The sequence below is a fragment of the Bufo gargarizans genome, chromosome 1, assembly GCF_014858855.1.
Source record: "Bufo gargarizans isolate SCDJY-AF-19 chromosome 1, ASM1485885v1, whole genome shotgun sequence".
In the NCBI taxonomy this organism is placed as follows: domain Eukaryota; kingdom Metazoa; phylum Chordata; class Amphibia; order Anura; family Bufonidae; genus Bufo; species Bufo gargarizans.
In genome coordinates, this window is record NC_058080.1 from 350,029,939 (window position 1) to 350,174,117 (window position 144,179).

Consider the following 144,179-nt stretch of genomic DNA (forward strand, 5'->3'; position numbering starts at 1 on the left):
GTGCTTTTATTGTATAAAAAAAACGATTTGATACATATGCAAATTAACCTGAGATGAGTCCTGTCCCTGACTCATCTGACATACAGGACTCATCTCAGGTTAATTTGCATATGTATCAAATAGTTTTTTTGACACAATAAAAGCACACAGAGCTATGGGGACTGGGTATTGCGGATGTGCTAGCGGTCATCTAGCAACCCATGTCCTCAGCTCTATACACAAAATCCCGGTGACAGGTTCCCTTTAAACATAACTGAAAGGTCGTAAAATTAAAATTCCCAGGGCAACCACATTCAATCCAAGTATTTGTTATAGTTCCATTTGCTTTGCAAGTTACATGAGCATCTTTTGAAAGCTGCATGTAGATGAAGTTTAATATAATTGTCATGCTATAAAAACTCTGTGTAGCCCCACCCTTAAAAGAAGGAAACTTCACTGTGAAATACATTGCATTCTGTAGTTCATGTAGATGGTGGATTGTTGCAGTGTACAGTGCCTCGCATTGTCCTCAAAGATGCTGCAAACACACAAAATAATGTTAAAAAAATACAAACATATACTGTATTCCTGTCTAAAATTCAAGCTTCCTTTACAAGTGCAATCAGCTGTGAGGGCTCAGGGGTTAATAAGCGCCTAGTTAGCACTATCCTCATTATCTCCCACGACATGCCATTCACATCCCCCAGAACATGTAAACATTACAGGGATTTGTAAGGTGCTTCACATATGTTCTACTCTATATAGTAGTACCAAGTGCTTTGTTAAATATCTCGAGATTCTCTTGTTGCATGTTCAGTACAAACTGTAGTGATGAAGATACAATGGTTTGTTCTGCACAAGTACCTGACAGCATGTGGAACACTGATCCCTACATTTGCAGCTTGACTTCCACATACATTTTATATATTAGGATGGTGTCACAAAGTTTTTTGAGCCAAAGCCAGAAGTGGATTCAAAAGCAATAGGTACTGTAAGCAGGAAGGACTATCTTTGGTTGTGCAATGAGTTTCATGATCGCCAAATAGCCACATACTTCTCCTTGCTCAATCCATATCTGTGCACAACTACTTCATTAAAATCTGCATTAAGCTTCCTTTATATTAGGGATTGGCCGATTATCGGAGTTACCGATATTATCGGCCAAAATATTAATGATTTTCATAGTTATTGGTATCTAACCTTGCCGATAACGCTGATAATGCGTCCAGCGCGCTATCACAGAACATTAGCGAGCTGCTGTCAGCGTGCTCATGTTCCCTCAGCAGCACAGGGGAGAAGGAGTCGCCATTTTCCTCCCCCTGTGCGCGCTGCCAATTAGGAGGGGCGGGCGCACTGCACCACCAATGATAATTAACGTCTAATACAAATACTGGAAGTGGTGCCCAGCCTATATGACAGGAAGCTGCGATCAGCGGCAGTTAACCCCTCAGTATTAAAAACATTGGCGGCGCAGTTTGCCCGCCCCCCCTCCCCCAAGTATTAAAATCATTGGTAGCGCAATGCACCCCCACAGTATTAAAATCATTGGTGGCACAGTGCCCCCCCCCCCAGTATTCAAATAATTTGGCGCAGTGGCCACAGGGTCCCCTCCCTTCCATTAGTGGCAGCTTCTGATCAGAGCCCCAGCAGTGTAATCCTGGGGCTCCGATTGGTTATCTCCCTGCTGCTGTGTGTACTATGCACAGGGCAGTTGGGAGAGTGTAAAGTCCTATTCACCCTAATAGAGCTCTATTAGGGTGAATAGGACAAGGGATTAAAGATACCAGGTTCTAGCCCGTAAGGGGGGAAATAGCTCTTAAATAAATAAAAAGTAAAAAAAAGAAAAGAAAAAAAAATATTAAGCATAAATCACACGCTTTCCCAATTTTACATATAAAATATATAAACAATAAATAAACATATTACATATTGTCACGTCCGAAAAGTCCAAACTATTAAAATATAAAATAAAAATGTGGTGACCGCCGTAACAGAATTATTATATTTTTTTTTTTCTGAAAATGCACAGAATATCGGTATAAGTTATTTATCGGCTCTAAAAAAATAATAATATCGGTCGATCCCTACGTTATATACAATTTAATTGTGACACTTTTTCTGGGCTTCTGTTTTTTGTTGGATTTTTTTTTTGTTCACTTACTTTTGACATGCATTTTTTTTCCTATAGAGAAATTTATGTGAAAACACCTGAAAAAAAATCCTATAGCCAGAGCATACTATGAAAAAAGTGAAAAAAAAGTACACTACAAAAAATGCATGCTTGTACTGCATTTCATAATTCCGATAGGCTTATAGCTAACATCTGGAGGTAGCATTTTTGCCTAAACACTGCTGCACAAAAGGCAACAGTAACTTAAAAAGTAGGAAAAAATACCAAAAAAAAACTATGTGATTTGTCTTGGTGTGGAAAACATTCTATAAGCACTGGACTTCAAAGAGCTGTATATCAGATGATTCGGTAAAAAGGGAGTTCCCCAACCTGGGCAATAGTCTTTCATACAAGCACTTTGGCAGCATTGACATGCAGTGCAGCATACTAGTTCTGATTGCTGTATGACAAATACCCCACACAAGCATTTGATTCCTTAGGCTGGGTTCACACGGGCGTATCCGGATTAGGTCCGGATGCGTCCCGGTGTATTGCAGCAAACCCGCAATGTGTTTTGCACGCGTGTGATAAAAAAAATGACTATGGTACCCAGACCCGAACTTCTTCACAGAAGTTCAGGTCTGGAATCGGTGTTGTGTAGATGTTATTATTTTCCCTTATAACATGGTTATAAGGGAAAATAATTGCATTCTGAATACAGAATGCTTAGTAGGTGATCAATTGAGGGTTAAAATAAATAAATAAATAAACTCACCTTCTCCTCTTGATCGCGTAGTTCCCGGTCTCTTCTTTACTGATGAACTACCGGCTAGGGACCTTTGGTGAAGTCAGATCACATGCTCCAATCACATGGTCCATCACCACGGTGATGGACCATGTGATCTGACTTCACCACAGGTCCTTTAGCTGACAGCTCATCATTAAAGAAGAGACCAGGAACTATGCGATCAAGAGGAGAAGCCGAGTTAATTTTTTTAACTCTCAATTGATCACCTACTAAGCATTCTGTATTCAGAATGCTATTATTTTCCCTTATAACCATGTTATAAGGGAAAATAATACAGTGAATAGACTGTCACCTAGCAACCATGCGTGAAATTCACACCGCATCCGCACTTGCTTGCGGATGCTTGCGATTTTCACTCAGCCCCATTCACTTCTATGGGGCCTGCGTTGCCTGATAAATGCACAATATAGAACATGCTGCGATTTTCACGCAACGCATAAGTGATGCGTGAAAATCACAGCTCATGTGCACAGCCCCATAGAAATGAATGGGTCCAGATTCAGTGCGGGTGCAATGCGTTCACCTCCCACATTGCACCCGCGCGGAAATCTCACCCGTGTGAACCCAGCGTTAAACTCTCTGCCCAGATACCGCTATTTTTGCCACATACAGCAATGCCATTTGCAAAAATTATGGGAATGCACAAAGCATACATGTTCATGTAAGAGCTACATTTTTTTTTCTCCCTGGACTAACTCCAGTGTCTAGTCTATCCTAAAGGGTGCCTTCACACGCAGCAGATTTTGTTGCAGAAATTTTCACCTGAATAAGGCTTGCAGAAATCCATGTGCTTCCCGCCAAAACAACCTCATTCAAATGAATGGAACTGATTTTTAGTCGCAGAAAATTCTGGCAACCAAATGTCATGTGTAAAGACACTCTAAGGGCTCATGCCATTTTTTGAGGCTCGGATGCGGACCCATTCACTTCAATGGGATCGCAAAAGATGCGGACAGCACTCCATGTGCTGTCTGCATTAGTTGCTTAATTCCATGGGGTCGCAAAAATAAAGAACATGTCATATTCTTGTCCGTTTTGCGGACAAGAACAGACATTTCTATTATGGGCGGCCCGTTCCGCAATTTGCACAGGGGTGGCATCCGTGTTCTGTGGATCCGCAATTTGCAAACCGCAAAACTCAACACGTTCGTGTGCATGAGCCCTAAGGGTGTACCCATGGTGAAAATGGGTGAACTCATGATGAAAACAGCATTGCAAACAATGCTAAATGTACATTATGGTGAAAGTTTATATGTGGTGCTATAACTGGTTTTAATGAGGTTCTATGGTTTTAGTAATCAGCATTCACTGAACTGAGCGCTAAAATTAAAAACTATGCAATATACTTGATTCTGTCTCATATTTTTTTGTTACACAGATGCACTCTTACAACTAAGGGATCATGCACATGACCGCTGGCGTTTTTGCGGTCTGCACACTGCGGATCCACAAAACATGGATACTGGCCAAGTGCGTTCCACATTTTGTGGAATGGAACGTCCTGCCATCTGTAGAACAATCCTATCCAGACAAGAATAGGACATGTTCTATATTTTTGCGAGCACTGCGGAATAGACATACGGATTCGGATAGTACACGCTGTGCTCTCTGCATCTTTTGCGGTCCCGTTAAAGTGAATGGGTCCACATCTGACCCATTCAAAAAAATTAGAATTGCATGTGGACAAAAAACATAGTCGTGTGCCGGAGCCCCAAAGCCTCTTTCACATGTCAGAGAATCACAGACATGTGCTGTCCATGTTCTCCAAGAAAGGCACACGTATACAATGATTTTAATGTATTCACACATCAGTTTTCCATGGACCATGAGTCCACAGTGACACCAGGGAAGCATGCCCTATTTTGTCCATGATTATGGATCCCACTTTATAGTCCATGGACACAGTAGTCATTGGTTTTCAAGGGTCACTGCTAGAATACGCTCTGGAAATCCAAGGGGTAGTCCAGTTATGTAACGTTATCCCTATCATAGGATAGGGATAACTTTACATAACTAAAAAATACATTTTAATTTTCAGCCAAACAGTGTTGCAGAATATGGATGGACAAAACGGTCTATTGTAACCATGCCTATCCTTGTCCGCAAAACAGGACAAGAATAGGACATGTTCTTTTTTTTGCGGGGCTACGGAACGGAGCAACGGATGCGGACAACACACGGAGTGCTGTCCACATCTTTTGCGGCCCCATTGAAGTGAATGGGTCCGCACCCAAGCTGCAAGAAATGCCTAAATAAAAGGAATGCTTATGTGGGCCACATGACATGACTAAAACTGCAATGCTAACAAAATGCATACAGTAAAGCTAAACAAAGCACTCCAGGATGTTTTTACCATTGCCCATAGGGGGGGTTTAAAGATATGTTACATTTTCATGAGAGTCAAGTGACAACATAGAGAACATGCTCTCTTGTGCAAATATAACTTTCCACTGTCCTAAAGTGCATACAACTGAAGACGACTTTGTACAAAATTATGCTTATAAAATTTGACTATGATTATTATAGGTTATTTTATTTACATACGGTATATTATTTGAATATGACTTGCATAGACTATTTTATATGAAATTTTTAATGTATGAAAAAAACGGATGCTAACCTAAACAGTTTTTAAATCATTATTATTGAGTGCATTAATGCTTGGGAAGAACATATGGCTCCCAACCCACTGGCCGCCTGATTTGGCTTACTAAGGCTCTGTTCACACTAGCATCATAGTTTCCATTTGCAGATGGCCGTTCCAAGTGAATATTAATGTCCTCAATGGGTATAGAGGCAAACTTCTTTTTTTGAACACAACTGCTTTGTGTGCATCATGGGCAGGATGTCACAGCACTACTAGAACTTAAAACTATGGGGGTCATTTATAAATCTGAAATACGCCTAAATTAGGAGTATTTCAGGAGCTGATGCAATCTGCGACTTTTCCTCACTCATGCCAGGTCTAAAATTATGGGCATGGTGTAGACGGAGAAGAGGATGGGCCGGCAGTCCTGTCTCTTTCATCATTTGTTTAGGCTACTTTCACACTAGCGTTCGATCGGATCCGTTCTGATCGGATCCGATCATATTAATGCAGACGGTGGCTCCGTTCAGAACGGATCCGTCTGCATTAGAACTTAGAAAAATTTGCTAAATCTGAAAGTAGCCTGAGCGGATCCGTTCCGACTTTACATTGAAAGTCAATGGGGGACGGATCCGCTTAAAGATTGAGCCATATGGTGTCATCTTCAAGCGGATCCGTCCCCATTGACTTACATTGTAAGTCGGAACGGATCCGCTCGCCTCCGCACGGCCAGGCGGACACCCGAACGTTGCTTGCAGCGTTCAGGTGTCCGCTCACTGAGCGGAGCGGAGGCTGAGCGCTGGCAGGCGGATGCATTCTCAGTGGATCCGCCTCCACTAATAATGCATTAGGGCCAGACGGCTGCGTTCAGGGCCGCTCGTGAGCCCCTTCAAACGGAGCTCATGAGCGGACACCTGAACGCAGGTGTGAAAGGAGCCTAAGCCTGTCTTAGGTGCAGAAAATGGTCTAAATGTAAGAGCTCGGAAGCCGTCTTACATTTAGAACTGGCGCTGTATGCGCCAAAGTTATTGCGAGGCCGGCGCCTCTTCATAACTTCGGCAGATCCACCACCAGCTATCAATCTTTACGATAACAGGTAAAAACGCCGGTCTTGATAAATGTGCCCCTACATTACTGACAGTTTACATTAAGGTTAGAGCAATACTACCTATATTTTTAACACACTTTCCCATTTTAAAATCCAGTGTAGCCACTTTATACAAACGTGGATTACAAAATCCAAAAGGTTGTGAATCTCTGGTATAATTCCTGCCCTCTATTCAGACCCCTTTTTTCTTAAATACACGCTCCCATCAATAGACAATGGCTCCAACTTGTTTGCTTCTCATTTAAAATACATTTTAGCAGAAACTAAAGCTGGATTTACACGGGATGATTCTGCACCTGATTGTTCCTTCCTGACAGTCGGCTGCTTGTTCAGTGAAGGAGACCATGCATTTACATGCAGCGATCTCCTTCACTGTATGAGGAAGAGGGATTGCTATTGTGATCCCTCGTCCTCATACATATTCATGGTTTCTGAGCAGCAGATCCCTGTTTCGCTATTTTCATTGGGTGATCGTTGGCGCATTTAATGGGCAGATTGTCGGGTCGTGTAAATGCAGCTTAATACTACAATTCTATGTGGTCACCAGAGAAACATATCAAGACACATTACCATTAAAGATAATAAGGTCCTGCTTGGGAAAATGACTACATTTCATTTTGGCCTCTTTCACACAAGCAAGTTTTCCTTCTGGAAGCGATGTGTGTTGTGAACACATAGCATCCAGACCAATTCATTTCAATGGATCTGCGCATCTCTGTGTTCAGGAAAAAACGCAGGAAATTCTATATTGTGCGGTTTTTCATGCAGCTCTGGCTCCATAAAAGTAAAGAAGGCACCCAGATGCAATGCGTTTTTCACTGCTGGTTACTAGGGGATGTGCAGTGTTATTCTTCATGCTTGTGAAAAACTCATCCAATCCGGATACAATCCAGCAGTAAAAAAATGCAAACACTGAACGTAATCGCAGAAAAAAATTGATAGAACTTGCATGCAAAACCATCAGTTTTTCCAGAACAAATCCTGACAATCTGTATTGCACATATGAAAGATGCCTTACAGTTCTAAACATCAACCTACTGTATGCCCACAATATGCTACTAAAGTACTTGTACACGAACTATAGTAACTGTGTACTACATTAGACAGTTACAAAACTGGAAAAAAAAAATAGAAACATTGGAAGAGATTTATCAAAACTGGTGTAAAGGAAAACTGTATTTGTTGTCAATAGCAACCAAACAGATTCCATCTTTCATTTTTCAAAGTTCTGGAAAGAGAAAGGTGGAATCTGATGCTATAGGCACAACGCCAGTTTTAATAAATCTACCCCCATTATCTTTGTAAAAATAACACTCTCTGACATTTTGGGTCTTGTGTGAACTCATTCAAGCTTCATAAGACAGCACTGAAGATGTAGCTACTATGGTACTTAGGTGATGCTGCTGCAGTAACCACATTTTTGCTGTAACAGACAATCCAAAATGTTTTTAACCCCTTCAGAATCTTGAGATTTTCTGTTTTTGTTTTTTTATTCTCTGCCTTCCAGGAGCTATAACATTTTTACTTTTCTGTTCATATAGCCATATGAGGGCTTGTTTTTTTGCGGAACAAGTTGTACTTTCTAATGGCATCATGTAATTTTGCATAGAATGTAGAGGGGAAAAAAATCCAAATGTGTGGAATTGAGGGGAATAAAAGCGCAGTTCCACCAGTTTTTTTTTGTTGTCAATCTGTAGTTTTATTGATTCTATTTTGGAGCGTGTATGACTTTTTGATCACTTTTTATTCAATTGTTTTGGAAGGTGAAGCTAATAAAACTTACGCTGTTCTCTGTCTGGTATAAATATTTTAATAGAATGGGCATTTTGGGACATGGCAATGCCTATGATGTTCATTTTTTTGATTGTTTATTGTTATTCTGGGGAAAGAGGGCGATTTCCATTTTAATATTTTCAAATACTTATTTTATTTTTTTACCTTTTTTTTGGCCCCTAAGGGCCTAACAACATGCAAACTTTATATTGCAATTTCAATTTAGCTATGGAATTAAACACATTGCTAAACAGAAAATTATGTATATTTCAATGTAGTGCTGCCACCTGCAGGCCTACTTTGGAATATACCTGTGAAAGGCATGGTAGTGTCTAGCAGGCTCAGGCCTTTCACAGCGAATGAAGCTAGGGGGAGCTATTCCAGGCCCAGAAGCGCAGCGCTTCTGGGTTTTCATCTTTAAGATATAGTGGTTACATTTGACCACAGCATCTGAGGGGGCAAATGTCTGCGATCGGCGTTATCGCCGATCACAGACATTAGCCCTGGGTGTCTGCCGGACTTCCACTATACATGTACGGGAGAGGTCCAGAAATGGTTATAGCGCACTGCTTTACCTCTTGGCCCCTCCCCCTCCCCATGAGTGACAGGCCAGGCATCATCACCATCTTCCTGCCTGGTCCTGCATTGAAGCAATGCGTAGATAAGATCTTGGAATTGACAGGCCCAGGTAGAAAGGCAGTGAGGATACCTGGCCCTGACACTCAAGGCTCTCCAAAACTAATTAGCATATTAAATAAAGTGCATCTAACAGCTAGCATGGGCATGTAAATTTTTGGGTGTGAAATATTTGCAGCATGTTACAGTAGCAGCAAAGTTGCTGAAATTTTAACACTCTGTGCAGAAAATGACCTGCGGTGTGGATTTTAAATCCATAGCATGCTAATTTAAATTAAATCACTGCAGATTTCACCCTCCGTAATGTATTAGGGTAAATCCACTGCATATTCAAATTAAAGGGAACCTGTCATATTGAACATGGCGTCTGAGCTGTTATAAGATTGATGTACAGTTTTTGGGAAAAGAATCAGTAAAATGTATTTTACCCTTTTACATCCCTGCACACCCTGGGCTTTGAAGTCATGGAGTCTTATTCAGTGACTGACAGCCTTCACTCCATCACTTTGCATGGAGACAAGCTGTCAATCACTGATTGGACTATCTCCTTAATTCAAATGAATGAAATGGAAGCTTTACTGAATCTTTTTTCACAAAACTATATATCAATCTACTTAGCTCCTCTTGCTCTATGACTTGTTTCCTGCAGCATTTTCATGATGACATGTTCCATTTAAGCACATATGTATTTTGCTGCAGATTTGTGGCAAAATCCAGAGCTGTTTATTATGCTCAAATTCTGTCCCAAAACGCCGTAGCTAAGCCACCATTTCACCTGGGGCAAAGACTCAGTTTGTCACCCTATCCCTGTATCTAAATACAGGGGCCAAGGCAAGGTAGCATATGTCTGGCCAGTTCCTCTGTATGGTGTCCTATTAAACAACAACAAAAAAAAAAAAAACTGTCATTGTTTCAGGTTGATTGTCAAATTGTGGCCTTTATCGAGACTAAACATTAAAGCTACCATAGGTAACACTGTCACTTTGGGGGTTAAAGGCATATATTCCTTTTGGCAACTGAGTGTTGGTTAACCAATCCTTTACCACATATTCTAGTGAGTTGGAAGTAGCTGTTGCGTTGTACATGTCTACATTTTCTTATAGCATACTATCGGAAGCCAATTGTCCTGTAATACATACTGTACATTTATAGCATGCTATATCGCTGCACAGACAAAAGACCTAAAAAGAAAATCGTAGATGCTGATTTCATTAAACTGGTATATAATGAGAAGTTTATCTCCTTTAGTTACCACTATGAACACTCTTCAACAACTCAAGAAGTGTAATTTTTCTTACCTATAGCAAGAGTTGTGTTGCCATATCAAATTATAAAGCAGTTTAAGCAGAACTTCAGTGTAGCTGCTGTTAATAGCAGGTATATAAATAGTGCAACCTGCCCAGATACATCTCAAGTCTTTTTGCTTTTTTTTTTATTACCCTTCAGTCATTCATTCCAAGCATTCTGCCTCCCATAATCCCAGGAGAACACAGTTCCCCTCTCTGGTCCCCTGTGCTGAGTATATACACCAAGTCCCAACCCTCCCATGAGGATAGTGATAATTAGGCAACCCCAAATATACTTTGATATAATTATATATTTTTATATATATATATATATATTGATTTAGAGAATTTTCTAGTTTGTTTTTGGTTTTCCTTAGGAAGTGCTTCCAGCTCCCAAACTGGGACACTCGGCCTGAATTTCACCCAGACCGTTGCCATTCCCTGGAAGTGGAGCAATCCCTTCTCGAATCCGGGGTTTACGCCCTCTGCGAGAGGGGATCCCATTGCAGCCATCCTTCTTTAGGTGTCTATGGAGATGGTCTGAACGCACAAAGGTTTTGTGGCATGCCTGGCATTGGTAAGGACGCAGCCCAGTGTGTACACGAGTGTGATTTTTCAGGTCGTAGTTATGAGCAAAAGCTGCACCGCACTGCTGGCACAGGTATGGCTTCTCTCCTGTGTGTTTCCGCATGTGGACCTTTAGCTTGTCCTGCCTTTAAGAAACAGAAAAAGTTTCATAGTTAGCAATGTAAAAAGTGCAAAATATTCCAAAAGACCATGAACTTCAAATTCTTTCATTATGAAGTACACTGGTTAATTCTGAGCCCAATTCAGTGTACACTTCTCAAACAGTCAAGTTACCACGCTGTATCAAGTGAATGAGTCGATACTATGTGGGAAGAAGTACTTTTTGGAAATAAACATAGTGTAGCTAACGAGATGGTAGATTCAGAAAGAGGTGTATAGAAACACACAGAGATGTTTAAAAATATTACAGAGTAAGGTATACTGGATCAGTCTTTGTAACACCCTAGGTCCCCTGGGTTGGATCAAGTGAAGATCATGTCCCCAGGATTATTTTAAAAAATTTAACTACATTTCTTAACAACTGACAATATTTTTATTGATAACAATTAAGTCATGATTTATGTACATAGTTTATTGCTTGTTTTATATTTAAGAAATGTAATAATAATCTTTATTTATACATAGTTAATACGGTTGAAAAAAAACATATTTCCATTAAGTTTAAAGGCTTTCTACCACATCGTTTTGACAAATTTAGCTGTCAGACACTAGCGATCCTCTAGTGTCTGCTCTACCAAACAATGCTATTATAATAGCTTTTTGTGCAGCCGTTTCCAGGCGCGAGAATTCGTCCGCTGACCTAGAGGTAGGATCGCATTCCAGAGGAGATGGGCAGGTTGGAGGGACGCGCTGGGCGGCATTTTGTGAAGGTAGACCGAGCCTCTAGGTGCTGAAAAGACGCCCCCATAGCACCTAGAGGCTCATTAGCATATCAATAAAAGTTAATTTTTTATGGAAACGGCTGCACAAAAATCGATTATAATAGCATTGTTTGGTAGAGCAGACACTAGTGGATCGCTAGTGTCTGACAGCTAAATTTGTCAAAACGATGTGGTAGAAACCCTTTAAAAGGACCAGTTCAGGTCTGAAGTCACTTTGTGGGGCTTACATAGTGGAAACACCCCATAAATTACCGCATTGTAGAAACTACACCCCTCAAGTTACTCAAAACTGATTTTACAAACTTCGTTAACCCTTTAGGTGTTCCACAAGAATTAAAGGAAAATGGAGACAAAATTTCTAAATGTAACTTTTTGGGCAGATTTTCCATTTTAGCAAATTTTTTTCTTTAACACATTGAGGGTTAACAGCCAAACAAAAATCTATATTTATTACCCAGATTCTGCGGTTTACAGAAACACCCCACATGTGGTCGTAAACTGATGTAAGGACTGCCGCATGGTTTTTGGAAGGCAGATTTTTCTGGACTGGATTTTCGATGCCATGTCCCATTTAAAGCCCCCCTGATGCACCCATAGCCCCTTTCACACGAGCGTCATGGCTTTGGGCCGGATAAGATGCGGGTGTGTCGCGGTAAAATGCGCAATTTTTCTGCACAACTGCAAAACATTTTAATGCGTTTTGCACGCGCGTGAGAAAAATCTGCATGTTTGGTACCCAGGCCCAAACTACTTCACAGAAGTTTGGGTTTGGGTTAGGTGTAGATTGTATTATTTTCCCTTATTACATGGTTATAAGGGGAAATAATAACATTCTTCATTTTTTTTTTATCAATTTCACTTATAATAGCATATTTGAAAAAATATTTAAAAATTATGTTTTAGTGTCTCCATGTTCTGAGAGCTATAGTTTTTTATATTTTTTGAGCGATTCTTATGTAGAGTCCCATTTTTTGCGGGATGAGGTGACGGTTTTATTGGAACCATATTGTTTGACATACGCCTTTTTGATCGCTTGGTGTTGCACTTTTTGTGATGTAAGGTGACAAAAATTGCGGTTTTTTTTTTACACAGTTTTTTTTTTATGGTGTTTCTCACACATAGTATGGGTATATGTAAAAATACACCCCAAAACACATTGCCCTACTTCTCCTGAGTACGGCGATACCACATGTGTGACACTTTTTGTAGCCTATGTGCGCAAAGGGGCCCAAATTCCAATGAGTACCTTTTAGGAGGGCATTTTTAGACATTTGGATTCCAGACTTCTTCTCACGCTTTAGGGCCCCTAAAATGCCAGGGCAGTATAAATACCCCACACGTAACCCCATTTTGGAAAGAAGAAACCCCAAGGTATTCCGTGAGGGGCATGGCGAGTTCATGTAAAATTTTATTTTTTTGTCACAAGTTAGTGGAACATGAGACTTTATAAGAAAAAAAATAAAAATAAAAATCAATTTCCGCTAACTTGTGCCCAAAAAAACAAACTTCTATGATTTCGCCATGCCCCTCACAGAATACCTTGGGGTGTCTTTTTTCCAAAATGGGGGCACTTGTGGGGTATTTATACTGCTCTGGCATTTTAGGGGCCCTAAAGCGTGAGAAGTAGTTTGGAATCCAAATGCGTAAAAATGCCCTGTGAAATCCTAAAGGTACTCATTGGAATTTGGGCCCCTTTGCGTACCTAGGCTGCAAAGAAGTGTCACACATGTGGTATCCCCGTACTCAGAAGAAGTAGGGCAATGTGTTTTGGGGTGTATTTTTACATATACCCATACTGTGTGTGAGAAATATCTCTGTAAATGACAACTTTTTACATTTTTTTATACAAAGTTGTCAATTTACAGAGATATTTCTCTCACCCAGCATGGGTATATGTAAAAATACACCCCAAAACACATTGCCCCAAACCACATACACCCCAAACCACATGTGACACTTTTTTGCAGCCTAGGTGCGTAAAGGGGCTGAAAGTCCAACGAGTACCTTTAGGCTTTACAGGGTTGCTCACAATTTAGCCCCGCCCAAATTGCCAGAACAGTAAACACACCCCACAAATGACCCCATTTCGGAAAGTAGACACCCCAAGGTATTCACTGAGGGGCCTAGAGAGTCCATGGGAGATTTATTTTTGCTTTGTTGCCAGAAACTTTATTTATTTATTTTCCTCAGAAAGTGTCATTTTCCACAAACTTGTGAAAAAAAAAAATCATACATGAACTCACCATGCCCCTCCGCGAATACTTTGGGTGTCTTCTTTCTAAAATGAGGTCATTTGCGGGGTATTTATACTATCCTGGCATTCTAGCGCCTCAAGAAACATGACAGGTGCCCAGAAAGTCAGAGCTGCTTCAAAATGCGGAAATTCACATTTTTGTACCATAGTTTGTAAACGCTATAACTTTTGCGCAAACCAATAAATATACACTTATTGGATTTTTTTTTATCAAAGACATGTAGCACAATAAATTCTGACACAAACTTGTATAGAAATGTAATTATATTTGAACAATTTTACCCGAAAAAGTTAAAAATACAATTTTTTTTAGATAATTGCGGTCAGTTGTGATTAATATCAGAAAAACAAAAAATGTCAGCAGCAATCAAATACCACCAAAAGAAAGCTGTATTTGTGAGAAGAAAAGGAGGTAAAATTCATTTGGCTGCCAAGTGGCATGACCGAGCAATAAACCGTTACAGTTGTGAAGTGCCGATTTGCAAAAAAGGGCCTGGTCACTTGGGGGGGGGGGGGGGGGGGTATAAACCTGTGGTCCTTAAGTGGATCATTTACATTTTTATTTAATTTTTTATTTTTATTATGTTCACTTTTTTTTTTTAATCAAGTGATGCACACACCTCAAACCACTGGTGCTGACAGCACCTGATCTACCTGTGTGTCCTTCACATTTCCCTTTCATATACAGCGGCAATGTGTCTGATTAAGGCTAATATAGCCGAAAAGGCGTTCACGTGTATGTCGCATATAACCTGCAAAAAATAAAATTGCAACCAAAGTATACCTCTCACTGCTGTGATTTTTACTATACTAAATTCTGGGGTGGGAACCCTATGCACAGCGGAGAAAACCCGGTGTGAACTAATTTGTTCTACATGCTGTTATAGGAGAGCATTATACACAGTTGCATTATTACAATGCCAAAAAACAAGTTTAAATTGACTATAGGTTACCCATATGCAGAATAACAAGTAACCTACTCAAAGTTCCAGATAGCAACCAAAATGATCAGCAGTGTGACCTAGAATTTGCAAATGGCGACATGAATGTATAGACTTGTTGGTCATCATTTACAACTAGCCCAGCCGACCCACTGCAGTCCCTCACAGCAACCAAGTGGCATCCATTTATACCCCCACTGATTTACCCAAACACTGTTCAGACAGGCAAGAAAGGACAGGGCTGTCTAGCAGCAAAGGGTAGGGGTAATACTGAGGGCTCTTAGGTTACAATTGAGTCAAGCCTCATGAAGACGTCAGTGTTTCACAGACGTGTGCTGTACGTGTTCTCCACGGACAGCACATGTCTCTATTCATTTTAATGTGTGTATTCACACATCAGTGTTTCAGCACAGTCCGTGGGTCTGTTTTTTTTACCACGGATACATGCTCTATTTTGTCCGTGTTCACGGATCCATCACGCCCATTATAGTCTATGGGTCAGTGAAAACCATGGATGCCATCCGTGTTGCATCCGTGTTTCACGGATCATTAACAAAGGACTCTTTGAAAATTATTTTTCAGCTGTTGAGTGTTAGTGAAACACGGATGCAACACGGACAGCAAAAAAAAATCGGACCCATAGACCCAACACGGATCTGTCAGGGGAGAAAACACGGATTGAACGCGGTCCGCATTACCACTGATCCAAAACTGACACGGACGTCTGCATGAGGCATTAGAGAGGTTATTTGTCTTGTTTTAAAGCTGACAATCAAACCTGCAGCTCTCACTCTGACCCGATTTCTAAAGGCGAAATTTCTGCTTTTATGGCAGCCAACACTGCAATCCTGGTCCTGTGTTAGAGCATACATTGTGTAATATGCAAGTAGCAGGTTTTTCCTTTCACTAATGGTGTCCAGACACTAGATAAAAATTGTCCAAGATTGCCGATTGTGACCATCCCACATTTGAAAATTCAGTGCAAACTATTGCCAAATTCAGCCAATTTTCTCCTGTTTTGCAATGCTACCGATTATGTATGGTTAGCTCAAATGGGTTTTCAGTATTAAAATAGGTCACCAATATCAGATTGGTTAGGGTGTGACACCTGCCACTCCCACTAATCAGTTGTTTCCAACACACTGGACAGAGCCGGGGGCAGAAAGCTCTGTCCACTGTGTAGTGACCATGCCGGCTTACTGCAACTCACCTCCAATTTGGTTTCTGGAAACAGCTGATCAGTTGGGGTGACCCTACAATCTAATGTTGCTGACCTACATGGAGGATAAATTATCAGTATCTAGGCACTCAAAAAAACCTTTAAGTGATCACAGTCAGTCGGAAAAGCTAAGAGGTAGGCAACATAAAATCAACCCATTACAATCCCATTCTGAGGGGTTGCTAAATTATTGATTGCCAACCTACCCACTAGCTCAAATCTAGTATATCATACATGTATATCCTTAGGGTACTTTCACACTAGCCTTATTCTTTTCCAGCATTGAGTTCCGCCCTAGGGGCTCAATACCGTAAAAAAACTGATCAGGCATATCCTAATGCATTCTGAATGGAGAGCAATTCGTTCAGAATGCATCAGGATGTCTTCAGTTCAGCCTTTTTAGGACAGATATAATATCGCAGCATGCTATGGTTTTAGCTCAGTCCAAAATTCCGGAACACTTGCTGGAATGCCAGATCAGTCATTTTTTCCCATTGAAATGCATTAATGCCGGATACGGCCCAGAGTGTTCCGGCAAAACGGATCCGGCATTGCGGTCTGCGCATGCTCAGACCACAAAAAAAGAAATAAATTCCAGATCCGTTTTTCCGGATGACGCCGGACAGACGGATCCGGCATTTCAATTCTGATCAGTCTGACAAATGCCATCAGTTTGCATACGTTTTGACGGATTCGGCAGGCTATAGTTGTGGTGAAACTACATGAAGAATATTGGAAAACCGCCTACTGCAGGAAGTCAACATTTTCTTTCATAGTAAGAACTGCATGGTACCAAAGATGAAGGAAAATGCCCTCCTCCACAGACAGGAGATGAGAAGGGAATACGGCAGAGGTTTAGCGATACTCCTCCTGTACTTCAAGGTCCTCTTCTACCTGTTCATAGAACAAGATGTCATACAAGCAGGAAATCTCTAGCTTTTTTACCCTTTGTTCAACATATACAACAGGGAAATCTGGTCCCAGAATATGCAGCTATACGCCATAACATATGTCTCCTATTACTCGTATTCCAAGATATTTAACTGATGTTAAACATAAGTGTGTATGTACCAGAGGGTCAACAGATTTATCCTAGTTGATAAACAACCCCAACCACTGGCAAAATTCTTTAATGATGCTCATTACTGGTAACTAGGGAAGGTACTACATTTCCCAAAAGGAGTAATGTCATCTGTATATAGGAATACCCTTTCATCTAGTGGCCCACATTTAAAATCCTGTATGGAAGCTGAATTCCTGCACAAGCAAGGTAAAGTTTGCAAAACTGTGGGGTGACAGGGGGCATCCCTGTCTTGTATCCCTCTCTAAAAGGAAGGAGTCTGACACTTGGCCCATAGCCCCAACCCTAATGGAGGGAAGCATATATAAAACAAACACAGAACAGAAAATAGGACATAATGCTGGCAAAGGCTATGACTGCATCAAGGGAAGGGATCGCCTATGCACAAGGATCCACAGAGGACCCCTTCTGTTTTAAAAAGGTTAATGACCGTGCACTTATTCTGCATGAAGCCAGTTTGGTCTCCATGCAGTATAACCTGATACAGTCTGTTAGCTGCATGTAGCGGTTTTCTTCAGGCCGATTCTCAGCATATTGTAGCTGGATCCCCATTATAGTTATAGGAGCCTTACAAACTTCTGGCAATGCTAGAATGCACAGAGATCCCACAGGCTGTTCCCTGCCAGAACAGCCTGCCGAATCTCTGCTGCTAGTGTGAAACGAGCCTAAGACTTTAGCAAACAATTTAACATCCACTGGAAGTAAGGCATGGGTCTATATGAGTCAGGTAATAAGGGATCTTTCTCTGGTTTAGGCCTCTTGCCCACAACCGTATGCCCACCGAGATATACGGTCCGTGAGTGGGCCATACATTCAGGTCCATAAATAGTGGGACATTGACACAATTCTAACATTTTGCCTCTATACATCACCACAATGGATTTGAAATGAAACGAACAAGATGTGCTTTAACTGCAGACGGTCAGCTTTAATTTGAAGGTATTTACATCAAAATCAGGTGAACGGTGTAGGAACTACAACAGTAATGGGACAATTGGCTTTTCAGCTGTTCGACGGCCAGGTGTGTGTTATTCCCTCATCATGCCAATTACAATGAACAGATAAAAAGGTCCAGAGTTCATTTCAAGTCTGCTATTTGCATTTGGAATCGGTTGCTGTCAACTCTCAAGATGAGATCCAAACAGCTGTTACTATCAGTGAAGCAAGCCATCATTAGGCTGAAAAAAAAACAAAAGAAACCCATCCGAGAGATAGCAAAAATATTAGGTATGGCCAAAACAACTGCTTGGAACATTCTTAAAAAGAAGGAACGCATCGGTGAGCTTAGCAACACCAAAAGACCCGGAAGACTATGGAAAACAACTGTGGTGGATGACCAAAGAATTCTTTCCCTGGTGAAGAAAACACCCTTCACAACAGTTGGCCAGATCAAGAACACTCTCCAGGAGGTAGGTGTATGTGTGTTAAAGTCAACTATCAAGAGAAGACTTCACCAGAGTGACTACAAAGGGTTCACCAAAAGATGTAATCCATTGGTGAGCCTCAAAAACAGGAAGGCCAGATTAGAGTTTGCCAAACGACCTCTAAAAAAGCCTTCAAAGTTCTGGAACAACATCCTATGGACAGATGAGACCAAGATTAACGTGTACCAGAGTGATGGGAAGAGAAGAGTATGGAGAAGGAAAGGAACTGCTCATGATCCTAAGCATACCACCTCATCGGTGAAGCATGATGGTGGTAATGTCATGGCGTGGGCATGTATGTCTGCCAATGGAACTGGTTCTCTTGTATTTATTGATGATGTGACTGCTGACAAAAGCAGCAGGAAGAAATCTGAAGTGTTTCGGGCAATATTATCTGCTCATTTTCAGCCAAATACTTCAGAACTCATTGGACGGCACTTCACAGTGCAGATGGACAATGACCCAAAAGCATACTTCAAAATCAACCAAAGAGTTTAAGGGAAAGAAGTGGAATGTTATGCAATGGCCAAGTCAATTACCTGACCTGAATACGATTGAGCATGCATTTCCCTTGCTGAAGACAAAAGTGAAGGGAAAATGCCCCAAGAACAAGCAGGAACTGAAGACAGTTGCAGTAGAGGCCTGGCAGAGCATCACCAGTGATGAAACCCAGCGTCTGCTGATGTCTATGCGTTCCAGACTTCAGGCTGTAATTGACTGCAAAGGATTTGCAACCAAGTATTAAAAAGTGAAAGTTTGATTTATGATTATTATTATGCCCCGTACGGACCGCGGTATGGAAAGGGTTAAGTCAGAGAGCTCCCCCCCTCTGCCATCGGGGGGCTGCTTGCTGTGCCTTTGCAGCCCCCAGATGGATGGGGGGGACAGAGGGAGGGAGCTCCCCTCCTTCCCCTTCCCCGTCTGCTCAGTTGTGGCAGACAGGGAAGGTTCCCATGGCAACAGGACGCCTTCTCAGGCGTCCTGCTGTCCATGGTGCTGAACAGATCTATGCTAAAAGCATAGATCTGTTCAGTGTAAGTAAAATACAGTACAGTACAATATATATTGTACTGTACTGTATTATACAGACATCAGACCCACTGGATCTTCAAGAACCAAGTGGGTCTGGGTCCCAAAAGATAATAAAAACACATTTATCACTGAATAAAAAAATAAATAAATAAAAATACACTACACATATTAGGTATCGCCGCATCCGTAACGACCTGATCTATAAAACGGTCATGTTACTTTCCCCTCACGGTGAACGCCATAAAAATAAAAAAATAAAAACTATCAGGAAATTTAAATTTTGCCTAAATTTCTTACTTCCCCAAAAAGGTAATAAAAGTGATCAAAAGATTCGCATGTACGCCGAAATAGTACCAATCAAACCATCACCTCATCCCGCAAAAAATGAGCCCCTACATGAGACAATGGCCCAAAGAATAAAAAAACAATGGGGACACTATAACATGATTTTTTTTTTGTTTAAAAAATTATATTATTGTGTAAAACTTACATAAATAAAAAAAGTATACATATTAGGTATCGCCGCGTCCGTATCGACCAGCTCTATAATAATATCACATGAGCTAACTCCTCAGATGAACACCGTAAAAAATAAAAACTATGCTAAATAAACAATTTTTTGTCACCTTACATCACAAAAAGTGTAATAGCAAGCGATCAAAAAGTCATATGCACCCCAAAATAGCGCCAATCAAACAGTCATCTCATCCCGCAAAAATCATACCCTACCCAAGATAATCGCCATAAAAAACTGAAAAAACTATGGCTCTTAGACTATGGAAACACTAAAACATTATTTTTTTTGTTTCAAAAATTAAATCATTGTGTAAAACTTACATAAATAAAAAAAAGTATACATATTAGGTATCGCCGCGTCCGTATCGACCGGCTCTATAAAAATTTCACATGAGCTAACCCCTCAGGTGAACACCGTAAAAAAATAAAAACGGTGTAAAAAAAACCATTTTTTGTCATCTTATGAACAATGATGAACACCGTAAAAAATAAAAAATAAAAACTGTGCTAAATAAACAATTTTTTGTCACCTTACATCACAAAAAGTGTAAAAGCAAGCGATCAAAAAGTCATATGCACCCCAAAATAGTGCCAATAAAACCGTCATCTCATCCCACAAAAAATTAGACCCTACTTTAGATATTCGCCCAAAAACTGAAAAAACTATGGCTCTCAGACTATGGAGACACTAAAACATATTTTTTTTGCTTCAAAAATGAAATCATTGTATAAAACTTACATAAATAAAAAAAATTGTATACAAATTAGGTATCGCCGCGTCCGTGACAACCTGCTCTATAAAAATACCACATGATCTAACCTGTCAGATGAATGTTGTAAATAGCAAAAAAAAAGTGCCAAAAAAGCTATTTCTTGTTACCTTGCCTCACATAAAGTGTAATATAGAGATACCAAAAATCATATGTACCCTAAACTAGTACCAACAAAACTTCCACCCTATCCCATAGTTTCTAAAATAGGGTCATTTTTTTGGAGTTTCTACTCTAGGGGCGCATCAGGGGGGCTTCAAATGGGACATGGTGTCAAAAAAAAAAAAACTGTCTAGCAAAATCTGCCTTCCAAAAAACGTATGGCATTCCTTTCCTTCTGCGCCCTGCCGTGTGCCCGTACAGCGGTTTACGACCACATATGGGGTGTTTCTGTAAACTACAGAATCAGGGCCATAAATAATGAGTTTTGTTTGGCTGTTAACCCTTGCTTTGTAACTGGAAAAAAAATAGTAAAATGGAAAATTTGCCCAAAAATTGAAATTCTGAAATGTCATCTCTATTTGCCAATAGCTCTTGTGGAACACCTAAATGGTTAACAACGTTTGTAAAATCAGTTTTGAATACCTTGAGGGGTGTAGTTTCTTAGATGGAGTCACTTTTATGGAGTTTCTACTCTAGGGGTGCATCAGGGGGGCTTCAAATGGGACATGGTGTCCAAAAAAAACTGTCTAGCAAAATCTGCCTTTCCAAAACCGTATGGCATTCCTTTCCTTCTGTGTCCTACCGTGTGCCCGTACAGTGGTTTATGACCACATATGGGGTGTTTCTGTAAACGACAGAATCAGAGCCATAAATATTGAGTCTTGTTTGGCTGTTAACCCTTTGTAACTGGAATTTTATTTGATAAAAATGGAAAATATGCCAAAAGAGTGAAATTTTGAAATTGTATCTGTATTTTCCATTAATTCTTGTGGAACACCTAAAGGGTTAACAAAGTTTGTAAAATCAGTTTTAAATACCTTGAGGGGTGTAGTTTCTAGAATGGTGTCATTTTTGGGTGGTTTCTATTATATAAGCCTTACAAAGTGACTTCAGACTTGAAATGGTCCCTAAAAATTGGGTTTTTGAAAAGTTCAGAACAATTTCAAGATTTGCTTCCAAACTTCTAAATCTTGCAACATCCCCAAAATATAAAATATAATTCCCAAAATGATGCAAACATGAAGTAGACATATGGGGAATGTAAAGTAATAAATATGTTTGGAGGTATTACTATGTATTATAGAAGTAGAGAAATTGAAACTTGGAAATTTGCAATTTTTAAAAAATTTTGGGTAAATTTGGTATTTTTTAATAAATAAAAATTTATTTTTTTTACTTCATTTTACCAGTGTCATGAAGTACAATATGTGACGAAAAAACAATCTCAGAATGGCCTGGATAAGTTAAAGCGTTTTAAAGTTATCACCACTAAGGCTGGGTTCAGACCTGAGCGTACTTGAACGTACGCTCTGTATGCGCGATTGTACGGGCGTTTGCAATCGCGCATACAGAGACAAGCGAACGCCCACTGTCGCGCGTTCCCGCTGAAGTCTATGTATGGGAACGCGCGACAAGACGCCCCAAAGAAGCTCATGTACTTCTTGGGGCGTCAGGCGTTTTACAGCGCGATCGTACGCGCTGTAAAACGCTCAGGTGAGAACCATTCCCATAGGGAATCATTGGTTATTGCCTGTTGAGCGTTTTACAGCGCGTAGGAACGCGCTTTAAAACGCTCAGGTCTGAACCCAGCCTTAAAGTGACACTGGTCAGATTTGCAAAAAATGGCCTGGTCCTTAAGGTGAAAATGAGCCGGGTCCTTAAGGTGTTAAAGCACATCTTGTTAGTTTCATTTCAAATCCATTGTAGTGGTGTATAGAGCCAAAAATGTTAGAATGCTAGAATTGTGTCGATGTCTCAATATTTCTGGACCTGACTGTATGTACCGGAACGGAATTGATTGTGCGCTCCCGTGCGCACAGCATCATAGATTACAATCATGCTGTGCATGTCGGGTCGCCCGCGGGACAATAAAATCATTGTGCGCACGATAAATCTCCCGTGCGCACGATCAATGCTGTTCAGATCAATATGGCCCACTCCCGGACCATCTATCTGGGAGAGCATACGGTCGTGGGCAAGAGGCGTTAGGGAGAAGGACTGATTCCCTTATTGAGTTTGGCAAGAGTTTTATTCTCAACGCTTCCTAAAATACTAATAGTAGCCGAGGCAATAGAAGATCTAAACCCATTGTTAAATCTATCCTCAACAAAGTGTGACAAGACACAGAATAACAAGAAAACTGCCAAGAATCAGGGATTCTAGTGTGCCAAATGTCTTGAAGGTCCACTTCTAACAGCTTCGTAGGAGAAGCATTCACAGGTATGTTACCAGAAAGAAACTGATCCCAGTGAGGATAAAAGTAGTTACTGAAATATCTAGCTATCAGAGTGGTAAACATTGGGGAACACAGTCACAAAAGAAAGTACTCTCCTCAATACTTCAGCAGAGTATGGTGGGGGAATAAATATTGCAACTAATATTAACTGAGTGTTATAAATAGAGCAAAGAATGCATACAAATCTTTTGTCTGTATTTACAGAGGAAGTAGCACATGAAATGGGTAGTAACCAACACGCTTACCCCCCTAACAAGAGTTGAAAACAAGGAATGGTACTGGTGAGAGACCCACAAACATTTAAATACAGAGTCTATGTGGGGAGAGTTATCATTCCCTCTACGCCTAAAAAATGGTGGTAAAAAAAAAAATCACAGTTGAGACATTTTAAAAATGTCCAGGGAGCGCAGGTACAGCATGCACGCCAAGCACACTCCGCTTTTAACCCCGTCCGGTGCCATTACAGCTTTCATCGGATCCAGGGATGCCTGCGCTCCCTGGACTTTGTGTGGCTGTCGTGGCCCATAACAGGTAGGAACTACTGTTAGGGACCACTCATGAAGGCGACCTTGACGTGGTGAGTGGCTTATTACGCTTTGGCCAAAATGTACACCAATGCCTTATTCAACATCCAGCATAAAGGCAGGGCAGAGTGCTGGTTTGCAGAGTGCGATTGCATTTGTGTTTTTACTTTTAGCAAGGTGTTGAAGGGGGCATGGCCAGACATGGAGGCATGTGAGAATCTGGCTGTGAGTTGGTTTCTAGCACTGTTCAGACCTCGTTCACACACCACAGGTAGTTGGAGTGGTAGGACCCCATGCTTGCTGAGACACCGTGACGTGGTGCATGAGGGGCTCCGATATGTTCCTGACTGGAAGATATTGGCAAAGTTCTCAGCTTTTAACATTGGCCTGAGGAAGTAGCTAGTATTGTCAGTTGCGTATCATTTTGCTGTATTTTTTTCAGTGATTTGTGTATGTATATATTTTTTCATCTGCACAATGTATCATTTTGTGCAAGCAGTCCACCCCGGCATCCTCCATTGTACGCATTTCTTGCTGGGGATTGCCATTATTTGTGGACCGCATGTGTAGGAATTGCTTCCCCGGTTATAGACACGCTACAGTGTCTTGGTTTGGAGCATTTCCACCCGTTTAGGCCACTTTTTTCAGTGAGTTTTTGGCATGGCCAGACAGCAACAAATTTATCATAATTTTTCCAGTGTAAATGATATTAGAAATCTACAGCAGCTCTGAGCTGTCGTAGATTTCTGGTTAGGCGCACGGACTGCAGGAGGATGCGCCTTATTTATGATGAGGCGTACGCCTAGTCATAAATTAGGCGCATCCTGTGGCAGTGCAGGAGATTTAAGACAGGCGCAGAAAGCGCCAGTCTTAATAAATCTCCCCCTATGTCTTTAGTGAAATGTGTCTCCGAGAGGCATATGATAGCTGTCGGAAATTGATGGAACCAAGAAAGTACAGCATATCTTTTGAATGCACCCATTTCCCACCCATTCCAAGCTATAAAACATTAAAAGACTTAGCCATAACGTAAAATTATAAATAGGTGATGATAGTCCATGTCCAGCACTTGTCACCAGACAACAGTGACATTGACAGACAGGAGAGACAACACAAATAGATTGCATGCAGACACACAAGCTCCAGGTAAAAAAAAATAACTGTCACACTTCGGTAAAGGGAGGGAAACACCACACCGAGCATAGGAGGGAAGGGAAAAACAGGGAATCAGGACTGAGAACTAGGGAAGGAAGAAGGACACCTCCTAGAGAAAACCCTAACCAAAATCCTGACTGACTACTAGTATAAACAAACCCCAAAAGGTAGGTAAGTTCATAAGCAGGAATACCTAGAGTCCTATAGGACCCTGGTACTAATGGCAGGGGCGAGACTAACTGTTCCTCCAAAAGGAAGAATGAACAAGAGTCTTCTACAGGCCTAATACAGACCATAGGGAAATGCAACACCCAGAACCCAAACAAATTACAAGGGAAAGGAAAGATTTAACTTCAAAGGGGCTATGGAAGCACCAGAAACTCAGCCGAGATCCAACCATAAACAATCTACAGGCACAGATGCAATAAACCGCACAGCATAGTGAGAGAAGCAACTATAAATAAGGAAGGTTAAATGACCACATTAGCAACACCTGGCGGCAAGGGGTGTGGCGATTGCCAGAAACAACACAGACACGTATTGATCCACAAGGAAAACCTGTCAGATCAAACCATGTGTTGCCAGTCTCACAGGTCTCCTGCCACTCACTGTCAGCAGGACGCCCGTATGTCTCGGTAAGTCCCTGACAGTACCCTCCCTTCTACGGGTAACCTCTGGGCACCCAGGACAGACCTTATCCGGGTGAGACCTGTAAAAATCTTTCACCAAACGACTGGCATTCACGTCAGATGCCAGTACCCACATCTTCTCCTCTGATACATAACCCTTCCAGTGAACAAGATACTGAAGAGATATACGGAGAACTCGAGAGTCAATTATCTTGGCGATCTGAAATTACAAACTACCGTCCACCATGACAGGAGCAGGTGGCAAGGAAGACTGCTCCAAAGGTTCAACTTATCTCCTCAACAAAGATTTATGAAACACATTATGAATTTTCAGGGCCTGAGGAAGTTCAAGATGAAAAGCTACAGGATTAATAATGGCAGTGATCTTATATGGACCAATAAACCTTAGACCCAACTTCCAAGAAGGTACCTTCAACTTAATGTTTCTAGTGGACAGCTACACAGAATCACCCACTCTTAGGTCCGGACCACTCATACGTTTCCTGTCAGCCACACGTTTACACTTGTTGCCCATATTCATTAAGTTATCTTGAATTTTCCGCCGTATAGATGACAATGATGATGAAAAATGTTCCTACTCAGATATCAGAAGTATCTGAACCCAAAAATGTGCCAAACTGCGGATGAAACGCATATGCCCCAAAAAACTTTGACTTCCCAGTGGACTGCTGTCTATGATTATTTATGGCAAACTCTGCCAAAGACAAAAATGAAGACCACTCCTCCTGGTTCTCAGAGACAAAACATCTCAAGTAAGTCTCCAGACTCTGATTAGTGTGCTCCGTCTGTCCGTTTGACTGAGGATGAAAAGCCGAAGAAAAGGACAGTTGTACCCATAGTCGAGTACAGAACGCCTTCCAGAATCTGGAAACAAACTGAGTCCCACGATCCGAGACCATGTCAGACGAAATGCCATGGAATTTCACAATGTTGTCACTTGTGCAAATGTTTTAGCATTAGATAGGCCCGGCAACGCTATAAAGTGCACCATTTTACTAAAGCACCATCAACTACCACCTGAATAACTGTCTTTTCTGAAGAATTAGGTAGATCCGTGATAAAATCCACGGAGTGAGTACATGGTCTGGACAGGATAGGCAACGGAAGTAGAGATCCGGAAGGCCGAGTATGTGTCACCTTAGCGCGTGTGCAGGTACTACAGGCTGACACATAGTCCTCAGCACACTTACGCAACCCGGGCCACCAGAATCTACGAGAGATGAGGTCGGCACTGGATCTGCTCCCAGGGTGTCCCGTAAGAACCGTACAGTGACGCAATTCCGATGATACAAACAGTTTACTAGAGGGACAAGAATCCGGTGAGTCTCCCTGGGCCTCTAAGGCCCCTTTCACAGGGGCGAGTTTTCCGCGCGGGTGCAATGTGTGAAGTGAACGCATTGCACCCGCAATGAATCTGGACCCATTCATTTCTATGGGGCTTTGCACATTAGCGGTGATTTTCACGCATCACTTGTGCATTAAGTGAAAATCGCAGCAACCTCTATATTGTGCGTTTTTCACGCAACGCAGGCCCCATAAAAGTGAATGGGGCAGCGTGAAAATCGCAAGCATCCGAAAGCCAGTGCAGATGCGGTGCAATTTTGACACATGGTTGCTAAGAGACGATTGGGACGGGGACCCGATCTTTATTATTTTCCCCTATTAACAAGTAAATTAGGGATGGAGGGGTTAAAAATTTTTTTTTATAATAATTAAACTCACCTCCCTTCCCCTTATAGGACTCGGATTTTCAAAATCACCATCTCCAGGAAAGCTACGTGACAAGGCATTTGCCTTAAATGTTTTTAACCCCAGGATGATAGGCGACAGTGAAATTGAAGCTGGTGAAAAACAAAGACCATCTGGCCTGCCTTGGGTTCAGTCATTTAGCCGACTCCAGGTAAGCCAGGCTTTTGTGATCTGTGAACAACGTGATCGGATGAATCGCCCCTTCCAACTAATGATGCCATTCCTCAAAACCCAACTTAATGGCCAGTAACTCTCTGTTACCCACATCATAATTTCTCTCTGCGGAATATTTATTTATTTTTTAGAAAAAGGCACATGGACGCCATTTACCAGGTGACAGACCCTGCGATACAACTACCCCCACCTCGGACGCTCCACTTCCACAATGAAAGGTTGTGATACGGGGGGGCGTGGCCAACTGCCGGCATGAGAGCACGCGTTTGAGTGCAGCTCTGTTCACCCTCTGCAATCCTTCACCATCCTGACAAACTGCCGACCCCAGGCACAGATCGGACGCCGTGTAGGCGCAAGAGGAGACCCCCGCACACCGGCGGTTACCCGCGGGCAGGCCGCCCAGCAGGCAGAGGCTGAGGAACCCACTGAGCCTGAATTCACCCTCAAGGCTGCCTACGATCATCTGCTGGTGGCGATCTCATCGTGTCAGTCCTCGCTCACTGGGAAGCTGGAGGAGGTGAGAGTGGATGTCAGTTTGCTACGCCGTGATATGCAGCAACTGAGGGATCGAGTCAAGACCACAGAGGATCGGGTTTCCGCTCTGGAAGATCTGACCAGACCGATGGAGGGGAGAGTGCAAGATCTGGAGAGGGCGGTTGGTCAGTGGCAGCAGAAATGCGATGACCTGGAAAATAGATTGCGACGCAATAATGTGCGGATCGTGGGCCTACCTGAGAAAGCTGAGGGCCGGGACCCAGCGGCGTTCCTGGAGACCTGGTTCAAGAAGCAGTTCCCGAAGGCACCCTTTACCCCTGCGTATGCTGTGGAGAGAGCCCATCGTGTCCCCGCCAGACAACCACCGCCTGGAGCCCCCCCTAGACCGCTCCTGGCGCATCTCTTGAATTGGAGGGATCGCGACCTTATTCTTAGCTAGGCTAGGAGTGAGCAAGATATCCGGCATGACAACGCAAGGGTTTCCCTTTTCCCTGATTTTTCGGCGGACCTTCAGAAGGGGAGGGCCACGTTTGTTGAGGTCAAACGTCGTCTCCGTGAGTTAAATCTACAGTACTCTATGGCTTACCCGGCTCGCCTTAGGGTGATTGATGGCGAGAAGACCGTTATTTTCAGCGATCCCAGGGAGGCCGAGGACTGGGCCTCGAGGATGGCTGTGCGCCTTCCCCCGCGTTGATCTGTTCATCGTCCGCATTGCAAGTATTACGTGTCCCCTTATGTCTGCCTCGTGTAGGGCTCGGTCTGAGGGCTCTGATGTTGTCCCTCGATTTACTGTCTTATTGCCCTGTTGTGACATTGCTGCATTATATCGTTGGACTCAGGAGAGGTCTTGCGGGGCTACTGGGGACACTTACGATTAGATCCGTGGACGATATCTCCATGTGCTCCATTTATTTGAGTTATGGTTGGCAGTTTTCATTATGTGGATGCAAGGGGGGTGGGAGTGTCACCTGTGTGGTATTAACAACTTTTACACCATACAGGTCCCCGAACTTAGGGCCACTCAGTTAGCTGGTCCAACGCCTGACACACTCAGGTTGTTCATGTTATTGCTATATGTTGTGTTACGGTATGCACCTGTTTGCTCGTATCAAGTATGGCTAACATTAACCATTTTATTTGCAGAGCAGCTGCTGACCTGGAGGGATCTGATGTCTAATCTAGGGGCGCTTGTAATCTAAGGGAGGGTATATGTCATGTATTCATCTAAACTGTCATTATGGCCCCCTTTGAGAGTCATGTCGTGGAACATCAGAGGGCTGGGGGATCCAAAAAAGAGGATTGAGGTGTTCTCCCAGATTCGGTCCTTCAACCCTCATATCTTGGGACTCCAGGAGACCCATCTCATCCCAGAAACGGGTAATAGGCTGAAGAAGCCTTGGGCTCAGCATGTATTTAATGCCTACGGGCAGTTCGCACTCCAGGGGAGTCGCGCTACTGTTTCATAGAAGCCTCCGGTGTGAGGTTCGACATTCGGTGGTGGATCCGGGGGGACAGTACATTTTTATATCTGCTAATATCGACTGCCTTCCATATGCGATTGTCAATCTGTACAACCCACCCCCTGCTTCTCTTTCCCTGTTGCAAGCAGTGGTGGGTTTTGTGACTCAATATCCAACTGCTCGCTTCTTATGTATGGGAGACTTCAATCAGGTGATGAGTGAGGCAGCGGATAGGTTCAGTGGTAGGGCTGATAGAGGCGGGATGGGAGGAGTCTCTTCGACCCTTGCTAGACTTTCTCAGGAGATGGGATGGATAGATGTATGGAGGGCTAGGAACCCAGATGCCAGGGAATACTCCTGCTTCACTCCCTCCAGAGGTGCTCTATCGAGAATAGACTATTTATTTTGCAACTCCTTAGTGTACACAGATTTGGTGGACATTAGGTATGGACCCCAGGGACCCTCTGATCATGCCCCGGTTATGGCTGAGCTGATGATGTCAGGCTCCCTGAGTCCGGGCAGTAAAATGCGGATCCATTCCTTCTGGATTACTCTATTTGGCTTAACAGACAGAATTCCTGATCAGCTGAAGGTGTTCTTTGAGGTCCAGGAAGCTTCCACTGATCCCCTATTACTATGGGAAACTTTAAAAGCATATCTCAGGGGTTGCATCAAGTCCTCTATATTGTATGTTAAAAAAGAAACACAGCGTAAAGAGGAGGATTTGTTTGCTAGCTGTAAAGTGGCAGAGAGGGCGTTTATTGAGTCCCCCACGGAGGCACGTAGAGAGGAGTGGATGATTGCGGGTAGACAGTACATGCTGCATTTGGAAGAGAAGAGCAAGAGGAAACAATTTTTTCTTAAGCAACAGACGTTTGAGACAGGCAATCAGGTGGGGAAATTGCTTGCCCACATAGCGCGTGCCAACACCATGGCTCCACCAGTGCTTCGCCTTCGGGGGACTGATGGTCGCATAGTGGAATCGGTTCAGGGTATATTGCAGTGTTTACATAGCTTTTATGCGGATCTATATAGGTCGGTGGCCACACACCCAGAACAGGAATTAGAAGCTTATCTTAGTGAGGTATCCTACCCTAGGCTAAGCAGCCTGGATAGAGGTATCATGGAGGAAGATATCGCCCTGGAGGAAGTGGAGAAAGCTATCATGGACTTGCCGTCAGGTAAGACCCCTGGCCCGGATGGCATTCCAGTGGAAGTGTACTCTAGGTATAGGGAGATCTTAGGCCCACAATTGCTGGAATTGTATAGGGCTGTGCACTCCTGCGGCTCTTTGCCGGAATCCATGCACGACGCCTCCATTGTTGTGATTTTGAAGGCTGGCAAGGATCCGCTGGACTGCGGATCTTATCGTCCAATTTCGCTTTTGAACTTGGACTATAAAATCCTGACTAGGATACTGGCCAACAGATTGAATAAGGTGGTGACGTCTGTGATACACTCTGATCAGTCTGGTTTCATGCCCGGAAGGTCCACCTCGGACAACATCAGGAGGGCGCAGGTGATCGCGCAAGTTGGAGTTGCTCAGAAAGAAAGGTGGGCTATGGCCTCTCTGGATACGGCTAAGGCTTTTGACTCCCTAGAATGGCCCTTTTTAACAGCTGTGCTGAGGAACTTTGGCTTTGGCCCCAACTTTGTTAGGTGGGTTAATATACTGTATAATAACCCCTCTGCACGTATTCAACTCAATGGTTCATACTCTGAAAAAATGCTTAGATCTGCTTAGAAGCACGAGGCAGGGATGCCCACTCTCACCTCTCTTGTTCCCAATAGCGATAGAACATCTGGCAATAAGAATTAGGCAGGACCCTGTGTTCATGGGGGTGACTGTGGGAGGCAGGGAAGATAGAATAGGGCTGTATGCGGATGATTTGATTCTGTTTATGTCTAGCCCAGAAGCATCCCTACCGAGAGCGAATGAGGTCATTGCGTCCTTTGGACGATATTCTGGGCTGCACATAAACTGGGGCAAATCGGCCGTTATGGGACCACGACTGGCCGGACAACCACTGCAATTTACCTGTAGTGGATAGGTTCAAATATCTGGGGGTAATGATCACCAGGTTGCCACAACTCTCCTATACTTTAAACATTGAACCCCTAGAGACGCTGTTCCAAGAGAAGTTTAAAACGTGGGAGTCCCTCCCATTATCAGTTATGGGAAGACTGAATCTGGTGAAAATGGTTCTACTGCCCAAGGGTTTGTACTTGCTTTCTCATGCCTGTACCCCGATCCCCCGGGGATTCTTTAGACGCATTCATGCTATGACTGCGGCCTTTGTCTGGGGTAGAGCCAGGAGGAAGCTTTCGCTCCCAGTTCTTCAGAGATCAAAGCTGCAGGGGGGTGCTGCCCTACCTGACTTTTTTTTTGTATTTTATAGCCAGTCAGTTGCGATTTTTGAAGTGCTGGGTTACCGAGGCTCCTCGGCCTAATGCTGAGGTCTTTTTGCATGAGCATCTTAGACTCCATATGCTGTGGCCTGTTCTAGAAGGATCTAGACAATTACAACAGGGCGTCCTCCCGATCCACAAGCTGGCCCATCAAATATGGCAGGCATCAAAGTTAAACTCTTATAAGGATTTACCCAGTGAGATTCCCATATGGGACAACTGCATGTTCCCCCATCTATCTCGGCTGGAGGGAGCATCAGAGCATCAGAGTGGAGGAGGCATGGGATCAGCGCTCTAGGGGATATATTTGAGGGAGGGCAGCTGATCTAATTTTCTCAGGTTCAAGATAGGTTTCTAGTACCGCGCACCCTCTTCTACAGATATCTTCAGTTGCGGCATGCACTACAGGCCCAATTCCGAGGGGACAACAGAGGTATATCTAAGTACCCCATCATTAGTGTTCTGAGGTCCCAGGGCCCTAGAGGGATGGTGTCTGCGCTTTATACTCACTTGCTAGATTGTCAAATGCTGGCGACCCCGCTTGCTGTGGAGACCAGGTGGAAAATGAACATACCTTCTCTGACTTCTGAAGAGTGGGAGGAGGCGTTGATAGCCCAAACAAGGGTATCCCCTTCGATTAACAACAGAATGACACAGCTCTTTATTTTACACTATAGCTACCTGACCCCCTCTAGACTCCACAAGATGGGGAGGCTGGATCATTCTCTGTGTCACAGGTGCAGTGTGGAGGGTGCCAATTTTTGGCATATGATTTGGGATTGTCCAGTCATACACCAGTTCTGGGTGTCGATTTTGGAGGTTCTCAGGACTTTGGTTCCACCGACACTGCAGCTGTGCCCCAAGATGTGCATTTTGGGTATAGTAGACGAGGAATCGTGGTCGCATTACCACAGGATCTTCCTGGAAAGGACACTGTTTTTGGCTAGAAAAGCGGTTGCTCTGCGTTGGATGGGAGAATCGCTTCCCTCGAAGGGTCAATGGCTCTCGCTGGTAAACAGTGCGGTCTCCATGGAAAAGGTGGTCTGCAAACACAGGGGGTGCCCGCAGAAGTTCGATAGGGTCTGGTCTGATTGGTCTGGTCTCCTCACCGCTCACTTTGCACGCATCGCGCCCATAAATGATGACTGGGGACCCCCTGGGGTTTGTTTGGCTCTCAAGATTTTCCCCGATGCCTGACGCGTCCTTTAACGCTAGCTGCTTTCTAGGAGGGTGTACTAGGGCTCCCTCATGACTGTGGTGCCTGTGTTATTGTCGTGTGTATCTCATATGTGTCCCCCTAGGCATATGGTATTGTAGCATTTATATTACAATGTCTCTGCATTTCTGATTAGCCCCTGCGTGGGCCTTTGTGATGTCATATGTGTGCCATACTTGTTTTGCTATCCTTGAATAAAACGAGTAAAAAAAAAAAAGTTGTGATACATCCGGCTGCACCAATATAGGGGCAGCACTCCTTAATTGCAGAAAAGGCTCGCAACGCTGAATCAGACCACACTGAAACATCTGTCCCTTTCTTAGTCATGTCAGTTAAGGGTTTTACTTTTGTCAAATAGTTCTGAATACATTTTCGGCAATAGTTGGTGAACCTCAAAGACAGCAAAAGAGCTAATAAAGGGAGGTTTTGCTTATCGGAAATTAGAGATTTATATCTATCTCCGTATTCCGTCCCTTCTATTCTATTCCTAGACTGTTGCACTTGTGTAGAGGGAAGGAGCATTATGCAAATATATGTGTGTGTATATATATATATATATATATATATATATATATATATATATATAGGCCCTGTATGGCCAGTATGGCCCCAGGTATGTGTAAATGTGTGTGTGTGTACACACACACACACACACATATATATATATATATATATATTTATTCCCCTTCTATTGAACACATCTGTGTATATATATATATATATATATATATATATATATATATATATATATATATGGGCTTATGTTGTAATTGGGGATGTCTATATATAAATGTTTGTATGGCCCAGTTATTACATACATCTGTATATACGTATCTATCCATGGGAGAACCTCCCCAACAACTGATAATTAAGATGGAAGTCGTGCTCATGTTGAAAAGAAGCCAGCCTACGGTTGACCGTACCCCAGAAGGAGGTGCTACATGGGCCGGAAGATTGGCACTGACATTGGGGGTGGCTGACGCCAGAAGATCGACACTGACAGAAAGCTTAGAGACTGTGAGGGTGAGGCGATTCCAGAGTCATTGAGAGTGGCTCACACCTGAAGCTCGTTACTGACAGAAAGAAAGAAGGCCAGTCCACGGTTTCTGCGTGGATTAACCAAGAGACTGCGAAGGTGAAGCCATTCCAGTGTCATTGGGAGTGGCTGTTACCTGAAAATCATAACGAAAGATGCCAAGAAAGTGCCATTCCTGAGAGAAGACTGTGTATTCTGTGGATGGAGACGTCTGGTTACGGTGAAGGGCAGGTCGGAGGTGTCGGATGGGCGATATCTAGGTACCTAAGGGCCATATTATTTCAGTCCTTCCTGAACTGTCAACAAATATATCTTGAAACACCTTCCCACTAATGTAAAATATAACTTTTATTAATATCCTTAAAAATACGACCCCGTAGGTCTGACAAACAGATATATCCCGACGCAGCGTTTCCTTAGTTAGTGGTACAAAGACCAGTTCGTCAGGAGATTGCATATTGAAATATATACTTAACTAGAGTCTCACAATATAGACTCTCACATTGGTGCACATCAATCAGGACCCACTTGGAGACTTGAGCAAGGGTGCAGGCTTCTAGGATGTAAGGTGTCTCAATGCTGATTTCAACATTGGCGCCTTATATCTCATCTCCTCCCACTTAGTCACTCCCTCTTAATTACTCTTTTGATATCGCCAGAATGTAAGGTGACCACATGTCCCGGATTGCCCGGGACAGTCCCGCATTTGGAGAGTCTGTCCCGGGTCCCGGTCACCCTCATTCCGGGACAATTTAGTGTCCCGGAATGACCTGAGCCGCAGCCGCCGACCGCTGCTGATTGCTCTGAGGCTCCAGGACCACCACACATTACAGTCCAATCATCACCTACTCGGATAGAAACCTTTGGGCGGCCGGTGAGGTGATGGTAGATGCTATTTCCTAGGCAGCTAAAGGACCTTTGATGATGTCATGCCCATGTGACCAGACTCGAGTAGGCGGAGCCAGTATGAAGTCTGCAAGAAGCACAGTTGATTTCCCGGGCTTTTGAGTGGTTTGATCTGGTGAGGACAAGGGCAGAAGCAGGTGAGGTTTTTGCTTGGTGGGTGTATGGCTAAGTAATACTCTGCAGGGGGCCTATAGAGTTAGTCTGGAGTCTGCAAGAACCACAGTTGATTTCCCCCAGAGGCTTAGGAGAGGGTGGCTGTAATGCTCTGCAAGAGAGGGGGGGGGGGGGTTTGCTGTAATGCTCTGCAAGAGGGGGGGGGGGGTTGCTGTAATGCTCTGCAAGAGGGGGGGTTGCTGTAATGCTCTGCAAGAGGGGGGGGGGGTTGCTGTAATGCTCTGCAAGAGGGGGGGTTGCTGTAATGCTCTGCAAGAGGGGGGGGTTGCTGTAATGCTCTGCAAGGGGGGGGGGTGCTGTAATGCTCTGCAAGGGGGGGGGTGCTGTAATGCTCTGCAAAGGGGGGGGTGCTGTAATGCTCTGCAAGGGGGGGGGTGCTGTAATGCTCTGCAAGGGGGGGGGGTGCTGTAATGCTCTGCAAGGGGGGGGTGCTGTAATGCTCTGCAAGGGGGGGTGCTGTAATGCTCTGCAAGGGGGGGTTGCTGTAATGCTCTGCAAGGGGGGGTTGCTGTAATGCTCTGCAAGGGGGGGTTGCTGTAATGCTCTGCAGGGGGGGTTGCTGTAATGCTCTGCAGGGGGGGTTGCTGTAATGCTCTGCAAGAGGGGGGGGTTGCTGTAATGCTCTGCAAGAGGGGGGGTTGCTGTAATGCTCTGCAAGAGGAAGGGGTTGCTGTAATGCTCTGCAAGGGGGGGGGTGCTGTAATGCTCTGCAAGGGGGGGGGTGCTGTAATGCTCTGCAAGGGGGGGGGTGCTGTAATGCTCTGCAAGGGGGGGGGGGGTGCTGTAATGCTCTGCAAGGGGGGGGGTGCTGTAATGCTCTGCAAGGGGGGGGGGGGTGCTGTAATGCTCTGCAAGGGGGGGGGTTCTGTAATGCTCTGCAAGGGGGGGGGGGTTCTGTAATGCTCTGCAAGGGGGGGGGGGTTCTGTAATGCTCTGCAAGGGGGGGGGGGTTCTGTAATGCTCTGCAAGGGGGGGGGGTTCTGTAATGCTCTGCAAGGGGGGGTGCTGTAATGCTCTGCAAGGGGGGGGGTGCTGTAATGCTCTGCAAGGGGGGGGTGCTGTAATGCTCTGCAAGGGGGGGTGCTGTAATGCTCTGCAAGGGGGGGTTGCTGTAATGCTCTGCAAGGGGGGGTTGCTGTAATGCTCTGCAAGGGGGGGGTTGCTGTAATGCTCTGCAAGGGGGGGGTTGCTGTAATGCTCTGCAAGGGGGGGGTTGCTGTAATGCTCTGCAAGGGGGGGGTTGCTGTAATGCTCTGCAAGGGGGGGGGTTGCTGTAATGCTCTGCAAGGGGGGGGGGTTGCTGTAATGCTCTGCAAGGGGGGGTTGCTGTAATGCTCTGCAAGGGGGGGTTGCTGTAATGCTCTGCAAGGGGGGTTGCTGTAATGCTCTGCATGAGGGGGGTGGGGGGTTGCTGGAATGCACTGCATGAGGGGGGGTGGGGGGTTGCTGAAATGCTTTCACTGGCTTTTGAGTGGTTTGATCTGGTGAGGACAAGGGCAGAAGCAGGTGAGGTTTTCGCTTGGTGGGTGTATGGCTAAGTAATACTCTGCGGCCTATAGAGTTAGTCTGGAGTCTGCAAGAAGCACAGTTGACCGGGCGCGCTTGCTGGGGATGTACTGTTTGATGCCAAGGCGCCCGGTAAAATGTACTAGGGACTCGTCTATGCAGATGTTTTGATTAGGGGTATACGCATCTGCAAATCTGGATGACAAATGGTCTATGAGGGGCCGAATTTTGTGGAGCCGGTCATAAGCAGGGTGGCCTCTTGGATGACAGGTGCTATTGTCTGCGAAATGCATAAAGCACATGATGGCCTCAAAACGCGCCCTAGACATTGCAGCAGAGAACATGGGCATGTAATGTATTGGGTCTTTAGACCAATATGACCGCAATACATTTTTTTTAGTTAGACCCATGCTGAGGAGAAGGCCCAACAAAATTTTAAACTCGGAAACTGTGACTGGTTTCCACCGGAAAGGCTGGGCATGGAAGCTTTCCGGATTGGCGGTAATAAACTGTGTAGCGTTTCTGTGTGACTGTGTTGGTTTCTGCCACAACTAGGTCATAGGGATCCGCGGTGAAGAACAGCTCAAAAAACTGAAGGGCCGATCCTAAATGAGCCGTCTCCACGCGAACTCGTGACTGGGCGGTGAAAGGGGGCAATACGGGTGCGGCGGAAGCAGGGGATTGCCAATTAGGATTTGCCAGCACCTCTGGGAGACTAAGGGTTCTACGGGCCTGTGAACGCGGTGGCTGCGACAGGGGAGTTATTGCACGTGCCACTGTACCAGCTGGAACTGCCCTTCTGGTGCTCGCCACTTCACCAGGGAATACGGCAGTGCTGGTAGAAGGTCCAGGGTGTGCTGCGCTGCTGGTGTATGTCGCCCCAGTGTGCCGATCTTAAGAGATGTCTAACACATTAAAAATATGACCTGTTTTAGGTAGCCAGTGATTGTGTGCAGGGCACAATCACAAATTACTGAACAATGCACAGGCAGTTATGTTTATAGCAATCTCAAGCATAACTTCGATGCAATGAACTTGCCAGCGTAAGTACAAAGTACGCCGCTGTCACTAAGTGACTTAATTTTTTTTAAAAAGTATCAAAAATCATATTTTTTGGGGAGTGGACATGGGTGCGGGGGGGCCGGGGCGGGTGTCCCTGAATGGCAGTTTGGAAATGTGGTCACCCTACCAGAATGTTATCCTAAACCTCTTCCCTCTACTCCCCCCAGCGCCACAGAGGTCCCCAGACCCTGATCTCTATTCACTCACCCCTGCGTACTTCGGTTTCTCTCAATTAGATGTTTCAAAAAGCCATGCAGGTTGCAGAACGCCGCTGTGGAACGCATATGCGTTCCACAGACCGGAAGTTCGGTCACCTCTGAGCGCTCCAAGGGCGGAAGTTCCAATACCGGAAATATCCCTTGAACGCTCCTGCGTTCCACAGACAGGAAACAGATCCTCTATAGTGGAATCAAGTGCCAGACATACACTTTGGAACGCATATGCGGTAGATAGCCACTATATTTCCAAATTAAACAACGAGATATATCTTTGTTAGACGATCATAATATACACCTGTATCCATAAATACAAATTAGAGGTGAATAATTGTAGAGGCCTTTCAGATTAGCTAGTCTGCTGGAAGGAACAGGAAAGGAGGAGGAGGAGGAGGAGGGGGAGGAGGAGGGGGGGGGGCAGACAAAGTACATGGTAAGGGATAAATCAAAGGCAATCAACACTTTTATTTTAAATATCGCCCACAATATTATCCCAGAATGGGGGCATCCATTACTGATACGGGTGACCCCATAATGGGTTAAATGATACCATTGGATCTTTTCCAATCTGATAAACAAAGATATGGGACTCATTCCCAATATTTAGACCTATATTTGACAGATGCTTGGAGATGAAATTAAGGTATAAAAGGAACAGTCACGTACAGTGGCGTAGGGAAGACATACCGTGTCAGAACATTCTAATCATATGATACTGACTAGAGAAAGCATCCAAATGATAGTTGTTCATTCAGACCTTCAGGATTGGATGTCCTTAGTCTGTAAATCCATTGGCATTCCTTCTGTAATATCCTCCTATTTCAATTCATGGATTGAAATCTTAGGGAATTTGGATTCCCCTCATGGAATTCATGAACATGGTTGCCCACCGGTGTGTCACTTTTATGTTTAATATCTCCTATGTGTTCACCGACCCTCCTTCTAAGCTCTCTTTTCGTCTTCCCTACATAATTCAGAGGACATTGGCAAATAACCAAATACACCATTCCGCATGATCTACAATTCGCGAAATCCCTGATCTCATAACTTTTTCCTGTAGAGACACTTCAAAATGTTTTTGATGTAGAGATAAAAGGGCACGCCACACATTCACTGCATTTAAACATTCCTAGGGGTCTCCTCTCTAGCCACGTACCTATGGTTCTTGGTTTAGTATACAGACTATGCACCAGGCAGTCCTTGATGGATTTCTCCCATCTGAACGTAATTGCTGGTCTCGGTGGGAGTACTTCCGTCAAGTCCCTATCAGTCTGTAGGATGCCCCAGTGTTTTCTAAGTATTTCAAATACTTTTTCGTGGGCATTATCATACGTACCAATTATTCTCATTATCCTCTTTTGTGGGTCCTATCCGTGGCCATAGAGTGTTTAAACGCCCTTTTGAGCGTTTCCTCTGGATAACCTCTCTTCAGAAATCTACTTATTAAATCTCTATTGTGCAACAAAAGTAGAGGTGTCAGTACAGTTCCTTCTAATCCGTATGTATTGACCCTTCGGTATTCCCTTTTTTACCGGTTTCGGATGGAAACTCTTCCAATGTAGAAGGCTGTTGGTCGCCGTGGGTTTTCTAGAAGTTTCGGTATATAACATTTTCACATCCAGAAACAAAATTTCCCTGTCGCTGATTTCAAATGTGAATTGTAATCCAATAGGGTTCTGGTTAAGAGATTTAACAAATGATCTGAAGGCCTCTGGACCATCCCACAACACAAAGATGTCATCATTATATCTCCCCCAAAGAAGAATATGGGTGGTCCAGGGTTCCTCCACATCACTAAAGACCAGACGGTCCTCCCACCAGCCCAGGAGAAAATTTGCGTACGTGGGCGCACAGGGGCTACCCATTGCGGTGCCCCTGAGCTGATGGTAGAACACATTCTCAAACAGAAAAAAATTGTGGGTCAATATAAATCTGAGGAGAGATAAGACAAAGGAGTTGTGAGCCCTAAATTGAATGCCCCTGGTTTCTAGAAAGGAATGTGCAGCCTTAATCCCCCATTCATGTGGTATGCTGCTGTAGAGAGCCTCAACATCTATGGAGGCCAACAGAGTACTCTCCTCCACAGCAGCATCCTGAATTTTAAGAAGCAAATCAGTTGTATCCCTAATAAAAGAGGGTAACGAAGATACAAACGGTCTAAGGACTTTATCTACATATACACTGATTTTCTGGGATAGGGGATTCCCTATCATGACCGAATACCAACACCCAATATGTGCTCATAAAATGATGTATGGGTGCATGGCAGGGTCCAAAAGGGAAGTAGCGCCATAGGGCTTTTGGAGGACAGATTTTGCAGGATTGGCTTTTGGGAACTATGTAGCATATAAAGACACCCTGAAGTACCCCTAGAGTTGAAATTAGGGGTGGGCGGTATAGGCAATATAAATTTGTGCCACGATATGGATTGCGATATGACCACGGAGCGGCAGTTCCGATCGGACTCCCAGCAGTGTAATGCTGGGGCTCCGATCGGTTACCATGGCAACCAGGACGCTACTGAAGTCCTGGCTGCCATGGTATGTCAGTGAGCAGCATTATACTCACGTGTGCCGTGGCCGCCGGGCGCTCCTTCTTCTGTCTGTGCGGGGCATTGCTAATGCTTATAGCTCACGTGCGCCGTGGCCGCCAGGCGCTCCTTCTTCTCATAGGTCTGTGCGGTGCATTGCTAATGCTATAAGCATTAGTAATGCGCCGCACAGACAGAAGAAGGAGCGCCCGGCGGCCACGGCGCACGCGAGTATAATGCTGCTCACTGACATACCATGGCAGCCATGGCAGCCTGGCTGCCATGGTATCCGATTGGAGCCCCAGCATTACACTGCTGGGACTCCGATCGGAACTGCTGTTGCCTGCCACCAATGATGTGGGGGGGGAAGGGGGTCCCTGCCACCAATTATCAATACTGGGGAGGGAGGGGGGGCGCACTGCCCACTGTCACCAATGATTGGGGGGGGGGAGTGGGAGACCCTGTGGCCACTGCTACCAATGTTTAATACTGGGGAGGGAGGGGGGGTTTGGGTTACCAGAGGGGGCTGATAAGAGGAAGAGGCTGGGGGCACATGAGAGGCTGGGGGGCTGATCAGAGACTGGGGGGCACATGAGAGGCTGGAGGGTGGATCAGAGGCTGGGGGGCACATGAGAGGCTGGCTGCCATGGTCAGCTCCCTGCTGTTGTGTGCACAAAGCACAGGGCAGCAGGGAGAGTGTAAAGTCCTATTCACCCTAATAGAGCTCTATTAGATTGAATATGACAAGGGTTATAGCCCTTAAGGGGGCTAATAGTTATAAAAAAAAAAAAAAAAAGTAAAAAAATAAATAAATAAAAAAATTTAACCCTCCCCCCAGATATAGAAAACAATATATTGTGAAATATATCGCATATCGCACATACTTAAAATTCTATCGCAATATAGATTTTAGACCATATCACCCACCCCTAGTGGAAATCCCCAAAAAGTGACCCCATTCTGGAAACTACACCCCTCAAGGAATATTTAAACGTGTGTAGTGAGCACTTAGACCCATCAGCGTTTCACAGAATTAGGAAACGCTTGGCTGTGAAAAAGTAGCTTTACACCCATATTTTTCACTTTCACAAGGGGTAGCAGGACAAAATGCACCCCACATTTTGTTCCCCATTTGCCCCAAATACGTCAACACCCAATATGTGCTCATAAAAAGATGTATGGGTGCATGGCAGGGTTCTAGAGTCAAACAGCTAAATATGGATTTTGCTGACCTGAATTGGCAGACCTGGATTTTAGCTGCCATGCCACATTAAAAAAAATTCCAGAGGTCCCTAGAAATGAAAAATCCCACAAAGTGACCCATTTCGGAGAGAGCACCCCCGTACGAACCTTTTAAGTGGTGGAAAGGGTACTTTTTACCAAACAGGTATCTCACAGAAGGCAGAACTACTTGAGACAAGCATTTCATAGCACACATTTGTAAAAATTACTAGCAGGCCCCAATTTTTAACTTTCACAAGGGGTTAAAGGAGAAAATGCACCCCAGTATATGTTCCCCATTTTCTCCCCATTTTCCAAACACCCCATATGTGCTTGTAGCCTGCTGTATTGGCGCACAGCAGGCCGTTACAGGCAAAGTACAAAATATGTTTTTTGCAGGCCTGAATTGGCAGACATGGATTTTAGCTGCCATGTCGCAAAAACACCAAGAAGTGACCCCATTTTGGAAAGAGCACCCCCGTATGGACATTTTAAGTGGTGGAAAGGGTACTTTTTTACCAAAGAGGTGTCTCACAGAATAGATTATGTAGTGGTTGTTGGAAAGTGGGTATGCAAGTGAGGTGGACTAAATCAGAGATATGGAAATATTACAGGGAGCATAAAGGATGAAATTAAAAATCCATGGATGAGTGGTAGGTTCGGAAGCATTCTTTCATGCAGAGGCCAGGTTTATCAGGGCAGGTGTCGCACTGATAAATGGTGTCCTTTCGTATTCCCCTTTTGTAACAAACCCAACATCTTTTTTGGGTCTTTCCCCTCTTTGCTGTTTGTGGGACTTCACCAGGGAAATGTTGTCCTGGTACAAAACGGCACCATGACCTCCTGAAGTACTCGGGCCCTCCCCTTCCTGACTTTGGAAAATTAGGGCCTTGATTACCGCCTCTTAGAACTGAAGGAAAGTTCCTGTCTGGCCTGCAGTTCTGTGTAAAATGTATACATTGTACATTGCCATCTGTACAATGTATACGGCAAGCTTTTTGTACCACACCTTAGTTTTACGCATGGCACTGTAGGGCTTCAGAACTTGATCGGACAGATCAACCCCTCCTATGTGCCTTGTTGACAGGGGTAGTAGTACCTCGCACTTGGGCAGGAGAACTGGCGTTTGTGTGAATGGTGGTTAGTACAAGGACATCTCTCTTGTCCTTGTACTTAACCGCCAGCATGTCCTCATGGAGGAGAGCCTTACTGTCACCAGGGATCAAGGGAGCCCTCTCTGATTTTTTCGCACTGTGCCGCAAGCCACAGTACCTCAGGCTTTTAGGGACATGAATAGGGGTATGCTGGTGTAATAGTTATCTACATAGAGGTGATAACCATTATCCAGCAGTGGGTGCAGTAAGTCCCACACAATCTTGCCAGTAACTCCTAGGACGGGGGGGCATTCAGGGGTTGTATCCGGGAATCTTTCCCCTCATAAACCCGGAAACTGTAGGTGTACCCAGAGGTACTCTCGCATAGCTTGTACATTTTTATTCCGTACCGTGCCCGCTTGCTGGGCAGGTACTGGTAAAATTTAACCCTTCCTTTAAAATGTACAAGAGACTCGTCTATGCTAATTTATTTTGCTGGGGTGAACACCTCTGTAAATTTTGAGTTGAGGTGATCCAGAAGGGGTCTTATTTTGAATAGACGGTAAAAATGTGGGTCATTTTGGAGGGGGGGGGGGGGGGGGGGCACTGTGCATTATCATTGTAATGTAGGAATTTCAAAATGGATTCAAATCTTGAGCGGGACATGGTCATATTGTAAATTGGAGTGTTGTACAAGACATTTGAACTCCAATATTGTCTCATTTCATATTCTTTTTTTACAAGGCCCATATGCAGCAACAGCCCCCAAAACTTCATAATGTCTGCTGCATTTACAATGGTCCAACCTAGGGGTCTAGCATATGAGGATGTTGGGTTTTGAGAAATAAACTGCTGGGCGTACAAATTTGTTTGGGTCACGATCAAATTTATGAATTCATCAGAGAAATAGATTTTGAAAAGATCTATTTCTGTGAAGCCCGTGCAGTCAATCTGGATTCCAGAGTTTCCCCACAAACTCTGGAATTTGGGGCTCATAATCCTCAGGCGGTGTGGACCATAGGGGATCACTGGAGAAGGAAGTGGGGCTACTTCATCTCTCCTGGGGAGTCCCTCATCACCGGTTGACGATGATGATGAAGGAGTTGAGGAGTAGAGGAATGTGGCATCCTCTTCTCCCTCACGTGCAGACTCCGTTTCAGAGGCAAGGATGGTGTATGCATCTTCAGCAGAGTACATTCTCTGGGATGAACTGCACATTTTTATTTTTATTGGTGTATGTAAAGTGAAAAGTGTCAGGGGGGTGTATGTAGTGGTTTTACACGTGAGGGGACTTGTAATGAATTAATTAAAATAAAATTTATGATAAAGAAAAAAATGAGAAAGAAAGAAAAAGAGAAAAAGATAAGTGAAAGAATTAGATAAAAATTTAGAAAAAAAAAACAAAAAACAAATGGGGATCTGAAACAGCTACAGATGAGCCAAAGATCACTACAGCTGTTCCAGATGTTGTTCTTTATTTTTATTTATGTGGCAGTACCACAAGTCCCAGTCGACAACGAGCAGCACAGAAGGGCACAGGTCCTCTCTGCAAGCAGTCACCAAGCTAGAATGGCTGCCTGCAGAGAGGCACCAACGGTTCTTTCTGCTGCACAGCGCTGCCATTGGCTGGAGCGTTGTTCCAGCGAATCGCAGCGCTGGGAGGGGACATCAGTGTCTGATGTCCCCTCCCTGACCTCACCTCCGTCCCAGCCACCAGCAGCACAATAGATTAGCTGATTGTTGTATAGCGCTGCCAAGGGCTGGAGCAACGTGTCTGGTGTCCCCTCCCTGACCTAGAAGACATGGGCTGATGTCATCAGCCCCTCCCACCTCTAGCAGAGCACCCCTGCAGCTCCATTCATTGCCGGCGCTGCGATGGGCTGGTCTTCACTAGCCAGCCAATCGCAGCAATCGGGGCTACAGGGGGGCGGAAAAACTCCTTCTCACCTTCATCTAAGATGGCTGACTGCCTTTTAGTGCAGTCAGCTTACTCCGGTCACCGTGCGATTCGCCGCGGTGACCGGAGTTATCCATGATGTACTATTACATCACAATGCGGTAAGTCACCGACTTTCATGACGTACTAGTACGTCATGTGTAGGGAAGGGGTTAACATTATACACGGCTCATATCTAGGGGTGAAATGGAGAGAAAAAATAAAATTAAAAAAAAGGAAGAACCAGTGGAGCGCCAGAAATTGAGGTGATGGGATGGAAAGCGGCTGATGGAAATAGCCCCAGTGTTGGACACAGTATTGAAACTTATGGAAGCAAAAGTGGCCAGTTGGCCCAAAAGAATTAATCCTGGATCAGTAATCCCTTGAGATTCACCCTTTGTGGTAAGGGAGATAGTGCTAGTTAGAGGGATGTAAACTGATCATAAAAAGATAAAAAACCATAAATAACATATTAGTGCAAGAGTTTTCTAGTCACTCTAAACCTCTCAGGGTCATTGGTCAATGGAAAAGTCTTTACTTACTTCACCAGGGAGGACGGCACAAGATAAAGCTCAAGACACTTGCCAATCCTCACCGAGATCGTATGTAGAGACGTAGTTCTCACGTGGTCCCTCCAATAGATGACCCGGTGGACTCCAATATATAAACAAGGAACTTTATTCCATAAAAGCTTTTTGAGGCCCTTCCTCGCAGGACCAGAGGCGGTATATCCCCAAACTTGAGAAGATGCCAGTCATAATTTACTGGTGGAGTGAAAGAAGTGCTCCAAGTGTGCACATGTCTACACCACTCTTGCATTGGTGTCTCCTTCTCCTGTGCCATATTGCTGGGTTACCTCCCCACAATAGAATTCCCTCGCTTTTGTTGAGTCATCAACCATCAAAGCTTCCTGAATCTTACAGAAGGTACTGTGGGCACAGTAACAATAGAAGGGTTTGTTTTTTAGGGGTCACAGGCATTGGTAAAAGGAAAAAAAAATAAGACAGAGAGCAAAAGGTTTTCGGTGCGTGTGTGCTCAGATTCCCTGCCAGGCCACGTCCCCTGATAAGGTGCACTTAAAAACCTAGAGATCAATGTTATCCCAGCATCACTTGGGTTGAGCCATGATTTGAAATGGATAAAGCACCTATTTGTATGCTTACAATAACCATTTGACTTACGGTGTAGGGTGATATATGTAACATGCTGCATTTGAATAGCACTAACCAAGCTCTGAATACGCAGAAAGTTACAGGGATGGAGTTGTTCTTACACCAGGTGCACAGACTTCTGGAGGTGCGCTTAATTTATGACAAGGTGCATGCATTCCACTGCACCAACCACGCAGGAGGTAGACTGCCGAGCCACTGGGATCAGGGACACTAAAGCAGAGTACCAGAGCAACCAGACTAGCTGATGGTCAGGAACAGACTGAGGTCAAAGTACAGGCAGGCAACTATCAGTATACCAACAGGTAGACGGATTATAGCTCAGATAGCAAGATAAAGCTCACTGGCAGGACCTGTATTGATCAGGCAAAGAGTGAGAGAAACAAGCAGATATTTATAGGGGAGCTAATGAGCTAGTTACTCAGAAGCTAGACAGAAAAACACACAGCAAGAAGAGAGGGTAAACCTGACATGAAATACACTGAATTAAGCTCCTGTACACACATACAGCATAGCTACTAACTGTCCCGAATCTGCCGGGACTGTCGCAGATTTTCAGAGACAATCCTGGCAAATTTACGCTATCTCGGACCAAAACTAGGCAGGGCTAACAGAGATCCTAGCCACAAATAGGTGTTTATAGGTGGGTCTAGGGCAGAGGTGTGGCTTATATGCCCCGATTTTAACAACTCAAATGGTAAGTATGATACAGGTGCATCTCGATAAATAAAAATATCATATGGTGATGCTAATTTCATTTTCCAGCAGGACATGGCACCTGCCCACACTGCCAAAAGTGTCAATACCTGGTGTAAAAACCACTTATCACTGTGCTTGAATGGCCAGCAAACTCACCTGACCTAAACCCCATAGACAATCAATGGGGTATTGTCAAGAGGAAGAGTTGACACACCAGACCCACAATGCAGACGAGCTAAAGGCCACTATCAAAGCAACCTTCCATAACACCTCAGCAGTGCCACAGGCTGATCACCTCCATTGATGCAGTAACTCAAGCAAAAGGAGCTTCAGTAGGCCAACATTTCTGTATTGAATATCATTTTTAATTGGTTTTAATTGGATTTCACCCTAAGTTTCTTAAAGCGATGCTGTCCCTGTACTCTGCCCCTCATGCAAGAGTGCGGGTTAATGGCATACTATCCCCCCCCTCCCCCATTTTAACATTTCTAATGGTACTCGCCAGGCCTGCCCATTGTCCCCTACCATTTTTATACTCTGCCTGGAGACTCTCATTCAGGCCATCAGGCAAAATGACAATATCAAAGGGGTAAAAATTGGTTCCATGCATCATTCGTTGGCGGCCTTTGCCGATATGTTGCCGATTCTGTTTGATCCTGTCACCACCTTCCCAGAGATCTTAAAACTATTGCATGATTTTGGCCACTTGTCCAATTTTAAAATAAATCTCCCCAAGTGCTCAGCTATGGGAATTAATGTACCATCTAACACCATTTCCTCACTGTCTACCACCTTCCCCTTCAAAGGGGCCTCATCACATATTAAATATCTAGGAGTTAATACATCTAGAGATCCCAGCCAATTATTTCATTTAAACTACTCTGCCCTTTTAGCTAACATCCGGGTACAATTAATGGACTTCTTGGATAGGTAGGAAAAACCTATTAAAGACTTATGTTCTCCCTAGATTACTTTACCTTCTTCAGACCCTGCCAATCTTCCTGCCCAAACCATATCTGTTGCAAGTGCGTAGACTTTTTTCTTCCTTTATTTGGAAAAAGACTAAACCTCGTGTATCTTACAACCTACTATCCCAACCAATTTCTGTGGGGGGGGGGGGGTTATATTGGTATGCCTGATGTACAGAATTATTATCTAGCCAATTTACTGAGGTTACACTCAGAAATACTGAACCCTTACTCTCGTAAATTGGGTTGTCATATAGCTAACTGCACATTGGACCCATTTGAACCGGCTAGACTATGGGTACCCCCGCCCTCTGTTGACACTGTTGGCAACAAATTGAACCCTACATAGCTGGGAATTTGTAGTGCCTGGATCAGGGTATCCCCCCTCTTGGGACTCCCCCGGGGTCCTTCTCCATTCATGCCCATCCGCTTGGTTCCTCATTATTTAAATGTTGGGTATAGAGATGTTCTTAACTTGTGGCCCAGCTTTGGCAACGCTGTGGGGGATGTATTGAAGGGTAACGTAATTCCCAAGCTGCATGATTTAGGGGAATCCTATAACATGAGCAAGTGGTCACACTTGCACTACCTTCACTTCAGTATCATATGTAAGGATTATCTGGTCAAAGCTCAAAAAGATTATATCCCCTCTTGGTATGACACCATTTTACAATCCCCCAGCCCAAGACATAAACTACTCTCCTTTTTTTATACTAAGTTACTTGAAACTAGGATGGTGGAGAAGCCTTTCTATATCAGACAATGGGAGGCTGATCTGGAAGTAAGCTTCACCGAATCAGAGGTAGATAGGATTCTTAGCCATTCACACGGTTTTTCCCGTTGCATAACAACGCAGGAAAATGCTTTAAAACTTGTTACTAAGTGGTACCGTAGCCCAGATCTGTTGAATAAAATGTTTCTTTCCGGGTCGGAGGCCTGCTGGAGGTGCCATGCATCTATGGGCACAGATCTGCATGTTTGGTGGTCGTTCCCTGGGATTCGCCCATTCTGGAATGATGTGACTAACGAGATTAAAGGGATTATGCCCAGCTGGCACGACTCTTACGCCCAAAGCTGTCCTCTTAAACTTACCAGAACTGCATTGTCCCCTCAGCAAGCACGCCTTACTCTCACATCTAATAGCTGCGGCTAAATTGCTTATTCCTCTTAAGTGGCTTTCTGATCAGGCCCCTACCATACAGATGTGGAGAGACAAGGTTCAGGAACTTTGCAGATTTGAAGAGATGTCCAGCTGGGAATCCTTGTCGCACGATAAATACTTAATTACCTGGGCATCGTGGCTTCAGAAGTCCCAGAGGTCATCCCTAGATCCTTAACTCTTTGTCTGCCCCATATGTTATTACTGTCTGCTCAGCCCTCTATCCTCTTCGTAGCTTGGTTCTGATGTCTGTACAACTCACTTATTCACTTGAAGTGCTATTACTTATCAGGCTCATCTCGATGTCTATGGTCATTGCTTGTAGCAGTTGTGTGGCTATTTGTAAAGCTGTAACTTGCTCTCATATACATATGTCTAATGCCTTTATGATCCAGGGGCATGTTGCCCTATTTTTTGAATAATTTTTTTTATGTATGCCTCTCATACCTCAATAAACAGAAATTTGAAAGAAAGAAAATATACTGTAGAAAACACGGTATCATCTCCAAGGAACTGAATTGAGTTCTAGGCCGGTATGGTTGATTATGTATATATATCTGTATAGATAAAAGATAAACCAGATTTGGATTTAATCAGACATTTGTCGCCTGAGAGAAATCAGGTATCAAATTGATTTAAAATATAATTGAGGGGTATTGTTAGAATAAGGCATAATTGTGTGTGTGTGTATATATATATATATATATATATATATATATATATATATATATATATATATACTACTATACATACATACACACACACACACACACACACACACACACACACACATACATATACAGTACAGACCAAAAGTTTGGACACACCTTCTCATTTAAAGAGTTTTCTTTATTTTTCATGACTATGAAAATTGTAGATTCACACTGAAGGCATCAAAACTATGAATTAACATGTGCTATTATATACATAACAAAAAAGTGTGAAACAACTGAAAATATGTCTTATTCTAGGTTCTTCAAAGTAGCCACCTTTTGCTTCTTCAAAGTAGCCACCTTTTGCTTTGATTACTGCTTTGCACACTCTTGGCATTCTCTTGATGAGCTTCAAGAGGTAGTTACCTGAAATGGTCTTCCAACTTGAAGGAGTTCCCAGAGATGCTTAGCACTTGTTGGCCCTTTTGCCTTCACTCTGCGGTCCAGCTCACGCCAAACCATCTCAATTGGGTTTAGGTCCGGTTACTGTGGAGGCCAGGTCACCTGGCGCAGCACCCCATCACTCTCCTTCATGGTCAAATAGCCCTTACACAGCCTGGAGGTGTGTTTGGGGTCATTGTCCTGTTGAAAAATAAATAATGGTCCAACTAAACGCAAACCGAATGGAATAGCATGCCGCTGCAAGATGCTGCGGTAGCCATGCTGGTTCAGTATGCCTTCAATTTTTAATAAATCCCCAACAGTGTCACCAGCAAAGCACCCCCACACCATCACATCCGTTTACCTTATCTGCTTCGCACAAAGACACGGTGGTTGGAACCAAAGATCTCAAATTTGGACTCATCAGACCAAAGCACAGATTTACACTGGTCTAATGTCCATTCCTTGTGTTCTTTAGCCCAAACAAGTCTCTTCTGCGTGTTGCCTGTCCTTAGCAGTGGTTTCCTAGCAGATATTCTACCATGAAGGCCTGATTCACACAGTCTCCTCTTAACAGTTGTTCTAGAGATGTGTCTGCTGCTAGAACTCTGTGTGGCATTGACCTGGTCTCTAATCTGAGCTGCTGTTAACCTGCGATTTCTGAGGCTGGTGACTCGGATGAACTTATCCTCCGCAGCAGAGGTGACTCTTGGTCTTCCTTTCCTGGGGCGGTCCGCATGTGAGCCAGTTTCTTTGTAGTGCTTGATGGTTTTTGTGACTGCACTTGGGGACACTTTCAAAGTTTTCCCAATTTTTCGGACTGACTGACCTTCATTTTTTAAAGTAATGATGGCCACTAGTTTTTCTTTACTTAGCTGCTTTTTTCTTGCCATAATACGAATTCTAACAGTCTATTCAGTAGGACTATCAGCTGTGTATCCACCTGACTTCTCCACAACGCAACTGATGGTCCCAACACCATTTATAAGGCAAGAAATCCCACTTTCAGGTGACTACCTCTTGAAGCTCATCAAGAGAATGCCAAGAGTGTGCAAAGCAGTAATCAACGCAAAAGGTGGCTACTTTGAAGAACCTAGAATATGACATTTTCAGTTGTTTCACACTTTATTTTTATGTATATAATTCCACGTGTTAATTCATAGTTTTGATGCCTTCAGTGTGAATCTACAATTTTCATAGTCATAAAAATAAAGAAAACTCTTTGAATGAGAAGGTGTGTCCAAACTTTTGGTCTGTACTGTATATATATTTTAGGGCTGCACGATATGGGAATTTTATGCGATTGCGATTAGGGCCCTAAAAATTGCGATAACGGTATGCGATGCAATATTTTAAGGGAATTGTGCTAGAGGTCTATTTGCTTGGATTTTCAAGGCAAAAGCACACACAAATTACTGATAATGCAGAAATGTAGTTATGCTTAACTCAAGAACTGAAATGCACAGTGTTTTTCAAAATAAAACATCTTTTACTAAATTAAATAACATATTTGCATTACTGCAAAAGTACAAAATACAAAACTTGCCATTTTCTTAATAGCATTGCACAGAACAAATAAATAAATAGAATAAATAAAAGAACATATGTTCATTAAAATAACGACTTGCCTCCAGCCCCTCCTCCCTCCCCATACTGTAACTGATGTATCGCCGGCCGCGCTGTGCAGCATAGCGGCCGGCGATACATCTGTGTCAACCATGTAAAAAGTCAACCATCGCTTTATAAAGGCGCACTGCCATTTTCCCCCTACTTTTGGGGGGGGAAAAGTTTGTATATTGTGCAGGCCTAATATATATATATATATATATATATACATACATACACACACACACACACTTGCAAATACCGCAGCAGCATAGAACTCTTGGGTATACTATAGGCCCTTTGTCTTCTTTTAGCTAGCAAAGCCGGAAGTGGTTCCTTGTTTCCGCGAATATGGCCTTATTTTCCATAAGAAGAAAATTTGGACATCAGTGGTCACATCTGGGAGTGTACTTCGTATTATGGATGAGCAGATGACGTTTTGATGTCTACAGTGGTGGTGATCGAATGTCTGTGGGGCTGATCATAGTATATACTTTAACAGTCTTCATAAATATAATAAGAGTGGATGGAGCTTGATGGCTCCTCTCTTAAGTGACACCATGATACACTGTAGTATAGAGGGAAGGGTTAATCCCACCTCTGCCACCTGTAAGAGTTGATTTGAATGTGGGGATTATGGGGGACACGGTATCGGACCTCTGATTGTCCACTGGTGGCCTGGAGGTCAACAGTTTGGTCCATGTAAAAAATGTGGGGGGTTCAATAAGCACAACCCTGTATGCAGGTGCACATTGCTATGGCGAAATACAGATACAAACGCAAAAACACAAATGCAATCGCACTCTGCAACCAGCACTCTGCAACCAGCACTCTGCCCTGCCTCTATGCTGGATGTTGAATGAGACATTGGGGTACATTTTGGCCAAAGCGTAATAAGCCACTCACCACGTCAAGGTCGCCTCCATGAGTGGTCCCTAACACTAGTTCCTACCTGTTATGGGCCATGACAGCCACACAAAGTCCAGGGAGCGCAGGTACAGCATGCACGCCAAGCACACTCTGCTTTTAACCCCGTCCGGTGCCATTACAGCTTTCATGCATGCATGCTGAGCCCACTATATACTTCTCCTGGAGCCAAATGGCTACTGGTAGGCGCTATGAAAGCAGACTCAGTTTTATACTGACTTTAAAACTAGCCTCCAGGGCAGACTAACTGGTCAGGTGTGCATGACTGCATGGAGATCGCCACGCCTCCAATATATACTACAAAGAAAAAAATGTGGGGGGTTCAATCAGCACAACCCTGTATGCAGGTGCACATTGCTTTTCGCCAGAACACAAGCTCGTTTTAGCTGATAATAGATTAGAATTTCCTTCAGTACAGATTCTAATTTATTCACATAAATAATATAGACTGTCAATTGGAGACGGCATAAATATTCCGACATAACGTGCAAGTATGGCCACCGCTGCTGAATTGCAGGGTGGTCATAACCATGAAACTAGCAGTGTATAATGTGATGGAAAAATTTAATCAAGCCAGCAAAGGAAGCAATATAGATAATAATACATTAGTAAGTGCCTTGTATTAAAGGGGTTCTGCACTTTGTTTAAACTGATTATCTATCCTCTGGATAGATCATCAGCATCTGATCGGCAGGGGTCCGACACCCGGGACCCCCGCCGATCAGCTGTTTGAGAAGGCAGCGGCGCTCCAGCAGCGGGTGTCGGACCCCCACCGATCAGAAGCTGATAATCTATCCAAAGGATAGATTATCAGTTTAAACAAAGTGCAGAACCCCTTTAAACTTCCTGTACATAATAAATGCTATTTTCTGAAGCGAGACAACCCCTTTAGGCCCCTTGCAGACGAGCGCGAGCAGAATAGGTCCAGATTCGTTCAGTGAAAAATGCACGATTTCGCAAGCAAGTTCATTCAGTTTTGTCTGCAATCACGTTCAGTTGTTCTGTTTCTATTGCGCGGGTGCAATGCGATTTGATGCGTTTTGCACGCGCGTGAAAAAAATTAATGTTTACAAACAACATCTCTTAGCAACCATTAGAGAAAAATACATTGCATCCGCACTTCCTTGTGAATGCGATTTTCACTCAGCCCCATTCACTTTTATTGCGTGAAAATCGCAGAATATAGAACATGCTGCGATTTTCACGCAAAGCACAAGTGATGCGTGAAAACCAACGCTCATGTACACAGACCAATTGAAATAATTGAGTCCGGATTCCGTGCGTGCGCAATGCGTTTGCATCACGCTTGTGTGAAAGGGGCCTTAAACTCTGGTTTTGATTTCTGCTGTTTCTAATATGTTAATGAAGATTTGCTATAAAGTCAGGATTAAATGTTGTGGCTACTTTACTTTTTATCTCAGTTTTCCATAACCATGATGAAACAGATGAATTATGGAAAACCACAGCAAAAAACACAACGGGGAACACAGTGTGGAAGCGGCAACTAATGTCGACCTATGTAACTGCACAATACACTCATTCAGGCGCCCCGTGGAGCTATGTAACTTTCACAGCTCTGTGGATAGGCCTTCTAGTCCTTTGTTCGTGTGGATTTTGCTCTAAACTTCCATATTCTAAGTTTCTTTCAAGTTTATATCTAGTTCCAAATGAGTCCTGGTATTTGTGATACTCCTGGCTATCTGTGTCTGCGTTTTATTCCTGAACTGCTTCTCTAGTAATGACCATTGGCTATATTTGTGACTACATTCTGCTGACTACGTTCCTGCCTTGTCCCTTTGTAACTATGATTCACCAAGTTCCAGGTTCTGGAAAGTTCCAATTTCTATGTCCTGCAACCAACCTGTGACCTGACACCCACTTCCAAAATGAGCCACCACCTTGGTAACCATCTGCCAGTGCTGTGACCGACATTCTGCCCTGTGATTCGGCCTACTATGGGCACTGTTCCTGGTTTCATCCAAGCCTATTCCTGGACCCGATTACATTCAAACTGCAATAAAGTAACGTTCCACAGTAATACTATCTATGACTACGTCTTGCCTTGTCCTTTGGTTACCGGTTCCCTGTATCCTGCAACCAGACTCTGCTACCTACTTTCTAAATGAGTCTGCAGCTTGATGACCATCTGCCTGTGCTGTGACTTCCATCTTGTATAATGCACTGATCTCAGTGCTTGCCCTTGTTATTTCCTGGTTTAAAGGGAGTCTGTCACCTCCATATAGCCATATACAGTGCTTACATGGCTCTGTAGCACACCTATACAGGATTGTAACGGTACCTTTGTCTTTGTCTTTAGACTTGCACCAGCAGGAAAAACAGAGTTTAATTAATATGCAAATGAACCCCCGCAAGTGCCCAGGGAGGAGTTCAGTGTGTAGATGCCCAGGCTGCTCTGCCTTCTTTTCTCTTTACTCCTCCCCAGCCTCTGCCTTTGGCCGCCCTCAAGTCCGGACCTATTGATTAGGCAAGAGACTTGGAGGGCGGGCAAATATGGAGGTGACAGACTCCCTTTAAGGCCTATTCATGGTTGCTGTTCCTGGTGTCTACTGGTACCGCCCAAGGTCTTCAATTGGCTCACATTTCTAGTAACTCCTGGGCTATGTGCCCTATGCTCAACGTATACATGTCCCTGTGTTCTGGACTCTGCTAACCAAGTAACAATGTAGATCATACTATTCCATATTCTGGATTTTGCTACTCCAAGTTACTTACTTGGCTCTACTGAGCCTTTTCTGTTTGTTCCTGGATTTTCTTATGACCTCAAAACTTCATTTTTCTGTTTGTTTCATCGCTGCTGCGTCCCCTAAAGGATGCACATTCCTCATGGTTCCTTTGCAAAGCTAAACTCTTGTCTGTTGATTTTACTATCTGATTTCAATGCAGCATGTAACCACAGAGCAATAGATCCATCAAAATGGTGCACATGGGCCTGTGTACACCATTTTTAACCCTTTAATGCTGCAGTCATTTTCAGTAAAATGGGTTTATAGGCATTGTGCAGTGACATACTATTGAGCAAGATTAAAATTTCCAGCACTCTTCTGGTTAAAACTGTAAACCCTTATTGAATCATCACAAAGCAGCTTCCACAGCTATAAAAGAAGTTCTGATCTTCACAAGTATTGCAACAGTGGCCATAGCAGAGTTATCGAGCACCACTGAGTTGGGAGGATCACTATATTGTATATTGTGGTGAGGATGCCGAGGATAGGTCATCAATAGTGTGCCACTGCACAACCCCTTAAACTGACCCAATCTTTTCACCAATCTATAAATCTAAAGACAATGAGAGGGAAAACAGTAATAAAATGTCAGTTTTAATAAATATTTATATATTAAAATAGCCAAAATCACCAAATAAGGCCACCAAATGAGCCCTTTTTTTCCCGTTTCCGTTCCATTTTTTTGTGTTCCGTATACGGAACCATTCATTTGAATGGATCCGCAGAAAGAACAGAAGGTACTCCGTATGCCTTCCATTTCGTTCAAAGATAGAACATGTCCCATTATTGTCTGTATAACGGACAAGGATAGTACTGTTCTATCAGGGGTCAGGTGTTTTGTTCTGCAAAAAACGGAATGCACACGGACGTCATCTGTATTTTTTGCGGACTGCAAAACACTGAAAAAGCCATACGGTCATGTGCAAGAGGCCTAATATTGTTTCAAGACTTGTGTGATCATCTAATAGAATTTTTATTTTTTGGACTTGTACAGAAAATAACAACTGAAAAACACTTATTTATATACTACTGATTTTCAAACCAATGACGAAATTGGTGAGAGGTGAATTCTTGTTAAGAAGTGGCAGTGTCACGACCATGTTTATGGCCGTGACTCCTTGGGAGCCGCATACAGTTGCCCGCGGTCTGGTGTTGTGTCAACCGCAGCTGGGGGCACTTTGCTGTTTGCCTCAAGTGCAGTTGCCGCGGACAACAGGTATGTGTGCGGTTGCCTTAGGTTTATGTATGGTGTTTAGAAGATGTTTGTTTGGTCTTTATTTATTGCAGAATATGGTTTCCTGGGTTCCCGTGTGATGTCTGGTGTGTGCGGTGTCCTTTGTGGACAGCAGCACTTGCACGTGGGTTCCAGGTTGTGTGTCTGTGGCAGGGAAGTGTGGTACTAGTCTCACTTACCTGTCATTGCCACATGTCTGTTCATGTTCCCCTTTCTATGTAGTTTGGCCAGTGAGACTCCTGTTCCTCCGTGTCTAGGAGGAACAGGTCGTCTTACCCTGCTCCTAGTCCAGGGACACCCTGAGGACTAGCAGGAATATCAGGTTCCAGAGTATGAGCCCTCCTACCTTCAGGGTTGGCTCATACGGATAGGAGACAGGGTCAGAATTAGGGATGTGTAAGAGGTGACCTGCTCCCTGATTCCTGTCCTGGCCTGGCATTGACCATCCGCCTTCTGATACCGCGCGGCTGAGGGTTTTCCCCATCCTCAGCCGTGACAGGCAGCAATCGGGCTATCAGCCCCTAATTACAGGGCGATTGCCTTATTTCTTGCACTGAACTCGCTCGTCTGTAACTAGCCTTATAAACTTGAACAGTTAACATGCTTAACAGAGGCCGGTTGAGTCTTAAATGTGTAATTTATATAAACATTGCGCGGTCTGACCTTGGGTCGAATATGCTGGGATCTCTACTCCTGGGAAGACGACTTCAATGTTTTCCACTAATGAATAATCTTTCTTAGGGCTCGTTCACATGACCGTTGGTGTCCCATGTGGTCCGCAATGCACGGGCACCTTCCGTGGAAAAGGCGCATGGGGATCGCAGACCCATTTACTTGAATGGGTCTGCGATCCCTCCGTTCCGCAAAAAGATAAAATATGTTCTATCTTTTTGCGGTGCGGAGGCACGGAATGGAACCCCAGAAAGCACGCCGTAGTGCTTACGTAGTGTTCTGTTCCGTGCTTCCGTTTCGCATCTCCGGATTTGCGGACCCTTGCTGATGATCAACTCATAAAGGGCATTTGATTAGCAGCACCAGACTGCTACTTACCCTTTTAATTCCTACGAAGGGTACTTTTACACTAGTGTTTTTCTTTTCCGGCATAGAGTTCCGTCCTGGGGGCTCTATATCGAGAAAATAACTGATCAGTTTTATCCTAATTCATTCTGAATGGAGAGTGATGCATCAGGATGTCTTCAGGTCAGTCTTTTTGACTTTTCAGGACGGTTTGCTTCGGTTTTATGTCCGGCCAAAAAACTGAACACTTGTCTGAATTTTTTTCCAAAGGAATGTATTAATGCCGGATCTGGCATTCAAATTGCCGCATTGACGGAACCGGTATTCCGGTCTGCGCAAACGCAGACCTTTAAAAATGTGGGGGGAACACAAAAAAAAAGTATCTGTTTTGCCAGATGACACCGGAAAAACCGATCAGGTATTGCAATGCATTTTTCAGACTGATCAGGCATTTTTCAGACTGATCAGGATCCTGATAAGGCCTCTTTCACACTTGCGTTGTCCGGATCCGGCGTGTACTCCACTTGCCGGAATTACACGCCGGATCCGGAAAAACGCAAGTGTACTGAAAGCATTTGAAGACGGATCCATCTTCAAAATGCTTTCAGTGTTACTATGGCACCCAGGACGCTATTAAAGTCTTGGTTGCCATAGTAGTAGTGGGGAGCGGGGGAGCAGCATACTTACCATCCGTGCGGCTCCCGGGGCGCTCCAGAATGACGTCAGAGCGCCCCATGCGCATGGATGACGTGTCCATGCGATCACGTGATCCATGCGCTTGGGGCGCCCTGACGTCACTCTGGAGCGCCCCGGGAGCCGCACGGATGGTAAGTATGCTGCTCCCCGCTCCCCACTGCACTTTACCATGGCTGCCAGGACTTTAGCGTCCCGGCAGCCATGGTAACCATTGAGAAAAAGCTAAACGTCGCATCCGGCAATGCGCCGAAACGACGTTTAGCTTAAAGGGAACCTGTCACTGGGATTTTGGGTATAGAGCTGAGGACATGGGTTGCTAGATGGCCACTAGCACATCCGCAGTACCCAGTCCCTATAGCTCTGTGTGCTTTTATTGTGTATAAAAACCGATTTGATACATATGCAAATTAACCTGAAATGAGTCAGAGCTTGAAAATATGACTCTTCTCTGGCCACACAAGTAAGATATGACTCTTTTATGTTAATTTGCATATGTATCAAATCATTTTTTTTACACAATAAAAGCACACAGAGCTATGGCGACTGGATATTGCGGATATGCTAGCGGCCATCTAGCAACCCATGTCCTCAGCTCTATACACAAAATCCCGGTGACAGGTTCCCTTTAAGGCTGGATCCGGATCAATGCCTTTCAATGGGCATTCATTCCGGATTTTTGGCCGGAGCAAAAAGCGCAGCATGCTGCGCTATTTGCTGCGGCCAAAAAACGTTCCGTTCCGGAACGGAAGACATCCTGATGCATCCTGAAGGACGGACTGTCCATTCAGAATGCATTAGGAAAATCCTGATCAGGATTCTTCCGGCATAGAGCCCCGACGACGGAACTCTATGCCGGAAGACTATAACGCAGATGTGAAAGAGCCCTAAGTCTGAAAAATGCCTGATCAGTCATAAAAAATTACATGCGTTTGCATACAGTTTGCCTGATCAGGCAGGCAGTTCAGGCAACGGAAGCAACTGCCTGACGGAATCAAACAACGCAAGTGTGAAAGTACCCTAAGGCCTCTTTCACACTGGTGACGTGCGGGAAAAGATGCGAATGCGTTGCAGGAAAATGCACGATTTTATCCCCGCAAGTACAGAGCGTTTTAATGTGTTTTGCACGCGCGTGAGAAAAATCGGCATGTTTGGTACCCAGATCCGAACTTCTTCACAGAAGTTCGGGTTAGGTGTTGTGTAGATTTTATTATTTTCCCTTATAACATGGTTTATAACATGAAAATAAGAGCATTCTTAATACAGAATGCTAAGTAAATTAGGGATGGAGGGGTTAAAAAATAAAAATGATTAAACTCACCTCATCCACTTGTTCGCGCAGCCCGGCTTCTCTTTTTTCTTCTTCTTTGATGACCTGAGAGGAAAAGGACCTTTGGTGATGTCACTGCGCTCATCACATGGTGATGGACCATGGTCCATCAAAGGTCCTTTCCTCCCAGGTCATCAAAGAAGAAAAAAGAAGAGAAGCCGTCAGCGCGAACAAATGGATGAGGCGAGTTTAATTCATTATTATTATTTTTTAACCCCTCCATCCCTGATTTACTTAGCATTCTATATTACCATGTTATAAGGGAAAATAATAAAATCTACACAACACCTAACCCAAAATTATATCCCACAGACTTCTCCAAGTCCTTCCGCAAATAATTCACAGTGATCAAGTGGGGTTTACAAAAAGGCAAACGCCTTCTCTGCTCCTTACCTTGGACGCAGAGAAGGTGTTTGACCAAATCCATTGGGAATTTGCATTTGCAGTTTTAGCAAAATTTGGTTTCCAGGGCCCCATCCTTCAGGCTTTACAAGCCTTATGTACTCAAACATCTGCCCGTGTCTTGGTGAATGGCACATTCTCTAGACGATTCCACATCACAAATGGCACACACCAGGGATGCCCTCTCTCTCCCTTTCTTTTCCTGATGGTGATGGAACCTTTGGCTAAAGGGATTAGGATGTCAAAGGGTATCAGAGGTATTCCAGCTGGGAATAGACAACACAAGTTGGGACTTTTTGCTGATGATGTGATCCTGACCTCATCAGACCCCTTGTCCTCTTTAGGGACGACATTGAACGTTATTCAAACATTCGTAGAAGTCTCTTATTATAAGATCAATGGAACAGAATCTCAAATATTAGATATTAAGGTTCCAGCGCCGTTATGAAAGGCGATAGAGAGGGAATTCCCATTCCAATGGGCAACATCTTCCATAACCTATCTAGGAATTCAACTGTGTTTCCTCTTTCTAAACTACTCCCCTGTAATTATGATCTTTTATATAACTCTCTACAAATAGAGTTGGTTAGATACGCTAAAATAGAACTCACTTGGCTAGGACGTATAGTTATTTACAAAATGATGGTACTACTAAAAATACTTTTCTACTTCCGCACTTTAGCGATCCCACTATCAAATAAGCTACTCCATAAGTTCAAAGGACAAATGCTCTCCTACATTTGGGGAAAAGATAACCATAGAGTCGTAGCATCCATTTTATACTCACATAGAAGACATGGAGGAATGGGAGTTCCAAATCTCCAGCATTATTATGAAACAATCCTATTTAAGCAACTGAGGTTCTGGTGCAGACAAGATCATATAATAGGGTTGCTGTTAATAGAAGTTGAACTTAACTTGGGAAGATCGCTCAACACTCTACTTTTGGTTCATGCTATTGATCCAAAGTTCCCTCTCCCCTCAGCTTTGTCACTGAAAGCCTCAATCCAAATATGGAAATCCATACTTAAAGGGACACTGTCAGGTCTTCTGAGCATATTTAGATCTTTAGATGCCCTCCTGGGTCTTGTAATAAGTTTCCAATTCATATAAGTATTATCCCAGTGCACATTGTAAACCGTGAAAAATAATCTTTATACTCACCTGTCAATCAACCATCCTTTGTGCCCAAGGGGCGTTCTTTGCGCTGCATTTGTGCCCAGCCGCGCCCCAACTGCCGAATCCTTAGAGACGCCCATCTCATTAGAATTCACTTCACTGGGCGGTAAAGCAATGCCCGGCGCAGGCGCAGAATGGAGAAGCTGAAGCGGCCTCATTGAAACATAGGGGACGCAGGAGCAGTTACGGTCATCGGCCTCAATAGCATCATCTGCGTGCATGCGCCCGGCACCCTCACTCACTGGGATCACATCGCGCCTGCGACCCCTATGTTTCTACGAGGCCGCTTTAGCCTCTCCATTCTGCGCCTGCGCCGGGCACTGCTCTAACGCCCAGTGAAGTGAATTCTAATGAGATGGGCGTCTCTAAGGATACGGCAGTTGGGGCACGGCTGGGCACAAATGCGGCGCAAAGAACGCCCCTTGGGCACAAAGAACGGTTGATTGACAGGTGATTATAAAGATTATTTTTCACGGTTTAAAATGCGCACAGGGATAATACTTATATGAATTGGAAACTTATTACAAGACCGAGGAGGGCATCTAAAGATCTAAATATGCTCAGAAGGCCTGACAGTGTCCCTTTAAAAACACTCACAAAGATAGCCCAAACAAAGATTTTTTTTTTTATACCAGACCTTTCCCTGTTGTTTTGGAAGAATAGAGGAATTCACTTACTAAAAGCCTCATACTTATATGATGGCAACAAACTGAGATCTTTCTCTTCTATACAGGCCATCTTTGCAATTCCTAATTCAAAACAATATGACTATATGAGAATATCCCACTTATTGGGAAATTTCCCTCACACGACAGTTTCACTCCTGCTCTCTCTGTATACCGCAATTACCTCCATCTTCCAAAAGGGGATACTCAGACTCCCATTAGGCTAATATACAAAAAAAGAGAACACACATGAACGCAATAGGGAAAGAGACCTTTAGAGCTCCTATACAAACATTGAATGGCAAGCACTCTCAAATACATAGCTTGCTCAGGCCTCTTGGAGGGTTACCATAAACTGTTGATAAGATTGTACTATACCCCCGCCAAACATTTTTTTCCAATCTCCTGGAAGCATACTCCATATTTTCTGGAGCTGCCCTGCCCTCAGATCTTATTGGTCAGACATTGAAAACCTACTTCAAAACATCATTACTTATAAACCTCAGGTTAAACCCGGGATTGGCTCTCCTATCTCTAGGAATAGATCAGATCATACATTTTCGCTGAAAGTTATTATGCCATATTTTATTATCAGCCAAACTTATGATAGCCAGACATTGGAAATCTACACAACTACCAACAATAGTGAATGCCACGGAATTAGTTTCTACCCACTGCATATATGAGAAATTGATAGCACAAAGGAAGAAAAACGTTAGTGTCTTTCCAGAAGTCCTGGAGCCCTTGGCTAATGCAATTCCTATTACTATCTCTAGAGCCGCACTGAGTTAATGTGTTACTGATTGTTATATATTTAAAATAGAGATCAATGGAATATTATCTTATTGTATTCGGTTAATATGGTTGCTTTATGTAAAATGCTTCATTGGATTTTGAAGAATGTTTCACACTATATTAGATGTTTCTTTATCCTTTGACAGAACTAGATGCTCTTATTGTGAAGATTTTTTTTTTCTTCAAAACTTCAATAAAATCTTTAATGGAAAAAGAAAAAAAAAAAAAAACAGGGCCACCAGCAGAGCCCAGATTCACCAGGATGGCCTTGGTGGTGATCCTTGGATTCTTTTTCACCTCCCTAACTATCCTCCTGGCCAGCACAGGTGTCACTTTTGGCTTCCGACCACGTCCTCTGAGATTTTCCACAGTGCAGAACATTATTTTTTGCTCAAATGTAAATAAAAGCTAAGAAATGTTTTTTTCCACAATAATGCCTCTTGTACATTGTCTTATTATCTTTTGGGAGACACCCATGTCATTTTCCGTAAAAAAAATTACTTGCTGGTTGAATAAAAGTAACTAAGTCAAAATTTGACAGGGGTATGAATAATTATGGGCAGCACTGTATATGAAGTCACAGAGCCACAGGGCTGGCCTGAGCTTACTGAGGGGCGGAGTTAGGCACGAGTGAGGCGGGGGAGCTTGGGCACTTTCAGCAAACTCTCCGCCCCTGGGCACTTGCGACGGCTCATTAGCATATCCTAAAAACTACTTTTTGGGCGATTTGGGTGATCTGAAAAATGAAACAAAGGTACCATCTGTGTCATGTCTTTGTGTCCCACTGAACTATGCGATTGGTTTAAAACCAGTCAGGTTGGTGACAGACTCCCTTTAAGTGCTGATAACTTTAAAACACTTTGACTTATGCAGGCCATTCTGAGATTGTTTTTTCGTCACATATTGTACTTCAGGACACTGGTAAAATAAAGTAAAAAAAAAATATTTTTTTGCATAATAAAATACCTAATTTACCAAACATTTGGAAAAATTTGCAAATTTCAAAGTTTTAGTTTCTCTACTTCTGTAATACATAGTAATACCCCCAAAAATTGTGATGACTTAACATTCCCCATATGTCTACTTCATGTTTGAATTATTTTGGGAATGATATTTTATTTTTTGGGGATGTTACAAGGCTTAGAAGTTTAGAAGCAAATCTTGCAATTTTTCAGAAATTTACAAAAACCCAATTTTTAGGGACCACTACAGCTCTGAAGTCACTTTGCGAGGCTTACATAATAGAAACCGCCCAAAAATTACCCCATTCTATAAACTACACCCCTCAAGGTATTCAAAACTGATTTTACGTTAACCCTTTAGGTGTTGCAGAAGAGTTATTGGCAAATGGGGATGAAATTTGAGAATTTCATTTTTTTGCCTAATTTTCCATTTTAACCCATTTTGTCCGCTAACAAAGCAAGGGTTAACAGCCAAACAAGACTGTATCTTTATTGCCCTGACTCTGCCGTTTACAGAAACACCCCATATGTGGCCGTAAACTACTGTACGGCCACACAACGGGCGTAGAGTGAAAGGTGTGCCGTATGGTTTTTGGAAGGCAGATTTTGCTGGACAGTTTTTTTGACACCATGTCCCATTTGAAGCCCCCCTGATGCACCCCTAGAGTAGAAACTCCAAAAAAGTGACCACATTTTAGAAAGTACGGAATAGGGTGGCAGTATTGTTGGTACTAGTTTAGGGTACATATGATTTTTGGTTGCTCTATATTACACTTTTTGTGCGGCAAGGTAACAAGAAATAGCTTTTTTGGCACATTTTTTTAGTTATTTACAACATTCATCTGACAGGTTAGATCATGTAGTAATTTTATAGAGCAGGTTGTCACGGACGCGGCGATACCCAATATGTATACAGTTTTTTTTATTTATGTAAGTTATTGGGCGATTATCTTGAGTAGGGTCTCATTTTTTGCGGGATGAGATGACGGTTTGATTGGTACTATTTTGGTGTACATGCAACTTTTTTGATCACTTTTATTACCTTTTTTGGGAAGTAAGGTGGGCAAAATTTAAATTTTCTCATAGTTTTTATTTTTTTTATGGCGTTCACCGTGCGGGGAAAGTAACATGACCGTTTTATAGATCAGGTCGTTACGGACGCGGCGATACCCAATATGTGTAGTGTATTTTATTTTTTAAATTTTTATTCAGTGATAAGTTTGTTTTTTTTTATCTTAACTTTTTTCACTTTTTTTTTACATTTTTTTGAAGATCCAGTGGGTCTGATGTCTGTAAAATACAGTACAGAACCCTATAGGGTTCTGTACTGTATTTTACTTACACTGAACAGATCTATGCTTTTAGCATAGATCTGTTCAGCACCATGGACAGCAGGACGCCTGAGCAGGCATCCTGTTGCCATGGGAACCTTCCCCGTCTGCCACAACTTCGCAGACGGGAAAGGGTGAGGACGGGGCTTCGGGGGGCTGCCTGGGGGCTCTCTCCCTCTCCATCGGGGGGCTGCAAAGGCACAGCAGCCCCCCGATGGGAGAGGGAGGGAGCTCCCTGACCGATGACAGTTAACCTTTTCCATACATCGGTCCGTACGGACCACGGTATGGAAAGGGTTAAACGGCTGACATCTGCACAGATGTCAGCCGTTTATACCAGGGTGTCAGCAATGTGCTGGCACCCTGGTATACCCACTAGACGCCAACGATTATTCAAGGGGAGGCGGGCGCCTGCCGCACCGCCCGCCGCCATCAAATCATGCAGGGGTGCAGGGGGGTGCAAAATCTCTAATTTAGACACTCTAAAGTTTCTGATCCCCGATCAGAAACGGCAAAAAGCGCAGCAAACCGCAGGTCTGAATTGACCTGCGGTTTGCTGCGATCGCCGACACGGGGGGGGGGGGGGGGGGGGTGTCACATGACCCTCCCTGGCGTTGTGACAGGATGCCGGCTGAATGAATCCAGCCGGCATCCTGTTCAGATTAACCCCTGGGGTGCCGGAATGCCTATTTAAAGTTAGGACGTACCGGTACGTCCTGTGTCTTTAAGGACTCGGGAAACAGGGCGTACCGGTATGTCCTATGTCCTTAAGGGGTTAAGGTCTCTTTACACAGGGCGACAGAGCAGGAGATTGTTGGGAAGGAAGAGTTCCTACCCGACAATTGCCTGCTCTTTAACGGATGAGAACGCTGTATTTACATGGAGTGATCTCCATTGTATGGGGAGCAGTAATCACTACTGTCAATGTTCTTCCCGATACTGACAAGTGGTTTGCCGGCAGCAGATTGTGATTACACAGCACAATCTACTTCCATTAAATTATCATTTTTATGTGCGCACAAACGATCGAATTACGGTACCCGATAAATGTTTTGTTCGTTTATCAGGTAATCAGCCTACACAGCATCCACCGCAGCCAGTACGCCCAAGAGCTACTAAAGTAAGCAACACGGTAACCTGTGTCACAGTCAACTACACAGTGACAATATGTCTATCTTTATTTTTTTACATAATAAAGCATTTTTTTGTAATCACGTTTCCATTTCTGAAAGCCATATATTTATTTATCTTTTTTTGTGTGTGTAGGGCAGGGGTGGCCAACCCGCGGCTCTCGAGCCACATGCGGCTCTTTGCCTCTTCAAGTGCGGCTCTAGCGGTGGAGCTGGGAAACAGGCAGACCAGCGCACCCCACACTCAGATCTTCTTTCCTGATCAGGCACCTGCTACTCTGCAGCTCAAGCTCACTCGCCACTATGTCCTGATGCGCACAGTGTCAGAACGTAGTAGGTGGAGACACGCACCATGACCTGATGCTGTGCGCATCAGGTCACAGTGGAGACCATGTTAGACCTGCAGAGTAGGTGCCTGATTAGGTAGGTGATTTCATTAAATTATAGTACTGAGTATGGGGGTCTGATCTAAGCATGGGAGGTTCTGATGTGAGCATGGGGGGTTTTATCTGAGCATGGGGGGGGGTCTGATCTGAGCATGGGGGGGTCTGATCTGAGCACGGGGGGTATGACACTGGGAGTCGGATTTGTGTTGTCTGATCTAAACATTGGGGGTCTGATTTGGGTGGTCTAATTTGGAGGTCAGATGAAAAAAATATATATATTTTCGTCTCTGCTAATGAAAAATAAGAAAAGAAACTCAGATCAGATGAAAAATATATATTTTTTTCTCATTTTTCTCCGCTAAAACCTAGGTGCATCTTATAGGGCGAAAAAATACGGTGACTCGTGTGAAATGTATAGCTTGCGGCTCCTGGTAGTCAAACTTTTTTTTTTTTTCAGGCTCTTTGTGTCTGTAAGGTTGGCCACCCCTGGTGTAGGGGCTCCTTTTTTGCAGGAAGAGTTGACATAATTAATTGTTGCATTTTTTGGGTGCATCTGATTTTTGGTTCGTTCAATATTACACTTTTGGGGGGCAAAGGGAAAAAAAAAAAGGCTGTGTTTATTTTATTTTATTTTATTTGGGCATTCACCTGAGGGGATAGGTCATGTAATTTTTATAGGTAGTTACAGGTGCAGCAATGCCCAATATGTCTATATTTTTTTTAATTTCTATTAAATGGATTTCCTCATCTCAGACAATGGGGGCATATCGCTAGGATGTGCCCCCATTGTCTTATAGGTGCGGGTCACACCTATGGCTGGGACCCGCACCTATATTGAGAACGGAGCCCTGAAAGTGGTAGAGGGCACACTGCGCATACGCAGCCGCCCTCCATTTATTTTCTATGGGGCCGCCACAAATAGCAGTGCGCTGGCTCGGCCATTTCCGTCGGGCCCATAGAAGTGAATGGGAGTGGTGGCCGGTCATGAGCAGTGCACTCCCATTCACTTCTATGGGGAGACCGCTTGGTGGTGGCCAGACCGGAGTCCTCCAGCCACCACCTTGTAGGGCTCAGTTACTGATATAGATAGGACCCACATCTATAAGACAAGCCATATGCCCCCATTGTCTGAGATAAGACAATTCCTTTAAGTTTTAAACAGTGAAAAATATATTTTTTGTGTTACAATTTTCTGAAAGCCATATTTTTGGCGATTGTCTTATGTAGGAGCTTGTTTTTTACAGGATGAGGTGACAGTTTGATTGGCAACATTTCGGAGTACAACTAAAGCACAAAATGAAACAAAAACTATTTTTTTACATTTAAGTCTACGAAGCAGTGTGAGGACTCGATTTTTGAGGGGCCGATCTGTACTATATTGATACGGTACGTTGGAGTGTGTATGACTTTTTTAGCAATGTTTATAAAAAAATTGTAGTATGCAATCATAATTGTGATATAAAATTACAGCATGTTGCAGGAAAACTACAACTCCCAGCGGGTCCTGAAGGTTTGCATCTCACAGGGCATGCTAGGAGTTGTAATTTCCAGAGGGGAATGCAGTAAAATGTGAAATTATATTTTTATTAATCTATAGATTTACCTATATTTCATACTGTCTTCATGTCTGTTTCATGGGGGACACAGCAGCACCACCAGCACGTTTGCAGACTCAGGAGCACAATAAAAGCCAGCCGCTGCGCTCTGCAGACTCTAGAATATGGGCGGGCTGCAGGGCTCTGTGAGGACAAGGCGTGCTTGCAGCGCAGGGAGTGAGAAGGAAGCGCAAGCACCGCACCACATGTATCAAGTGCCGACCACTGAAAGATGACAGTGTCAGAATGGCATCACTGCAGGGCAAGTTAAGTGGTGAGATGATTAAGATCATCTCACCACCTTCTGTATGTCTGTGTAGCACTGCTCTTCCTATTGAAGCGGCAGGCAGCAGCGCTTGCCAGAAGAAAGCTGGGGCTGCCTGCCACGGCTGATTAATTATGTAGACCAGAGGTTGCACTACATTTTTTCCAGAAGATTAAAAATACTCCTCTTAAGACCGAATGCACACGGCCGTGTTCCGCAGCCGAGAGCGGTCCGTGGTAACACGGCCTGGATTCCTGTTGAATGCAGGAGCGCATGGAGTCATTGGTTGCTATGACGCCATGCGCTTCATGTCGCCGCTGCACTACAGTAATACACTATATGAGTGTATTACTGTAGTGCAGCGGCTGCATGAAGCGCACGGCGTCATTGGAACACGGCCGCGTGCATTCGGCCTAACAATAATTTAAAGCCGAGGAGTACAAATTTTGCGGTAATTCACATATATAATGCATAGGCCCACATAATGCTGACATTTCTGCAGGGAACCCATTGTTAGTCTTCCATGCAGAAATAAATGTGGACAATTTAACATTTATCCAACATCATACACTAAACATAAGACCACTGCTGCCATACTCTGTGCCCACCTGACTAGGGCTGCAACGATTAATCGACTTTATCGATAATATTCGATAACGGGATTCGTTCTCGACGAATCCAGTTATCAAATAATCGTCGATTTGTTGCTATGCCAGCGGGCGCTTTACTTTAAATCAGTACATCTTTGTTTTACCTTACAATGAAGCTCCAGTAACGGGCAGAGCGGGCGGCGGCGTAATGTCATTTTCTCACATTCATTATCCACAGGATAATAGTATTAGGAGGAGTACTTGGAGATTGAATGTGCAATAATAAGCTATTGGTCTTCTCCTTCCTGACCAGAGTCCAGTGGTGCGGTCACGGTGCAGTAGCGAGTATCCCCCTGACAGAGACACTGCAAGGTGAGGAAGGGCTGTGGCGAGTGGTGCGGGAAGTCAGTAGTGGGTTTTTAATAGGCTGCAGCAGTTTTTTCTGTCCCTATTAGGTCTACTACCTCCAGAGTCCAGTGGTGCGGGACTGCGGTTGTGAGAGACAGGTGTACACTGCTCTGCTGTGTAAGTTATGTCATGTTATTTAACCTGTTTCCGGCATGTCCTAGTATTAAACTCCTCTCCCACCAGCACTAATTTTAAGCATTTGCTTCAATTACAGAACTGCATTATGGCAGACGCTGGTGAGACTGTGACCCCTGAGAAAAGCGTGCAGACAAAGTCATGCAAGGCATGGGAGCACTTCACACATCATCCATCCAATAAGTTGGTTGTCTGCAAAATCTTCAAAGCAGCGCTGGCGTGGCACGGAAGCCCAACCGTGATGGATGAGCACCTGAGAAGGAAGCATGTTGGCGTCACAGAGGAAGGAATAGCCCCGTAAGTAATAAATTATGTATTATGCAGGTAAAAAGCTCTGTCAAACCTACTCATATATATATGTGAGTAAGTTAGACAGAAATAGATTTTTTTACTAATATATTGCTTTTCAATCATATAATTTCAGGAAGAGGCAGCGCTCCATGAGTGAATTTGTGCATGTGAATCTCCAATATACACCAGCACAAGCTTCTGTTCTCATAAAAATGTTAGTCACTGACATGCAACCACTGTCCATGGTTGAAGACAAAGGATTCAATAGCATGGTCAGTGCACTAAATCCTGCATACAAGCTTCCGTCAAGAACCCATTTCACCACACTAATGGAGAGGAAGTACAAGGAGACCTTTCAGCATGTGATGGATACCATTCACCATAAGAGCCGAGTAGCGTTGACTGCAGACATATGGACCAGCGCAACAACTGAGGCTTACCTTGGCATTACATGCCACTACATAGGGGGTGATTGGAAGATGAATTCTATCTGTCTGACAACCATGCCCCTGGAGGAGAGACACACAGCTGCGCACATTGCAGAATGGTTAGAAGAGGTTTTGGATAGATTTCAATTTCCACCAAAAGAAATTATTGCCCTTGTCCATGACAATGCTGCAAACATGGTGGCTGCTGTGAACATCCTGGAGGAGAAGAATGGATGGTCCAGTATCCGCTGCACTGGCCACACTTTGCAGCTTGTTATTAATGCTGCAATGAAAAATGCAGGTATTGATAGAGCCGTCAGTGCTGCTAGAGGGCTGGTTTAACACTTTAAAAAAAGTGAAATAGCCAGCACCAAGTTGAAGGAGAAGCAGAAGCAAATGGGTACAGCAGAACATAAGCTTGTGCAAGATGTCAGCACCAGATGGAACAGCACTTACTACATGGCTGACAGACACGTTGAGCAAAGGTGGCCAGTTACTGCAACCCTGTCAGACCCATCAGTTACCATAAAGGGCAAACATTATCGGGACCTAAAGCCAGAACACCTAGAAGTGGACTATTCTTGAGGAGCTTTGTACTGCGCTTAAGCCTTTTGAGTGTGCCACTGTGTTCATGAGTGGGCAAGAGTATCCATCTCTATCTTCAATGCCTGCACTTGTCAAGGGGTTGTTGAAGTTCTTCCTTTGAAACTGTGGCCATGAGGAGCTTCCAAGCCACTGCAAAGGACCATCTTCACAGCAGATGGCGTGACATCCTATCAGAACAGGTTCTAAATCCTGTCATTATTTCCGCTGCGCTGGACCCAAGATTTAGGAAGTTGAAGTTTCTGACACCTGAACAAATTATAAATGTGCAGGCAAAAGTGCAGATAGAGCTGCTTGCTGTAAGAAGAACCGAGATCCTGGAGGTGCAGCAGGATTCAGAAACTACCACGTCTACTTCTACAGCTGGTGCTGAGCCAGGACCTTCAACATCAAAAACATCTTTGATACTGGAGACTCTTCTTGAGTCTGGTGGAAGCAGTAAAGAGGACACAGAGGGACAACACATGGAGGAGGATATTAACACAGTCATCAGAAATGAAGTACAGTCCTATTTTGCTGAGAAACCTCTCCACAAGGATCGCAACCCTTTGAGCTGGTGGAAGTCTAACGAAGACAGGTATCCTACATTGGTTAAACTTGCAAGATCATACTTGTCTATCCCAAGTACATCCACACCATCGGAATGCCTCTTCTCTGCTACAAGCAACATAGCGTATAAGAAGAGAGCTAGCCTCAGCCCAGCCCTTACAATGTAAAATTTTTATAATAATGCAACTCCTAAATTTGCTTTAATATGGCCGTTGAACATAATTATTCAAGTAAAATCATATAAACCCCTTTTTTTTGTCATTTTGGTGTTTTTTTCCCCAATTAAATCGATGAAATTATCGACAACTAATCGATTATTCAAATAATCGTTAGCTGCAGGCCTACAACTGCCCGACGCTGCCATGCACAGGGTCCGCCCGACGCTGCCATGCACAGGGTCCGCCCGACGCTGCCATGCACAGGGTCCGCCCGACGCTGCCATGCACAGGGTCCGCCCTGACGCTGCCATGCACAGGGTCCGCCCGACGCTGCCATGCACAGGGTCCGCCCGAGGCTGCCATACACAGGGTCCGCCCGACGCTGCCATGCACAGGGTCCGCCCGACCCTGCCATGCACAGGGTCCCGCCCCTGACGCTGCCATGCACAGGTCCGCCCGAGGCTGCCATGCCAGGGTCCGCCCGAGGCTGCCATACACAGGGTCCGCCCGACGCTGCCATGCACAGGGTCCGCCCGACGCTGCCATGCACAGGGTCCGCCCCTGACGCTGCCATGCACAGGGTCCGCCCGAGGCTGCCAATGCACAGGGTCCGCCCGACGCTGCCATGCACAGGGTCCGCCCGACGCTGCCATGCACAGGGTCCGCCCGACGCTGCCATGCACAGGGTCCGCCCCTGACGCTGCCATGCACAGGGTCCGCCCGAGGCTGCCATGCACAGGGTCCGCCCGAGGCTGCCATGCACAGGGTCCGCCCGAGGCTGCCATACACAGGGTCCGCCCGAGGCTGCCATACACAGGGTCCGCCCGAGGCTGCCATACACAGGGTCCGCCCGAGGCTGCCATACACAGGGTCCGCCCGAGGCTGCCATACACAGGGTCCGCCCGAGGCTGCCATACACAGGGTCCGCCCGAGGCTGCCATACACAGGGTCCGCCCGAGGCTGCCATACACAGGGTCCGCCCGAGGCTGCCATACACAGGGTCCGCCCGAGGCTGCCATACACAGGGTCCGCCCGAGGCTGCCATACACAGGGTCCGCCCGAGGCTGCCATACACAGGGTCCGCCCGAGGCTGCCATACACAGGGTCCAGTCAACCTGTAACCACAAAGGTCCTTTAACCACAAAGTAGTGAGAGAGATGTCTGTGAAGGGCGGAGCTTCTCAGAAGAGGGGTGGGGCTTCAACTAGACAGGAGCCCACCGAGGATTTCCCTGGTGGGGCAATCCGAGCCTGTCTGTAACTATGGAAACGAGCAGAGTATAATGTGGTGGAAAAATGAATCCAGCCAGCAAAGGAAGCAATATGGATAATAACAGTATATTACTAAGTTGCTTCTATTAACTTTCTCTACATGATAAATACCACTTACTGAAGTGAGACAACCCCTTTAATTTCCTCTACATAAAGGATATTTGCAGAAGTGAGACAACCTCTAAGTATTCTCTTGTCTCTTATACAGTGCTCTCTCCGCTTCCACTAAAGATTGCAACCATGCAAATGTAACACATAAATAATTAGCAAGATCATGGATTCCTAGTGGAAAGCATAATTTTATGGTAGACACTAACATTGGCCTTAGCAGGATATAACCTATTAATGCTGGACCACCAATGATTGTCACAGCATAGGCATTATAATACAGTGCTATTAGCCATGTCAATCAAAGGAGAGGGGAGAGTGTCCTGTGCACTGAGGGACCATAGCTTTGCAGTGCTCCAAGAGCCACGCCAGCCCCTTGGTGCGTAAAAAGGCTAATTTGCATAAATATAAAAACGTATATATTGCTGCAGCCAGTTGAACCTGTAGCCATAAGACATATATCAATTTAATCATAGTGATCAACCCTATCAGGCAATATCTGGTTTAATAGGATGGATCATGCTGACAGAGGCTCTTTAATGTATATGGATGTGGTATATATAAGATTTTTTTATTTATATTATTTTTATATTGTTTGAGTGCAAACCTCTGCTTAGATGTGCATTTTAGGTCCAAATGTTTGTTTTGATGCAATTTTTAAAAATAATTCCTGTTTGTCACAAAGTTACTGAAGGTGGACAAGCAGTATATAAAAATGGAAGTGAGGCTGAGATCCATGTTATGTAGCTTGATATGATTAGAATAGTATTTCTGAGTGACAAGCAGAGTAAATTCATCCATACATCCTCCATGAGTGAGAAAGAGTGGGATGACAATTTTTATCATAAACTTGTCAACCTGACGGAACCTTATAAACAAATCTCTGGCCAAACAAAGTATGAGACACTCGGTTCAGGATTGGAACAGTGTACTTCTCAAGACCTGTGGCTTACTCTGTATTTGATTCTCCAAGCTCTTTTAAAAGCATTAAAATACACTCACCTAAAGAATTATTAGGAGCACCATACTAATACGGTGTTGGACCCCCTTTTGCCTTCAGAACTGCCTTAATTCTATGTGGCATTGATTCAACAAGGTGCTGATAGCATTCTTTAGAAATGTTGGCCCATATTGATAGGATAGCATCTTGCAGTTGATGGAGATTTGAGGGATGCACATCCAGGGCACGAAGCTCTCATTCCACCACATCCCAAAGATGCTCTATTGGGTTGAGATCTGGTGACTGTGGGGGCCATTTTAGTACAGTGAACTCATTGTCATGTTCAAGAAACCAATTTGAAATGATTCGAGCTTTGTGACATGGTGCATTATCCTGCTGGAAGTAGCCATCAGAGGATGGGTACATGGTGGTCATGAAGGGATGGACATGGTCAGAAACAATGCTCAGGTAGCCCGTGGCATTTAAACGATGGCCAATTGGCATTAAGGGGCCCAAAGTGTGCCCAGAAAACATCCCCCACACCATTACACCACCACCACCACCAGCCTGCACAGTGGTAACAAGGCATGATGGATACATGTTCTCATTCTGTTTACGCCAAATTCGGACTCTATCATTTGAATGTCTCAACAGAAATCGAGACTCATCAGACCAGGCAACATTTTTCCAGTCTTCAACAGTCCAATTTTGGTGAACTCGTGCAAATTGTAGCCTCTTTTTCCTATTTGTAGTGGAGATGAGTGGTACCCGGTGGGGTCTTCTGCTGTTGTAGCCCATCCGCCTCAAGGTTGTGCGTGTTGTGGCTTCACAAATGCTTTGCTGCATACCTCGGTTGTAACGAGTGGTTATTTCAGTCAACGTTGCTCTTCTATCAGATTGAATCAGTCGGCCTATTCTCCTCTGACCTCTAGCATCAACAATGCATTTTCGCCCACAGGACTGCCGCATACTGGATGTTTTTCCCTTTTCACACCATTCTTTGTAAACCCTAGAAATGGTTGTGCGTGAAAATCCCAGTAACTGAGCAGATTGTGAAATACTCAGACCGGCCCACCTGGCACCAACAACCATGCCACGCTCAAAATTGCTTAAATCACCTTTCTTTCCCATTCTGACATTCAGTTTAGCACATAAGGGCTATATGTATCCTTTAAGTAATTTCCACACAGGAAATGTACCAACTATGGTTTATCTCAAGTGTGGGGAGGACAAAGAAGACATGTATTATTGTCTATGGGCGTGCCCAGTAACTCCCCCATACACACACTACCCATTGTATACCCTTAACACGTGACATAATCAATGTATAGGCACTTGCTTATCAATGGCAAACCTGTCCCCCGAATATACGAGTAAAGGGTCTGAATACATAAGCAAGATTTTAGTTTTTCATTTTCACTAAATTAGCAAAGAGTATTGAGTGCAGAATGATGGGGGAAAATTAGAACTTTTTTTTTTTTAAGGTCACAACATAAAATGTGAAAAAGTAAAAGACTTTCCGAATGCGCTGTAGGTTTCACAACTTATTCTAAGAATGGATTTTAGCTTGTTTTGCTGACATCTAGTGGAAAAGAGCAATATGTCATAATTTATTTTATACTAGGTTACCCATAAAATTGAGATGCACTCATTGAATCCAATTTTGTAGTGGAACCCACACAATAAGGCTGAGTCATTCAAGTGTTTTTATACAGGTTTTGAAGCCAAATCTAGGCACAGATTAAAAACTGAGAACTGTTGTAATAAATATGCCAGCTATCCCCAGCCCTGCACCACCCACGCCAGTATTCTGGAGTACCGATGTTGATAAATATGAACATAAGTGACCATACACATTCTTATTTTACACAGAGGCAGATAGCTTTGCTGTCTTACAGGTTTTTTTTTTTAAGTCCGCAAAAAAAACGGAAAACGGCATAATGGCCACGGATGCACACAACAGTCGTGTGCATGAGGCCTAATACTGACATGGAAAAGGACCTAGGAATTTTTGTGAACAGCAAACTAAAGCTACTTTCACACTGGCGTTTCTGGGTCCGCTTGTGAGATCCATTTTAGGGCTCTCACAAGCGGCCCAAAACGGATCAGTTAAGCCCCAATGCATTCTGAATTTATAAGGATCCGTTCAGAATGCATCAATTTGACTGCGTTTGGTGTCCGTTAGGTTTTTTAGACGGTTACTAGAACGCAGCTTGCAGAGCCTAACGAATCCGTCTAGACCAGGGGTGGCCAGCTTTACAGACACAAAGAGCCAAAAATAAAAAATATTTGTCATTTAAAGAGCCAAAAATAAAAAATATTTGTCATCTCATCTGAGGTCTGATAAAAATATTTTTTCTTATTTTTTCATTAGCAGAGAAAAAAAGATAATATATTTTTCATCAGACCTAAATCAGATCCTTAATCCTCATCTGACCTAAAATAAGATCCCCAAACCTCATCAGACCCCCAATGTTTGGATCAGACAACACAAATCAGGCTATCAGTGTCAGACCCTCAGTGCTCAAATCCCCCCCCCCCCCATCCTCAGATCTGACCCTCCCATCTGACGCCCATTGCTCAGATCAGAGTCCCCATTGCTCAGATCAGGCCCCCATTGCCCAGTTTAGGACTCCCCTATGCTCAGATCATAACCTCCCATGCTTAGATCAGACCCCCGGCTGGCCACCCCTGGTCTAAACTTACAAAGTTACTTACGTAAGTTTTTCACTGACACAATGTGGTGCAATTGAAAACAGATCCGTCCCCCATTGACTTTCAATGTAAGTCAAGACGGATCCGTTTTAAATAAGGCTACTTTCACACTAGCGTTCGGGTTTCCGTTCGTGAGCTCCGTTTGAAGGAGCTCACGAGCGGACCCGAACGCAGCCGTCCAGCCCTGATGCAGTCTGAATGGAGGCGGATCCGCTCAGACTGCATCAGTCTGGCGGCGTTCAGCCTCCGCTCCGCTCGCCTCCGCACGGACAGGCGGACAGCTGAACGCTTGCGTGCGGATCCGTCCAGACTTACAATGTAAGTCAATGGGGACGGATCCGTTTGAAGATGCCACAATGTGGCTCAATCTTCATGCGGATCCGTCCCCCATTGACTTTACATTGAAAGTCTGGACGGATCCGTACTAGGCTATTTTCGCACTTAGCTGTTCTATGCTAAAAATAATGCAGACGGATCCGTACTGAACGGAGCCTCCGTCTGCATTATTATGGGCGGATCCGTTCAGAACGGATCCGCCCGAACGCTAGTGTGAAAGTAGCCTTAGACTTTTTTTTAATGAATAATGCAAACGGCTCCGTTATTAACAGTTACAAGCGTTTGCATTATTCATGCGGATCCGTCTGTGCATATACAAGATGGATCCGCACAAAACGCGAGTGTGAAAGTTGCCTAAGGCTACTTTCACACTGGTGTTTTGAATTCTGTTTGTGAGATCCGTTTCAGGGATCTCACAAACGGTTCAAAACAGATCAGTTCAGCCCCAATGCATTCTGAATGGATAAGGATCCACTCAGAATGCATCAGTTGGGCTGCGTTTGGTCACCGTTCCGTTTTGCAGGCGGACACCAAAACGCTGCTTGCTGCGCTTTCATGGTCGTCTGACGATGCGGAGCCAAACGGATCCGTCCGGACTCACAATTGAAGTCAATGGGGACGGATCCGTTTGTACTGGCTCCGCTTTGAGACGGATCCGTTTGAAAATGTTCACGTCTCTGCGCATGCCGAGTAATTTCCTGTCCCTCCCATCATCATCATCGGCCATCTTGGATCATCGACTTGCTGAACACTGGTAAGTATATGAAGTTTTGTCTGTTCGTCTTTCTTTCTATTTTTCTATTTATTTATCTATCTATCTATCTCTGGGGGGGCTGCTGGCACTTGGGAAGGGGGGGGTGTCTGGAACAGTGAGGGCTGCTTGCACTGGGGGTGGGGGTTGCCTTTATGGGGGCTATTGGCTCTGGGGGTGGCTGCTGGCACTGGGGTGTCGGGGCTGCTGGCACTTGTGGGGGATGGCTGAAACTGCGGGGGTGTGTGTGGCTGGAACTGTGGGGGCTGCTGGCACTGCGGGGGTGTGTGTGGCTGGAACTGTGGGGGCTGCTGGCACTGCGGGGGTGTGTGTGGCTGGAACTGTGGGGGCTGCTGGCACTGCGGGGGTGTGTGTGGCTGGAACTGTGGGGGCTGCTGGCACTGTGGGTGTAAACTAAAAACCAACCAAGTGGCAATATTGTATCAAAAAATATCATTTATTATAAAATATAAAAGATGGAGAACAACGGGATGTTGTGATACAGTACACGGAAAAAGCACAGGGTAAGCACATTCAAAAGGAGCACCATGGACCTGCACAAATTGGTGTGCAGTGAGGTACGGTCAAAAAGATGGGATAAAGACTGAGGCTCTGGGGACCCCAGAGGGTATCTGATATGGTGGTCACCCCAATAAGGGTATGGTACACGCGGCACCACAGATAAATGATATTTTTTGATACAATATTCCACTTGGTTGGTTTTTAGTTTACTCTGAATTGGTGCAAGTGGTCATTATAGCTGTCTTAATTGACAGAGCTGCCTTGTTGTAGGTTAACGGCACTGTGGGTGTGTGTGTGGCTGGAACTGTGGGGGCTGCTGGCACTGTGGGTGTGTGTGTGGCTGGAACTGTGGGGGCTGCTGGCACTGTGGGGGCTGCTGGTACTGCAGGGGTGTGTGTGGCTGGAACTGTGGGGGCTGCTGGCACTGTGGGGGCTGCTGGCACTGTGGGTGTGTGTGTGTGGCTGGAACTGTGGGGGCTGCTGGCACTGTGGGGGCTGCTGGTACTGCAGGGGTGTGTGTGGCTGGAACTGTGGGTGCTGCTGGCACTGCGGGGGTGTGTGTGGCTGGAACTGTGGGGGCTGCTGGTATTGGGGGGTTGGTTGGAACTGGGGGCTGCTGGCACTATGCTGGGCTGCTGTCTCTGGGGGTGGTTATGGCAATGGGGGGGGGGGGATTATGGCTCCTGTCGGATTATTTTTTTTAAATCATTTTATTATTAGGGTTGTCCAAAAAAAGGAGCTGTAAGGAGCTGTCTGAGACAGTGTGAAAGTAGCCTTAGGCCCCATGCACACGGCCGTTGTTCACGGCCGTGGAACCGCGGCCTGGATCCCTTCATGTGAGCTGGAGCGCACGGCGTCACTGGTTGCTATGACGCCGTGCGCCCCCTGCTGCCGGCACAGTACAGTAATACACTGGTATAGATCATACCAGTGTATTACTGCATAGCGGCGGCAGCAGGGAGCGCACGGCGTCATAGCAACCAGTGACGCCGTGCGCTCCAGCTCACAGGAAGGGATCCAGGCCGCGGTTCCACGGCCCGCACACGGCCGTGAACAACGGCCGTGTGCATGGGGCCTTAAGCTGTAGAAACCAGTGTCAGGCAGCTGCTGCCAAGGACAATAAGGTAATGGGTTGCACCAAAAGGGGCATAGATGCCCTTGATGAGAACATAGTCCTACCACTTTACAAATCACTAGTCAGACCACACATGGAGTACTGGGTACAGTTCTGGGTTTCTGTGAACAAGGCAGACATAGCAGAGCTGGAGAGGGTTCAGAGGAGGGCAACTAAAGCAATAACTGGAATGGGTGGACGACAGTACCCTGAAAGATTATCAAAATTAGGATTATTCACTTTAGAAAAAAGACAACTGTGGGGAGATCACTATTCAATAAAAAAGGAAATTGTGGCTCAGGGCACTTTCACATTAGCGGCAATGGAGTCCAGCAGGCTGTTCTGGCGGGTGAACAGCCTGTCGGATCCGTCCTGCCGCTAGTTCACGTGTGCCCCCGGACTGCCGCTCCGTCCCCATTGACTATAATGGGGGCGGGGGCGGAGTTACGGCAGCAGCACGGCAACGTACGGCAAGAGGCAGCCAGACTAAAAGTACGACATGCAGTACTGGCTGCCTCTTGCCCTGCGCTGCCGGACGGAGCGGCAGTCCGGGGGCAAACGTGAACTAGCGGCAGGATGGATCCGACAGGCTGTTCACCTGCCGGTACAGCCTGCCATACTCCCCTGCTGCTAGTGTGAAACTAGCCTTAGTTTCCAAAAGACTGGAAGTCCACCATTCCAACAATTCCAGTTTTCACAAATGTGCATTACAGGGACAGTATATACTTCTATAAACGTATCTTTATGCAAAGTATATGCAAACGCATATGCTCGAGAAAGTGGGTGTTCCCCTGAAATGTCACGTTGCGTGGTGCAGTTTACTGCTCCTACACTTGTGAATTACATGCATATGGCCATCATATGCACAATACCGCAGCTATCCTGACAAGGAGTTCTGATGAACTAAAGGAATCAGGTTTTATTTTTTTATATTTATTCTCACCAGATGATATGATTTTGTACCGTGACTGGTGAAATTAAAGAGAAGTTTATATAATTAAGTATTGTTGTGCTTTATCATAGGTATATAACATTTATATTTAAATATCATAATTATAGTGGATTTGATTATATATAAGAGGCCATATTGTGATATATTCACCATTTTTGTATGTATTTTTAAAGTTGGCCGAAATAGGTTAATGGAAAGGACACTGTTCATTAGGTTTCTTCTCTATAGATGTACCAGTCTGAGAAGAGTCATTATTGTCTCCTTATAGATTTATTTGAATGAAAACGTAAAATCTCTGTATAGGAAATTAGTCCCCTCAGGCGCTGCACATCCTAGGACAATGTGGGAAAAAGTCAGTTGAATATAATGATAAGAAAATATAATGATAAGAAAAAGGATATCTCAAAGTGACAATCTGCTGGTGGGATCGTGGTTTGGATTAAGATCTACTGAATCGACGGCTCCTGGTTCATGCCTGCTCCACAACTAGAGCTCCTTGATTGAAAATACACGAGGTCTCTTTCTATGCGCGTTACGAGTGGAATTTTGTGAGTATATCGCATGCACCCGATGCGACAGGTGTTCAGAACATACTACACCATAGTGCGTTTTTGTTACTGTATTTCAGGTTTCCATGCCACTGTTGAGAATTAATGATTGAATGTGGTCCATCTAACTGAAGATTCTCCTGCAGCGCAATCCTTTTTCTTATCCCTATAGATTTATGACCGAGATGAGGGTATTCTCTAGACGTATCTGGTACTAATTACCCCTACAGTTGATGTCTATTGGTGAAGCAGAAAATATGTGGTGTCTGTATACACATAATATAATCAATAGGACATATGTATTGTTTTAAAGGACGTCAATGCATCTAATATATTTCTCACTAGGAACGCATGTACTCCTAAAATAACGAGTCTCCGTTCAGGGAAGGTGGTGTTTTTTAAACTAACAATCAATCACCCGTTGAAGTGACAGGACAGACACACATGTCTGTGAGAGCACAAGGTCTATTATATTCTTATCGATACCATAAATTTGATAGTTGGGAGATGTCTAAAATGGTACCTTAATGTCTATGCTTTAATTGATACATGTATCAAAGTTAATCCCTGTAGCTTCGATTTAGGATTTCATATGTTATGTGTATGGAATGTAAGATGAAGTCAGACCTGGAAATTTAACCCTTACTAGTAATGATGCTAGTAGCTTATGCAATAGTGCCACCTAGGTATAAATAAGTAACATTACACCAACAGCAGAAATGCATTCTGGGTAATACAGTGACATCACTAGTAGGAAGGTGTGTCTAACTGATACGTTTTTGGATAATAAACCACATACAGGGGGGAGGGGAGAGAGGGAGAGAGAGGAGAGAGGAGAGAGGAGAGAGAGGAGAGAGGAGAGAGGAGAGAGGAGAGAGGAGAGAGGAGAGAGAGAGAGAGAAGAGAGAAGAGAGAAGAGAGAAGAGAGAAGAGAGAAGAGAGAAGAGAGAAGAGAGAGAGAGTTTTTTTCGACCTGTCACGTATGGGAACTGCCCTGTCATGTGACCCAGGTGTAACTGCTAAGGGTTGATCTATGTTACCATTTAATCTCTCATGCCCCTTCATACAGGACTCAGATTGAACCTAGATCACACCCGACCTGTCATACACCCCAACACGTTGCCACAATCTATGACATTTAAATTAGTACACCAATTAATTAGGGGCTAATAGAAAACCCCACATCGCCCCACTTGCAAGCAGGATCACAGTAGCACAGATCACACTTATAGCAAATACACAGTAACGCAAACCGCACTGATACACTTGGAGGTTACTGGGCTCATTCAGGCACAAGGCAAAACCATTAAAGATGTGCTTTAATGTACTAAAAAGGGTACAGTACCCAATAAGAAACATACATAAACATGCACAAAACAGTTATAAAAATAACAGGATAAAACATAAAAGGTTCTTACGACATAACGAATTGTGTGATCAGAGTCCGTTTTGGTTCCGGGGACTGGAGAATAGACATAGGAATTGATGCTCTGGAATTGTTATTACATGGAAAAAGCATGTAGCTATTAAAACAGACAAGTCAGGAGAGGCGACAGGTTTAATCATCTCAGACAACTGCTTTAATGCATGGACCACAGCACGTTTTGACATTTTTTCATGTAAATCATGTACGTCAGATGTGGACAGTGCAATATTATTTGTAGAAGTAATGCATGAAATCTGTGAGGAACAACTTCAAGCAACAGCAGGGGAGATGACTTGACAACTTCTAGACATCCCAATAACCTGTGGCCATTTTATTTTTGCTGCTTTTTTGAAAACATGAATTTGAGGGACCAGAAAAAAAAAATGTTCCTTGTATGTCATATGACCGACATTTTACCAATTCTGAAAATTTGCCCTGAGGTTTACTTTAAAATTCTTTGCTCACCTACATGGACTGTGTCCAAGCTGCTGGTGATGCTGTGGGTATGTTCCTTTCCCTAGCTTACCTACACTGTTGACCCCATCTGAGTTCTATGCTCCACAATATTTTGAATTAATCGACTCCACATCCTAATACGTTCATCAGTAGTGGGACAAACAGATTTACTCATTAATAGAACCATTAAAAGAAATACATTTATTTAATAAAGAGACGCCTAAGAAAGGACATGATTAACCTATACAAATATAGAGATGGGCCATACAAAAAGTATTGTGAAAAACTGTTCCATGTAAAATCCCCTCAAAAAACAAGAGGCCACTGCCTCCGACTGGAGAAGAAAACGCTCAACCTCTAGAGGCGACAAGGCTTCTTTACTGTAAGAACCGTAAATCTATGGAAAAGTCTAACTCCGGACATGGTCACAGCAGGGACAATTGACGGCTTAGACAAATTTTCAGCACAAAACAACATTAACAGTAGTGTATATATGCTTGGCGCTGCTGGGTGTCAGGGCCGATGCAACCATATAGGCGAACTAAGTGTTCGCCTAGGGCGCCGGCATGCTGGGGGCGCCCTGGTGGGCTCTCCCCCTGACTGGGGCTGCAGCCCTGGGTGAGCACCTGTTGCGCCACCCCCCGCGCCGTTACAGGGGAGCCAGGAGGTGGAGGTCCTTCTTAAATATGGCAGAGCAAATTACCGGAGGAGAGGAGGCGGGCGGCAAGGGAAGGCTGTTCTAGCAGCTCCCCACTCCTCCCTCGTGCGTCCTCTGTGATGCCGGAATATGATGTCATTCCGGTTCCGGCATACAAAATGGTGCGCTGGAGGACTGAGGAGCTACACCACACTGGACCCCAGGGAGGGGAGTGTTTAAGTGTTTGACTGAGTGAGTGTCTGCCTGTGTATTTATGTCAGTTAGTCAGTGTATGTATGTCTATCTTTCTGTCAGTAAATGTATGTGTGTCTGTCATTGAGTGTCTGTGTGTGTATGTCAGTGAGTGAGGATTTCTGTCGGTCAGTAAGTGTGTGTGCGTTTGTCAGTGAGTATATGTGTGTGTTTGTCTGCCAGTGAGTTTCTGTGTGTGTGTGTTTCAGTGGGTAGGTGTATGTCTGCCAGTGAGTGTCTGCCAGTGAGTGAGTGTCTGCCTGTGTTTTTATGTCAGTTAGTTAGTGTATGTATGTCTGTCTTTCTGTCAGTAAATGTGTGTGTGTCTGTCATTGAGTGTCTGTGTGTGTATGTCCAGTGAGTGAGGATGTCTGTCGGTCAGTAAGTGTGTGTGTGTTTGTCAGCGAGTATGTGTATGTTTGTCAGTGAGTATATGTGTGCGTTTGTCTGCCAGTGAGTGAGTGTCTGCCAGTGAGTTTCTGTGTGTGTGTGTGTGTTTCAGTGGGTAGGTGTATGTCTGCCAGTGAGTGAGTGTCTGCCTGTGTATTTATGTCAGTTAGTGAGTGTATGTATGTATGTCTGTCTGTCTGTCTTTCTGTCAGTAAATGTGTGTGTGTCTGTCATTGAGTGTCTGTGTGTGTATGTCAGTGAGTGAGGATGTCTGTCGGTCAGTAAGTGTGTGTGTGTTTGTCAGCGAGTATGTGTATGTTTGTCAGTGAGTATATGTGTGTGTTTGTCTGCCAGTGAGTTTCTGTGTGTGTGTTTCAGTGGGTAGGTGTAGGTCTGTCAGTGAGTGAGTGAGTGCCTGTCTGTCAGCGAGTGTATGTGTAGGTGTAAAGAAACCAGCACTCGCTCAGGTGCACATTGCCCGGGAGAAGAGCGTACTCCACGATAATCAAATAAGAAAACTCCCAGCAGCTGTGTCTTGATGCAGGTAAACTTTTTTTATTCCATTTGTAGGAATGGTCCTATAACCAGGACGCGTTTCGGCGATGTGCCTTTATCAACACCTGCTGATAAAGGCACATCGCCGAAACGCGTCCTGGTTATAGGACCATTCCTACAAATGGAATAAAAAAGGTTTACCTGCATCAAGACACAGCTGCTGGGAGTTTTCTTAAGTGAGTGTATGTCTGTCTGTCAGTGAGTTTCTGTGTACGTCATTCAGCGAGTGTCTGAGTGCATGTCTGTCTGTCAGTTTGTGTGTGTGTCTGTCAGTGAGTGAGAGACATGAGGGGTGGATCTTTGCCTAGAGCGGCAAAAATGCTTGCATCGGCCCTGCTGGGTGTAACTCTATATAAATATTTTCTAAAGCTATTTCTTTCTTAAAAATACTGTATTTGGCTCAATTAGAGGGGGTAAATAAAACATCCACCATTTTTTATTATTATTTTTTTCTCTTTATAGGCCCCATATACATTAGTGTATTGTTGGCAAAACCTGCTGTTCTTGGTGGGTTCGCCCAACAGTTTAATGTCTATAGGAAACTCTAAATTCTCTCCCGATAGATATTTGGGAAGATAAGAATCGGTCAAAATGAATGGCAGCAGCTCAGCCCCCTCCCCCCCCGCCCCCATTAACGTTATATAAAAACTCAGGCAACCCTTGTAAATGGCCTAAAATAACAAGGGAATGGATACCAGCCTGTTTTCTCTGCTGTTTCTCGAGTGCTGTGCTTCAGTCCTCCCACTGCTGATGTCATCTTCTTGGCTGCCACTGTGACATTCCATGCACAAGTCACCACTGCCGCCAATCACTGGCCTTAGCCATGCACACAACGTCTCTCTATTAAGGCCAGTGATTGGCTGCAGCTATGACCTGTGTGCACAGAACATCACTGCTGCAACCAGAAAAACAAGTAGCAGTGGTGAGAATTGGAGCGCAGCGCATTTATTTAGGCCCTTTGCAGGGTCTGCCTGAGTTTTTATATAGCTTTGACAAACCCTTTAAACATACATACACGTTCGGCTGAGCTAATGTGTATGAGAGAGCTAGGAGGGAGTAAGGAGAGATAGCTGATCATTTGACCAACGGCTATTGAATGTGTATGGCCACCGTAATACATTGGTTATATCTGAAAATTTTGCAACGCTTGCTACTGGTGCTCTCACATAATGCTTTTGACCTACTTTGAACATATAGGTTTGGAAAAAAAGATACAAAAGTGTAGTACATTACGCATGTGCTGTCTAAAAGAAAAACAGTTTATTGCCCATTGCAACCAATTATAGCACAGATTTTAATTTTTGCCCTTATCAACCAATTACAGCACAGCTCTCATTTTACTGCAGCAAACCTCCCAACTGTCCCGGTCTCAGGACAGCTGAGTTATGTTCTGATTTCAACTTCTCTGCATCCTGAGTTGAAGTAACAGTAATATGCAGTGTATCGGCTTCTGTATTCATCCTACACAGCCAAGCAGGACATCAGCATGCTGAGAGTAGAGCTGTGTCCTAACAAGTAAATATCATATACACTAGTTATTATAATGATACCATGTTGAGAATAGAGTTTTTCTATGCTTACAAAGCTAATACGTATTACTGGAAAGCTTATACATATTACTAAGTCTAACCATGGGATATTTACATGCAAGGCTGACCACTTACCTCAAAGTTAAGCCTTATTATATTGAGAAGAGTGGTTTTCTATATTTAGAAAGCTAATACATATTAGTGGTGTCTTTATATATCACGCCTGTAAATAAACCAGTAATACATATCAGTGTTCTAAGCATAGAAAATCCTCTATTCTCAATATGGTATGGTTATAGTGTATATGATATGTATATGCTAGGACACAGCTCTAGTATACAGTTCTGCCCTGAGCATGCTGATGTCTAACCTGTCAATCAAGTGAAGGGGGGGGGAGTGTATACAGCATAGGGGTGATACAAATGTATGTCTGGATTAATAGGGTTCATCATGCTGACAGAGGCTATTTAAGTGATATATCTGTTTTACTCTATGGAAAAAAATGATCAAAACTGGTGTAAAGGAAAACTGGCTTAGTTGCCCATAGCAACCAATAAAAATGATCCTTTAATTTTCCAAAGGAACGCTGAAAAAGTAAAGCTGGAATTGGTTGCTAGGGGCAACTAAGTCAATTTTCCTTTATACCAGTGTTGGTATATCTCCCCCTAAGTGTCTGTTGCAATATAAATATAATATGCTGCTGCAGACACATTAATCCCCTGTAGTCATGGGGACTACGCAGGTCCTCAAAAGTACACTGGACTCATAAGGGTCTGCTGTAAGGATTATGCAATAGTAGCACAATGACCTGTAATATGCTGCCCCAAAGAAGAAGATCATTTTAACTGACAGATCTACTTTAAAAAGGAAATGCCACGGCTGCCTAGTTAGTATGGAGTAAGTTTAGATGCAATGTAATTGTGGTCATGACTCAGGAGCTCCTATTCCTACCACTGGTTATTACAAGGAACTAGAGATTTTTATATCTGGATAGTTAGCAGAATAGCTTGAAGTGCCAAACCTTGAAGCTAGGGGCCAATAGGTATGTGAATTTGTCAAGAATCAGTTTTAGGCATACTGTATAGATCCGCATACAGATGTAGTAATTACATTTTACACATGCAGTGTGCATCAGCAACAAAATAGCTAGGCAATGCTGCAGGATGCTCTAAGTCCTGACAAATACCGGTACATGGCTGGCAGCTGCAATGTGTCCTATAATGTAACATCTGGACACTACGATAATTTACTGCGGTGTCAAACAGGCAGAATAAAGATGGCCCTTTTTATGGACACTCCTAGTATGTTAAAAGATTTAAAAAAAAAAAAGAACACAGGCAGACATTATTTTTTAAAGAAATTTCCAAGTTCTTTGAAATAAATTAAATTCCTTGGAAAAGGGTCCATTTTGGTAGACAGCTATTGTGACAACTATAAACCTCTGAATCCTGAACATCAGCAACACCAACATATTTCTCTCCAATGTGTGCCCTATAACTTTACAAGTGGAAATAATTTTAGAATAGAATTAATAAATTATCAAAAGAAAGACAATTATAATTCTTAATGTTTCATTACCTGGTGAATCGGATCTTGCAGATAATGCACTCATACGGTTTTTCTCCAGTGTGAGTGCGTATGTGCCGAGGCAGCTTTCCTGCTCCCTGAATAACCTTCTCACAGATGGGACATTTTTGAAAGGCTTTAGCCCTCATTTTTTTCTCTACTTTTTGACTCCAACCTGCATAGCCACCTGTCCCTTCTTCACCTTCTTCACCTTCTTCCTCCTCCTCCTCCTCCTCATGAGGACCACTACGGAAGTATTTCAAGTAATAGTCCATAATTCCATCTTCACTCTCATCTTCTGGGCCCACGCCCTCCCTCTGAGATGTGCTCATCATGTGCTGCAACAGGGCACTTGCTGTCAGACTGTCAATTTCATCTAAACATGACCCTCCAGCTAGACCTCCAAGAAGTGGTGAACCTTCTGCCTCAGGTGGTTCAGGCCCCTCATCACCATTCTTATCATCAGCCATTAGTCTGTAATGTCCATTCTGTGAAGGGACATACATTTGGTCCTCATCCTTCCCTTGCCATTCATCCAAAAGCTGCCCTTCTGACCCATTCTTCTGTAATGTTTGGTGATATGCCTCTTCCAATTTAGAAGACAGCTCTGTTTCCTGCCCCAACGGACAAGTGCTGTTCCAAGAACTCCCTTCCTGTCCCTTGCTCTGAAAGTACTCCAGATATTCTTGTGCTCGTGCCAAGTTTTGTGGGTCACTTAAATGTTCAGATTCCTTCCCTCCAAAAAAAGGGCCATCTAAAAGATCAGCACACACATTCCGAACTGTGCTAATGTCCAACAATCGCGAAGCATCCAGAATCTCACCCACATTCCCCGCACTCAATGTTAAGGTGGCTGTATAAGCAAAGTCAAGAAGAGCAGAGAGCGATTCAGCAGTTACAAAGTCTAGTTGATAAACAGTTAGTCTTTCAGCTGCTGGACCTGAGGTAAATAGCTGGCGAAAGTAGAGACTGCAGGCTGCAAGGACTGAACGATGCGCAGGAAAATCCCGACCTTGGCAAAGAAGAAGTACATCACATAATTCTCCTCGCTGACGCTGCCCATTGAGAGCACACAAAACATCACTACTATGGTCCGGGAAGGGAATTCCAATTGGACCATCAACAGCAGAAGATGCCATACTGTTTCAACCCTGTAAACAAGAAGAAATATATATTGTTAAAAATGTATGGCCAAGACTCCACAAAATAGATTACATAAAAAACAGTAAATGACAATTCTAAATGAGTAACCACTATGTCCACCTTTGCCACCAATTATTTTTACATTTATTATGAAAAATAAAGCAAATTTACAATGTGTTAACATTTCTCTACGGTTTAGTTTGTATAGCTGCTATGGAGACTATGGGCCAGATCTACTTATGTGTCTGCGCCTAGACCCTGCCTAAAGAAATTGTGCAAAAAAGTTTCAAATTTTTTTCCCAGTTCACTAGGAAAGGGTCAGCCTTCATTTCAAAGGACTCTGGCCTAAGAAGTGTCGCCACAAGTCTGGCATGAGCCAATTAATCGTTGGAATGCAGCTATAGAAAAGAGTCTATCCCTGCACTACATTTATCGTCCAGCCTGAGCCACTGTGATTAATCTGGTGCCGGTCTAGACAGCCTGTCTAAGCCAGGTTTGAGTAAATCTGGGCCTATGTGCTTCCATGGTATCAGACAACAAATAAGGCAATGTTCCAATTATACTGGGAAGTTTCTTGCACTCCAGTACCTCCAGTACACTGCCGGTGTTCTGCCAGATTTCTATAGCTTGCCGAAAGTCTATAGCGGAAGTGACGTGGTGCGTTGCGCAAGCGCACAAGCGTACTTCAGCGAAGCATTCCTGCTGCCTCCACTGGGGTAGTTTGCAGACCGCGCGTGCGCAGACCTAAGGTTATAGATTTTTTTAAAGTGACAGTCATCTCCATTAATCTACATGAATTTGTACCCTCGCTGCGCTCGGCATTTAGTAAAACTAACTCTATGCCGCCATTGATAGTAAAGAAGGAAACGGATGGTAAAGAAAGAGATGGATAGTCTCTTTCTTTACCATCCATTTCCTTCTTTACTATCAATGGCGGCATAGAGCTAGTTCTACCAAATGCCGAGCGTAGCGAGGCCGAGCCCGATGCATGGCGAGCGAAGCGAGCCCGCGAGGGTACAAATTCATTTAGATGCTGTATTTTACTGGAGGTGACTGTCACTTTAAGGCGATGATTCGGATGATTTGTGGAAGTGCGCTTGTGCAGCGTACCACGTCACTTCCGCTATAGACTTTCGGCAAGCTATAGAAATCTGGCAGAACACCGGCTTTCCATGTTTCTGTGCTGACATTATAGAGCAGAAGGGCTGCTGATGTCATCAGCATTTTATTTATTTTTTTACTACAAGAACATTTAAACTAGCACCTTCAGAATCACAGGTGCATATCTATTAAGCAAACATGATTATAAAAAAGAAAATGGCTGCACACCATTACCCATACAAAAGTGGATCTTTCTAAATAAAAGTGGTACAATACCTATGCTGCGGAAGCCACCTTGATGCCTGGTAGATGGGCCCGACACACGTTTGATCAAATATGTGTGCTAAGAGCTTCCATTGACTCATTTATAGTAGGTATTGTACCACTTTTATTTAGAATGATCCTAAAAGTGGTACAATACCTACTATAAATGAGTCAATGGAAGCTCTTAGCACACATATTTGATCAAACGTGTGTCGGGCCCATCTACCAGGCATCAAGGTGGCTTCCGCAGCATAGGTATTGTACCACTTTTATTTAGAAAGATCCACATTTCTTAGCTCTATTGTTTGTATGTATAATGGTGTGCAGCCATTTTCTTTTTTATAATCAGTATTTTTTTGTGATTATGGGTAAGTGAAATAAATCACTGAGACATGCACTACTTTGGTCTGCGAAAAATCACTAATACAACACGGATTACATTTTGTCACAGAAGGTGTACAGGAAACTAGAAGACACAAAATGAATATCCGACTCACTGCATCCAAAACTAAGGAACAAAAGGGAAGAGCCCTGCATCAGACCTGGCTCTCTCCCTGACTGCTCAGCCTATGCGAAAATCCCAATGGTAGATGATCGCATATCCTCGTACCTCGACTGTATAACACCTGAACACCCTATAATAGTGAGGGGACACGGCCACCGGCTCCCTACACTTGATACAGAGGGAGTCAAGGTCACCTGGGATCCAGCAAACAGAAAAACACAAATGAATGAACAAAACTTATCTGTAGAAGCCTCAGAAGTAGGATCAGCATGCACACACTCCAGGAAGGAATATAAACCGCAAAGTGAAGCAGTCTGGGAAGGGATTTAAAGAAATGCAATCAGTGCAACTACATGAAAGCTGAGAGAGGCTAACGAGATGAGAAAATGAAAGCAAAACAAAAGGAAGCTCAAGGAGGAGGTTCTGAAAGGCATCTGTCAGAGCTTCTCAGATGTCTGGTGGTGACAGTACCCCTCCTTCTACGAGTGGACTCCGGACACTCAGAGCCCACCTTCTCAGGATGGGACCTATGGAAAGCCCTGATGAGACGAGTGGCCTTAATGTCCATCACTGGGACCCACATCCTCTCCTCAGGACCATAACCCTCCCAATGAACGAGGTACTGGAGAGAACTGCGGACAACACGAGAATCCACAATCCTAGAGACCTGAAATTCAAGATTACCATCAACCACAATCGGAGGAGGAGGCAAAGACGAGGGTACAATGGGTTGGACATAAGGTTTTAATAAGGACTTATGAAAAACATTATGGATCTTCCAAGTCTGAGGAAGATCAAGACGGTAGGCAACAGGATTGATGACGGACAAGATTTTGTAAGGCCCAATAAACTTAGGACCCAACTTCCAGGAGGGAACCTTCAATTTGATATTCTTAGTAGACAACCACACCAGATCACCAACATTCAGGTCCGGACCAGGCACACGTCTCTTATCCGCCACACGCTTCTATCTCTCACTCATGCTCTTTAGATTATCCTGAATCTTTTGCCAAATAGATGACAACGACGAGGAGAATCTGTCCTCATCAGGTAAACCAGAAGACCCCTCTCCAGAGAATGTCCCAAACTGCGGATGAAACCCATATGCACCCAAAAATGGTGACTTATCAGAGGACTCCTGACGACAGTTATTTAAAGCAAACTCAGCAAGGGACAAAAAAGAACACCAATCCTCCTGATTCTCCGCCACAAAACAGCGCAGATATGTCTCCAGATTCTGATTGATGCGCTCTGTCTGGCCATTCGACTGCGGGTGGAAAGCAGAAGAGAACGACAACCGAACCCCCAAGCGAGAACAGAAAGCCTTCCAGAATCTGGAAACAAACTGCGTGCCCCTATCAGAGACTATGTCTGAAGGAATACCATGCAATTTGACAATGTGATCAATAAATGCCTGCGCCAGCGTCTTAGCATTGGGCAAGCCAGGAAAAGGGATGAAATGCACTATTTTGCTAAAACGGTCCACCACCACCACCAGTCTTCCCCGAGGAACGAGGCAGGTCCGTAATGAAGTCCATGGAGAGATGTGTCCAAGGACGGGAAGTAATGGGTAAGGGAAGGAGAGGACCTGATGGCCGTGAATGAGGAACTTTGGGACGAGCGCAGGTCTCGCAGGCTGCCACAAAACCCTCAACCGACTTACGAAGCGCCGGCCACCAGAATCTCCGAGCGATGAGATCCACTGTGGCTCTTGCCCCCGGGTGCCCAGCAAGGACAGTATCATGGTGTTCCTTAAAAATCTTGTGTCTTAAAGCGAGAGGCACAAACAACCTCCCAGGAGGACAAAGATCAGGAGCCTCTGACTGGGCTACCTGAACCTCTGCCTCCAATTCAGGATAAACAGCAGAGACCACATCACCTTCAGCCAAAATGGGACCCGGGTCTTCAAAATTCCCACCTCCCGGAAAACAACGTGACAGGGCATCCGCCTTCACATTCTTAACCCCAGGGCGGAACGTGACAACAAAATTAAACCTGGAAAAGAACAAAGACCATCGGGCCTGTCTCGGGTTCAGACGCTTGGCTGACTCCAAGTAGGCCAGATTCTAATGGTCAGTAAACACGGTAATAGGGTGTCTGGCTCCCTCTAGCCAATGGCGCCATTCCTCAAAAGCCAACTTGATGGCCAACAACTCCCTATCTCCCACATCGTAATTTCTCTCTGCGGAGGAGAGTTTCTTCGAGGAAAAGGCACACGGTCGCCATTTGGCAGGAGAGGGACCCTGAGACAAGACCGCACCCACACCCAACTCAGAAGCATCAACCTCAACTATGAAGGGTAGAGAAATATCAGGTTGTACCAAGATGGGAGCAGAAGCAAAACTCTCCTTGATATTAGAAAAGGCCTTACGCGCCTCTACCGACCAGGAGGAGAAATCTACCCCCTTTCTAGTCATATCAGTGAGTGGTTTAACAACAGAGGAATAATTCTAAATAAACTTCCTGTAATAATTGGCAAAGCCCAAAAAAACGCATCAGCACCTTCTGATTCTCAGGAAGCTCCCACTCAAGCACAGCGCGGACCTTCTAGGGGTCCATGCGAAAACCAGAAGCGGAGAGAAGAAACCCCATAAATTGCATTTCTGGAACCGCAAACACACATTTTTCCAGTTTAGCGTACAATTTATTCTCCCGCAGGATGAGCAAGACCTGACGTAAGTGTTCCTTATGAGTTTTGAAATCAGGAGAAAAAAATCAAAATGTCATCTAGATACACTAATACAAATTTCCCCATTAAATGATAAAAAATGCTGTTCACAAAATGCTAAACAAAAAGGCTGGAGCATTCATCAAACCAAAAGGCATAGCCAAATTCTCAAAATGGCCCTCAGGGGTATTGAAGGCCGTCTTCCATTCGTCTCCTTCTCTGACCCTGACCAGGTTGTATGCCCCTCTTAGATCCAACTTGGAAAAAACTTTAGCCCCAACAATCTGGTTAAACAGGTCCGGGATCAGAGGAAGCGGATACGGGTCACGAATTGTGATACTGTTCAGCTCCCTGAAATCCAGACATGGTCTTAAAGAACCATCTTTTTTCTTAACAAAGAAAAAAACAGCGGCAACAGGTGACTTCGAGGGTCGTATGTGTCCCTTTCTCAGACTCTCAGAGATATAAGCACGCATAGCGACCCTTTCAGGTTGGGAGAGATTGTATAAACGAGATTTAGGCAGCTTGGCGCCTGGGGTGAGATTAATAGGGCAATCGTACACCCTGTGCGGGGGCAAGTCCTGTACACCACTCAGAGAAGACATCCGAAAATTCAGAGAGAAAAGATGGTACAGTCTTAGTAGAAACCTCAGAAACAGATGTCGTGAGACAATTCTCTCTGCAAAAGTCACTCCAACCATTTATTTGCCTCGCTTGCCAATCAATGGTGGGGTTATGTTTAGTGAGCCAGGGTAGCCCCAACACAAGAGGAGTAGGCAACCCGCTAAGGACGAAACATGACATCCTCAACATGAGCATCACTCACAATCAAACGGATATTGTGAACTATGCCCTTTAACAATTTCTGAGAAAGTGGAGCGGAATCAATAGCAAAAACAGGTATATCCTTTCCCAAAGTGCATACCTGGAAACCATGAGTTATAGCAAATTGATTATCAATAAGATTGACAGCTGCTCCACTATCTACAAAAATCTCACAAAAAATGTTCTTGCTCTCTAGCGCCACCCTGGCAGGTAGGACAAAACGGGAATTATAAGCAAACTGAAAACCTTCAATTTCCGCATCAACTTTGTCAATGGTAACAGATGGAACATTTTTTAAGGATTTTTTTCTTTTAGTCTTTTTATTACTCTCAAAAGACTGTCTGAATCTCCTAGAGGGACAAACATTTGCCAAATGATTTATACCTCCACAGCAGAAACAAACCTTCCTATGAGGACTGAATCTTCCACTGTCAGAGGCAATCAAACCGAGCTGCATGGACTCCTGCTCAGAAGGGGTTGACAGCGACTGAGACCCCTGTGCACTGAATGAGACCGCCGCACTGTCCTGGGACTGAGTATGACAGGAAGGAGTGATCTCTCTTCTCTCTCTAAGACGCCTGTCAATACGAACGGCCCGAGACATGGCAGAGTCCAAGGAGGTAGGTCTCTCATGAAAGGCAAATGCATCTTTCAATCCCTCTGACGACCATGGCAAAATTGACTTCGGAGTGCAGCATCATTCCAACCAGTATCAGCTGCCCATCTCCGAAATTCTGAACAGTATATCTCTGCGGATTGTTTACCCTGACATTAAAGACGTAGTCTAGACTAGGCTAAAAAGAATTCATCCTCTGAATGGAGGGGCAGTGCCCCCACTGGCAGCAAAAAGGCCCAGGACTGAGCGTTATCCCTGAGCAGCGAGATGATGATCCCCACCCTCCGTTCCTCATCACCAGAGGAATGGGGAAATAGGTGAAAATGGAGTTTGCAAGCCTCTCTAAAACAAACAAAATTCTCACTACCCCCGGAGAACGTATCCGGGAGCGAGATCTTAGGCTCAGAACAAACTCCATGAACGCAACCTGAACATGTCACCTCAAACTGAGAAAGAGTCTTACGGAGATCTGCTACCTCCAATGAAAGACCCTGCATGCGTTCAGTCAAAAGTGAAACCGGATCCATGCTTGAGACGGTTTTGGCGGTTTATAATGTCACGGAAGGTGTACAGGAAACTAGAAGACACAAAATGAATATCCGACTCACTGCATCCAAAACTAAGGAACAAAAGGGAAGAGCCCTGCATCAGACCTGGCTCTCTCCCTGACTGCTCAGCCTATGCGAAAATCCCAATGGTAGATGATCGCATATCCTCGTACCTCGACTGTATAACACCTGAACACCCTATAATAGTGAGGGGACACGGCCACCGGCTCCCTACGCTTGATACGGAGGGAGTCAGGGTCACCTGGGATCCAGCAAACAGAAAAACACAAATGAATGAACAAAACTTATCTGTAGAAGACTCAGAAGTAGGATCAGCATGCACACACTCCAGGAAGGAATATAAACCGCAAAGTGAAGCAGTCTGGGAAGGGATTTAAAGGGATGCAATCAGTGCAACTACATGACAGCTGAGAGAGGCTAACGAGATGAGAAAATGAAAGCAAAACAAAAGGAAGCTCAAGGAGGAGGTTCTGAAAGGCATCTGTCAGAGCTTCTCAGATGTCTGGTGGTGACACATTTTTGTTTAGTCCATTTTACACTGACCACTGGTAGGAGATGCTCTGGAAATTAAGTGCTAAGCTTTGTCCGTGGAATATGGAAGACACATTGAGGACCAAAAATGGACACACAGACCAAACACACAGACATCTTCATGGATGAAACACGGACAGATTTTTACACAGATGTCAAACAGACAAAGAATGTGAACGAGGCCTAAGGTTGCTTTCACACAGTCAGTGTCTGATCAGTGATTGACTGTGTGAAAATGGCCTGTGTGAAATATCATCAGTCACTGCTAACACCTCCCCTGTGAACAATGCAATCAGAAAGAACAGAGGTCTAAATGTATACATTACACGTTTTACTGTAATAAAACTCTATATCAATCTGCTCAGCTCCTCCTGCTCTATAACATTATGCCACCAGCAGATTGCACTACATTTCGTGGTGACATAATAACACAGGCTAAAAAAAAAAAAAACGTACATCCATCCAGTTCAGCCTGTAATCGTACAAGTTGATCCAGAGGAAGGCAAAAAAAAAAAAAGTTAGAAGCCAATTTTACTCAGTTAAGGTGACAATAATTCCTTCCCGACTCCAATCAGGCAATCAGAATAACTCCCTGGACCAACGACCCCTCTCTAGTAGCTATATCCTGTAATATTATTACGCTCCAGAAATACATCCAGGCCCCTCTTGAATTCCTTTAGTGTACTCACCATCACCACCTCCTCAGGCAGAGAGTTCCATAGTCTCACTGCTCTTACCGTAAAGAATCCTCTTCTATGTTTGTGTACAAACCTTCTTTCCTCCAGACGCAGAGGATGTCCCCTCGTCACAGTCACAATCCTGGGGATAAATAGCTGATGGGAGAGATCTCTGTACTGACCCCTGATATATTTATACATAGCAATCAGATCTCCCCTCAGTCGTCTTTTTTCTAAAGTGAATAACCCTAATTTTGATAATCTTTCTGGGTACTGTAGTCCATCCATTCCAGTTATTACTTTAGTTGCCCTCCTCTGAACCCTCTCCAGCTCTGCTATATCTGCCTTGTTCACAGGAGCACAGAACTGTACACAGTACTCAATGTGTGGTCTGACTTAGTATGTACTGGTGACTTGCATTATTCATTCCCATGTTCATAACCTTACATTTGTCAGTGTTAAACCTCATCTGCCACTTGTCTGCCCAAGCCTCCAATCTATCTAGATCTATCTGCAGCCTTATACTGTCCTCTTCCGTGTTAATTACTTTACACCGGTAAGTCTCCTCTCCCAAGCGGTCCAAAACGGATCATGAATTATCTGAACGGATCCGTCTGTGCAGATCCATGACGGATCCAGCACCAAATGCGAGTGTGAAAGTAGCCTTCGTGTCATCTGCAAAAATTGATATTTTACTGTACAAGCCTTCTACAAGATCATTAATACATATATTGAAGAGAATAGGGCTCAATACTAACTCCCTGAGGTACCCCACTAGTGAAAGTGACCCAATCTGAGTGTGTACCGTTAATAACCACCCTCTGTTTTCTATCACTCAGCCAGTTACTTACCCACATACAGACGTTTTCTCCCAGTCCGAGCATTCTCATTTTATATACTAACCTTTTATGTGGAACAGTGTCAAATGCTTTGGAGAAGTCCAGATACACGACATCCATTGATTCGCTGCTGTCAGGTCTAGAACTTACCTCCTCATAGAAACTGATTAAATTAGTTTGGTATGACCGATGCCTGATGTAGCCATGCTGATATGGCATTATTTGCTTATTTCCGTTGAGACGCTCTAAGATAGCATCTCTTAGAAAACCTTCAGTTTACCCACGACAGATGTTAAACTTACCGGCCTATAGTTTCCAGGCTCTGTTTTTAGACCCTTTTTGAAAATTGGCACCACATTTGCTATGTTCCAATCCTGTGGGACATTCCCTGTCAGTATAGAGTCTGCAAATATCAGAAATAAGGGTCTGGCTATCACTTAATTCCCTTAGGATACGGGGGTATATGCCATCTAGCCCTGGCAATTTGTCTATTTTAAAGGGCTTATGTCACCCCACTAAACGCATTTTTTTTTGTCTATTTATAATCCCTATCCTGCCATATTGCCATACATTATGTCATTAATAATTTTTGTTCAGTAGATTTAGCCAAAAACGTACTTTTATGATATGCTAATTACCTTTCTACCAGCAAGTAGGGCGTCTACTTGCTGGTAGCAGCCGCAGAAAACCGCCCCCTCCTTGTGTTGATTGACAGGGTCAGCCACGATCTCCTCCTCCGGCCAGCCCTGTCAGCTTTTCAAAAATCGTGCGCCTGTGTTGATTCGGCGCAGGCGCTCTGAGATAAGGAGGCTCGTCTCCTCAGCACTCCCTCAGTGCGCCTGCACCGATGACGTCTTCTCTTTCGGTGACGTCATCGGCGCACTGAGGGAGTGCTGAGGAGGCGAGCCTCCTTATCTCAGAGCGCCTGCGCCGAATGAACACAGGCGCGCGATTTTTGAAAAGCTGACAGGGCTGGCTGGAGGAGGAAATCGCGGCTGGCCCTGTCAATCAACACAAGGAGGGGGCGGTTTTCTGCAGCTGCTACCAGCAAGTAGACGCCCTACTTGCTGGTAGAAAGGTAATTAGCATATCATAAAAGTACGTTTTTGGCTAAATCTACTGAACGAAAATTATTAATGACATAATGTATGGCAATATGGCAGGATAGGGACTATAAGTAGACAAAAAATATATATATGCGTTTAGTGGGGTGACAGAAGCCCTTTAATCGTTTTAAGACGCCGCTGTACTTCTTCCTGGGTCAGACAGGGCACTTTTTATGGCGAATTTACTTTTACATTCTGCATTTCCTGACAGTTTATTTTCCTAAGTGAATACAGAAAAAAATTGGAAGAAATAGTTAATACATTTATTTTCTCCCCCATCTCTCTCTGCAACTCCTCCCTCATCACTCTATAAAGGGCAAACACTTTCAGGTTTAAATTTTGTACCATTTATATTAGGGGTGCACCGAAATGAAAATTCTGGGCCGAAACCGAAAATTCAGGAGGCCCTTGACCGAAAACCGAAACCGAAACTGCCTTTTTGCCCAAATACTTTTAAAATACTTTTTTTTAAGTAAAAAAAATGGAAAGTGAATTAAAATATAAAGTTAAACCGATACATAGATATTATACACACAATGCCACCCAAAGTGGTTATTTTAAAAAAAATGTCACTCTCCCCCCCCTCCCTTGTCACTCTCATTCTACCCCCCCTCCCTTGTCACTCTCATTCTACCCCCCCTCCCTTGTCACTCTCATTCTACCCCCCCTCCCTTGTCACTCTCATTCTACCCCCCCTCCCTTGTCACTCTCATTCTACCCCCCCTCCCTTGTCACTCTCATTCTACCCCCCCTCCCTTGTCACTCTCATTCTACCCCCCTCCCTTGTCACTCTCATTCTACCCCCCTCCCTTGTCACTCATTTTACACCCCCCCCCCCTCCCTTGTCACCTCTAGTGTAGCGTGGCCGAGCTCTGTACAGGAGCATTTGTGAGCACTTCCTGTCAGTCTGGCCGGGTACAGGAAACAAAAGCTCCTGTACCGCGGAACAAACAGAGCTCGGCCACGCTACACTAACAACAGCAGTAGCACAGAGCAGACACAGCAGGCTGCGCAGCACTGAGCCGGAGATTCTTTAGGCCTTTTTCACACGGGCGTCATGTTTTTTGCCCGGAAAAGAGGCGGGTGCGTTGCGGGAAAATGCGCGATTTTTCCGCGCGAGTGCAAAACATTGTCATGCGTTTTACACTCGTGTGAGAAAAATTGCGCATGTTTGGTACCCAAACCTGAACTTCTTCACAGAAGTTCGGGCTTGGGATTGATGTTCTGAAGATTGTATTATTTTCCCTTATAACATGGTTATAAGGGAAAATAATAGCATTCTGAATACAGAATGCTTAGTATAATAGTGCTGGAAGGGTTAAAAATAATAAAAAAGTTAACTCACCTTCTCCTCTTGTTCGCGTAGATCCCGGTCTGTTCTTTAGCTGTGGGCTGAATGACCTGAGGTGATGTCAGATCACATGCTCCAATCACATGGTCCATCACCATGGTGATGGAGCATGTGATCTGACATCACCACAGGTCCTTTAGCCCACAGCTAAAGAACAGACCGGGATCTACGCGAACAAGAGGAGAAGGTGAGTTAACTTTCTTATTATTTGTAACCCTTCCAGCCCTATTGTACTATGCATTCTGTATTCAGAATGCTATTATTTTCCCTTATAACCATGTTATAAGGGAAAATAATACAGTGAATAGACTGTCACCTAGAACCCATGCGTGAAAATCGCACCGCATCCACACTTGCTTTCGGATGCATGCGCTTTTCACGCAACCCCAATCATTTCTATAGGGCCTGCGTTACGTGAAAAACGCACAAAGAGGAGCATACTGCGATTTTCACGCAACGCACAAGTGATGCGTGAAAATCACCGCTCGTGTGCACAGCCCCATAGAAATGAATGGGTCAGGATTCAGTGCGGGTGCAGTGCGTTCACCGCACGCATCGCACCCGCACGGAAAACTCGCCCGTGTGAAAGGGGCCTTAGAGCGGCAAGCGTTTAGGAGGCACAGCATGAGGGGCGCCGCCGGCCGGCCGCCCGAACGTATATAGCCAACCATATTTTCTGCCGATATGTACCAATATCAGCCGAAATAGATTAGGCCCATTTTCGGCCGAAATTTCGGCCGGAATTTCAGTGCACCCCTAATTTATATAATTAAAGAACAATATATGGTTAGTTTTAGGCTTCTTTCACACAATTGAGTTTTCCATCCGGGTGCAATGCGTAAAGCAAGTGCATAGCATCTTGACTGAATCCTGGCCCATTTATTTCAATGGGTCTGTAAACGTAAGCTTTGTTTTTCACGCATCATTTCTGCATTCAGGAAAAAAATAAAAAAGATATTAATAAAATAAAAAAAATCGCAGCATGTTCTATATTCTGCATTTTTCGCGCAGCTCTGGTTCCATAGAAGTGAATGTGGCATCAGTGATCTGGAAGCAATGCATTTTTCACTGATGGTTGGTAGGAGATGTAGATTGTTATTAGGGCTGGAGTAAACGATTATTTTAGAAACTGAGTATTCTATCGATTATTTTTCCGATTAATTGAGTATTCTAATTAAGAAATTAACTAGACTGTTTTCCTTTATAAAAACTCATCAGACCCCCTGCCATCAGTCCCTAACACCCTTCGGTCCCCCCTGTGTGATCAGCCCAAGTGCTTCAGTTCCCCCCAGTGCCATCGGCTCCACTATCCCCCAGAGCCAGCAGCTCTCCCCCACCCCAGAGCCAGCAGCTCCCCCCTTGCTATGATGCTGTGCACTCTGGCCTTAGTCGCACCAACTTACCTTTCCAGCAGGGGCACCGCCGACCCTCTATCGTTCCGCGCTGCTCTGCGTCTGATGTCACACAGCACGTCAGGTCACTGAGTGCATACGTCAGGAGGTCAATGCAGTGTAAGACCATGGATGTGCTGTGGAGTGTCCGGAGGCCCTCTGCTGGACAAGGTGAGTATTGTGGGCCAGCGCAAGCGCTTCACTCCCGCTCCGTGGTCAGAGGATTTTTTTGTGTCAAATTACTCGATTTAATCAAGTAATCGTTTCAGCCCTAATTGTTATTCTTCAGTTTATTTTCATGTGTGTGAAAAAACGCATCAAAAACTGATTGCACCTGCGCAGAAACTGAAACACTGAACGCAATCCCAGACAAAACTGACTGAACGTGCATGTTTCCGTTTTTTCCCGAACAGACCCTGAGAGCATCCGTAACATTCTTGTGAAAGAGGCCTTACTCTCTTTGGCAATGAGATTTTCTGTTTCCAGCTTGGCTAATTTTATCCATCTCTTAAATATTCAGTTTTTCTTCCTTGTCATTTTTTAGCGCTTCTTCACCACAGTCCTGTTCTAGTAATTTAAAGGCTTTCTTTATGTCATGTATTGCCACCTTTACATTGCTATTTAGGGCTCACGCGCACAAACTTATTTTTTGTCTGTGTTCGTTCCGGGTTTTTTGCCCGTATGCAGATCCATCCCCGAGGCCGCAAAAAAATAAAATAAATGACTCGTGCACATTCCGTGTCCGTATGTCCACATGTCCGTTCCGCAAGAAAAATAAAACATGTCCTATTATTGTCTGCATTACGGAGAAGGATAGGCCGTTCTATTATGGGCCGGCCTTTCCGCAAAATAAGGAATACACATGGCCGGTATCCGTGTTTTGTGGATCCGCAATTTGTGGACCAGTCGTGTGCATGAGCCCTTATTCACATCGTTTTTTCCTGACCCTTTTATTCTAATAAGGTACCTCTAAGGCTACTTTCACACTAGCGTTCGATCGGATCCGTTCTGAACGGATCCGATCATATTAATGCAGACGGAGGCTCCGTTCAGTACGGATCCGTCTGCATTAATAACTTAGAAAAAATTCTAAGTGTGAAAGTAGCCTGAGCGGATCCGTTCAGACTTTCAATGTAAAGTCAATGGGGGACGGATCCGCTTGAAGATTGAGCCATATTGTGGCATCTTCAAACGGATCCGTCCCCATTGACTTACATTGTAAGTCTGGACGGATCCGCACGCCTCCGCACGGCCAGGCGGACACCCGAATGCTGCAAGCAGCGTTCAGCTGTCCGCCTGTCCGTGCGGAGGCGAGCGGAGGCTGAACGCCGCCAGACTGATGCAGTCTGAGCGGATCCGCATCCATTCAGACTGCATCAGGGCTGGACGGAGGCGTTCGGGTCCGCTCGTGAGCTCCTTCAAACGGAGCTCACGAGCGGACCGACGAACGCTAGTGTGAAACTAGCCTTACAATTAGAGTTTAGGATGCATTTAAAAATATCCTATTTTGTGGCTGCATTTTTATTTTATTTTTTGAGGACATTGTCCCACTTAGTGAGGCTTTAGCTTGTTAAATTGGAAAGTTATTATTTTATGGCCACTATTTCCCAGGTGTCCCCCCAACCTGCACATCTGTTCTGTCAGGTCTATTGGTTAAAGGGTTCAGTATTCGGCGCAGGCGCAGTGAGGAAGCCAGCATCCGCCGAGCGTCCTTCCCTCACTGCGCCTGCGCCGAATACTGAACGGCGCAAGACTTACACTGCAGACATGGCCGGTGGGAGGAGAGCAGCGCTGCCCTAGCCCTGTCAATGAAGAGAAGGGCGTGAAAAGAGGTAGGAGAACGGAGCCTCTAGGAGTAGGTGCAGTGCTCCTAGAGGCTAATTAGCATATTATAAAAGTTTATTTTTCTCAATAACGGCAGCAGGCAGTGAGATGGCACTAATATAGTTATGTTCAGCTGACATTAACACATCGCTAATGTCAGCCAGCTTAATACCCATTTTTCAGGTGACAGAAACCCTTTAATACTAAGTCCAGTATGACCATCCCTCTAGTCGGGTCCTGAACCAGTTGGGAAAGGTAATTGTCTTTGGTTATTGCCAAGAACCTGTTTCCTTTATGAGATGTACAGGTTTCAGTTTCCCAGTCTATACCTGGGTAGTTGAAGTCCCCCATAATGACAACCTCATTATGATTTGCCGCCACATCTATTTCCCTTGGGGCTCTTTCACTTAAGTCCATTGCGGAAATCACGCTCCGTGTGAGAGTGATCCTCCGCTCTGGACATGGCATGCATGACATTATCATGATTTATAATGCTATGCAACTCTGCTTGACCTTACTTCTACAGGATCATACTGACATAAAGCTGTCACTGACCTGTAGAAATAACGTCAAGCAGAGGCATTTAGCATTATAAATTATATTGTTTTGCGTTCCTGCAAGACTAGCGGTGTCTAGCGCAGTGTCCACGCAGAGCACGATTCCCGCAATGGACTCACTCGTCAGATAGAGCCCTTAGGCCTCTTTCACACGGGCTTCATGTTTTTGGCCCGGATAAGATGTGGGTGCGTTGCGGGAAAATTGGCAATTTTTCTGCGCGAGTGCAAAACATTGCAATGCGTTTTGCACACGCGTGAGAAAAATCTGCATGTTTGGTACCCAGACCCGAACCCGGACTTCTTCACAGTTCGGGTCTGGGTTAGGTGTTGTGTAGATTTTATTATTTTCCCTTATAACATGGTCATGCGACTGACAGCTATCTTTCGTCAATCCATACCGGACTCGGCTGTGTGTGCATGTCTCCGGAATGGGGATAGAGGAAAAGCTGATGCCATGGTAGGACCTGATTGATACACATTGGATGGTTGGCCAGCACCGCTGAAAGCTGCAGGTTTAGCCCACAGTTATCTGATGTGTGTGGCCAGCTTTAACTTTGGCAACCCACAACAATCCCTTTTAGTCATTCTGATCATCCACAATATTAGGTATATTCATTATCACAGCAAAGGGTATACAAATAATAAATACAGTGATCAATTATCTTCAACTAAGGCCCGTTTAACACTGCCACGGGTTTGCCGGATACCGGCTGGAACTACATGTGACATCTGGCAATGCTGGAACCAGAGAGCTCTGGCAGGTTGTTATTTGCCAGAACAGCCTACAGGAACTGTGCGACTCAAGACTAAGGGTCCATTCACACGTCTGTATGTATTTAGCGGATCCGCAGACCACGGACAACGGCAATGTGCTTTCCGCATTTTGCGGACCGCACATCGCCACCATTCTCATAGAAAATGTATTTTCTTGTCCGCAATTGCAGGCCAGAATGGGACATGTTCTATTTTTTTCCGGAGCCGCGGGCCGTAAAATCGGGGGCGCGCTCAGGAAATGCAGATGCGGACAGCACATTGTGCGCTGTCCGCATCCATTCCTGCCCCATAGATAATGAATGGGTCCGCACCCACCGAGCAATTTGCGGGACGGACGCTACTGACACTTCTTACAGACTTTAGATGTAACAGACTAGTTACGAGTTTGCTCTTTGCCATCAGCAATGTCACGTTGTGTCATGGGCAGTTATATGCACAGGCTTTTATCTTCATTAAGGCCCTGGTGTTTTTTTCGGTCTGCAAATTGCGGATCCGCAAAACACGGATGGCGTTCATGTGTGTTTCGGAATTCGGCACAGACAGCCATTAATATAACTGCTTATTCTTGTCCGCAAAACGGACAAGAATAGGACAGGTTATATATTTTTTGCGGACCACGGAACGGAGCTCCGTGTGCTGTCCGCATCTTTTGCGGCCCCGTTGAAGTGAATGCGTCCGCATCAAAGCCTCAAAAACTGAGGCTTGGATGCGGACCAAAACAACATTCGTGTACATGAGGCTTAAGAGTAAGCAGTTTTTGACGCATTTTTGTGTCCCGTGTCTCTTGCAATTATCTTCATGGCGTTTATGCTCCATAAAAGTGTTGGCAAGATACCAGCATATTGTGCCACTTAATAAACAAAAACACCAGCAGCAAAAAGCGTGTCCTGCATGTCATACTTCCCATAGACCTTCAGCAAACATCTGCTAAAAAAGCTGCATAAACTGCAGCAAAACAAAAAAAAAGCGCAAAATTGAGAAAACCATTAGGGGAAACCTATGTATGAAAGCAGCCTGAGGTTGCGCTGCACGTTTTATTTGTGAGCAACTTACCTTTCTATAAGACATTCAGACACCAGCTGCCCCACCCTGCAACTCCCACAGGGCGATATGTGCCCAAGATGCCTCTCCCAAAAGGCACAGCGCAGCTTTTTTTTTTTTTACTTTTAGCAAATAAATATACCTGTAAAGGCCTCTGTGCCACCTGATACACTGTCACGCGGTTGGCTAATTATTGTCATGAGGTAAGTGTTCAGAAAGTAGAGAACCAGTTCATTGCTGAACTTTGCATGCCCATTGCCTGCCAATCAGCCGCCATAGCCCTCACTGTATGTCACTGACAACACTACTTTCTCTCCACAGAAACACTGGCTTGGCACTATGTCTGAACATGACCTGGCACAGCCCTTCCCCCTCACAACTCTGCCACTTGTGTAACCCAGAATCGCCCTGTCCTAGCATACCCTCTCTTCTTCCCACTGTCACACCTGTGTCTGTATCGGATCCTCCAGCTGCTCCCCCACAGCAGGGAGGCTCTCAGCTCACGGACACACACACGGAACAGTCACTGGCAGACTGGCATCTTGCCACCCCCCACCCACCTTCTCTGAGGTGGGGCCTGGAGCTTCCCGCGCATGGGGCGGGGGGTCAGTGCTACAGCTGTATGGTGGGGGGTTACAGTGGTAACAGACGGGGTGTCCATTCTGTCATACTGGCTCATGATAGCCCTGCTGCCAGTGTGCCAGCAGCAGTCACTTGCAGACCGATGGGTACCGGGCCTGGTATAACGCCGGCTATGTATACTTATAAGTTTACCACGACACATATCCACGCTTGTCAGAGGAGAAGGGTTACTACCGCATTAGTCTTATACCCGCCGCAAACCATGGGTCACCCACCATTACTAAAACACAGGGTGACAATGCAACTACCCTGTCAGTACACAAGCAGGTGTTCATCGGGAGCCAAGCAGCGACGGCCAGGGCAGGGAAGAGTTAAAGGGGTTTTCCCGTTTTGCTCATTTATCCTCACCTGCAGCCAGCCCTGCTGTTCACTTCCTGGTTTCCTGCTTCCAGGGCTGGGCGGGCTTAGGCAGTTTGAGTGCAGGCCGGCCACGCCTCCTTATGACGCCACACAGAGCTCAGTCCTTGCGTGCTCGTGCATGTGGCTAGTACAAGTCATCAGTCTGGCAGCCTGCAGTGTCTGCAAAGCCTATCCCTCAGAGAGCCATGGTAAGTGAGTAGACCGTAACATGTTGCTGTACAGTTTTACACACAGAACCCGTCTTATCTTTTACAAACCAGTTCTGTGCAGCAAAACAATAATTCCCTACTATACATCAGCCCAAAAGCTTGTTAGGATACTTTCACACTGGCGTTTCTGGGTCCGCCTGTGAGATCCGTTTCAGGGCTCTCACAAGCGCCCCAAAACGGATCGGTTAAGCCCCAATGCATTCTGAATGGATAAGGATCCGTTCAGAATGCATCCGTTTGCCTCCGTTCAGCCTCCATTCCTCTCTGGAGACGGACATTAACCACCTCCCGACCGCCGTACGCGTATATGCGTCCGGGAGGTGGTTGTTTTACTCCTCCTGGACGCATATACGCGTCCTCTCGCGAGACGCGAGATTTCCTGTGAACAGGAAACAGAAGGAAAGCGAGTGGATCTCCAGCCTGCCAGCGGCGATCGCTCGCTGGCAGGCTGGAGATCCGAATTTTGTAACCCCTAACAGGTATATTAGACGCTGTTTTCATAACAGCGTCTAATATACCTCCTACCTGGTCCTCTGGTGGTCCCTTTTGTTAGGATCGACCACCAGAGGACTCAGGTAGGTCAGTACAGTCCCACCAAACACTACACTACACTACACCCCCCCCCCCCCCCCCGGTCACTTATTAACCCCTTATAAACCCCTGATCACCCCATATAAACTCCCTGATCACCCCCCTGTCATTGATCACCGCCCTGTCATTGATCACCCCCCTGTCAGGCTCCGTTCAGACGTCCGCATGATTTTTACGGATCCGATCCATGTATCCATGGATCCGTAAAAATCATGCGGAAGTCTGAATGGAGCCTTACAGGGGGGTGATCAATGACAGGCGGGTGATCACCCATATACACTCCCTGATCACCCCCTGTCATTGATCACCGCCCTGTCAGGCTCCATTCAGACGTCCGCATGATTTTTACGGATCCGATCCATGTATCCATGGATCCGTAAAAATCATGCGGACGTCTGAATGGAGCCTTACAGGGGGGTGATCAATGACAGGCGGGTGATCACCCATATACACTCCCTGATCACCCCCTGTCATTGATCACCCCCCTGTCATTGATCACCCCCCTGTCAGGCTCCATTCAGACGTCCGCATGATTTTTACGGATCCTATCCATGGATCCGTAAAAATCATGCGGACGTCTGAATGGAGCCTTACAGGGGGGTGATCAATGACAGGCGGGTGATCACCCATATACACTCCCTGATCACCCCCTGTCATTGATCACCGCCCTGTCATTGATCACCCCCCTGTCAGGCTCCATTCAGACGTCCGCATGATTTTTACGGATCCGATCCATGTATCCATGGATCCGTAAAAATCATGCGGACGTCTGAATGGAGCCTTACAGGGGGGGTGATCAGTGACAGGGGGGTGATCACCCTGATCACCCCCTGTCATTGATAACCCCCCTGTAAGGCTCCATTCAGACGTCCGCATGCGTTCTGTGGATCCGATCCATGTATCCATGGATCCGTAAAAAATCATGCGGATGTCTGAATGAAGCCTTACAGGGGGGGTGATCAATGACAGGGGGGTGATCAGGGAGTCTATATGGGTGATCACCCCCCTGTCATTGATCACCCCCCTGTCATTGATCACCCCCCCCCTGGTAAGGCTCCATTCAGCCATTTTTTTTGGCACAAGTTAGCGGACATTTTTTGTTTGTTTTTGTTTTTTCTTACAAAGTCTCATATTCCACTAACTTGTGTCAAAAAATAAAATCTCACATGGACGCACCATACCCCTCACGGAATCCAAATGCGTAAACATTTTTAGACATTTATATTCCAGACTTCTTCTCACGCTTTCGGGCCCCTAAAAAGCCAGGGCAGTATAAATACCCCACATGTGACCCCATTTCGGAAAGAAGACACCCCAAGGTATTCCGTGAGGGGCATATTGAGTCCATGAAAGATTGAAATTTTTGTCCTAAGTTAGCGGAAAGTGAGACTTTGTGAGAAAAAAAACAAAAAAAATCAATATCCGCTAACTTATGCAAAAAAAAAATAAGCCTATCCCTCAGAGAGCCTTGGGGTGTCTTCTTTCCAAAATGGGGTCACTTGTGGCGTAGTTATACTGCCCTGGCAATTTAGGGGCCCAAATGTGTGAGAAGAACTTTGCAATCAAAATGTGTAAAAAATGCCCTGCAAAATCTGAAAGGTGCACTTTGGAATATGTGCCCCTTTGCCCACCTTGGCAGCAAAAAAGTGTGATACATCTGGTATCGCCGTACTCAGGAGAAGTTGGGCAATGTGTTTTGGGGTGTCATTTTACATATACCCATGCTGGGTGAGAAAAATATCTTGGTCAAATGCCAACTTTGTATAAAAAAATTGGAAAAGTTGTCTTTTGCCAAGATATTTCTCTCACCCAGCATGGGTATATGTAAAATGACAGCCCAAAACACATTCCCCAACTTCTCCTGAGTACGGCGATACCAGATGTGTGACGCTTTTTTGATGCCAAGGTGGGCAAAGGGGCACATATTCCAAAGTGCACCTTTCGGATTTCACCGGTCATTTTTTACAGATTTTGATTGCAAAGTTCTTCTCACACATTTGGGCCCCTAAATTGCCAGGGCAGTATAACTACGCCACAAGTGACCCCATTTTGGAAAGAAGACACCCCAAGGTATTCCGTGAGGGGCATGGCGAGGTCCTAGAATTTTTTATTTTTTGTCGCAAGTTAGTGGAATATGAGACTTTGTAAGGAAAAAAGAGAAAAAAAAAAAAATCATCATTTTCCGCTAACTTGTGACAAAAAATAAAAAATTCTAGGAACTCGCCGTGCCCCCCACGGAATACCTTGGGGTGTCTTCTTTCCAAAATGGGGTCACTTGTGGCGTAGTTATACTGCCCTGGCAATTTAGGGGCCCAAATGTGTGAGAAGAACTTTGCAATCAAAATGTGTAAAAAATGCCCTGCAAAATCTGAAAGGTGCACTTTGGAATATGTGCCCCTTTGCCCACCTTGGCAGCAAAAAAGTGTCACACATGTGGTATCGCCGTACTCAGGAGAAGTTGGGCAATGTGTTTTGGGGTGTCATTTTACATATACCCATGCTGGGTGAGAAAAATATCTTGGTCAAATGCCAACTTTGTATAAAAAAATGGGAAAAGTTATCTTTTGCCAAGATATTTCTCTCACCCAGCATGGGTATATGTAAAATGACACCCCAAAACACATTGCCCAACTTCTCCTGAGTACGGCGATACCAGATGTATCACACTTTTTTGCTGCCAAGGTGGGCAAAGGGGCACATATTCCAAAGTGCACCTTTCAGATTTTGCAGGGCATTTTTTACACATTTTGATTGCAAAGTTCTTCTCACACATTTGGGCCCCTAAATTGCCAGGGCAGTATAACTACCCCACAAGTGAGCCCATTTTGGAAAGAAGACACCCCAAGGTATTCTGTGAGGGGCATGGTGAGTTCCTAGAATTTTTTATTTTTTGTCGCAAGTTAGTGGAATATGAGACTTTGTAAGAAAAAAAAAAAAAACATCATCATTTTCCGCTAACTTGTGACAAAAAATAAAAAGTTCTATGAACTCACTATGCCCATCAGCGAATACCTTAGGGTGTCTACTTTCCGAAATGGGGTCATTTGTGGGGGTTTTCTACTGTCTGGGCATTGTAGAACCTCAGGAAACATGACAGGTGCTCAGAAAATCAGAGCCGTTTCAAAAAGCGGAAATTCACATTTTTGTACCATAGTTTGTAAATGCTATAACTTTTACCCAAACCATTTTTTTTTTTGCCCAAACATTTTTTTTTATCAAAGACATGTAGAACTATAAATTTAGCGAAAAATTTATATATAGATGTCGTTTTTTTTTGCAAAATTTCACAGCTGAAAGTGAAAAATGTCATTTTTTTGCAAAAAAAATCGTTACATTTTGATTAATAACAAAAAAAGTAAAAATGTCAGCAGCAATAAAATACCACCAAATGAAAGCTCTATTAGTGAGAAGAAAAGGAGGTAAAATTCATTTGGGTGGTAAGTTGCATGACCGAGCGATAAACGGTGAAAGGAGTGTAGTGCCGAAGTGTAAAAAGTGGCCTGGTCATGAAGGGGGTTTCACCTAGCGGGGCTGAAGTGGTTAAAATGCTGCTTGCAGTGTTTTGGTGTCCGCCTGACAATGCAGAGCCATACGGATCCGTCCTGAGTCTGACTTACAATGTAAGTCAATGAGGACGGATCTGTTTTCACTGACGCAATATGGTGAAATTGAAAACGGATCCGCCTCCCATTGACTTTCAGTGTAAGTCAAAACGGATCCGTTTGCATTATCATGAACATCCGTTTGCGTTCATGGCAATGCAAATGGCTCTGTTCTGAACGGATACAAGCGTTTGCATTATCGGTGCGGATCCGTCTGTGCAGATACCAGACGGATCCGCACCTAACGCAGTTGTGAAAGTAGCCTTAGCTAGTAGCCATATGATCTGTGCTTTTGACTCCCATAAAAGATGACCATCCGCCACCGACCAGCACTGACGCAGATAGGCTACATGCACACGACAGTGAAAAATGGCCGAGTGACAGCTGTCTAATTAACCGCCGTCGCACACTGACATTTTTAGCACCAGTGAAAGTCTAGAGGGGGGGCTATTCACATGGCCGTTCTTTTAACGGCCAGTGAATAGTGTCCGTCCAAAAATAGGACATGTCCAAAAATAGGAAATGTCCTAGTGTGTGTTTATTTTTTAAATAAACACACACTACATTGGGGGCATTATTAAAGCTAGGGGCGGTTAAAAAGATTGTATACACTGTGGGCGTTTATTTAGCTGGGGAGCTACATGGGGGTATAATTAAAGCTGGGGGCACTATAAAAAAATTATAATTATACACTGTGGGGGACATTTATTTAGCTGGGGGCCTGCCTACATGGGGGACATTATTTTAGCTGGGGGCCTACCATCCTGTGAGTGTTCTCAGAAGGGTGGGTCTAGAAATAACTGCCAATCAAATTCATCAATTTTTCATGTCCATTTTTAACGGACATGAAAAAACGGATGCAAAACGGGCATTAAAAACAGACATGGCCAGAAAATGGATACACACACTGATGCAAAATGGCCATAAAAAACTGACGGTGTCCGTTTTTTTTTTTTTTCACTGTCATGTGCATAGATGCATAAACAGCTCTGCTACATCTGTCTTCCCCAGTCCCCTAACAGCACTTTGGATGAATAACTTCCTATACAGCTCTGCTACATCTGTCTTCCCCAGTCCCCTAACAGCACTGTGGATGAATGACTTCCTATACAGCTCTGCTACATCTGTCTTCCCCTCCCCCACGAGCACTGTGTCTGAACTGCTTCATATACAACTCTGCTACATCTGTCTATTTCTCTATCCCACCAGCGCTGTGGCTGAACCGCCTAATATACAGCTCAGCCACACCTGTCTTCCCTGAACCGCTATATATACAGCTCCACTACATCCGTTTTGCTCTCAACTACCAGCACTGTGTTTGAATCACTTAATATACAGCTCTGCTACATCTGTCTTCCCCTCCCCCACTAGCACTATGGCTTTGTAACTATAGCTACAAATACTGCCCTGCTGTATGTCATAGACAGAAACCTACTAACTCATACTAGTAAAGTAAGGTGCTACATCAGAATACACAGTACTGCTGCATTTTCATACAGCAGAGCTGGCTGGGTATGCCGATATAGCACCTTACTTTAGTTATTGGAGTATTTGTGTTTTTCTGTCTACTAAATACAGCAGGGCAGTATTTGCAGCTATAGCTAGACAGCCACATTGCTGGGGGGGAGGGGAATAGACCAATGTAGTAGTGCAGTATATGACGCGGTCCATTCACATTGCTGGTAGAGAACAAGAGAAGACAGATGTAGCAGAGTTATATATGAGATTCAGCCACAGAGCTGGTGGGGGAGAAGGGGCGGCTGACATTTCTAAAAGTTGTATTTCCAACCAGTCAATCACACTGCTGATGTGAGAGTGTACTTTCTTCCATCAAGAGAAATGGCTATGTCTGGCAATACAGCTGTATAGCATCTGCTAGACTAATAATTATTCTATAACTTAGAGAGTGAACATACCGGAGGGCATAACTGGGGAGAACGGAGCGGCCTGGGGATAATAAGTGCAGTGAGATCCCCGGGTGCCGCTCTCCATGACAGCATACATTCCACTAACTTGTGACAAAAAATAAAAACTTCCATGAACTCACTATGCCCATCACGAAATACCTTGGGGTGTCTTCTTTCCAAAATGGGGTCACTTGTGGGGTAGTTATACTGCCCTGGCATTTTAGAGGCCCTAATGTGTGAGAAGTAGTTTGAAATCAAAATGTGTAAAAAAAAAAATGCCCTGTGAAATCCTAAATGTGCTCTTTGGAATGTGGGCCCCTTTGCCCACCTAGGCTGCAAAAAAGTGTCACACATGTGGTATCGCCGTACTCAGGAGAAGTTGGGCAATGTGTTTTGGGGTGTCATTTTACATATACCCAGTGTGAGGGGGATCTGTGTCATTTTACATATACCCAGTGTGAGGGGGATCTGTGGATGACACATATAGCATAAGATGCTATATAGTGTCATCCACAGATCCCCCTCCCCATAACAGTGCCATCCACAGATCCCCCTCCCCATAACAGTGCCATCCACAGATCCCCCTCCCCATAACAGTGCCATCCACAGATCCCCCCCCCCGTCACCATGGGAACGCCTGGGAGTTAGAATGTGCCATCGGATCTGAGTATACCCGGTGTATAAGACGACCCCCGACTTTTGAAAATAATTTCTAGTGTTAGAAAGTCGTGTTATACGCTGGAAAATACGATATATACAGTGCCTTGCAAAACTATTCACCCCCTTGACTTTTTTTTTGTATTTTGTTACATTATAGCCTTAAGTTCTATGTTTTGTTAATCTGAATTTTATGTGATGGATCAGAACACAATAGTCTAAATTGGTGAAGTGAAATTAGAAATATATACCGTATTTTTCGCCGTATAAGACGCACCGGCCCATAAGACGCACCTAGGTTTTTGAGGAGGAAAATAAGAAAAAAAATATTTTGAACCAAAAGGTGTGCTTTTGGTGGGTTTTGAACTAATTGTGGTCTGTGGATGGCACTGTTATGGGGGATCTGTGGGTGACGCACTGTTATGGGGGATCTGTGGGTGACACTTATGGGGGATCTGTGGGTGGCTCTTATTGGGCTCTCTGGATGGCACTGTTATGAGGATCTGTGTATGACAGTTATGGGGGGGATCTGTGGATGACACATATATAGCATCTTATGCTATGTGTCATCCACAGATCCCCTCCATAAGTGTCCCTGTAGTGAATGACCCTCAATACACGGGCTGGGGGCCGGCATCTGGTTTTATAATGACAGCAGGGCCCGTGCAGTGACTGTATTCTACTACACGGGCCCCGCTCACTGTATAATCGTATCTCTAATAGTTAATTGTTATGTACATAATCGCATAATGAGCGCTGTGTATTACTTACAAATACAAGCGCTCGCCGCTTGGTAGGTAGCAGAGAGGAGGGAGGAGGCAGGCCGGGAGGACGGGCGCTGGCAGCGTGAGTCATACGTCATGCGCCCACGCCGCCTGCTTCATTCATAAAGTGGGCGGCGCAGGCGCCTGACGTATGACTCGCATTGCCAGTGCCCGTCCTCCCGGCCTGCCTCCTCCCTCCTCTCTGCTACCTACCGAGCGGCGAGCGCTTGTAGTTGTAAGTAATACACAGCGCTTCATTATGCGATTATGTACATAACAATTAACTATTAGAGATACGATTATACAGCGAGCGGGGCCCGTGTAGTAGAATACAGTCACTGCACGGGCCCTGCTGTCATTATAAAACCAGATGCCGGCACCCAGCCCCTCCTTCCTCACAGCTGATACACCCGCCGCGCGAAAATCAGCAGCATTCACTTTTGGGGGGAAAAAAGTGCGTCTTATACGGCAAAAAATACTATTATTTAGAAACAGAAAATTAGTATGTGCGTATGTATTCACTCCCTTTGCTAGGAAGCCCATAAAAAGCTCTGGTGCAACCAATTACCTTCAGAAGTCACATAATTAGTGAAATGATGTCCACTTGTGTGCAATCTAAGTGTCACATGATCTGTCATTACATATACACACCTTTTTTGAAAGGCCCCAGAGGCTACAACACCTAAGCAAGAGGCAATCATTAACCAAACACTGCCATGAAGACCAAGGAACTCTCCAAATAACTAAGGGAGAATGTTGTTGAGAAGTATAAGTCAGGGTTAGGTCATAAAAAAATATCCAAATCTTTGATGATGCCCAGAAGCACTATCAAATCTATCATAACCAAATGGAAAGAACATGGCACAACAGCAAACCTGCCAAGAGATGGCCGCCCAAGGAGGGCATTAATCAGAGAGGCTGCACAGAGACCTAAGGTAACCCTGGAGGTGCTGCAGAGTTCCACAGCAGAGACTGCAGTATCTGTACATAGGACGACAAGACTTGGCCTTTATGGCAAAAGGTAAATTGCGTTATAGATTCCGTTACCAGGGACCATAACGCAATTCTATGACGGAATGCATAACTGAATCCCTTTAGAGCCTTCCGTCATAATCGAAGTCTATGGGTTACAAAACGGATCTGTCCCGTTTCCGTTATGCAGGAGAGGACTCCCCTGCATAACTGTAACGGGACGGATCTGTTACGCAGCCCATAAACTTCTATTATGACGGGATGCCTCTAAAGGGATTCAGTTATGCAGTCCGTCATAGAATTGTGTTATGGTCCCTGGTAACGGAATCCATAACACAATTCACCTTTTACCAATAAACAAAGCGTGAACAAATTGCATAACCGGAAATTCACTTATCTTTAATTATCAACAGACAGGGGGCCACTTAGAAATAGGCTTCCCCTGATTGTACACCCTCTACTCCATAATATACCCTCCACTCTGCATCCCTCCACTCCATAATGTCCTCTCCATAGTCCCTCCATTCCATAATGTCCACCATCTGCCCCACAATATACCCTCCACTCCATAATGTCCTCCCCCAGTGTCCCTCCACTCCATAATGTCCTCTCAATAGTTCCTCCATTCCATAGTGTCCACAATATACCCTCCATCTGCGTCCCTCCACTCCATAATGTCCTCCCCCAGTGTCCCTCCTTCTGCCCCACAATATACCTTCCATCTGCGTTCCTCCATTCCCTAATCTCATCAATTGGAGTTCCTCCTGACTTCCGGAGTAACCCCCTTTTATTGTCCATTAGGAATAGATCGTTAGTGGATTTGGTGGTGAATTTCTTTCTCTCTTTCTCTCTTTCTCTCTTTCTCTCTTTCTCTCTTTCTCTCTTCTCTCTCTCTCTTTCTCTCTCAGATTTGATAAAGGAATTAGAAAAATCACATGCACTTCAATAACACATTATGATCAATGAGATGGGAATACCCCTTTAATGATTCACACAAGAAACAGGAACTTACCGTAGTATGATAAGGCTGTGACCGCTACTTGCCCCTCCCACTGAGAGATTGGACAAGGAACAAGCTTGTCATCTATCCCTCCTATCAAGTCTGCCATTGATGCTGCGGTCATTTGCATTGCACCTTGGGATACTGTATGTAGTCCAGTAGGGCCCTGTCATCTGCAGCCCTCTCAGAGCAGGGACTACAAGTCCCAGATATTCAGAAGACATCCTTATATTACCTGACCCGTGTGCGTATTGGCCTTCTCCCTACCACCTTTCACGTTGATACAACATATTACACGAAGGTGTTCGGCACGGTGCAGCTAATTTGGCAAAAATTGCCTGTCGTCCTGCACGAAAGCCTCGCTCATGTTCTGGAAGTCATGTGCGTCAGAGTTATGTCAGTGGCAAGAGAGCAGACTGGAGTAATAATACTAGGGCACCCGCGGGGTAATACTTCCTGTCTTCCCTCCTACAGCAGCTGCCTCCAGGAACCGGGAGCTGCTCCGGTCCTAAGACGTGGGTGGTGTGCGGCTGCCTACCTGCTGCTAGGGAGATAGATGTGTTCAGGCGCTCTGCATGGTGTCGGGGGGTAATAATTCAATTAAGAATTATTAATTATGGTCCTAAAAATAATTAACCATAAAAAAATTAAATTTATAAAATTTGTCATAAATTCTTAAACTCATGACCTGGTGAATTGTAGACAAACTAGTTGATACAATTCACATCTGAGTCCGACTATTTCCTCAGATAAATAAGTTCTTTTTGACGTGAGATGACGTTAATGATAAAACATGTAGTTCTGCATTATACAAATATACACAGGTATTATAAAAATATGCAGATTTATTGGTTACAAGATTATAAACCTATATAAGTAAATAAACACAATCATGCATGCAAATGAATATATATAGCATTAATATAAAGCATTACAAGCTTAAAGGGGTTGTCCACTTTCTGGTTACTGTTGACCAATGTGTTTTTGAGATGATTATATGACACTTACTAATATAGTCTTCATTGAAATTCCGCACCATTTTCTATATTTTATCAGATATGTCCCCTTGTTTACAAAGTCTTTTGTGCTGTCCACACAGAGGTCCTGTCCATAAAATGGCTGCATGTCACATGGAGGTGATTTACCTCCTCACATCTCTTCTATTCAAACACACTGCACCTGCTCTAAACTCTGAAAAGAACAAGTGCAAATGACAGGTGCAGTGTATTTGAACGGCGGAGGCATCACATGAAGTGATTTGCCTGGTCACATGACCCTCCATAAGCAGCCATCTTATGGACAGGAACTATGTGTGGACAGCACAAAAGACTTTGTATACCTTAGAAAATATAGCAAATGGTGCAGAATTTTAACAGAGACTATATTAGTAAGTGCCATATAATCATCTCCTAAACACATTGGTCAACAGTAACCAGAAAGTGGACAACCCCTTTAACAATACATGTGAGTGGAAATAACTTGTCACATTATAACAAAGCTATTATTAGGTTAGGATATCAAAATATAAACATAAATTATATACATTACTACTGTTCAGAGAAAACCTCATGATTTCAGGATGGGCATGTCTAATCCTAGACATCAATATGGAATGCTAAATACATTCTGCCCCCCTCTAACCAACTACACATCACATGACTTCCAGATGGGAAAATCCATTCAAGGATATAACTTAGAAGAGATAACTGTATTCTTCCTCCCCATCCTGGACTATTTTCACACATATGACTTTGGTAAGACCATTAAGACAAATAACAGGGATCTAGGATCATTGCTAGACCATATCTTAAATGGGAAGGACTTGAGACAAGTCTTTCCTGTGGGAATCCATCACTTAGCTTGGCGAAGAATGATATATATATATATATATATATATATATTTCAAAGAAGAGGCAGCACTCCAGGATAAACAATGAAAACGACCCGCTTTATTTCCCCTGTGCAACGTTTCAACTGCTCCTTGCAGTCTTTCTCAAGCATAACAATTGGTGTCACAGCATATATTTATACCCACAATGCTTAGTGAGTTAATTGACAAAGTGATTAACAATAACATGATCAGTAGTATATAAAAAAACATGAATTGCATAAAAATTCTTTCAAAAATCATCTGTGAAATCCTGACTTCGTATCATACAATAAGACCATGATTTTATACATAGTGAAACTTCATAGATCATATGTAAACATTACCATATTCATAAAGTGCCTCGTGCTTTCAGTTAACGTGATCACCTGCGTGTGCTAATTAAGCAGTCAATAGGCCACGTGATATAAAAAACTTACAGCATGGAGCAAGATGATGGCAGCCGTCATTGTAGAGCGCGGCCTGTGAATATGGACACCGGTTGCTAGGATACCGAGCATGCGCGGTGGAGGTCTGGGGACGCCGAGACGGCTGCCATCATCTTGCTCCATGCTGTAAGTTTTTTAAATCGCGCGGCCTATTGACCGCTTAATTAGCACACGCAGGTGATCACATTAACTGAAAGCACGAGGCACTTTATAAATATGGTAATGTTTACATATGATCTATGAAGTTTCACTATGTATAAAATCATGGTCTTATTGTATGATACGAAGTCAGGATTTCACAGATGATTTTTGAAAGAATTTTTATGCAATTCATGTTTTTTATATACTATTGATCATGTTATTGTTAATCACTTTGTCAATTATACCCACAATGCTTAGTGAGTTAAATATATGCTGTGACACCAATTGTTATGGTTGAGAAAGACTGCAAGGAGCAGTTGAAACGTTTCACAGGGGAAATAAAGCGGGTTGTTTTCATTGCTTATCCTGGAGTGCTGCCTCTTCTTTGAAATATCTACAACCATTTTTGACCGAATTGCCTAAGGTGTGTCCCCTTCCCCCGACGTGTTCACGTATACCAAAGAAGATAAAGAAAGAATCCTACAGGGTTTGGTGAGTGATCCCTAGTTTTTATCCACTCCTACCACTGTTGATCTTAAGAAACAATATGAAGCCGATGCCAAAAAAATAGCTTCTATGGACTTACATCTCATGACATTGGGTCACTATTATAAAGAACATAGAATCCCCAGGGGGATTCGCTCACAATTAAAACCTAATTTATTCCCTGGTGGCTCAGCTTGTGCATTGAAGTTTGTGCAGATATCGAATAAATATGCCTTCGATGTTATATTGCTCCTACAGCAGGAATTAGTGGAAGTAAAGGAGAGACATCTAAAAGCTTAAACTGCACTCCAGCAACTACTTGATACGGATGAGTGGAACCGGTATGACAGATTTGTCAAAGATCAGGAGATCATTAAGAGAATAAAATGGCTCCGAGATTCTGATGATTATGCAAAAGGAAAAATATATACCTGGCAAGAAGATACACAAAGGAGACGGGTGCCACCGTATCGCCTCACAGTGAGGAAACAATATCCACAATCTAACCAGTATCAGCAGCAACAACAACAAAATAATGCGACAACTGTACCTACATCGGACAATATATTACCTTCATCGATGCCTTTTTTAGGCCAGGGACCTACATCAAAAGAACCAGACGGGGAGGGAGGAAGCACGACAAGTGGAGAAAATTCAAAAAAACAGAGATCACAGAAGCAAACGACACGTCGCAAAAAGGGCAATCAGTAGGGATGGATGAGCCTTTAACCTCCAAACCTAAGGTGGTAAATATGTCCTCTGTTCCCTTGTCCCATGCACAGATGGCTTTATTGTCAAAGGGTTTGTCCTTCTGTCCTTCTACAAAAGTTGACTGGTTTCAGCTTGAGGTGGATATGCAACGTTTGTTCAGGAATATCAAACTACAAATTTGGTTTTCTGAACATCCACCTCCAGCTGACCATAGACCAACTACAGGTGGATCTGAGCTCACTCTGGGACAGGTCAATCTGGTACCTAAGAGTGACTTTATACCACAGATAAATCATCATACTGTAGAAACGTTCATGAAAGCTGTTGCATTGGATATCAGGGGACTCAAGTCTAGAGTCCTGGATACACCTTTGCAACACCCAAACATGACCTCAGCTGACATCAGATCATTGGAGGAGTTGTGCCATGAGAACAGCCTCACCATTAAGCCGGCTGATATGGGCGGTGTGGTTGTTTTCATGGACAGGTCTTGGTATATGGGTGAAATAAGGAGACAGCTAAACGATCAGAAAGTGTACAGGGAATTGCCAGGTGACCCAAAATTTGAGTATATTAACTGCCTCCGGACCGCCTAACGCAGATGTGCGGTCCGAAGGCGGCAGCCCTGCGCAGAGTGACGCATATACGCGTCATCTCGCGAGGGCCGAGATTTCCTGTGAGCGCGCGCTCACAGGAACAGAAGGTAAGCGAGTGGATCTCCAGCCTGCCAGCGGCGATCGCTCGCTGGCAGGCTGGAGATCTGATTTTTTTTTAACCCCTAACAGGTATATTAGACGCTGTTTTGATAACAGCGTCTAATATACCTGCTACCTGGTCCTCTGGTGGTCCCTTTTGTTAGGATCGACCACCAGAGGACACAGGTAGGTCAGTAAAGTGACACCAAACACCACACTACACTACACCCCCCCCCGTCACTTATTAACCCCTTATGAACCCATGATCACCCCATATAAACTCCCTGATCACCCCCTGTCATTGATCACCCCCCTGTAAGGCTCCATTCAGACGTCCGTATGATTTTTACGGATCCGTGAGAAAAATATCTTGGACAAATGCCAACTTTGTATAAAAAAATTGGAAAAGTTGTCTTTTGCCAAGATATTTCTCTCACCCAGCATGGGTATATGTAAAATGACACCCCAAAACACATTCCCCAACTTCTCCTGAGTACGGCGATACCAGATGTGTGACACTTTTTTGCAGCCAAGGTGGGCAAAGGGGCACATATTCCAAAGTGCACCTTTCGGATTTCGCAGGCCATTTTTTACACATTTTGATTGCAAAGTACTTCTCACACATTTGGGCCCCTAAATTGCCAGGGCAGTATAACTACCCCACAAGTGACCCCATTTTGGAAAGAAGACACCCCAAGGTATTTCGTGAGGGGCATGGCGAGTTCCTAGAATTTTTTATTTTTTGTCGCAAGTTAGTGGAATATGATGATTTTGTAAGAAAAAAAAAAAAAAAAAAAAAAAATCATCATTTCCCTCTAACTTGTGACAAAAAATTAAAAGTTCTATGAACTCACTATGCCCATCAGCGAATACCTTAGGGTGTCTACTTTCCGAAATGGGGTCATTTGTGGGGTTTTTCTACTGTCTGGGCATTGTAGAACCTCTGGAAACATGACAGGTGCTCAGAAAGTCAGAGCTGCTTCAAAAAGCGGAAATTCACATTTTTGTACCATAGTTTGTAAACGCTATAACTTTTACCCAAACCATTTTTTTTTTTTTGCCCAAACATTTTTTTTTTTAATCAAAGACATGTAGAACAATAAATTTAGCGAAAAATTTATATATGGATGTCGTTTTTTTTGCAAAATTTTACAGCTGAAAGGGAAAAATGTCATTTTTTTTGCAAAAAATTCGTTACATTTTGATTAATAACAAAAAAAGTAAAAATGTCAGCAGCAATGAAATACCACCAAATGAAAGCTCTATTAGTGAGAAGAAAAGGAGGTAAAATTCATTTGGGTGGTAAGTTGCATGACCGAGCGATAAACGGTGAAAGTAGTGTAGTGCAGAAGTGTAAAAAGTGGCCTGGTCATGAAGGGGGTTTTAGCTAGCGGGGTTGAAGTGGTTAAAAAGATCAAAAATGTATTAGATGTGGCACGTGACCATGATATCATCGATGAAGGTGTGTACTCTTTTTTACTTATGGAGAATCCCTGCACGCCAATGATTTACGTATTGCTAAAAATACATAAGTCCCTGACAAACCCCCCCCCGGACGACCCATTGTATCGGGTATTGATTCCATTTGCTCACACATCTCCATTTTCTTGGATCGCATACTCCTTACCTATGCAATCAGTACGAAATCATATATCAGGGACACGGAGGATTTTTTGGATAAGATCTCCACCGTGGTATTGCCTGATGGATGTCTGGTGGCATCATTCGATGTCACCAGTCTCTATAAATCTATAGATCATGAACGTGGAGTTAATGCGGTCAGAAGATGTTTGGAACGTAGTGACTATTCTGGAGGATGTTGTGATTTTATCATTCAACTATTGAATCTGGTCCTGAGACATAATTATTTTATGTTTGGGGAGCAGTTTTTTCTGCAATTACATGGGACCGCAATGGGGTCCAATGTGGCCCCCACGTATGCAAATTTGTTTATGGCGTCACTCAAGGAGGACCTTGTCTATGTGTCCCACCACTTCAACAAGGTATTGGGGTGATGGCGATACATAGACGACTAGGGCTGCAACGATTAATCGATGTAATCGATTATATTCGATAACTGGATTCGTTGTCGACGAATCCAGTTATCGAATAATCGCCGATTCGTTGCTATTCGGGCGGGCGGGCGGTCGCTGCATCTTTATTTTACCTTTTTACAATGACGCTCCCGCTCCTGTAACAGCCAGGCAGAGCGGACGGCGGCGTAACGTCACTCACTCACGTGACACGCCTGCTCCGCCTCCTTCATTCATGAAGTGGGCGGAGCAGGCGCGTCACGTGATTGAGTGACGTTACGCCGCCGTCCGCTCTTCCTGGCTGTTACAGGAGCGGGAGCGTCATTGTAAAAAGGTAAAATAAAGATGCAAGCATCGGGGCCGGGGCTGTTAGGGGGAAGGGGGAGGGGGATCTGTCTATGGCACTGCTATGGGAAGGGGGGGTCTGTGTATAGCACTGCTATGGGGAGGGGGGAGGATCTGTCTATGGCACTGCTATGGGGAGGGGGGTCTGTGCACTGTTATGAGGAAAGGGATCTGTGCACTGTTATGCCCATAACAGTGCACATATCCCCCTCTCCATAACTGCGCCACCCACAGATCCCCCTCTCCATAACTACGCCGTCCACAGACCCCCCTCTCCATAACTACGCCGTCCACAGATCCCCCATAATAGTGTCGTCCACAGATCCCCCATAAGTGTCGTCCACAGATCCCCCATAAGTGTCGTCCACAGATCCCCCATATAGTGTCGTCCACAGATCCCCCATAATAGTGTCGTCCACAGATCCCCCATAATAGTGTCGTCCACAGATCCCCCATAATAGTGTCGTCCACAGATCCCCCATAATAGTGTCGTCCACAGATCCCCCATAATAGTGTCGTCCACAGATCCCCCATAATAGTGTCGTCCACAGATCCCCCATAATAGTGTCGTCCACAGATCCCCCATAATAGTGTCGTCCACAGATCCCCCATAATAGTGTCGTCCACAGATCCCCCATAATAGTGTCGTCCACAGATCCCCCATAATAGTGTCGTCCACAGATCCCCCATAATAGTGTCGTCCACAGATCCCCCATAATAGTGTCGTCCACAGATCCCCCATAATAGTGTCGTCCACAGATCCCCCATAATAGTGTCGTCCACAGATCCCCCATAATAGTGTCGTCCACAGATCCCCCATAATAGTGTCGTCCACAGATCCCCCATAATAGTGTCGTCCACAGATCCCCCATAATAGTGTCGTCCACAGATCCCCCATAATAGTGTCGTCCACAGATCCCCCATAATAGTGTCGTCCACAGATCCCCCATAATAGTGTCGTCCACAGATCCCCCATAATAGTGTCGTCCACAGATCCCCCATAATAGTGTCGTCCACAGATCCCCCATAATAGTGTCGTCCACAGATCCCCCATAATAGTGTCGTCCACAGATCCCCCATAATAGTGTCGTCCACAGATCCCCCATAATAGTGTCGTCCACAGATCCCCCATAATAGTGTCGTCCACAGATCCCCCATAATAGTGTCGTCCACAGATCCCCCATAATAGTGTCGTCCACAGATCCCCCATAATAGTGTCGTCCACAGATCCCCCATAATAGTGTCGTCCACAGATCCCCCATAATAGTGTCGTCCACAGATCCCCCATAATAGTGTCGTCCACAGATCCCCCATAATAGTGTCGTCCACAGATCCCCATAATAGTGTCGTCCACAGATCCCCCATAATAGTGTCGTCCACAGATCCCCCATAATAGTGTCGTCCACAGATCCCCCATAATAGTGTCGTCCACAGATCCCCCATAATAGTGTCGTCCACAGATCCCCCATAATAGTGTCGTCCACAGATCCCCCATAATAGTGTCGTCCACAGATCCCCCATAATAGTGTCGTCCACAGATCCCCCATAATAGTGTCGTCCACAGATCCCCCATAATAGTGTCGTCCACAGATCCCCCATAATAGTGTCGTCCACAGATCCCCCATAATAGTGTCGTCCACAGATCCCCCATAATAGTGTCGTCCACAGATCCCCCATAATAGTGTCGTCCACAGATCCCCCATAATAGTGTCGTCCACAGATCCCCCATAATAGTGTCGTCCACAGATCCCCCATAATAGTGTCGTCCACAGATCCCCCATAATAGTGTCGTCCACAGATCCCCCATAATAGTGTCGTCCACAGATCCCCCATAATAGTGTCGTCCACAGATCCCCCATAATAGTGTCGTCCACAGATCCCCCATAATAGTGTCGTCCACAGATCCCCCATAATAGTGTCGTCCACAGATCCCCCATAATAGTGTCGTCCACAGATCCCCCATAATAGTGTCGTCCACAGATCCCCCATAATAGTGTCGTCCACAGATCCCCCATAATAGTGTCGTCCACAGATCCCCCATAAGTGTCGTCCACAGATCCCCCATAATAGTGTCGTCCACAGATCCCCCATAATAGTGTCGTCCACAATTTGTTTTAATATGGCCTTTGAACATAATTTTTCAAGTAAGATCATATAAACCTCTCTGTTTTGTAATTTTGTCGTTTTTTCCGATTAATCGATTAATCGTAGTAATTAATCGGCAACTAATCGATAATAATAATCGTTAGCTGCAGCCCTATAGACGACGTCTTCCTCGTTTGGCAAGGTGATACAGAGTCCATTAAACAATTTCACTGCTATTTGAATGATATGGATAGTGAGATTGTATTTACATTAACACACTCCAGCAAACAGGTCCAGTTCCTTGACACAATGGTGACCATAGTCGGTGATAAGGATTCGATACTAGACCCTGTATCGAATCCTTACCACGCAGTCAATTACTGCGTGTGAAGAGAATTGTGCAGGATCCTGAGAACTTACCTGCCAGATATGGACAAATGGTCAATAAATTTAGACAGAGAGGGTACCCACAAAGAAACCTCGAAAAACATCTGAGGAGAATACAGCTTCCGCAGGGAGAGGAGGGAAAGAAATCAAAACCAAAACAGATCCCATTTGTAACAACATACTCAGAGCAGAGTAAGGATATAGCCAGTATATTGAAAAAACACTGGCCTATCCTACAGAGCAATCTTCCAAAGATTGAATCACTAGCTAGGCCTCCACTACTTTCATATAGACGGCCGACCAATTTACGTGATAGGCTGGTGAAGGCTGATGTCCCTATTAAGAAGAAGGTACAAACATTTCTTGGTACAAGAAGGACGGGATGTTTCCCGTGCCTCACGTGCGTGAATTGTACGTATATGATGAAGGGTAATGCATTCACACACCCAGGTACTGGGGTACAGTACGACATTCGTCACTATCTGACGTGTGATAGCACGTATGTCGTATATGTGTTGAAATGCCCATGTGGTCTCCTCTATGTGGGGGAGACCACATGTGACATGAAAACACGTCTGAATAATCATCGCTTCTCGATAAGACATAAAAGAATGGATCTACCGGTCCCAAAACACTTTGTAGAACGTGGTCATACAGAAAAAGATCTAAAGTGTATGATTATAGATCAGGTCCAAAGAGGTAGACGAGGTGGGGACCGTACAGTGACCCTTAAACAACGGGAATTGCGATGGATACACCGCCTACAGTCACTTAAACCACAGGGCCTGAATGTGGACTTTAAATGGAATATAATGTAGTTTGCTGGGGCTTTTCTTGTTGTCCTTGACTCCCTGGGGGTTTGCTTTCCTCTTATTCTAATTTGGTTATGTGATCACCTTTTGGTGTCTGGTATTTTAACTATTTGTTTTTTTTCTACTTTCAGAACTTTCAGAACGGTCCGGCGATCGTCCAAGGAGGCTCAATGGGAGAATGGGGTTGGAACTATGGCTTAACATCTAAAGAAATGGATGAGTCGTGAATTGAGGAATTCATGAATTGAGGGGATGTGTGGGGGGTGGATGTAGGCTATAGGGATGTGGGGTGTGAAAACGCTCTGCACCCTATAGTCCTACAGGTCTGCATGGATGATCACTCTGAGATGTCCAGGTATACCACACCCCCTATCCTCTTTATATTTATATAAAGCATTTGCTTTAAATACCCGACATTATAAACATACAATGTCCTGTATTAGGATTGTATCCGGCGATATTTACGGCTTGATATCCTTATATATTTACAATCTGTTTAGAAAGGATCGTCAAAACCGGAGAGGGGGAGGGGTCTGCCTTTATGTAAAGTCCGGTCTAAAGCCCACACTCCGTGAAGATATAAGTGAGGGACATGAACATGTGGAGTCACTGTGGGTAGAGATACATGGCGCTAAAAACAATAATAAATTACTAGTAGGAGTTTACTATAAACCACCTAATATACCAGAGTCCACAGAAAATCTACTACTAAATGAGATTGACGAGGCGGCAAATCATAATGAGGTGGTTATTATGGGGGACTTCAACTACCCAGATATAGACTGGGAAACTGAAACTTGTATATCTCATAAAGGAAACATGTTCTTGGCAATAACCAAAGACAATTACCTCTCCCAACTGGTTCAGGACCCGACTAGAGGGACAGCCATACTGGACTTAGTATTAACCAATAGGCCTGACAGAACAACAGATGTGCAGGTTGGGGGACACCTGGGAAATAGGGACCACAAAGTAATAACCTTCCAATTATCATTCAAGAGAGCGTTTCTACAGGGAGGAACAAAAATACCAAACTTCAAAAAAGCTAAATTTAGCCAACTAAGAGAGGCCATAGGCCTAACTAAATGGGATAAAGTCCTCACAAATAAAAATACAGCCACAAAATGGGATATCTTTAAAAGCATCCTAAAATCTCATTGTGAGAGGTACATACCGTATGGGAATAAAAGGTTAAGGAACAAAAAGAAACCAATGTGGATAAACAGAACTGTAAAGAAAGCAATAAATGACAAAAAGAAAGCATATAAAACACTAAAACAGGAAGGTAGCACGGAAGAACTGAAAAACTATAAGGAAAAAAATAGAACATGTAAAACACAAATAAAAGCGGCCAAACTAGAGACCGAGAGATTAATTGCCAAAGAGAGTAAAACTAACCCTAAAATGTTCTTCAATTATATAAATGTTAAAAAGTATAAATCTGAAGGTGTCGGCCCGGTAAGGGTAATGAGGGGGGAGTCGCAGAGAGCGACGAGGAGAAAGCAAAGCTGTTAAATATTTTTTTCTCCAATGTATTCACTGAGGAAAATAAACTGTCAGATGACATGCCGAATGTTGAAATAAATTCCCCATTAAAAGTGTCCTGTCTGACCCAGGAAGAAGTACCACAGCGACTTAAAAAGATTAAAATAGACAAATCGCCAGGACCGGATGGCATACACCCCCGTATCCTAAGGGAATTAAGTAATGTCATAGCCAGACCCTTATTTCTGATATTTGCAGATTCTATATTGACAGGGAATGTCCCACAGGATTGGCGCATGGCAAATGTGGTGCCAATATTCAAAAAGGGTCCAAAAACAGAGCCTGGAAACTATAGGCCGGTAAGTTTAACATCTGTTGTGGGTAAACTGTTTGAAGGTTTTCTGAGAGATGCTATGTTAGAGCATCTTAACGGAAATAAGCAAATAACGCCATATCAGCATGGCTTCGTGAGGGATCGGTCATGTCAAACAAATTTAATCAGTTTCTATGAGGAGGTAAGTTCTAGACTTGACAGCGGCAAATCAATGGATGTCGTGTATCTGGACTTCTCCAAAGCATTTGACACTGTACCACATAAAAGGTTAGTATATAAAATGAGAATGCTCGGACTGGAAGAAAACGTCTGTAAGTGGGTAAGTAACTGGCTCAATGATAGAAAACAGAGGGTGGTTATTAATGGTAAATACTCAGATTGGTCACTGTCACTAGTGGAGTACCTCAGAGGTCAGTATTGGGCCCTATTCTCTTCAATATATGTATTAATGATCTTGTAGAAGGCTTGCATAGTAAAATATCAATTTTCGCAGATGACACTAAACTGTGTAAAGTAATTAACACTGAAGAGGACAGTATACTACTACAGAGCGATCTGGATAGATTGGAGGCTTGGGCAAGATGAGGTTTAACACTGACAAATGTAAAGTTATGCACATGGAAAGGAATAATGCAAGTCACCCGTACTTATTAAATGGTAAAACACTCGGTAACACTGACATGGAAAAGGATCTAGGAATTTTAATAAACAGCAAACTAAGCTGCAAAGCCAAGTGTCAGGCAGCTGCTGCATAGATGCCCGTGATGAGAACATAATCCTACCACTTTACAAATCATTAGTCAGACCACACATGGAGTAGTGTGCACAGTTCTGGGCCCCAGTGAACAAAGCAGACATAGCAGAGCTGGAGAGGGTCCAGAGGAGGGCAACTAAAGTAATAACTGGAATAGGGCAACTACAGTACCCTGAAAGATTATCAAAATTAGGGTTATTCACTTTAGAAAAAAGACGACTGAGAGGAGATCTAATTAATATGTATAAATATATCAGGGGTCAGTACAGAGATCTCTCCCATCATCTATTTATCCCCAGGACTGTGACTGTGACGAGGGGACATCCTCTGCGTCTGGAGGAAAGAAGGTTTGTACACAAACATAGAAGAGGATTCTTTACGGTAAGAGCAGTGAGACTATGGAACTCTCTGCCTGAGGAGGTGGTGATGGTGAGTACAATAAAGGAATTCAAGAGGGGCCTGGATGTATTTCTGGAGTGCAATAATATTACAGGCTATAGCTACTAGAGAGATATCCTTGATCCAGGGATTTATTCTGATTGCCTGATTGGAGTCGTGAAGGAATTTTTATTCCTCTAAAGTGAGGAAAATTGGCTTCTACCTCACAGGGGTTTTTTGCCTTCCTCTGGATCAACTTGCAGGATGACAGGCCGAACTGGATGGACAAATGTCTTTTTTCGGCCTTATGTACTATGTTACTTACTATAAATAAACAAATTAGGATTGATTGACAACCTGATCATTCCCTATGTGTTTCCTTTTTCCCCTATACAAGCCTCACCGCTCTGCTCTCTCCAACTCTGGAGGCTGCGGTGCATTAGGGGTGAACGCTTCCTTGTTGCCAGGCTACGGTTCCCATGACATGTCATGTGACCTGGGGGCCGGACATGGAGGCGTCGTCTCCCGCATCGCTAGGCTTCAGGGGCAGGCTTGGCGGCTGCTGTGTACGTCACGGCTGACGTCATTGTAGAGCGCGGCCTGTGAATGTGGACACCGGTTGCTAGGATACCGAGCGTGCGCGGTGGAGGTCTGGGGACGCCGAGACGGCTGCCATCATCTTGCTCCATGCTGTAAGTTGTTTAAATCACGCGGCCTAATGACCGCTTAATTAGCACACGCAGGTGATCACATTAACTGAAAGCACGAGGCACTTTATGAATATGGTAATGTTTACATATGATCTATGAAGTTTCACTATGTATAAAATAGTGGTCTTATTGTATGATACGAAGTCAGGATTTCATAGATGATTTTTGAAATAATTTTTATGTAATTCATGTTTTTCTATACTATTGATCATGTTATTGTTAATCACTTTGTCAATTAACTCACTAAGCATTGTGGGTATAAATATATGCTGTGACACCAATTGTTATGCTTGAGAAAGACTGCAAGGAGCAGTTGAAACGTTTCACAGGGGAAATAAAGCGGGTCGTTTTCATTGTTTATCCTGGAGTGCTGCCTCTTCTTTGAAATATCTACAACCATTTTTGACCGAATTGCCTAAGGTCAGAGGATTCTGCACCCGACTACACCTACAAGTGCTGCTGTTCTTTCTTTGTATTGTATATACACTGCTCAAAAAAATAAAGGGAACACAAAACTAACACATCCTAGATCTGAATTAATTAAATATTCTTCTGAAATACTTTGTTCTTTACATAGTTGAATGTGCTGACAACAAAATCACACAAAAATTAAAAACTAGAAATTTAATTTTTCAACCCATGGAGGTCTGGATTTGGAGTCACACTCAAAAGTAAAGTGGAAAAACACACTACAGGCTGATCCAACTTTGATGTAATGTCCTTAAAACAAGTCAAAATGAGGCTCAGTAGTGTGTGTGGCCTCCACGTGCCTGTATGACCTCCCTACAACGCCTGTGCATGCTCCTGATGAGGTGGCGGACGGTCTCCTGAGGGATCTCCTCCCAGACCTGGACTAAAGCATCTGCCAACTCCTGGACAGTCTGTGGTGCAACGTGACGTTGGTGGATAGAGCGAGACATGATGTCCCAGATGTGCTCAATTGGATTCAGGTCTGGGGAACGGGCGGGCCAGTCCATAGCATCAATGCCTTTGTTTTGCAGGAACTGCTGACACACTCCAGCCACATGAGGTCTAGCATTGTCTTGCATTAGGAGGAACCCAGGGCCAACCGCACCAGCCTATGGTCTCACAAGGGGTCTGAGGATCTCATCTCGGTACCTAATGGCAATCAGGCTACCTCTGGCGAGCACATGGAGGGCTGTGCGGCCCTCCAAAGAAATGCCACCCCACACCATTACTGACCCAATGCCAAACCGGTCATGCTGGAGGATGTTGCAGGCAGCAGAACGTTCTCCACGGCGTCTCCAGACTCTGTCACGTCTGTCATGTGCTCAGTGTGAACCTGCTTTAATCTGTGAAGAGCACAGGGCGCCAGTGGCGAATTTGCCAATCTTGGTGTTCTCTGGCAAATGCCAAACATCCTGCACGGTGTTGGGCTGTAAGCCCAACCCCCCACCTGTGGACGTCGGGCCCTCATATCACCCTCATGGAGTCTGTTTCTGACCGTTTGAGCAGACACGTGCACATTTGTGGCCTGCTGGAGGTCATTTTGCAGGGCTCTGGCAGTGCTCCTCCTGTTCCTCCTTGCACAAAGGCAGAGGTAGCGGTCCTGATGCTGGGTTGTTGCCCTCCTACGGCCGCCTCCACGTCTCCTGATGTACTGGCCTGTCTCCTGGTAGCGCCTCCATGTTCTGGACACTACGCTGACAGACACAGCAAACCTTCTTGCCACAGCTCGCATTGATGTGCCATCCTGGATAAGCTGCACTACCTGAGCCACTTGTGTGGGTTCTAGACTCCGTCTCATGCTACCTCTAGAGTGAAAGCACCGCCAGCTTTCAAAGTGACCAAAACATCAGCCAGGAAGCATAGGAACTGAGAAGTGGTCTGTGGTTACCACATGCAGAACCACTCCTTTATTGGGGGTGTCTTGCTAATTGCCTGTTTGTCAATGAATTGCCTCTTTCTCACCTGTTGTCTATCCCATTTGCACAACAGCGTGTGAAATTGATTGTCACTCAGTGTTGCTTCCTAAGTGGACAGTTTGATTTCACAGAAGTGTGATTGACTTGGAGTTACATTGTGTTGTTTAAGTGTTCCCTTTATTTTTTTGAGCAGTGTATATGTGTGTGTGTATATGTATATATATATATATATATATATATATATATATATAATCTATAAGCAATTATTTAATGCTTTGCTAGATTATGAGTCTTGATTCTTCTGCAGGTAGAATGAAGCCTCACAATATCCTAAGACTACATCTCAATATGGAGATGATCAATTAATTTTATTATTTATTCGCCAATCTAGATGGTATAATTTCACCCACACTATCAAATTAGTCTTAATAAAATGAAATATCATTTTCTGTGTCTCTTACCAAGTCCTAGGAGAAATCTCTCTTCTGCTCCTAGGAAAGCTGGGTGGTCCATCATAGCGCATCTCACCATGGCTTTCATCTTGATAGACCCCTCTAAAGAGCTTAACTTCTCTTTCCTCTCCTCTTTCTTGTGTGTGGTTTATGATCACAAACTTATCAGTTAGACACACCTTCCTAGTTTGGAACTTTCCAATCATAGTCGGATGGGCGTGACCATTGATAAAAAATGTGACATCATAACCTTACCCAGAATGCACTTTTGCTACTGTTGTAATGTCACCTACTCATACCTAGGTGGTACTGCTGTGTAAGCTATTTGCATCATAGTATAAAGGGTTAACTTATGTAAGTCAGAATAAAACGTATTCTATACATTTTGACCTTAGAAGCTTTAATTCAAAGCTATAGGGATTAATTCTGACACTTGTAGCAATTGGAGACAGACCTCTAGGCGTCTCTCTGAATGTTTCTCACACTGTTGATTTATGGACCATAATGATATAAATGGCCTTGTTTTCTCAGAGATATCAGTACCTCCTCTTGTCACACCAAAAGATGTGATTCATGGTTACAAAACACATATCTCCACAGCCACTCTTTTAGAGACGAATATTCTCCTAATGAGAAATATATATAATATACTGGATACATGTCTTTATAACATACAACAATATAATATAAAGTAATATATATATATATATATATATATATATATATATATCCTACTGATTGTCTTATGCTAAGGACTAAGGCTCATTAAATGAATACATACATATTATATATTTTGCTTCATTAATAAATACCTAATTGTATAGGTAATTATCACCAGCTGCATAGAGCTTATCTTTATCTCCCGTCATAAATTTAAAAGTAGACAAGGAGGATTCTTCTCAGACTGGTACATTCATGAGAAGAATAACACTAAAGAGTGGAACCTTTGTGCGACCTTACTTTGGCCTACTCAAGACATACAAAATTGTAACTATAGTCGAGTATGGCTCTTAAAGGCAATGAACATTCATCTTGACTAGAATAATTGGATATCAATGCATTTACCTATGAAAAGGCACAACAAATCCCCCCTTTTCAGCATATTTAATTTCATTATTAGAAGGTTGAATAGGCTGAAATGCAATAAAGGGCTAAATGCTCCAAATCATTATGTATTGGGGAACACAGGTTTTACCTTGGAATAAATGTATCACAATTTTGTGTGTACTTTTACGACACAAATCTAATGTACAAACTCTATGATTAGTTTAACTACAAGTATGTTATGTTCCTTGTATTAGTGATAAACGCGTTGGTTCATAGAACGCATATTATACAATTGTTTTGTTCTTTTCTTTTATGACCACTGTAGAGAGAGAGACATTTCGGTCGTTTTCTGGACTTTCTGGAAATGTGTCTCTAGTTAAGATCTTTCTTTGTTCCTCTAACTTAATAACGATGCTGCTAAAATAAAAAACTCGAAGTAATAGCTTCTTGGCTTGTCAGCAACTTGGCAAATCGATTTAGCGAGTGGTGCTTGGCATCATATGTTCATGTCTGCGATCTCGAATACTTTGTCATGTTGCATTGGTGTGATGTACTTTTGCAGCGGCTGTCGAATCTCCCGGGGCTCTGCCCACTTGTCCTTCCTGGATACATCTTGGATACATCTGGGTTGGCTCCCACTGGACATCTCTTGCGTCACGGATAGCCTTGACCTCAGGTTCTCTTGGTTCCGGATACAAAGACTTTTAGGATTCCGCCATCTGTCCTGCCATCAACATGTGATCCCATCTTGGGCCATCATCTAAGCTTAAGAAAACAACAGACAGTATGAGCAACAACGCAGCAAAAACTTTATCAAACAGATACCTGCCTATTTTAGGCCTTTGACTTATGCCATACTTTAGTCAGCAGCTAGTTGAGGACTTTTATGTTTTTTTCCAAAGAAAAACAAACTACAGGGTACCATGAATAGATATAACTATTCTTCCTCTGCTAGGCTAATACAGCCTTAGGTGTTATGCCTATTTAGGATAACCCAATCAATACTTTGAGACTACCTCGAAACAGAGTAATATATACAGTCATGTGAAAAAATTAGGACACCCTTTGAAAGCATGTGGTTTTTTGTAACATTTTTAATAAAAGGTTATTTCATCTCCGTTTCAACAATACAGAGAGATTAAAGTAATCCAACTAAACAAAGAAAACTGAAGAAAAGTCTTTTCAAGATCTTCTGTAAATGTCATTCTACAAAAATGCCTATTCTAACTGAGGAAAAAGATAGGACACCCTCACATGTATTCCCTCTTAAATTGGCTCAGATCTCACACAGGTATATCACACCAGGTGCACATAATTAGTAGATCGTTACTCTGCATGTTGAATGAGGCTTGCCCTATTTAAACCTCAGACATTTAGTTTGGTGTGCTCCTGACTGTTGAAGTGAGAGTGAGCACCATGGTGAGAGCAAAAGAGCTGTCAGAGGACTTCAGAAAAAAGATTGTAGCAGCCTATGAGTCTGGGAAGGGATTTAAAAAGATCTCAAAAGATTTTGAAATCAGCCATTCCACTGTCCGGAAGATAGTCTACAAGTGGAGGGCTTTCAAAACAACTGCCAACATGCCCAGGACTGGTCGCCCCAGCAAGTTCACCCCAAGAGCAGACCGCAAGATGCTAAAAGAGGTCTCCAAAAACCCTAAAGTGTCATCTCGAGAACTACAGCAGGCTCTGGCTACTGTTGATGTAGAAGTACATGCCTCTACAATCAGAAAGAGACTGTACAAGTTTAACTTGCATGGGAGGTGTGCAAGGAGGAAACCTTTGCTTTCCAAGAGAAACATCGAGGCCAGACTGACATTTGCCAGAGATAAAGTTGACAAAGACCAGGACTTCTGGAATAATGTTCTTTGGACAGATGAGTCCAAAATTGAATTATTTGGACACAACAGCAGAGGACATGTTTGGCGTAAACCAAACACAGCATTCCAAGAAAAGAACCTCATACCAACTGTGAAGCATGGAGGTGGAAGTGTCATGGTTTGGGGCTGCTTTGCTGCAGCAGGACCTGGTCAGCTCACCATCATAGAATCCACGATGAATTCTACTGTGTATCAGAAGGTGCTTGAAGAACATGTGAGACCATCAGTTAGAAAATTAAAGCTGAAGCGGAACTGGACCATGCAACATGACAATGACCCAAAACATACTAGTAAATCAACCAAAGATTGGCTGAAAAAGAAGAAATGGAGAGTCCTGGAATGGCCAAGTCAAAGTCCAGATTTGAATCCCATTGAGATGCTGTGGGGTGACTTGAAAAGGGCTGTACGTGCAAGAAACCCCTCAAACATCTCACAGCTGAAAAAGTTCTGCATTGAGGAGTGGGGTAAAATTTCCTCAGACCGATGTCGAAGACTGGTAGATGGCTACAAGAACCGTCTCACTGCAGTTATTTCAGCCAAAGGAGGTAACACTCGCTATTAGGGGCAAGGGTGTCCTATCTTTTTCCTCAGTTAGAATAGGCATTTTTGTAGAATGACATTTACAGAAGATCTTGAAAAGACTTTTCTTCAGTTTTCTTTGTTTAGTTGGATTACTTTAATCTCTCTGTATTGTTGAAACGGAGATGAAATAACCTTTTATTAAAAATGTTACAAAAAACCACATGCTTTCAAAGGGTGTCCTAATTTTTTCACATGACTGTATGCGTCCATATATCTGCATGGAATACAGTGACGACAAGTTAGTCACAATTGATAGACAAACTAAATGGTTAGTATAACTGTTCAGTCTCTTTTCAGTCATACGATACCATCACCAATCACATGAAATTTATGATGTGTCTCCATCTTCAAATTTTTGCTTTTTCTAAATCAGTTCAGCTCTTGGCATTTTTGGCCCTGAAATAAAACTTTACACAAACATGTTAATGATCCTGTGGAAAAATCTGATTAGTAATCAATATCATTAATCATTTATTGACTTGCTATAATTATTTAATGAAGCAGTTTGCTTCGTTTACTGGACATTTCTATCTCAGCAAAGTATTAAACAACTTTTCCTTTACTCTTTATTCACTTCATGAGATAAAGAATTTACATTCAATGGAGTTGGGAGAATCTTACTCTTCCTTCCCATTAGTCTGACTTAAAAGATCAGCTCGCAGCGCAGCTCTGCGACCTCTGACCTTTTCACTGACATCTACCTATATTTAGGAATGCGCTCCTTCCCCCCTCCCATCTTTATAATGGTGGGCATAATTTTGGGACATACAGCATCTGCAAGAAAACTGATTATATACAAACTGGATTCCCAAAAAGTTGGGACACTAAACAAATTGTGAATAAAAACTGAATGCAATAATGTGGAGATGGAAAATGTCAATATTTTATTTGTAATAGAACGTAGATGACAGATCAAACGTTTAATCCGAGTAAATGTATCATTTTAATGGAAAAATACGTTGATTCAAAATTTCACGGTGTCAACAAATCCCAAAAAAGTTGGGACAAGTAGCAATAAGAGGCTGGAAAAAGTAAATTTAAGCATAACGAAGAGCTGGAAGACCAATTAACACTAATTAGGTCAATTGGCAACATGATTGGGAATAAAAAGAGCTTCTCAGAGTGGCAGTGTCTCTCAGAAGCCAAGATGGGTAGAGGATCACCAATTCCCACAATGCTGCGCAGAAAGATAGTGGAGCAATATCAGAAAGGTGTTACCCAGCGAAAAATTGCAAAGACTTTGCATCTATCATCATCAACTGTGCATAACATCATGCGAAGATTCAGAGAATATGGAACAATCTCTGTGCGTAAGGGTGAAGGCCGTAAAACCATACTGGATGCCCGTGATCTCCGGGCCCTTAAACGACACTGCACCACAAACAGGAATGCTACTGTAAAGGAAATCACAGAATGGGCTCAGGAATACTTCCAGAAACCATTGTCAGTGAACACAATCCACCGTGCCATCCGCCGTTGCCAGCTGAAACTCTACAGTGCAAAGAAGAAGCCATTTCTAAGCAAGATCCACAAGCTCAGGCGTTTTCACTGGGCCAGGGATCATTTAAAATGGAGTGTGGCAAAATGGGAGACTGTTCTGTGGTCAGACGAGTCACGATTCGAAGTTCTTTTTGGAAATCTGGGACGCCATGTCATCCGGACCAAAGAGGACAAGGACAACCCAAGTTGTTATCAACGCTCAGTTCAGAAGCCTGCATCTCTGATGGTATGGGGTTGCATGAGTGCGTGTGGCATGGGCAGCTTGCATGTCTGGAAAGGCACCATCAATGCAGAAAAATATATTCAGGTTCTAGAACAACATATGCTCCCATCCAGACGTCATCTCTTTCAGGGAAGACCCTGCATTTTACAACAAGATAATGCCAGACCACATTCTGCATCAATCACAACATCATGGCTGCGTAGGAGAAGGATCCGGGTACTGAAATGGCCAGTCTGCAGTCCAGATCTTTCACCTATAGAGAAGATTTGGCGCATCATAAAGAGGAAGGTGCAACAAAGAAGGCCCAAGACGATTGAACAGTTAGAGGCCTGTATTAGACAAGAATGGGAGAGCATTCCTATTTCTAAACTTGAGAAACTGGTCTCCTCAGTCTCCAGACGTCTGTTGAGTGTTGTAAGAAGAAGAGGAGATGCCACACAGTGGTGCAAATGGCCTTGTCCCAACTTTTTGGGGATTTGTTGACACCATGAAATTCTGATTCAACATATTTTTCCCTTAAAATTGTACATTTTCTCAGTTTAAACTTTTGTTCTGTGATTTATGTTCTATTCTGAATAAAATATTAGAAGTTGGCACCTCCACATCATTGCATTCAGTTTTTATTCACGACTTGTATAGTGTCCCAACTTTTTGGGAATCCGGTTTGTACATGACACAGCTCTGTGACCCCTGGGAGTATACTGTGGTCTGTTGTTACTGCAAACTACTCCTCACCCCTCCCTTAGGAGACTTTTTAAGGCAATTGAGGTTAGATAACAGAGCTATTTAAATACAGTTTTGCGCTTTTCACTACTAAAACAAATTCACAGGTTCTAGATACTCTGCTTAAAAAAAAAATATCACAAACAAATAAAACTAAAGTCTGAAACGATTAATCAGAGATAGATAAAACAATTCCCTCCTTGGGGAATTATCATATCTGTGGCAATTGCAAATTGTACATTAGGATCCTATAAGAAAGCATGGTTACATCAACATCACTAACCTGTTTAAAATTGTTCTCTTATAGATTCTATTTATCAATAACATTGGGTCAGACTTTATGTATAAAGTTTCTCTATTAGGCCTCATGCACACTGCCGTGTTTCACAGCCGTATGCGGGCCGTGGAACCGCGGCCTGGATCCCTGCTGAGAGCAGGAGCGCACGGCGTCACTGGTTGCTATGACGCCGTGCGCTCCCTGCTGCCGGCACAGTACAGTAATACACTGGTATAGATCATACCAGTGTATTACTGTATTGCGGCGGCAGCAGGGAGCGCACGGCGTCATAGCAACCAGTGACGCCGTGCGCTCCTGCTCTCAGCAGGGATCCAGGCCGCGGTTCCACGGCCCGCATACGGCTGTGAAACACGGCAGTGTGCATGAGGCCTAATCCTGTAACACCTTGAGCTACTAAACTCAACCTCCCTGTATATGGGAGTAAATCTCCAACTATGGGAGTTAACTGGCCAGGAATTAATAGGAAGGTTCCGGAGTCAAACAATGGACTAGAACCGGACCCTGTACCACCTAGGCTAATGAGACCTACTTCTGTTCCCTATCTTGGGACAATTTACTATTAATTTCTGGCGATACAAAAACATCAATTGTGTTTAGCATAGACAAACAACTCCTGAGTTGATTTACATGAATGCAACGAGTGCATGACATGTAAAAACACTTTACTGCAACAACTCATCTGCGGTTCTGGTATGGGCTTAACCCCTTCAGTACCAGGACATTAATTTTGACTATGTATAGACCACGCCCTTCTAAGGGTTATAAACGTGATCTGGCTGTAGCATTCTAATGCCAACAATAATATACATGATAATTTATCATTAATATGTCATCTCATCAATCAATCTCACTGGGGCCTCCATAATGCTGATTATTCTCTTAGCAAAGATGCATATTGTTAATGGAAGATCTGACATTATTTGAAAAGAGGACTAAACCCTTGGAAAGTTATTTTCCTTAGTCTGATTGCCGAGCTGAATATTTTATCATATTAATATCATATATTTTTGATTAGTCATAGGAAAACAGAGTCAAGGGATAACAGTTATTTTCCTGTAAATCCGTGTTTTATTGTTATAGCCTGTTTGATAACAGAAGATCCAAAGTTTATTAAGTTGTATTGTTTTTATATTCTTTGTTTTTATAATAAACAATTATATATTTTAGCTTATACAATTGTCCCTTTGTTTCACTGCTTGCATAAATCAAATTAAGATACTTGATAAAAAGAACTTAGAGGCGGGTTTTTTTTATGTCCGCCTTAAGGATAATATAATTTTTATATATATATATATTTTTTTTATCCTCTTTTATGTGAAGATTCTTTCATATAGAAGATATATGACAATGGGCTTCTGCGCCGTCGCAGCTCTGCTGCCCCTTTCTTGGTTTCTGTGAGGACGCGCCGGGGTACTCCCTTCTGACCCCACTGCTGTGACTCTTAGGCCCCTTTTAGACGTGCGTGTCCGGATGCGTTCAGTGAAAACTGCGATTTCGCAAGCAAGTCCATTCAGTTTTGTTTGCAATCGCATTCAGTTGTAGTTTTTATTGCATGGGTGCAATGCGATTTAATGCATTTTACACGCGTGTGATAAACGGAATGTTTACAAAAAAACATCAGAGAAACGGATTGCATTCGCACTTGCCTTAGGCCTCTTTCACACGAGCGAGTTTTCCGCACGGGTGCAACGCGTGATGTGAACGAATAGCACCCGCACTGAATCCTGACTCATTTCAATGGGTCTGTGTACATGAGTGTTTTTTTTCACGCATCAATCAGTTCTGCGTTGCGTGAAAAACACAGCATGTTCTATATTCTGCGTTTTTCACGCAGCCCTGGCCCCATAGAAGTGCAAGCAAGTGCAGATGCAATGTGTTTTTCATTGATGGTTGCTAAGAGATGTTGTTTGAAAACTTTTTTTTTTTTTTTTTAAATCACACATGTGAAAAACACCTCAAAACACATTACAGCCACGTGGAAAAAACTGAACGCAATTGCATCCAGAGCCATCAGTGTGTGATGTCATTACTATGGGAACACTGTGTGGAACTATTATTTTCATGGGCATTATGTGTATAGCACTTTTTGTGGGATATTAAATTCTTTAGTGACCATCCATATACTATTTTACAGCAGTCTCTAAGGGGTCTTAGACTAGGCCTCATGCAGCGGAGAGCAGGGGCTTGGCTTTCACATAAAAGCTACGCTCCTTGCTCTAACAGCTGTAGGGATTTGCTCTGGTAGGCAGGGTAAGCGGGCACAATACAGAGGCAAGACCACAGTTGAAAAGCAAAAGATCTGTGTTTATTCACACAAAAAGGCAGAAAAGAAAATATAAACAGTCACCTTGGTTTAAATCCTGATGTTCCATTCACACCTTGCTGCAGGTACCGCAATAGAAGGTCAAGTCCTGGTGTTCACTTCACACCATGCTGCAGGTACCGCATAAAGAGTCCCAGACCTGGATGCCGTTCTCTTGTCCTTCCATACAGACCACAAATGCAGAGATTCCACAGCTCCACTATCACTTGGAGGATCATTCCACCACCAGCTGAGCCGCTGGCTGGGTTTTTAAACCCAAGCCCAAAACCTGGCCAGAACAGCCACCCACCCTGCCCTTTGGCTGCTTCCAATAAGAACCGGCCCGGATAAGCTTTTCAGCCACACTAAGAAAAAACTGTGTCAGCAAGCAAGGGTGTAGCGAAAGGCTCATGGGCCTGGTGCAAGAGTGTAGCTTGGGCCCCCCTTACCTCAGTGCTTTGTGGCCAGGAGCAGGGAAGCACGTAGCCTTTGTACTGCCTGAGGCAAAAATGGATTGCCTCCATGCCAAATTATTGATATAATACCAGTGTCTTCTTATGTAGAACAAGGGTCTTTGGGCCCCTCAGACTATTGGGCCCGGTAGAGACTGCTACCTCTGCACCCCCTATAGCTACGCCCCTGTCAGCAAGCACTAGCTGCTGCTGACACACAAAATAACCGGATCCTATCTCACCGAGGCCAGGAACCTCAGTGACGCGTACCTTCCGTCAACGACGGACCATTGCGCCTTCCTACACAGCCCTTACATGCTGTTGGCAATGGCACCTAACGCATGTAAGTGGTGACAGACTCCCTCTGTCTCTCATTAGCACCCCGCAAATGAGAATGTGCGATCCCGACATGTGTATACGCAGGTTGGGACCCGGTCCAGGCCCCAAACCTGCCCTGAGTGATCTCCAGCAGGCTGAGCCTCTCTGATAGTATCAGTATAGCACTGACATTAAAATGCAATGCACTATAGCAGGGATGCCCAACCTTTGACCCTCCAGCTGTTGCTCAACATTCCTGGACAGCCTACTGCTATCGGCCTGCAGCAGGGCATGGTGGGAGTTGTCGTTTTACAAAAGATGGAGGGCTGCAGGTTGAGCATCCCTGCACTAAATAAATAGTGCATTGTATTTTAGAAGCAATGAAAATATCGCCTTTATAGTACCCTTGTGGAGCTATTAAGTGGTTAAAAAGTTTTTTATTTAAATTATTTGAAAAAGTTCCAGTGAAAAAAATACATTTCTATTGAAAAAAACACTTTTCAATGAAAAAAAATGCAAAAAGCAAATCTACCTGACATGTTTGGTATCGCACATCCATAATGAGCCACACTACACCCAAAAAATATATATCATATTTGGTCTTGTCAAAGAGATTTGACATAAGACTTAGCTGCTTTTCTTTTTTTTTTTTTGTGTGTGTGCGGAAAATAACCTGTTGCATAAATTCCGAAATCTGCATCCTGTCAACGATTTGTGAGATTCTGCAACTTCTATAGAGTTTTTTTGTTTTTTTTTTATCTGTAGACTTCAATGGGGTTCTCCTATCCTACCCGACTAGCCCCATATATGTATGATGCAGAGGGACATGACTTGACACCAAGTACCGTACAAATATGGCATGCTCAGCGCTCCAGATGGCGACCAAAATGGTCGCCAATGCGACTCAGAATTGCAAAAAGGCGACAAGACTTTGTAGTCTTGTCGCCATTTGCGCCTCAACCCTACGCTGCTCTGCCTCTTTAAGAAATTTCATCCAGCAGACACGCTGCAGACGTCTGCTGTGTGAAGCTCCGCCCCTCACACCACCCGACATTCTGTCCCCACATGAAGGCGAATGAAGGTGTAACTGATAATGACCTTGTGACTGTCCTACCTTCGTATCCAAGCAGTGGAGCAGACCGGACCGGCAGATGCTCAGGTTAGATGGATCCAGACGTAGACATGAGGATGCAATCAAACGTGGGTTTATTTGATCCAGAGCAGTGACATACGGTGATGCAGTACAGGAATGCAGTAGATGCTGTGATGTGGATGTCTTTCCTGAGGCTAACTGCTGAGGCAACTGCTGGTCAAAAACTGATGCCTTCACAAGCCATGGTGTGAGTCTCCAGTCACAAGGAGTGCAGCACTGAAAATGGCTACAGGAAGTGACAAGGACCAAGGCTGCTAAAACCACCCCAGCAGAGAAAAACTTTATAGACAAGAAACAAGGCGTGCAGCATACGAATTCCGGCCAGCAGATGGCAGCAGAGAACAATACATAGGTAACAACATAGTGAGAAGAGATAATGCAGGAATTCAATTTGAAAGGAACGGCACACTCCCCGTCTGAAATTCACTTAGGGGATTTCACTATGACGAATGTCCATAAAATATAAACAACCTGTAAAAAAAACATGTTAGAATGCAAAACATAGATTAGTCCTGTTTACCAACTTGGAATGAAGAAGAACTGCAAACCTAGATACAGTCCTGTTCACCCGTGAGGGACGTTCTCGATGGGTCTCATCCAGCTGGAGAAACGCTCAAAGCGCTGACAACCGAAGCTGGCCATTTGCTTAGTTCCAGTGAATAATACGCTAACAGCACGGATTTCTGGATAATTTTCCGGATCCTGGATGCTGAAAGCTTCCTGTACACATTTGTCCGCCTCTCCAAGCAGAAACTCTGGACCTGTAAGCCAAGTAGAGTTAGTAAAGGAACCTATAGACATAGGCCTAGTGGCGTGATCTGCTGGATTAAGTTCGGATGGTACATAGTGCCATTGTTCAGGTTTGGAGGATCTCCTGATTCTCTCTATGCGGTTACTAACGTACACATAAAATCGCTTGGTCCAGTTGTGGATGTAACTCAAAACGACTTTACTGTCGGTGTAATACTGGACTTCAGCTATGTCGACACCCAGTTCTTGTTGTATGAAATCTGCAATCTCCACTGCCAACACAGTCCCACAAAGTTCCAGTCTGGGAATAGTATGATCGGGCCTAGGGGATAACTTAGCCTTACCAAAGACGAATCCAACGTGATTTTGGTTGTTGGGTTCTGTCACCTTCAGATAGGCGACCGCTGCGATGGCCTCCGTAGAGGCATCCGAGAACACGTGGAGTTCTTTCTTTATGCTAGAGGAAAGTGAGGTTTTAACATAGCATCTCGGGATATGGATCTCATCCAAGGCACACAAGGATCGCTTCCAGGCTTCCCATTTTTGCTCTTTCTCTGAGGGAAGTGGGGTATCCCAATCCTTGACTGTTTCAGAGAACTGTCTCAGTAGAGATTTACCTTGTATGGTTATGGGCGCTACAAATCCCAGCGGATCAAATTGGCTGTTTACCACTGATAGGATGCCTCGTTTTGTAAATGGCTTGTCTGCGCAACTTATCTGAAAACCGAAGGAGTCAGCCGAGAGATCCCATCTGAGGCCCAAGCTCCTCTGCACAGGTGGACTGTCCAGTCCCAAGTTAATGTCCTTGAATCCTGGTGCATGATCGCCTGATTCGAAGGCCCTCATAACGGCCAGGCTGTTTGAGGCAATTTTGTGTAGTCTAAGTTTGGCTTGGTACAGCATACTTTGAGTCCTTTTGAGCAGATCGATGGCTGCTTCTTCAGTTGGTAGTTATTTGAGTCCATCGTCTACATAGA

General features: G+C 44.1%; 1 protein-coding gene across 6 annotated transcripts; it reads right to left on the bottom strand.

Annotated features, from left to right (window-relative positions):
• Positions 1-6,788: 6,788 nt before the first annotated feature.
• Positions 6,789-106,297, bottom strand: ZBTB7A (zinc finger and BTB domain containing 7A). Of its 6 annotated transcripts, none has more exons than XM_044268496.1 (3): positions 106,254-106,297; positions 87,494-88,632; positions 6,789-11,000 (listed from the first exon to the last, which is right to left on the bottom strand). In XM_044268496.1, exons 2-3 carry the CDS (start codon positions 88,618-88,620, stop codon positions 10,661-10,663), a joined length of 1,467 nt encoding a protein of 488 aa, XP_044124431.1. In that variant the 5' UTR covers positions 88,621-88,632; positions 106,254-106,297; the 3' UTR covers positions 6,789-10,660. The 6 variants fall into 6 exon arrangements, with proteins under 6 accessions (XP_044124431.1, XP_044124447.1, XP_044124425.1 ...); XM_044268512.1 differs by lacking the exon at positions 106,254-106,297 and adding an exon at positions 106,121-106,189; XM_044268490.1 differs by lacking the exon at positions 106,254-106,297 and adding an exon at positions 105,710-105,801.
• Positions 106,298-144,179: the final 37,882 nt, after the last annotated feature.

What these genes read in the sequence shown, in the direction of transcription:
- ZBTB7A (XM_044268496.1), bottom strand. Translation starts at nt 88,620, where the DNA reads ATGGCATCTTCTGCTGTTGATGGTCCAATTGGAATTCCCTTCCCGGAC. An exon ending in TGCAAGATCCGATTCACCAG is followed by an intron (nt 11,001 to 87,493) that starts GTAATGAAACAT and finishes TGTTTCTTAAAG; the next exon opens with GCAGGACAAGCTAAAGGTCC.